Source organism: Maniola jurtina, chromosome 3 (assembly GCF_905333055.1).
Source record: "Maniola jurtina chromosome 3, ilManJurt1.1, whole genome shotgun sequence".
Taxonomy (NCBI): Eukaryota; Metazoa; Arthropoda; class Insecta; order Lepidoptera; family Nymphalidae; genus Maniola; species Maniola jurtina.
In genome coordinates this window covers 3,531,617-3,675,795 of record NC_060031.1, presented here as the reverse complement: position 1 = coordinate 3,675,795, position 144,179 = coordinate 3,531,617, and the positions used below count along the sequence as shown (strand labels likewise).

General features: G+C 37.4%; 7 protein-coding genes across 16 annotated transcripts; 2 read left to right on the top strand and 5 right to left on the bottom strand.

Annotated features, from left to right (window-relative positions):
- Window positions 1-27,802: 27,802 nt before the first annotated feature.
- LOC123880111 (UDP-glucosyltransferase 2-like) lies at window positions 27,803-32,451 on the bottom strand. The gene is made up of 4 exons (XM_045928035.1): window positions 31,482-32,451; window positions 30,413-30,635; window positions 29,055-29,271; window positions 27,803-28,148 (listed from the first exon to the last, which is right to left on the bottom strand). The coding sequence occupies exons 1-4, from the start codon at window positions 32,343-32,345 to the stop codon at window positions 27,836-27,838; spliced, it is 1,617 nt and encodes a 538-aa protein (XP_045783991.1). The 5' UTR covers window positions 32,346-32,451; the 3' UTR covers window positions 27,803-27,835.
- Window positions 32,452-33,166: 715 nt separating this feature from the next.
- On the bottom strand, window positions 33,167-44,000 carry LOC123880121 (odorant receptor 46a-like). Its single transcript, XM_045928062.1, has 5 exons — window positions 43,221-44,000; window positions 43,036-43,135; window positions 42,832-42,939; window positions 33,675-33,830; window positions 33,167-33,246 (listed from the first exon to the last, which is right to left on the bottom strand). The coding sequence occupies exons 1-5, from the start codon at window positions 43,943-43,945 to the stop codon at window positions 33,193-33,195; spliced, it is 1,143 nt and encodes a 380-aa protein (XP_045784018.1). The 5' UTR covers window positions 43,946-44,000; the 3' UTR covers window positions 33,167-33,192.
- A 182-nt stretch (window positions 44,001-44,182) lies between these two features.
- LOC123880065 (NADPH oxidase 4-like) lies at window positions 44,183-69,112 on the bottom strand. The gene is made up of 12 exons (XM_045927955.1): window positions 68,737-69,112; window positions 62,924-63,019; window positions 62,016-62,214; window positions 59,777-59,874; window positions 56,649-56,827; window positions 56,280-56,382; window positions 55,253-55,348; window positions 47,344-47,484; window positions 45,861-45,967; window positions 45,334-45,456; window positions 44,603-45,088; window positions 44,183-44,362 (listed from the first exon to the last, which is right to left on the bottom strand). Exons 1-12 carry the CDS (start codon window positions 68,788-68,790, stop codon window positions 44,236-44,238), a joined length of 1,809 nt encoding a protein of 602 aa, XP_045783911.1. The 5' UTR covers window positions 68,791-69,112; the 3' UTR covers window positions 44,183-44,235.
- Window positions 69,113-71,983: 2,871 nt separating this feature from the next.
- LOC123880072 (protein downstream neighbor of son homolog) lies at window positions 71,984-80,090 on the top strand. Its single transcript, XM_045927970.1, has 10 exons — window positions 71,984-72,196; window positions 72,994-73,106; window positions 73,584-73,782; window positions 74,207-74,340; window positions 74,575-74,800; window positions 75,980-76,130; window positions 76,684-76,901; window positions 77,708-77,911; window positions 78,597-78,789; window positions 79,249-80,090. Exons 1-10 carry the CDS (start codon window positions 72,116-72,118, stop codon window positions 79,425-79,427), a joined length of 1,698 nt encoding a protein of 565 aa, XP_045783926.1. The 5' UTR covers window positions 71,984-72,115; the 3' UTR covers window positions 79,428-80,090.
- LOC123879958 (chromodomain-helicase-DNA-binding protein Mi-2 homolog) lies at window positions 80,080-97,884 on the bottom strand. 5 transcript variants are annotated; one of them, XM_045927839.1, is made up of 20 exons: window positions 97,700-97,883; window positions 97,217-97,287; window positions 96,108-96,230; window positions 95,064-95,205; window positions 93,620-93,765; window positions 92,921-93,100; window positions 92,172-92,360; window positions 91,903-92,049; window positions 91,485-91,610; window positions 91,044-91,219; window positions 90,644-90,767; window positions 89,993-90,142; window positions 89,463-89,638; window positions 88,933-89,107; window positions 85,419-88,862; window positions 84,788-84,982; window positions 84,354-84,516; window positions 83,713-83,855; window positions 81,193-81,250; window positions 80,080-80,356 (listed from the first exon to the last, which is right to left on the bottom strand). In XM_045927839.1, exons 1-19 carry the CDS (start codon window positions 97,734-97,736, stop codon window positions 81,242-81,244), a joined length of 5,916 nt encoding a protein of 1,971 aa, XP_045783795.1. In that variant the 5' UTR covers window positions 97,737-97,883; the 3' UTR covers window positions 80,080-80,356; window positions 81,193-81,241. The 5 variants fall into 5 exon arrangements, with proteins under 5 accessions (XP_045783795.1, XP_045783788.1, XP_045783781.1 ...); XM_045927832.1 differs by having other exon boundaries at window positions 81,246-81,250; XM_045927830.1 differs by lacking the exons at window positions 80,080-80,356; window positions 81,193-81,250 and adding exons at window positions 81,968-82,589; window positions 82,698-82,705 and having other exon boundaries at window positions 97,700-97,884.
- Window positions 97,885-100,678: 2,794 nt separating this feature from the next.
- On the top strand, window positions 100,679-102,875 carry LOC123880152. The gene is made up of 4 exons (XM_045928110.1): window positions 100,679-100,980; window positions 101,252-101,402; window positions 102,016-102,165; window positions 102,625-102,875. Exons 1-4 carry the CDS (start codon window positions 100,913-100,915, stop codon window positions 102,838-102,840), a joined length of 585 nt encoding a protein of 194 aa, XP_045784066.1. The 5' UTR covers window positions 100,679-100,912; the 3' UTR covers window positions 102,841-102,875.
- A 510-nt stretch (window positions 102,876-103,385) lies between these two features.
- LOC123880078 (TRPL translocation defect protein 14) lies at window positions 103,386-143,685 on the bottom strand. 6 transcript variants are annotated; one of them, XM_045927999.1, is made up of 10 exons: window positions 143,457-143,685; window positions 143,175-143,242; window positions 142,640-142,677; window positions 141,979-142,016; window positions 114,953-115,081; window positions 111,396-111,532; window positions 109,373-109,917; window positions 108,600-108,784; window positions 105,378-105,532; window positions 103,386-105,332 (listed from the first exon to the last, which is right to left on the bottom strand). In XM_045927999.1, the coding sequence occupies exons 1-10, from the start codon at window positions 143,503-143,505 to the stop codon at window positions 105,039-105,041; spliced, it is 1,638 nt and encodes a 545-aa protein (XP_045783955.1). In that variant the 5' UTR covers window positions 143,506-143,685; the 3' UTR covers window positions 103,386-105,038. The 6 variants fall into 6 exon arrangements, with proteins under 6 accessions (XP_045783955.1, XP_045783939.1, XP_045783961.1 ...); XM_045927983.1 differs by having other exon boundaries at window positions 103,386-105,532; XM_045928021.1 differs by having other exon boundaries at window positions 105,286-105,426.
- Window positions 143,686-144,179: the final 494 nt, after the last annotated feature.

Sequence of the window (144,179 nt, the reverse complement as noted above, 5' to 3'; positions counted from 1 at the left end):
GGACGTTTCGCTATGCGGAATATGTAGCGGTTTTGCTATATTTCTTTCGTGGCGATAGACTGCTGTTAGGGTGATGCTACTTTGCAGGAGATCACTCTCTCTTCACTCTAGTAATGTGACAACTCCTTTACCTATTGTGTGCGACTCACCATCAATCGATATCAAAATTAATCGACGTCATCTGAAGCAGCGATTTTAATATTTTGTTTTTGCTGTTTTTCGGTCTTTTTAGAATTCGCGTCCGCTCTTTTGGCTAAAAATGTTCCTGGTGTATAGTCTGTATTAAGTAGAAGGTACCTAGAAGTTAGGTAGAAGGAATTTTTGAAAATTCAAAATGGCAGCGAATAGAAGCGAAATTTAAAATATTAAAAAATTCGCGCAAAATATCATTCGCAAAATACGCAATTTTTTCTCAGCTCGGAGATAGAGGTCCATATGCTATTTAAAATTTAAGAGTAATTTCGCTTTCTAATTGTTAACAATATAAATTATAAATCGACTAAAGGGGGTAAAATCGTTCCGGCATCAATGGGTAAAATAATAATCAAACTAGATGTTTATTAAAACTACATGCCTAGGTATGGTAGGTACCTACCATCATATACATAATATTTTTTTTATTCGATAGCCACTACCCAATATTATACTACTTATCTGCTATTTTGTGAACAAATAATGAAAATTAAATGCGATATCATTTATTCATTGGTAGGTATACCAGAAAACCTAACCTAGGTATCGTCTAACAGATGTTAGATGATAAAACTAAAATATTATTATTATATTTGATGATAACCTAAATAAAACGTTATATATTAGACCAAGACCTTTTTGCCTATTTCGCAACGGATATAGTGGCTATAAAAGAAATTCATTGCCACATTTTTCAACTCAACCATTGAATGACTTTTTGTATATTATTTTATTTTTATTTTGTACTTATCACGTGTATGTGTGTGTGTATGTTTGTTACTCCTTCACGCAAAAACCACTGGACGGATTTGGCTGAAATTTGGAATGGAGATAGATAATATCCTGGATTAGCACATAGGCTACTTTTTATCCCGGAAAATCAAAGAGTTCCCACGGGATTTCGAAAAATCTAAATCCACGCAGGCGAAGTCGCGGGCATCGGCTAGTACATTATAATATTTTTGTATAAACAAAGGCTGTTTTACGCTGGAGCAGTAAGATGCGACAATGCTAAAAACGAAAACATTTGTATTGGCTTCTCCGCTCTCTAAATGTTGCCTTGGTTGTTTGGGAGATGGCCATAGAAACAACACCATACTGTAGAATTGGAATATTACAGTCTACCTAAGAATATTATTGCTATATTTTAAAATTATTGTGCTGGAGCACACGCTTCTGTGACTCCTGTGGTATTAAAAGTCCCGTGGGAACTCTTTGATTTTCTGGGATAACATATAGCTTATATGTAGTATAGCTCTCCACATATCTCACTATATCCATCCAAACAAATACCTCAATCTGTTGCTTTCTTGCAATGCGATTGACGGACAAACCAACAAACGAACACATGTATGTCTAAAGTGAGTACTTGTAAAAGTTTATTAGTACATAATATATCTTTCTATGTCTATAACATGGGACGTCATATCTTTTAAGACTAACACAGATTCGGCAAATCGACATTTAACACTTCCAGAAATTCTACCGAGTAGTAAACTCGGCTCTTAAAAGGTGCCCACGCACTCGAACACAATAACTAATTATTACATAATATACACCTTTACGACACTATCTGTTACTGCTGGACAGCGGTAATCTACTGCAGCGACAGGCATTGGTTACTCGAATACATACTTGGCGTATTTAGCGTCTTGTAAAAGGTGTCTGACCTTGTACCTGCGCAGTGGATGATTTATCAATGTATGGCTAGTGGATACTTAGTGACCAGAAGAGATATATGAGAGTGAGCTAACCCACAGGTCACGGTCGCGTATTACTGTTTCATTTCCTCGCAATCGAAGTGAAATGAAGAGTGTTTAAACCTGGGGATAAAACCCATTCATACTCCATACACATACATATAAATAGTCTCCCATGGCTAGCTTTAGTCTCTTGTTCAACAATCTACTATTACGTCTTATAACAGATTCGGGAAATCGACTTAACACTTGCCCGGAAACTCTACCGTTACGACTCGGCGCTCTCACAATAACTAATTACACCTTTACGACACTATCCGTTACTGCTGGACAGCGGTAATCTACTGCAGCGACAGGCATTTGTTACTCGAATGGCTCCTCGCCGCGACCGCCAGGTGTCCTGCGTAATTATGGTATCTGGTCACGCTCTTAGTAGGGGTTTTGTTTTTTCAGGAAAGAGGAAGACACCATTAGAGATTAGTAATAAGCAGTAAAGAGAAATAGAGTTTTTTTTTTAAATAAAACTAGTGAAAAAACAAGCAGGCGGGTCACCTGATGTTAAGTGATTAGCACCGCCCCTGAACATTTGCAGTAAGTACCAGAGGAACCGCCATATGCGTTGCCGGCCATTCAAGAATTTGTTGGTCCACCCCTTGAATAACCCCATGTTTGCATTGGAGTTTACAAAGCTCCAATTTCTAACGAGGGAATTCGATTCATATAAATAACTAGCTGCCGCCCGCGACTTCGTCCGCGTGGATTTAGGTTTTTCAAAATCCCGGGAGAACTCTTTAGTTTTTCGGGATAAAAAGTAGCCTATGTGCTAATCCAGGATATTATCTATCTCCATTCCGAATTTCAGCCAAATCCGTCTAGCGGTTTTTGCATGAAAGAGTAACAACAAACATACACACACACACACACACATACAAACTTTCGCCTTTATAATATTAGTGCGATAATGTATACTTACCTATAATATATAGAGTAATAAAAGTCCATTAAAAATACGAGAAAACCGCAGAGATTCTATTATAGAGAGGCAATTACGTGAAGTGCGCGTCGATAGCAGTGCGTACTTTTGAGGAGTCGTTTCTTCTGGAGTAGGCGTAGGCCCGCCAAGACCTAATTATAATATTTCTTACCCTCTGACTGACACGTAAAACGGTAAAATAATAATAAAAAGGTCCAAAAAAAAACGAAACCAACTTTTTGATACTATAAGTACTATCTACCAAGCTGGCCAATCCGCACTTGACAGCGTGGCAGACTTAGGCCTAAAACCTTTTCATTTTGAGAAGAGCCCCGTTCTCAGTACTGGGCTGCGGGCAATGGGTTGAGTTGATACTTAATTATCTCTATCTTTACCAAGAACAAAGTTAGGGTTTGAGAAGAATGTTTAAATAAAAAATGAATAAATAAATCCAAACATAAATCGACCCCGGTTTTAAATAAAATCAATTTTAATACCAAAACGTCTTTTTATGTACAAAAGAAAAAGAGACTTGAGTTTCAATGCAGAACATGTAGTTAGCCACTCGAGAGAACAACAAACACGTTATTGTTTTATGTTTGCAAAAACGGCCCAATTTGTCTATCCGGTCGAGATCCGGCCCCTGTCACCCTTTTTATCTTACCAAATGATGATGTAGTGGAAAAATGTTTCTCTTTTTCTTCCAACAATGAAGAAATGCATACCTATACCTACTACCGTACCCAATGAATATATACCTACTGCAGAAATTTCCTATTTTAACAGATTTTTTCAGATTGCATTAGGTACGAAAAATCTACAAAAATAGATTTTATATTAGATCCAGGTTTGCAAATCTAAGGTACAAACCAAGGTCTAAGGTACATATCTAAGTGGAGAAAGCATCATAGTTTCAAATTATAATCTCAAGGAGTCTTATTCAGTCTACACGTTAAAATAATACAGGCTAACCTAGATATATGAGCCCACTGTATTATTATTCCAACACAAATGAGGTAGCCCCTACCATTATGTGATTAATAGGTGTGACGACCCTGAGCTATGAGAAATGCGATGCAAAGAAATCCTGGACATGTGCCTATCCACTTGATTTTGAAAGAGCCACCCCTTGCTTACTCTGAGGCACCTCTGAGGCCTATCCAACTGTCTACTAAAACCATACAACTTTTACTATACCGATTTGACTTTATATCCGAAAAATATAATATCCAATAACTTGGTTTAAAGTATCGTGAATTTTAGTTTGTACAATATTATGCAATACAGAATATATAAAAAAATGGGGTGAAGGATTTTAGTGACAAAATAAAAAATATGATATTTTCTCGCGGGAAAATCGTGAAAAATATCCTGTTTGCTTTTGATCGGCAGCGGGTCCTTTTTATCGCGGAAAACGACTCGGGACGGGACGTGAAGACATTTAGAATTCCTACCCTTGTTCTGTTGACGTTCGCAAACATTTTGACCAAAATATTATTGTTTCTGATGTAAAGTTCTTTGTTATAAACATCCGGAGCAGGAGACGTAGAAATTAATTTGGAAAAGTACTGGATATTCTGTGTCAAGATAGGTACTTGCAGAATGTCGATACCCCTTAGCTTGGATGATTAATCCAAGCCCTATAGCTGCTATTGACCACTGAAAGATTGGGCTTAGGTTACGCATATACGCATTTAACACGTAAAACTCATAAATCGTAATTACTGTCTATCTTTGCTGTACCTGTTCTACTCCCTTTACAACGTTACAACTTTCTGGTACAAATAAAAAAAAATTAACCTCGCTATCTATCGGCAGTTCGCGGGTAGTAGTCGGGTTTTGATTAACAGTCTGATTTTTAATATTTTTAGTTACCTAATCAAGGTAAACTCAAGTCATATTACATACAAACCCACTTCACCCAATCACTGGTCACTCTGCCACTGGGCCAGGGGCCGTTAGTGTAGGTAATCATGCGTGACCCAAATCTGACAGCTTACTGATCGAGTGATCTCTTTGCCAACACCCGCCAAATAATCGTGATCTACCTACTTACTGATTCCAAGAGTTATCCATACTAATATCACAGTTTTACGATGTACTATATTATAAATGCGAAAGTGTGTCTGTCTGTCTGTCTGCTAGCTTTTCACGGCCCAACAGTTTGACCAATTTTGATGAAATTTGGTACAGAGCTTATATCTCAGAGACGGATATAGGCTACTTTTTATCCCGGAAAATCAAAGAGTTTCCCAGGTATTCTTAAAGTCCGTCCGATTTATATAGGTACAAAGGGAACTTGCGTCCCCGAAATTGATTTAGGCAAGTTTTTATCCCGAAAAATCAACGAGTTCCCACAGGATTTTTAAATACCCTAAATCCACGCAGATGAAATCGCGGGCATCATCTAGTAGAATTATTAGTGAACTCTACCACACTGGTGTAAAGTTTTAAAAAAAAACTCACTTGCAAAAAAAAGCCATTGAACATAAACTGAGCTTTTATAAAATAAGAAGCAGCAGCACAGGGCTTCGATGGTGCCTCTTACTTAGTAATTCTGCCCTCAAAAATAATTCGAAAAAGAGGTTTAACTGAATCTGAGCCAATTTCTTAGCTAAGTAACTAGCTTTTGCCCACGACTTCGTCCGTATGATATAATAATTTTAAAGCCTAGATATAGCAATCGGGTATAACTATCTTTTAGTGAAATGTAGTTTCAGAATCAGATCATTAATTTCAAAGATTCCTTACAAACGAACTCGGAAACTAACAAAATACCCACTTACATTTTATCTCCTTACATTTTTTATAGAGCAAAGTTTTATACAAGCGAGTACACTAAAGTCGTTATAAAACAATAATATTCGTTCCATTTCACGAGCTTTATGTCTTTTGTTTAGTTTTAATACTTTATGTTATGCATGAAATATTATGTTATGTATTAACCAAGCCAAAATCTTGTAAAACTTTTCAACAAAGTGCCTACCCACATACATGTATGCCTAAAAGATTGTGGTTCCGAAAATTCGCAATTTCAAAGCCGCAAGAATGGTCTCTACTTCAAAAACTTCTATCATTATTTTAAATTCAACATAAATTACAAATTTATAAAGCATGTCTTGCTCTTATAGCTGGAAGTAACCTATTCTTGTAATAAATCTATAACTGGACGAATTCTGTAGGTTGGTATTTTAATGGTAGAAGGTAGATAGGTAGTAGGTGATAGGTAAATTTTTAATGGTAGAAAGTTTTCTATCTGTCTTTTCGCATATCACGCAGAAACTACGAACGGATTTGAATGCATTTTGGTATATTTATATAGCTAATACTAGTTTGCCCTAACAGGAAATCTATCCCTAAAAGGAATAGGGGATGAAAATTGTTGTTCATGTTACTCCATAACTCCTTCAAATCTAAACCGATTTCGACAATTCTTCTTTATTGGAAAATTTTAATTAATTGGAAAATAATTGGTGTTATGGTGTGATGAATATTATCAGAGACGAAGGACGTTACTTCTCAAACGATACCATAAACATGTACAAATACTACAAATACGTCATGTTAAAATTACTACCTTATTAAATTAATCACATAATATAGTGGTAGCGGATTTATAGAATATAAAAGGATAAACTGACGTACAGCAAACCGCTAAAACTAAGATAAACTTTAAATTTTGCATAATGGTTTTCTTTGTAACGTACGAGTAGACCCTTACTAAAGGATCCAGTTCACATTGGCCCAATACGTTCTGCAAATGTTGGCCAATGTCTAAATATTGTTTCCGAATCGCGCTAAAATCCTTTTAGAGAACGAAAAAGTCAGCAAGGTGGCCAGCGCTGGACACTCGCGGCAGAATGCCTAACGGCTCTGTTACAGTTGGCCAAGTGCATTCGGGCCAATGTTAATCTCTTGCATTAGTTAATTGTTGATCTACAAGTTGTTAATATACCTGATATTATGCCTACAATAGTAATACCATAATCTAGGGCAAACCTTTCGCAAATTGCAAAATCAATCAAAGTCGGGTATAACAAGTTAATAACCGTGCCCTATTCGATCTGATAAACAATCTCTAGTACATAGTTCTGTTACCCGATTTGTTGGCAAAAACTTACAAAAAGAAGTTACCTACTAGCTATTATACAATATTCTTATGGACTTTAGAATGCCATAAATGCTTCGCAGGTTGCGATATCAGGTTAGGTTTATGAAGTAATTTCGATTAGAGTCTAGACTTTCTGGGCTTGAACTAAAACGGTACCGCCAAACTATAGCGCGTACAAAATGGTTTGCGGTTTAATACCAGGGACTTGGAGAAGGTGGTACCTAACTAGATACCGCAAACCCTCCGTCCAGCATGCCCGAAATTTGAACCAACCGCCTATTTTATTTTTATTCCGCTTAAATACTATATTATTCCTCTTTCCAAATACGAAAAATTTATCCCCTCTCCTGTCACTATTGGCTCACTGATGGCGGGACTTTTTGATGGCGATAGCGCATCTTAGTGACGTCATCGTCTGTTCTTGCAGATGTACCCTTTTCTCAACGACAGGGACAAATTTTGCAGAAAATATTTCAACCTTACGAGCACTTACCTTGCACAATGGCCTGATTGCTCAGCACCAACAAGTAGACGCAGGTATTTAATATTTGGCGTCGCTGTAAGCACACCGACGATATTTTTTTTCTCAATAAATCGATTAAATATTTAATAGATGCGGCATCTAGCTATTCCAAGTCCGTGGTCTATACAAACCGTCAGATGAAAGCAAAACATTCATCAATATAATAGTTGGATTACTATTTCAAGAAGCTAAAATACATTTCTTGGACAAAGACTATTTTGTAAAGCTCGACTTTTATGTACATTTTTAAAAGCTTTTTATTGGGTTGACTTGTTCGTAGAAATGTTGTCTTTCCGTCGAAATTCGTATACTTAACTGATTTTTCAGCTACTTCCAATAGTCCCATTGAGTCGAAATTTTACAAACATGTTGGTTTGGATGACAATAGATGATAAAGCGTCTCTAATGATGAAGGTTTGAGGTAACTACTGGAAGTTGGAAATTTTTTGATGACATAGGGCATGACAGTCGAATTTGGACTTATTTGCTGTTTCCATAAGTACTTTTCAAAATACACGATAACAATGAGATAATATGAAGATGGACGTTGGACACGAAAACTTCCTAGTGGCATGTAACAGCATAGTCGAGTTTGGACATTTTTTCATTTGAAACCTAATGATGATGGTAAGCGGTGGGGATGGAACTCCTTGATGGTGTTTTTAACATTTAGATAGGTATATTTTATTGATCCCTCTTTTGTACGTTTGCCTCAGATTAAATACTTTGGAAACATTTTGTCTACTTACCTCATAGCTGAGTGTAAGCATTATTATTATTTGACAGGGTTTGTTAAGGAACCTGTAAATTGTGACGCATATAAAATGGTTTAATAAAGCCAGCAATTTTGTATTAGCCTTGTCGACAGCAAATACAATATTGCAAGCGGAACCACCTGGTGACGTTCAATTTTTCAAATTTCCTCGTAATTTTAGTATGAAGCACTCCTGTTTATGCGGTACTAAACTTTATCGCGTGGAAATTTTTCTAAAAATGAAAATTGAAATGAGGACCTCTGTATCGCATACATAAATATCCTTACCTCGCAAATAAAAGTTAACAGATTCGAGTTTGGGTGGAATAAGAAAATAGTAGAAACTGTATAGGTATTATATAAGAAAATAATAATGTTTGGAACACTGAATTTCTGAAAACCCTACCTATGCAACTGCAGACGTCTGTAAAATTTTACATTTCGAGTAAATACTCTAGCATTTTTTGTCTAGAAAGTAAGTAGGTACCTGTTGTAGACATAAAAAACGATTAAAAAAATTCATTTTCTGTATTTCAGCGTAAATGAGACCTTATTGAAAAGGTGCTCTAAAATCATTATCAGATTTCTTCTACGAAACTTTACTTTACAGGGCTCTCTCCGTCACGTACTTCATACAATCGTAGTTCCAATTTCATTTGAATATTAAGCAACCAATGTCCATGAAATTTTGCAGACATATTCTAGAAACTAATATCTATGCCTGTGGTGATTTAGGTTTTTCTAAAAATATGTAGTTTTAAAATTACAGGGGCTCAAACATTTGTATGTGAATTTTAAGACCGCGTAACTTTGAAACCGAATATTTTAACAGAAATCTGGAAAACCACAGACATAGAATATGTGTGTGGTGGTGTTGGTGGTGTGGTGTCTGTGGTGTGGTATATAGACTTTCTAGAATATGTCTGCAAAATGTCAAGGACTTTGGTTGCTTAATATTCAAATGAAATTGGAACTACGTTTGTATGGAACGAGTGACGGAGAGACCCCTCTTTAGTGAGTTTACAGAGAAATGAGTTTGTTTTGTTTAGTATACTATTATCTTCCAGAGTCAGGCGATTGACGACTTAAGTTTCCAGAGATATTCCATTCCAAAGTTTGGATCACAAACAGTTTTCGGCGTATTAATGATCTGTTATTATCCTTACGTATACTGATACTCAATTAAATTTTATACGTAATTAAAAGTTTAAAATACAACTGTACTACTACAAAGGCTAAGCAAAAATCTTGAAATCCTGAAAACGGTAAAAGTGCGGAAGTTGGAGTAGGTACTTTTGGAGTTGGGGTACCAGCCAGGTAACCTCCCCGTGTGCCTGAGTGTTTCGGATAACAGCAGCGCTTCGGCCGGTGTACCTTGGTAACATGGTTAACCATTTCTCTTCATGGGATATTGTTCGCCATGACTAATTGAGGCAGGGAAGGGGTGTTGTCCGCGAGTCCCTCTGAGTATTCCAATCATGGTTTACTAAAACAAGTTAAACACATCAGTAGGTATCTTGCAATGCCCACAATCAAAGAAGAAATTAATAATAATACTAATGCTATGTTTTTTCTGTTATTTAGTTTTTTGTTGTTTCTGTTATTTTGGAACATTTTTTAAAAATAGGGTGAAAATGTGCAAAATAAATAAATGAGAGTAAAAATGCTAAAAACATAAAGCCGAATAGTCTGGCAGTGTCACTTACCACATGCAGCTGAGATAATAGGCTAAAACGAGCCACAATAGAAGAACTGTCTTGTGGACAATAAAGCCAGGGATAGCCCTATGAGAAGAGTTGACCTTCTCCCAAACTTTAACAGGGCTCTCTCCGTCACTCGCTTCATACAATCGTAGTTCCAATTTCATTTGAATATTAAGCAACCAAAATCCATGAAATGTTGCAGACATATTCTAGAAACTAATATCTGTGTCTGTATGAAGCGAGTGACGGAGAGACCCCTCTCAACACACAGAATAAGATTTAAATATTAGAAAGATTTTATTTAGTTGGGTATATACCCTAGGTCCATCAGTACAAAGTTCCAAATTATACTTACAAAGAATCATAGGGGGACAACGTGCAACGTAGTTCCCTACTAGCAATACGTAAGCAAGCCCCAAACCTAATTTAGGTCACTACGCTATGACCTAGATAGGAGATACGAAATTGAGCAGCGGAATCTTTGTCTTATTTATTTTAAAGAAGAAGTATGTAAACAGGATGTCTAAGTTAATTTATCATTTTATTTCCTTTCAAAGTAAGTAAATCTAATTTTCTGTCAATACTACTTCTGGTTTTTGAGTTGGTTTATGATGATTTTAGTTATTCGTGACTGGAAAAATCATATATAGTATATATACGTATAAATAAAAATTCTTGTCTACGTATAAATTACATTTTCTATGATAATTTGATAATTTGTGTGCTCATCTATTAAAAATCATTGATTTAGAGTTTTTATTTTATTCTGAACCAAAAATTTGCACTTTATAAAAAAAGCTAGGTTGGATGGAATACACGGCACGCGCAGATAAAACTAAAATATAGTTGGGTTGGTCAGATTTCGTTCTGGGCCACATTCGACCATAATATAATAAACTCTAATAATGATTCATCTTAAATAATTCACTCCTTGAAATTCTCTTCACTGTAATGAATGCTTAGTCTCTGAGCTACTGATTACCTAAAATCAAAACAGTTCTTCACACCTTTACGGATCCCGTTAGGCACCTAAAGAGCAGGTTACTTAGATAATCGACACGTTAACTATTTTACGCACTTTAACAGGAATGTTTTAGACCCTTTACCTACAGATTCAATGGTTAACAGTAGGTATCAAGTTATTTCCCTTTGCAAATCACGGTACTTTACTTTTGATGACTAACAAAATGGAATACCTAAAGACTTTTAACGCAAATAATAATTCAACAGGCGTCTCCAAGACAATCAATATTTATAAGGACAAATAATATTTTGAGCAAAATGCAAGTCCAAGGCTATGTCGTATATATTTTTTCATTACATAATTCCGAGTAGGTTAAAAACTAAACACGTACGCTTTAAATGTATGTAATAGAATTAACTATACTTAAAAAATATATCAGTGTTTCACTTGTCGAATATTCGCCGTAATTTATTAAATTATTCAGAAACTGGCATTTACTGCTGACTCCGTAGATATCATATTAAAATATGTCGTTTTATTGTTTTTTGGTACGCCGCCCCGGTACATATTAGCTCAATGGGTACAGCCTGCTTTAGAACTAAATAAAACATTTATATGCAGGCTGCAACCTAAAGTGATTAATTAATAGATATATAGTAGATAAAAGACACACAAGCACAGAAGACTAGTAAAACATTGTTATGTTTCACCCACTATTGAGCAGGAATGTTATACGTACCTAATTGGGAGCAACGCATCGACGTGAATAATTGCATGGTTTATAGTTAAAGACCTAGAGAGTGACGTAGGCTATTTCTTTAGTTTTTAATAACCTAAATCCACGTGGACAAAGTCGCGGGCATCAGCTAGTCTAAAATAACTGGTCGAGTGTGTGTCAGAACACGCCAGAACAGTAGTTTCGTAGCCATACGTTCTAAAAGTTTAGCATTCATTATTTTTTAAACGGTTTTCACGCTTTATATATTCAGGTAATAACTATTCGAGGTAAGGTACCTACGTAATGTCCTGAGAAAGATCCTGAGATGAAAGAGATCCTGAGAAATCATTTTTTCAGGAAATTTGAATACTTATGTCGCTATGTAGTGGTAATAAATTTTTATAACTACTTACTACTTAATTTTACAGCTCTTATAGATTATTTTACAAATGTCTATAACTCGTAGACAGACGAACAGACGGACTGGACGAAGCTAGAAGTATTTGTTTGTTTTTCTTTCTGATTTTACTACGGAAATCATGTGGAGGTACGTTATGTATGGAGTTTATGTACGTAGGGTGCAAGAATGGGCTAATAAATTAATTCAATCACAAAGAAGCTGTATCCATTGTCCAAGGAATGCAAAACATAACACGAAACCAACACACTTACTTACTCGTATTATTGCTAATAGTGTTAATGCTTCCTCAATGGCAGCAACGACGTGAATGAGCGATCCCATACTCATCCAAAAAAAAAACCGGCCAAGTGCGAGAGTCAGACTCGCGCACCGAGGGTTCCGTACTCGGGTTATTTTTCCGATATTTTGCACGATAAATCAAAAACTATTATGCATAAAAATAAATAAAAATCTGTTTGAGAATGTACAGGTAAAGTCCTTTCATATGATACCCCACTTAGTATAGTTTTCTTACTTTTTTTCTGTGATGTAACCATAAAACAGTTTCGGATTTATTCCTTTACTAGTGCTTTACGACCTACCTACCTGCCAAATTTCATGATTCTAGATCAATGGGAAGTACGCCATGGTTTTCTTGACAGACACGATGGACGGACAGACAACAAAGTGATCCTATAAGGGTTCTGTTTTTCCTTTTGAGATACGGAACAATAAAAAGAGCAAATAATGAGCCCCCAGACGAGTACATAACTTCAATTGGTCATTTCTTCATAAAGCTGACTTCCTACGAATTGTAATATAGCACTGATGCAGTGAGTGACAGTGAGTTTATAGTGTGCAATAATTGCATTGAACAAAAAACAAAAAATCCCTTATTTATTTTGTTTCTTTACCTCTACGCGTTGTGACGTGTTCCCTCGCACATGTTGTGGGAAAACAGGAAATAAGATATTAATTAGAATCGAATAGAATAGATTTTTATTCAAATGACTTTTACATGTTCTTTTGAATCGTCAAAATAATTTCCCAGTGGTTCGGAATGTCAAAAATGCCGAATTCGAGGGGTCTCTCCGTCACTCGCTCCATACTAACGTAGTTCGTCTCTCATTGGAATACTAACCAATCATACTCAATGGAATTTTGTAGAAACGTTCCGGGAACTAATATCTATGCCTGTGGTTTTCCAGATTTCCGTTAAAATATTCGGTTTCAAAGTTATGCGGTCTTAAGGATTCACATACAAATCTTTGAGCCCCTGTCATTTTAAAACTACATATTTTTAGAAAAATCTAAAACACCACAGGCACAGATATTAGTTTCTAGAATATGTCTGCAAAATTTCATGGACTTTGGTTCCCTAATATTCAAATGAAATTGGGACTACGATTGTATGGAGTAAGTGACGGAGAGAGCCCTGTTAAATACCATACCTGCTTTTCTATTTGACGTTTAGGAACCACTTAGTAACTCAAAAATCAGTTACAGCATTCAGCAGTATCGTGTAGTCCTGATGGCCCCGTTAGCGGTGTCCCCGTTAACGGGGCCAACGGGATAAAAATAAAAATATTAAAAATTTAGATTTTAGATTAGTGGTGTTTTAGATTTTTCTAAAAATATGTAGTTTTAAAATTACAGGGGCTCAAAGATTTGTATGTAAATTTTTAAGACCGCGTAACTTTGAAACCGAATATTTTAACAGAAATCAGGAAAACCACAGACATAGATATTAGTTTCTAGAATATGTCTGCAAAATTTTATGGACTTTGGTTGCTTAATATTCAAATGAAATTGGAACTACGTTTGTATGAAACGAGTGACGGAGAGAGCCCTCTTAATATGAAGCTGACTCCTTTTCTGACTTAATACCTTTTTTGATATTAACTTTTTCGTACAATTTTATTTTTCAGTCCCGCTGTAACCATTGTTTACTATCTCTGAATAAAAATATCCTAAGTCTTACAAGGATGTTTTCTGTATGCCAGATTTCTTCGAGATCGGATCAGCCGTTGAGTTGTTAAAAGATAACAGACGAACTGGCAAACATGTTTCAATGCATAAATGTGTCAATATGGAAGGTGATAAAAATATAAGACAAAGTGCATTAAAAATAACAATTTTATTTACAAACATTACAATAACTTTTGAATTTAAACCGTTGATTATCAAAATATTTTACTGCCAGTTACTGTTATGCAAAATGCCTCATCTGTAAATTGAACTATCTGGATCTAGATGGAATCAGAACTGCATTTATAATAATATATTAAAGGTAACATTATTATTGATAGAGAGAATAAATCTGTTAAATAGTCAAATTCGTAAAATGTTTCGATCGTTAGTTTAAAAAAAAATCTTTTTACATGAAACCACAAAATTTGTTTTGAATCACTTTTGCAAAATGGTACACATGTTCATTTCCCATTTTTTTTAAATTAATTCTGAATTTATTTCGCTTGGAAACGAAATTGAGTACCTATTCAAGTTACAAATACAGTGTTTGTACGTAATTAACGCTAATTCCATACAAAATAATGGCATTGATACAAAATAAGATGTCATGTCGCAAAAAACTTGCTACTGATAAAAATCGAAAAATGAGCAAGTGCTGTTGTCAAAACAAGTGATTAGAATATTTAAAGTAGTACTTAGCGTTAATATAAAGATAACTTTTAACCTAAAGACTTGAGCATTTACTTTCTTAATAGTAGAGACAGCGACAACAACAGAAAAATAGTTGATTAAACTATATCTTGTTTAAACTTAATAAAGTAACTTAAAGCTAAGAACGGCAAATCACAAAAACACTGAAAATTGAACACAAACCTACCTGAACTAACGAAGAACAAAACATTCTGCGGTAAGCATTATTTACGAAAACATTCTTGATTCTTATTAAATCGGCAAAAAAAAAAACTGTGGTGTGTTACAATTTTTAAGTACAACAAGCCAATTAGATTAGTTTTAATATCGTAACAAAGATATAGGGCTAAGATCGCGTGTTCTAGGCAGTGTTCATTTGGCATCGACCTTAAAACTATATTAACATAAAGTATCGAACAACCACTTAACTATCACAAGGTTACAAATATCACGCCAGTTCATCTTATCACAAACGTCACAACAAAAGAAGTAAACATTCACTACACATGGAAATGAAATGAAGCACAAGATTAAAACTTCAGAAGTTTATCGTACGAGAAAACAGAAGGAGCAGTTTACTGGAGTCTCCAGGGTCTCTCGCAACATTGCACTCCGTTGTTTCCACCCACTGTGGTTAAAAAACGATTTTATTTTCAAATCTTTGCACTAAACGAATTATTATGTAAGCTCAATTTTTTTCCTTCCATATCTGGATCATCCCATTCTCATGATGTTGCGACGGCGAAGCAACCGCTCCATTGCGTAGAACACGCGATCTGACCCTCAGTACGGACACACTATCCCTCCTGCTCCGGGAAAGGCGGCTGCATCTGGGTAATGGACCCTACAAATCTCTTTCCATGATTTCCCCTGCCTTGGCCTTTCCACATGCCTGTTGTACCCATTATTATAACCATAGTTGTAACCGTAGTTCCCATATCCACTGTAGCCGTATGATCTTCTGGTGTTGCCGTTGAGGGCGTCGTAAATTGCGTCAAAGAAAGGTGCGGCGTCGACTGACATCGCAGTAATTACAAGGGCGAAAATTAATAATCTCATGGAAGACATCGCGGAAGGGTGCTAAGTGGCAATTGTCTCAATTCGGATGACGGTCACTGCGGCCTCGTCGCGCGGAAGCTCTCGGCGGTGGTTTAATCGCGAATGGTGCCGGGTGCTCTTATTACCCGCTTATATACCGGCCTCGGATCATCTGGCTGGAGATAAACATGCGCACGCGTCGGGTTCACGGTCTCTAGTCGGGAATTGCATTGAAATGTTTACTATAGGCTGGAGCGGTCCAATTTGCATTTCTCCGGAGAGAGAGGTTTGCTACAAAAGCTTTTCGGCACCCACAGAGCACGAGCTTTCAAGCATAACCTATAAATTGACTCTACCATGTTTGAATGCATTTCAAAATAAAACATTCCAGGAATATTATATCTCGAGTCCTTTTATTTGTTTTAAGAAAAATTCCCTAATCCCTTATTGCATTACAAATAAGGAATTCTCAGAATTTGAACGATACAATACCAATTATCCTCACATCATCCGCATTGTTTAGTCATATATTATATTTTGATTTATGTGACCTTAGCTGTATAAATAAATTAAATAGGGTAAATCCATTTAATGGAAGCTGAACTGTCACACTAGAAGCTGTGACAAACACGCTGTGACATCAGGTTAGCAAAGAAGATTAATGATGCATATTGTTAGGTATTCATTAATTTATAAGTTTATTACCAGGAATATTATAAATAATATAGATAATTATAAATTTGAGGATATACTACATTGTAATACTTACCTTGTTGATTACTTATAAAAACTTTTAATAAGAATAATATTTATCATGAATAGTCTAATACTTACCTATTTACCTAATACCAAATTAGTTGTGAAAATAAAAGGAAATTTAAAAATAAGAAAATTACTAAAAAAATAAGTGATGAAACTAAATTGTATTTTAACTTATATTTTAATTAATAATTTGAAAAATTGAAACTCTATCTTATTTGAGTGTATTATATCAAAAATGAAAAAATTATGTGAATATTTATGTGAAATATTAATAACTAGATGCCTACAAGAAAAATAATTTTCGAATCGGTCCTCTGCAGTCCCTATTTAAATTTCAATTTTTAATCTCAGAGGACTATCCATTTTACAAGCTATAATTTAAAAAAGTCACCATCAAAGTTTAGGACTTTGAACTTTTCCTGTGAACTTTGCGCGGCCTGTCTCCAAATATTTAATATTACCAACAGAAATTACTAAACGAAGACCCAACGCTTAAGTAATACTTGTCCTTAAGTCGAAATCGGTATTGGTAAGCACGACCCTCAATAAAACCGTGTTTTATAGTGCGATCAACCCTTAACGTTATTATTTCATTAAGGCCTAGCTTTTCCTGGTCAACAAGTTTTGCTAGCAACAATCAAGCAATTGCAGTTTTTTTATGTACCTACTACCTACGTATAATAAAAAATGTAACTAAAACAGCCATCCTAAAGCATACAGTCGGAAACATATATCCACCGTCTACATTGCATAACTGAGCAAGGATTTATCAGCCTTTTTATTTCCACCTCAGCGAAGTCAGGTGGAACCATTCCCGTTCCATTCCATCAGCCTGTATGCGTCCACAGCTGGACATAGGCCGTTCAAGAGCGCGCCACCAAACACGGTCCACCGCCTTCCTCATCCACCCGCTCCCCGCCACCTTCTTTAGGTCATCAGTGCAGCGGGCAGGTGGGTCAGGTAGTATAAAATCAAGTGGGTACATTGATTTCACCTTCGTCTTCTTCTAGTTCATTCTAGAATATTAACCAGGGCCTTTTTATTATTCTAAATCGATGTGGAAGTTTTAATATGGAGCAATTGTCATCCGGCCTCCGCCACCTGTTAAGATTAAACGAGTAGGTACATCTGGTTTCGGATTGTTCACCTATTAGGTTCCCGATTAATCTGGAATTAAGTAGGTATCTTATCTATGCAATTAACTAAGATTCACGCTCACCTACAACCCACTTGCCCCCAAATCTATTCTTGGCTGAGGTCATGGCTACTATGTTTAATATTCTTTTTTTATAAAGGATTTAGGGTTTTAAAAATGCCGTGAAACTCTTTGATTTGAAAAAGCATTGTGCTACGTCCATCCCCCGCACGCAAGTTATCTCTGTACCAAATGCCAGAATCGGTTTAACGGATGGGTCGTGAAAATCTAGTAGATAGACAGACAGACACACTTTCGCATATAGCAGATACTTAGTATGGATTAAATTACGAAAAGTATAAAAATATAGTATGAGTTCTACGCAATAGTAGGTTGTATATTGTCATCGATATAAAGGCAATATGACAACCTAACTATTGTTATGTATATATTATATGTTATATGTTATGTATGTATACATTTTGACCCCCACTTTTTTTAAATGTAACATCCGTTAGGTCAATTTTTTCATATAAAATGTAGCCTGTGTCACCCGGACCTTTACGAAAAATCGATTGACACCTGATTCATCAAAATCGGCCCAGTAGTTTAGGCGCTACGGTGGAACACACAGAATCTGGATACAAACATACACACATACATACATACATTGACTACTAAAATCATAACCCTTCCTTTTGGCTTCGCCTCAGTTGGGTAGGACAATCTGCTACTTTAGCGCGAACTTCGAGCGATACCGCGTTTCGGAGTCAAGTTCAGGTAGGAGCGTTCACCTCTGACCGTGAAGTTGTTTCACGCCGCTCCACACTGTTGATGCCGGCATGCCGGCTTACCGGTAAACCGCTCAAACGGCCGTACAAGCCGTACCTACATATATTGCCACGCTTGTTTCCCCGGCGTTTTGATAATAGCTAGCTTATTTACCGTGAATCATGAGCTCCCGTGTTCAAGTCCCAAGTTGGACCAAAAAGTTAGTGAGTGTTTCTGTCAAGAAATTGTCAATAACAGCCCGAAAGATTATCATTAACAGACTTAGAAATTTGACAGATATTTCTGTCTCGCCGTACTTTACAGAATAAGTAAAACAGGTGGTCCTGCGTCTGACCTCTCTCCGAGCCTGCCAGTTTACTGTCCCATCGGACATGAGAGTGAGGGAATAGAGAGTGCGATTGTGTAAGAGCACACGCCGTTGTTGGCTAGTGTCCGTAGTGATACAATCTTCACTTTTTTAGGGTTCCGTAGTAAAAAAGCAACCGTTCTATTCGCCATGTCCATCTGTTTGTCCGTCGGCGACTTAGCTCAGAAACTATTAGTACTAGAACATAGTAATTTGTCAAATAAAATCTTGAAAAAAATTTTGGGGTACCTACCTCCCCCTACACGACTGATTTTTTTGATTTGCAAGTTTAATGATTATTTATGATATTAATTATGATATTAATGATGAAGAAGTCAATTAATTATTATTACTATAGTGAACAATTAAAAATGACCATCTCTAATAACACAAGCATAACATCCCTGACCAACATCTAATCGGGGAAATATTAATTACTTTTAATAAAATCTGGAACAATGTCAATCCTTAATTGCCTCTGATAAGAATTAATTATTTTTCGTTTGACTTTAAAGAATTATTTTGTTCCACTATTTTTCCACTCAATTAATGTGACCTTATTATTGCTTGGATTTTAGTTTCTATATCGAAAATATTTCAACGAATCGTTTTAATCCATTATAAGTCTATGCTTTAATCTTAAAAACTTGGAACTTCACTTCACAGCGTGCATCCCCCTCTAAAACAGATTTGAGGAATTCTTAGAATGCGATCTAAAAAAAAATTAAAAAAGCTTTTAATTTCAAGCAAGCAAAGTCACGGAAAAATGCGTTCAAAAGGATTTGAAGAGGAAATTACAGTAGTATTTATTTTATTAGTAGAAAATTAGGAACCTATCTCTACTAATAAAATTCTACTACTAATAAAAATGCGGGATATCAAATATTCGCAAAGAATATTAACACCTGTCACATATGTTATGTAGGTATTTAGAAGTCAGATTCATCATTATAGGCTTATAGAATAGAATAGATTTTTATTCAAATAAACTTTTACAAGTGCTTTTGAATCGCCAAATAATTTACCACTGGTTCGGAATGCCGTTCCTACCGAGAAGAACCAGTAAGAAACTCGGCGGTTGCTCTTTTCCAGCTCCAACCATCCTTTCATAGGTCAATCCATCGCCGGTTCACTACTGAACACTGGTTTTCTCTTCGAATGAGAAGGGTTTAGATTTTAGCCAAATGTCCGCATTTGTCAGAACTCCATAATTCGTATTATTTCATAATCGTCAGCAAACGTACAGTCCTATCTCAAGCTTGAATGAACGCGTAGAGCTTAAATAGCATTTAGAAACGAGCTTTACCTCGCACCTGCGCGTGTGTTTTGCAATCAACGACGAGCGAAGCAATAATAATCATAATCGACAGTAAATATATATGTCTATAAAATATATAAGGAAATGTTTGACTTTATACAGTTATCGTTATACCTACATATCGTATAGTTGCAATACTGTTGCAATAAATTACAAAGAGCTCAGATGGTCAGCTTTCTAGGTTTTTAATTTCTAAATAATGCCCGCAACTGCATCCACATGGGCTTAGATTTTTTTTATCCGATGAGAACTCTTTAATTTTATGGGACATAAAGTAGCCTATGTCCGTTACCTAGATGCTAGATATCTCTGTACTAACCATATTTAGTCGAAATCAGTTAAAGTTAACTGGCATATTGTAATAGACAGACAAACAGACACACTTTAGTATTTATAATAATATTATTAGTTGGTATAGATTAACGCTGGTCCTTGGTAGAAACAGTTTAGCAGTAGTTTAACAGACGTAGTGGTAAGTTTAGTTACTATACTACTACGTCTTAGTAAAATAAATGATCTCTTCGAAGTTTGCAGTTTGCATGCAAACTTTGGCTCACTCTGTTAGGTTATGTCTTTATTATTTTATAGGCCTATAATAGATATCACGTAACAATATTATATATTCATTGCATCGACTTCCTTTTGTTTGATTATCACTATTAGGAATGCAATTGCATAAATTACGTTTCTCAATGAATCTAGGACGTGTGTGACTTCCGATCATTTTCCGAATACAGTTACAGGTTGCTTTTCTTACATTTAAATATCTAATTTATCTTATTATATAATTTACCTTATACCTACTTGTATTATAAGTTACTTTAATTAATTTTATGATCCTCTTTATTGTACAATAAATAATATATGTTCATTAATTTCATTTTCAATCATTCCTACCTTAATCAGTAAAATAAACCGGTAAACTTTTTAGACTTTAAGTAAAAAAAAAACCAACAATATACTTACCTATTGTTAACTCCTACCCGGACTACGTATTACTAGGTATAAGTAGGCATTTGTTCGTTGTCATATTAATTAATTTTTTATACATAATATACATTAATATCGTATTGATATCATTCTTATATGAAACAGCGATGCCTTGATTTATCTATTACTCGTCCTTGATTTATGGCATAGCTTCTTCGTGATTAATTATTGAATGAGAAAATATAATCCTAATCGTAGGTGCATGTTATTTTTCTTTCATAATAATGATATCAATATATAATGATATGGATATTACTTAACAAATAATCTTAATTTTTTTTCTGTTTAATATAAGAGTTATGACCGTGAAGTCTAAACCCGTCGTATGAAAGTACGCTTCTATCTGTTGCCCATCAGTCTATCTCTACCAAAGGACTCTACACTCTACAGTTAACTTGAAAACCTCAATATTATATTATTTCTCAACAAATATCACCAGCTCACTTCGCTCGTCACCGTCTCTCCCTTTTCGCTCCACTGAGACTCGTAAGCTCGCTTCGCTCGCCACTTCCCCTCTTCGCTCTACTAGCGTATCGTAGCTTGGTAGTTCAGAATACTCAGATACTCAGAATTGTGGATCGTCTCGAATAACATGGGGAAATATTGATCCGACATAACACAAAACGGCTTAGTTGTTGAAATGGCTATTATGTAATAGTCAAGTAAGTCAAATAAATAGCCATTATGTAATTTAAGATAAATTCGACAATTTGACTGCAATATATCGATTAGTGTGCTCTGGCTGCACCGTTGCAAGGTTTATATTTGAAGTACTTTTAGTATACAACATAGTCGACTATAAATTCTGAATGGATGCGTCATACAAACTTGTTCAACTTGGGATCCCATACATTACCGGTACAAGCTAATAGTTTCATAACACCTATAATATTCCCCATATTCCCATTGTAGTTAAACCTTACAAGCTAGATAGATACACCCGTAAGTCGTAGTAAGGCTAATAGGTAAGTAAGCTTTAAGCTGTATCGGTCTCCAGGGGGCAGTTGAAAGCTGCGGAGTGCAAATAGTGCAATCCTGATGGCTCGTAAACCGAAGTGGGCATGCATTATGACGTATAAACGGTAATGACTGCAGTTTACCTTCGCTAGATAAAAGAGCTGCTTTTAGTGATGATATGCTACGGCGAGCCCTCTGGATAAGTCATTAGCTTACAAGTAAAAAGTTCCTGGTTCGATTCCCAGACTAAAGATTCATTAAATCTTTTATGAAATTGTGTATTTTGACGTGTTTTCCTAATGTATTTCTAGCTTAGGTATACTTATTCCTACCTTTACCTACTCAATCGTTTGCGAACCGTTTAGACTTATGCATTTCTGAAAACAAAAACTAAAAACTGCTATTTGTGTATAGCTAAAATACTCCTATGTTAGGTACCTAGTCAACTATTAAATAATTAAATTATACCTACTTGCTATAAAATTAAACACTTCACAGTGTCAATTACTTATTAAGATTCCTTTTATTGTTGTCGTTTCAGAAAAGGATTCAAACAATAGATCCAAAACCCTTTACTCGAAGCCCGAGACCTAATTAAAAATCTGCATTTTCATTTTTCCTCGCCAATGCTATTTGCATATGAGAACGATTTTGATGAATACCTCCAAGTTTGGGTCTGTTCGAATACAAGGATTATTGTCATGTTAATACAGACATGTAGACTACACGGTATACAGAATTATATAATAGACTCAGAATGATAGAAGATTAGACATAGGTCTGTATTAGGCAAAGGAGATTAGTTCTTAGAAATCCAAAAACTTGAATGATTACGTAAACAGGTATTATAAAGGCATAATAAAATATAATGTCGTGCCACAAATTTTGTTTTTTGTAAAGTCTCTAGAAATTACTCATAAATAGATCAATTATTTATAGGAAAGTTCTTTTTCAGGAGTTGAATTCAAAATCTCTTGGTTGACAAAATATTATTAACTACAAGTATAACGTTGGCCATGGCTAATATTCTCTATTTCTTCTTTCCAGGTATAAGCCGAAGTTATGTATCTATCTACGAGTATCTACTACAATAATCTGAACCTACGAACTTTCGAATTCAACCCTGAGCTATTGGACACAAAGCTAAAACGCGCATATATTATTTATACTGTGGAAAACAGGAATACCAGATGATTTGCTAGTCACTATACGCATTAATCGAAGTTCAAATAAAAAATAATAATTTACACTAAGCACTTACAATGCGCCACCCATTATAAAAACATGTTTTTCCTTAATAAACCAAAGAAATATATGACCCGCTTTGAACAACATAATAAAAGCTACAATATTTAGTATGCTAACAAACATACAGAAATGTTTTATGGCCTAAAGTGCGCAAAAGCGGTTTTATCGTCTGTAGCAATCTCTGGCGGTTGTCTACCTTTGTTGTGGACTTGTGGTATTTACCCAATTATACTTCGTGTTCCTAAGAATTACTTGCTATATGAATAATTATGATTAATCATCCAAGGCGTACGATGGAGAAAGACATTCTGGTTGAAAAACCTGCACCAGTGCTGCGTCAATATTCCAATCACGTAAATATTCCAATTTTTCAGTTGCTTGAATCACATAAGTAGGTATTCCAATTGTTCAGTATAACAAAATATATTTCAATTATTTGGTCAGTTATCAGTCTAAATAAAAAACAGCCGCTCCAATCCCACTCCAACTTTTAAGTTGCGTTCCAAAAAAAAAATAATTTAGAGTTCCTGCAACCAAAGCACAATCAGCTTTCATGAGAAAGCGCTGCAAACATCGTGAGAGAACTGAGTCAGGGTGCTGAAATGTTTCAGTGTGATTATACGAGTACAGTCTTGGGTCTTATTCACAGGTTGTTAGACAAACTGTTGTGAAATCCGCGAGAGAAAAATAACTGTTTCGGGCAGCTGAAATTTTCCAGCCAGTGCAAGTGATTCGAACTCTAGAAACTAAGGTACTTATAAATACCTTGAACCTTGATCAACCTAAAGTGCCATGTTCCATGGTGAGTAAACAGGAGCTAGATATCGTCACATCCAGGCTGTGAGTCAGGTCTACGTCGACCTCAACCTCGGCATTGGCATCAACAATTGTGGCAGAGGTCGTCCTGGGTACATTAGAGCAAATTCGGCGATTATACCCTGAGGCCGTTAAGATGATTGATGCAAAAATTCGTTTGGCAATGGATTTTAATTCGTTTTTCCGCTGGATTTGTGGCGGTATTGAGCAGATGTTTGTAGACGATTTGATAAATTGAATCGTTAGTGGCGTCTTGTAGGGATAGTTATTATGGATGTCATATTTTTACATAAATCAATTTGGATTAGATACGTAAGAATTGGGATATCTTTAAAAGCATAGTATTTTTATAAGCTCATATTCGAGAAAAGTCCTAGACCTCCGTGGTCCTCAACTCAACTGTTTGTCATATCTTGGATCACTTTTTTGCCTCTTTTACCTAATAGTCTTCATATTAGAAGAAGTATTTACCTGACTTGCAAGTAAGAGGTCGTTCTGAATTCAGCGCGTTTATTTTTAATTTTCATCTAGATTGGTCTCGTTATCAATGCCCTCAAAAAGACAAAGATATAAAAGGCATTTTCATGTTTATTCCATGTAAGCAAATATTTCGCGAGCTTTTCAAGAATATGCGTTACTAATTGCCCAAATACATCAAGTAGTCATCAAGGTGGAAAGGGCATACACCCGGAAGATATGACGTATCGTATCGTATCGTATAGTAAAGGTCAATGTGGCAAGTGTGATAATGGGCATCAGTTGTCTGGATGTCGCTCACCGGGTGAACTTGCGAGGTCGGATGGAATAGTGTTGTAGTTTTTTATAGCTCGTACGCAGGATTATGAAGATTAACGAGCCTATGATGCAACGGTAGGCTGTCACTCTGCACGCGAAAGGTTATTGGGATAGAGGAATATTTTTACGCTGTTAAAAATGCGGGAAATACTTCCTACTATTTAGGATTGTGCGGGGTTCCGGATGCAAAGAGCAACCATCCTGGCACAGTGGTGAGCGCTGTGGTCTTATGAGCTCAAGGTCTCGGGTTCGATTCCCAGCATAGGCTAGTTTAGAATTTATAATTTCTAAATTTTCTCTGGTCTGGTCTGGTCTGGTCTGGTGGGAGGCTTTTTCCGTGGCTAACTACCACCCTACTAGAAAAGCGTGCTGCAAAATGATTTAGCATTCCGGCAGTTCCGATTCGATGCTGTGTAGAAACCAATTAATGGTATGGGTTTAAGAGAACTTCAAAACCCATTCCAAGTTAGCCCGCTTCCATCTTAGACTGCATCATCACTTACCACCAGGTAATATCGCAGTAATGGAATTAAAATAAATATAAAGGGGTTAAATTGTCGTATCTACACCTTCCGGACTGACTCGTTTACATTTTGGTCAGCATCATCATTTAGGTACCATCGGTTGCAAATGAGCATTTAAGGTCACCGTGTTACAAATAAGATAGGTAGGTAAGTAGGTATATCCAAATAGGTACAGGATCTACATCAAGGCTAAAAGAAATGACTACGTAGGTACACTAACAGGGCATAAACCCGGAACATGAGGCGTATAGTAAAGTAAAGGCCAACGTGGTAATAGTGGCCATTACTTGTCTGGATCTTACTGTGCGAAGTGGCATACCTGTCGTATTCTATTGAGTCTAATAGAAATCTTGCCGATCGCGGGTCTCATCTCAGAATGAAAAAGAAGCATTTAGGCAATAGTCCGCCACGCTGACCCAGCGTGGATTAGAAGACTTCACACACATTTTCTCGAGAACTTATGGAGACTTGAGAAAAGCCTCACAGTGTTTTCCTTCACCGTTAAAGCAAGTTTGTAAATTAAAACCTTATTCATCCAAGCTTAAAACGCATAAGTATATAGGTAACTTCTGAAAGAGTTGTGTGCCTCGGGCCTCGGTAGGTAGTATAATTTCAAGTAGATTTTTTGTCATCAGTCATCACTTCATATGCAGTCATCATAATTAATAATTAATCAATTATTTTATTTTTAAATCAAATAAATATCAAAGTTGTCGAGATACAAGATCTTCATTAAAGTTACGCAGATAATAATTATAAAATAAATAAAATTCTGACAGAAAACAAAAGCTTGGCAACTTTTCAATTGATTCATTAAAAAAGAAATAATTACTTAATTAAAAGCTAATTAAAGGTTAATCTACGAGATCTCGTACTCGAAGGTATCTACTTATAAAAACCTCTTTGATTTTCGTCATAAAAAAGTAGCCTATTTTTATTCCGTGAACCAAATTCCTATGTTCCTGTCAAAATCGATTAAACTGAAGGGCCACGAAAATCTAGCAGACAAACAGACAGACAGACACACTTTTGCATTTATATAATGTGGCCATATATACTTATGAAAATGTGAATGACTTTTAGTAAATAATTCTGACTAGCCGTTATTTTATCTAATATTCCAAGAATACGATTGAAATAAACATAATTTAATAATAAAGTTTCCCATAATCCTTGATCCCATAATTATTGAGAAATCATTGACGTTTCAATCAATAATAATATTATGATTCCCTGAATGTAACTTTGTAGAGCAAGATAACTAAATAGGTATAAGTAGAATAATGAGAATTGTTCATAGAAAATATGGATAAACTCGATTTATTTAATCGTAAACAATAATTATATTATTAACTAGCTTATGTCCGCGGCTGCGTCCGCGTGGACTACACATATTTCAAACGCCTATTCTCCCTAAAAATCATTTCTTATAGCGGATATCTATCTCATAATAGCTATCTGCATGCTAAATTTCAGCTCGATCGGTCCAGTAGTTTGAGCTGTGCGTTGTTAGATCAGTCAGTCAGCTTTTCCTTTTATATATTTAGATTAAGTTTAGCATAGGTAGCTTTCGAAAATAGTTTTGTCTTCCACTTCCAAAAAAAGTACCTACCTACCTAAGCATCATCCAGCAGCGTTATCAAGTCTAAATAATCCATAGTATCCATACTAATACGGTAATGCGAAAATGTTTCTATAGCTCTATTTATACTCATAAATAGTTCACCCGCGATTTGTGAAAAAACTAATTCCAGATGGACGAAATCGTGAGCATCGTCTATTTGGATAGAATAGAATAGAATAGAATAGAATAGATTTTTATTCAAATAAACTTTTACAAGTGCTTTTGAATCGTCAAATAATTTACCACTGGTTCGGAATGCCGTTCCTACCGATAGCTTGCATCCCTTGGGATAGGCTACTTTTTATCCCAGAAAATCGAAGAGTGAGTTTGAGTTTTAAAACCTACATCCACGCAAAGAAGTCGTCAAGCATCATCTACCTAGGATTAGTAATTAATATTTATAGTTGAGATTAATAAGATCATAAGGTCAAGTTCTAAAAGATAGTAGAAATATTGCAAGGACTGCAACCGGCGACCTTCATGTAGGTTCACCAGTCGTCTCATTTTCTTAGGACCTGTCCCGAATAATATGGCTGGTGACTTCCAACAAAATTCTCTGTATTCATATTACATTTATAAATAGAAGTACGTGTGGAAAATAAATAAAATACAATATCAAAAAAAAAAAAAACAACTTTCATCTAAATATATTTTTTTATTTATGCTCTACTAAAAATAGAGCAAGAGATCTTTTCGCTTTCGCTAAATAATAATAATAATAACGTTTATTTGCAAAAAAAGATTCACAAAGGTATGCATGGAAATGTGTGCCTGCTGTAATATTACAGAAACTACGAACGTTTTTTCTTATCGATACTATGTATATTTCGGGATACCGAAATAGACTTTAAAACTTGCTTTAAAATTTCATTAACTACCCTAAAAACGACGTAAAGTACAGAGACAAGTGCTAGCAAAATTCCTAACAGGACACTATAGACATCTATTAGCGACCTGTCGAACCACGTTTTCTTTGTAGAAGGCAACGCAGCTGTTACAGTACCATATCTTGCTACGTACTCGGTCCAATAGATGGCGGTATCTATCACAGGCTGAGGTCTATCGTGCCATAGTTGTGAGACACGTTTGGCATTTTGCTGCATCCTGTAAAGTGAAGTGAAGAAAATGATTGAATGAAATCTCCGTTTTATAACTACGGTTTTTTAATGTTCATTATGATATGCTACGAACAGACATTTTTAACAATGCAATTTATTATGTAACCTTTAAGTAATTGAAGTATTGAACTATTAAATAATCAGTAAAGATGTCATGAAAGTTTGTCGTCACGCCAAGTCCGCTTTTTGTGACGACCGTTGGGTTGGCGAACTGATTATATTGAAGACTAGCTGATGCCCGCAGCTTCGCCCGCGTGGATTGGTCAGATCCCCTGCAGCATCAGGATTGAGGAGTTGGACTCCAAATTTTTTATGAAACAATGTCGCAAAGTTCCTCTATCGATTAAAAAAGAAATGACGCAAATCGGTTCAGAAATCTCGGAGATTTCGGTGTACATAGGTAGAAAAACACAACTCCCTTTTTAAAAGTCGGTTAAAAAAGTAGCCTATTTTACGCCCTGGTCAATCCTCTACTTGCCTGTGAAAGTCCCGTCAAAATCGGTTCAGCCGTTCCAAAGATTAGCCTTTTCAAACAGACAGACAGACAGACAGACAGACAGACAGACAGACAGACAGACAGACAGACAGACAGACAGACAGACAAAAATTTTAAAAACGTGTGATTCAGTTATGGTATCGTTCAAATAACCATATGAGCTTAATATGAGGTAGTTATTTCGAAATTACAGACAGACACTCCAATTTTATTTATTAGTAAGTATAGAAGATGTATCGTCAGTAATAGTTCGCCGCAATGAGCTTGCCTTGGAGATACTTGGGATACCAGTTCAAGTCACGCGGCCGCGGCCGGGCGCATTGTGGTGACGTCATCAAAACGAAAAATTGTGTGACTGATCTGTAAAAGATAATTAGCATAATATCTAACACTTACTTTGGTGAAGTTAACTGTCGTATAGCTGCAGACAATGTTTCAGCAGTGATCTCGTGGAAGTGCAAGGTCGTGCCAAGCCCGCTTTCTCTGACGGCCGCTGAGTTGGAGAACTGATCTCCGAAGAAAGGTACCGTCAATAGAGGCTTGCCGCAATGGGCAGCCTCGGAGATGCTCAGCATACCACCATGCGATACGAAGGCGAGCACATTGGGATGGCCTGAAACACATTAGTGCAAGTTACAAACCTACAAAAACATAAGATACACTCCCTTCTAATGCAGTCGGTTAAAAATACTAAAATCATGAAATGAATGATTGGTAGTTCCTAATCCCATGGTGCACTTTTTGTTGAATGGTCTTCGTGTTGACACTGTCTCTTCACTAACATTAATTTCCGAGTACGTTCACAAGATGCTCACTGATGCTATCAGCGTCAAAATGGCGAAATCAAAGTTCTTCAAAAATAGGTCAGCAATCGCAGGTCTAGGGTACATTAATGGATGCCAGTGAATAGACCGCATGTTACAGTACGCACTAAAGTTTAACAGAGCTACAGTATCACGATCGAAATTGCCTCTGATTGGCTTACATTCTCTCAGTATTTGTCAAAAAACAGAGTGTCTGTTGCTTTATAAAGATCATAAATCGAGCCAACCAATACAATTGCGATTTGCAATTTTTACCTAGTTATGTCGTAACCACATCTTTCGTGCTAATCCCGCAGGTCACAGATAAGATTGCATTAAACGTGAAAGCATCGATAGTAAAAAACCTATAATTGCCACAGTAGTTGGTAGTAGGAAGTGTAACGGTTCTTTTAAACGACAGCTACAGCCGGATGGAGACGAAATTAGATAATATTCATCTTAGCCTCAACCTTGTCAGATGGAGCGTGAACTGACACCAGGTGATGGTCGTACAAGGCCCAGTCAAGTGGCTAACCCATCTAGATTCCGTCTCATACACCACTTCCGTGACGTATGCTTGTTATCTTCTTTGTTTTAATTTCTCTATTATATTATTATGATTTTTCTTCTTTCAGATATAAAAATATCAATATGAATTGGCACCAACTGGTCATAATACTAATTACCTACTACCTACTGGATGAATCTTCTCTTTCAATTCTTACAGGAATAATTAGATAATAGGTATACCTATTTTTTTAAAAGAATATTAGCCTCGCTAATTATGACTAATTACTCCCCTTTCCCCTCCAATTAAGTGTGGGCTTGTGCCAGGAGTGACTACGACAATAGTGCAACGAGTGGGGTTTGAACCGCCGACCTTTCGGAATTCAGTTCACTCCTCAATCGTTGAGCTATCGAGGCTCTAAATAATATGGTTGAAATACTCACACAAAATATCCAGTTGAGGAAACCAAGCGTTGGCCAACACATTGTCATTGCCAGCAGTAAGAGTACTGTTCTCCATTTTCCAGAGAATCTTCTGCGGAATCTTCTTAAATGCATCTAGAAATTGCTGCAATTTATTGCTGGACATTGTACTCGCCTTCAGGTTAGATCCGAAACTCACGTATATTACTCCATCTTTCGCACTGGCTATAAACTTTTCTATATTCTGTGAATGAAAGAAATGAACACATTAACTAAGTGTACTGAAGAATGCGTAGAGTTGAAACTCTATAGAAAACAAAGATATGCTGAAGAATTGTACGAAAGCCAAAATATACAAGGAACCAAAAGCTTAATTTGCTATAATCCGCCAAACCAACGAAATCTGTATGGTACGCAGCACCACACAAATTCCAACACCACTCGACGCGCGTTTCGCCCCGACACCGGAGCATCCTCAGGAGATGTAGACCTTGCAATGTCTAAATGCAATATTATGGACTTCCGCAAAATAACGCCTGCTTCTATCATACAAAAGCCAAAAAGCAATAGAACAGGACAAACACCTAAATTATTACTCTTGTCCATCAGACTATTCTAAACTCTGGAGCCGCAAAAAATCGGGTTCCTCCAAAAGAAGTTTTACATTTTTCTTCATTTTGTACCAAGATATAGAAATAGCTGTTATACGCAGACTAGTACACTATGAAAAGGTTCTATTTATAAAATAGATTTTTACCTAGTAACAAAAACTGTAGTGCATGCAAAGAAGTAATATAAAATACGTGATCGACATAGTTATAGGTAGACAAAGGTCTGCACTAAGATATTCAGTAATGATAATGACTGAGCTGATCAATATTTTATTATGTATTTACACATATATGTACCTGTATCAGCAAATAAATGAAATTGAAAATGGTTATGCTCTCCGCTGTAATAGATTGAATAGTGGATAGAATTGGTGATAAGTGCACTTTGAACATTCATATTTGAATGATATTTGCCGCTTTGTACGCAAAAGATTATTGCCCTGTAATTATAATACCTACTTAAAGTAAATGAAACTTACCTTGGGCAAGGGCTCCGGTTTTCGGATATGGATTCCACCTATTTCAAGAAGGGTTGGTGCCAATAGACGAGTTCCTGTGATCGAGTGGTGCTGATAAACAAACATCATTTTCATTTTTTCCTTCGCAATCTTCTCTATATCCAAGTGATTATTTGGTACATACTTGTCAAAAACCTTATAAATGTTTTGTTGAATTCTAAATCGTCCAAGTGTAGTCATATAGAGGTTGAAGAGATAGGATTGTACTTTTCTGAAGAGACTTGGATTTGTACCCGCCCCGGTAAAGTAAAAGGCATCTGAGCTGAAGTCAAACGGTATCCCCAGCCTCGGATAAGCCCAGGGCAACAATGTGTGGGATGTTATACCAATGATGGGAGCGTCGTACATCGTCGCAGCATACACGAGTCCACAATCACTTATAAACTGTTCCGCAAATATCACGTCAAACTTTTCTCCTTTAGCCCGAAACTGTTTCATATTTTCGTTCAGGAACAAATTTTCGCACTCCACTTCCCCGCGTTGAACTCCCTTAACAAAGTGAGTTTGAAAATTTATAAATTCCAGTAAAAGAACGTCTTTGGTACGTTCAAATTCGATCATGGAAGGCATGACACTTATTACGCTCGGTGTTGATATATTTACAAACTTCAAGTTCGGTGGAGGTTCGACGTCCGGGAAATTGTTAATTACGGTAACCGAGTGTCCTCTGATGGCTAGTTCACGAAACAGCGTTTGAAAGGCCATGTAATGGCTTTTCAATGGTAAAGAGATAATAGCGAGAATATTCAACGCTACGACATTCTGCGAAAGATGGGATATCACTATCACGAAAGCTAATAAATGTAACAGGTTCTGACATGCCATATTGCAATAAAAGGTCAATGATTGCACTGCCACGTTGATTGCACCCGCGCAAGTTGACGGCCGATCTCTCGGCTGTGTTCCTTTAACTGAACTTTAAATGACAAATGGCAAGTAATGCATTCACGCTAACTGGTATTTCCTCAATTTATAAAAGTATACAAACTACAAAAGCAATATAGACTTCTTCTAATAGGGAAACTAAATTATCTAACGATTTACTTACTTATAGGTATACCCATTAGTCATACAATTAAAAAACCGTTCCGTCTAAATATTATGATGCTTCAAATTCTAGATTATGAGAAGGTAGTTAACCTAAATGAACAAAAATTTAATTGAATAACTAAAATTACATGAAGTTTATAACAGCAAACTATCTCTTAATTAGTAATCTTTCTTTTTTGAGTAAATCAATTCAGATTTTAAATGATTGTGTTTTTGAAGGATATCTTGAAAAAATTTATTACTGCTGGGTAAACAATCTCACAACACAACTAGAATAAAGAATAGGGATGTGTAAGATAAAATGGCATTGAACTGAGATATTCTTTATTGAAAGCAACCATAAATTCACTTAAATTCTTATTAGAAATTTATTTCGTTTCATTGCTATTTGATACGAACCCGAACTAACCCGAAATTTTTTCTAATTACAAACAACATAGGAATTAATTTTTACAGTACATTTTTACCTTACCCATTGCACTAAGCAACTAATTTACCTAGGTATAGGTACTCTGTTTTTACTCAGTTTTTTACTTGACAGCACCAGAGAGGGTAATTTTTTTAAAGTTCGCTTGTAAACAATAGCAATATTACTTCTTCCAATGAGCTACTCTCTTCGTTTCTAGTCCACCATATCGTTCAAGACAGCAAATATGGAGTATGCATTGTAGAGCGCCTGAAAAAATAAACACCTTCAGATAAATGCGCCCGCGCATTTATTATACGATATTTAGTAATTATTTATATATCTAATAAATAAACTTGAAAGGACGTCAGTTCTTTCTTTGCTAAAGAAAATAGTTTACGAAATCTATTCCACTACAACAACGCCATCCAGTGACGTAACTATACCGTTATTCGTTAGAGACCTTTGTCTTCACGGATAGGGCGTTCTCTTCTTTCAATGTAAAGGCCAACCAACGTTGTCATCATTATTAATCAAATGAATACTAAATTTTATTGTGGATCCTCCTTTGCTCGCGGCTCTTAGGTACAACCCGGGAATCCCTGCCTTCAGGGTCTCCTGGCATTCAGCCCGTATTGCCATCCTCTAATGCTCTCCAATTTGAATGTGATAAACACTATGAATTTGTTTCTTCTAACCTGACTGTAAGTTTCAATGCACATGAGCGCCATCCCTCCAGCACTCAAAGTGAGCGGCTTTTGGGCTACATTGATGACAATGAGAAGATCCTTCTGCATATCGATCGGCCAGGATGTCCAACCAGATTCGTATGCTGCCTGAGCTATTCCTGTACTCTATAAAATATCACTTTTTTATATCAGCCCAGAAGCTGTATCATCTAGATTTTTGATTCCACTTTAATGGTATTGCGTTCTTAAAACTAGGTATATATATATATATATATATATATATATATATATATATATCTACATCGTAAAGATTGCTATAATAAATTTTAGCTAAGTACAAAATTTTGTAAATAGGTATTATGGTCGTGTAAATGCTTTATTTATTTTCTACTTACAGTAGATAAAAACATAATAAATAAGCATTGCATAAAAGCATAATATAAAAACATAATAAATAAATGCTTTATTTATTATGTTTTTATCTACTGTAAGTAGATAAAAACTGGCTAACTAAACCGGCCAAGTGCGAGTCAGACTCGTTCACTGAGGGTTCCGTACTCGGGTATTTTTCCAACATTTTGCACGATAAATCAAGAACTCATAAAAATAAATAAAAATCTGTTTTAGAATGTACAGGTAAAGCCCTTTCATATGATACCCCAATTGGTATAGTTATCTTACTTGGAAAATTGAAACACGTTTTAATTTTTTTGTTAAGGATGTAACCACAAATTCGCAGTTTTTAGATTTATTCCTGTACCTGTGCTATAAGACCTACCTACCTGCCAAATTTCATGATAAATGACAATGATTTCAAATTTCGGATGGACGGACGGACAGACAGACAGACCGACAGACAGACAACGAAGTGATCCTATAAGGGCTTCATTTTTCCTTTTGAAGTACGGAACCCTAAAATCATAATAAATAAAGCATTATAGCAATTATAGAACGAATAAAGCATAACTAAATAAGTACCTACTAATGAATATAATATAGTAGACAAACTCACTAAGCATCTTTTAGCTGAAACCCTTAGCAATAGTTTTGGGTAAGGTCTGACGAAATCACAAACACAATCGTTATGATAAATTATTATACTTTTATTTCATATTTAAATTTATTAACTTTTACATTTTGTGTCAAATAAATGTTGTTCCTCTTACGTTAGTATATTTTCGAATGTCGTCGTTTTAAAACCACTCTTACAGGTAACCTCTCCACGTTTATTAGCCACTCCCCTTTTTATCTTATCGTTATCGGCCAATCCAAATTGTACAATGAATAAACTTAGTGACTAATATACAAATCATCAAGCTCGTTTCACAAATCATCTAAGTAATAAAGATGTTTTCATCTTATATATTGATTACAAATATTATCCTTTATTATGCTACAATTCATAAACTAAAAACTATAAGAATTTTATATACAGTACGTTTATCGATCAGATGTTGAACAACTTCAGCCAATCAATGACGCCTTCTAATATGATGTTATGTTTTGTTATGATTTGAGTGGCGCCAACTATGTTTTATAGATAATTAATATGGGCCAAGCTTACAGCTCGGCCATCCTGTTTTAAGCGAGTCTCATCGCTTTTAAAAAAAAAATTAAAACTTAAGTAACATGTAAACTTCACAACCAAAATGACAAAGACTTAGTTCAACAAAACAAAAAAAAAATTAAGATAGTAATTAATTAAATTAATATTCTTGCTAACTTAACTAGAAGGAATATACAGTTTTATTGATACATTGGTATTGATTATGATTGCAACTTAATTTTAGAGCACTCGCAGCAACCCTTTCCATCCGATATAATTAGAAAATAGCAGATAAACTCAATTCAATTCCAAACTATTTACCCTCGCAACTTTACCTGCCAGTCTACAGTAGCACTCAAATTTAGCCTTTAATCTAAAATTCATTTTTCTGTTCTCTTCCGCTAATATTAAAATAAAAAGATGCAGACACTCTAAATTTATAAATAATTTTTCAAAAATCATAAAGATATCAAAAATTGCGAGACCAGTAGCAACTAAAGGAGGCCTCAATTTAATCAAAGAAGGTAGGTATATGCATAAAGTCCGAAGCATCAATTATAACTCACAAGCCAATATTTTACAGGAACACTCAATAGAGATTTGGGGATGAGCATGTAAAACTAATTACTAAAAACTACTTTAAAGGGTTTCAAGTATCTCAAAATAAATTGTTAAAAGTTCTGTTCCAACTAGACTCTCCTTCCCACTAAAGAATTATATAAGAAAACTGATGAACTATATTATATAAGTCAATTATACAAATTCAAAATATGTCTATTTGTTAGGAAAATACTATTAAAGTCCGTACATACACGCATCACTTTAAAGCTAAATCTCATAAATATGGTACACAAAACGAACATACCTATTATGCTACAATTACATAAAGCTAGGACTAATTATGGTATGTAAACTACCTAGCTCTACTACATAATGTACTTGCCGAAACTCATACTGGAGGAAAAATCTTTTACAAAGTTTAAAGTTTAATCAAACAGTGTCAAACACCATAGATATCTTAGCTAGATGTAGGTATAGTTTGTTAACGAATATAACGTGTTTTGACTTTTTATATTATTGTATAGTCACCATACCTTTAAAGATTATGTTTTCTTCTATATTTATATTTAGAATCGGGAGCGATTCTTAATATGAATATGTGTAAGTGAACTTCTTGTCCTTTTGATAAAATAAACTCTCTAAACTTAAAGTTAATCGCCGCCAGTTCTCGATTTAAATCACAAAACATTTTCATACACTTTCAACGCAATAGTTTTACGCACATATTTTCTTCTTCCCTTCTTATTGGAAAATCGCGGATTCCGAGCCTTGGCGCGTCTCTCTTCTACCGGGATACATATGTGATTGTCCTTATTTCCCTCCAGATCCAAATTTTTAATGACCCTTATCCTAGGGTTCTTTCCCTCCAGATCCAAATTTTTAATGACCCTTATCCTAGGGTCTACCTCCTTCCTCCTATAGGACTTTTTGTCCATAGCCCGTAACCTCGGGGCTTTCCTTCCTTGGGACTTTGTGTCCCTGACCCATACCTAGTTTTGGGTCTTTCTTTTCCTCATTTATTCATTTCCAACATCCTTGGATCCTGCAAACATAAAACACTTTGAGTAGACCGTTCATTTAATTTTGTTTCATAAGCATCCATCATAATACAATCCGACCTAAGAGAAGTAATTTTACTTGGTAACCTAGAAAACCTATTATCATTATTATAATTTAGTTTTCTCCAGTTCCGTACCCCTCGAAGGGTGCCTACGAGACCCTATTTTCTAAACCTCTGCTCTCCGTCCGTCTGTCCGTCTGCACGTGCGTCACGGCCTGAACCGTGAACGGCGTATCGTGAACCGTGATAGTTAGAGAGTTGAAAGGAACGTGATTACGGATGTATGAAAATCCTATGCCTGGTTGCTTCCAATTCAAACTTTTTCTTTTAATGCAGATTACGCTTCCCATATTTCTTACAATTACCTATTGTTTTTTTTTTTTTCCTAGCAAAATCCACATTCTGAAGTACTAATGGACAATGTTAAACAAACGCCAGGGTACAGTAGTTGCGTCACTTGTGCCTCTTAACCATATAATATCTACATGCAAAAAGAATCTTTGATTTATAATTTCACATGATACTTATATATTTTATTTTAGCCATAATATGCACCATATGGCGTACTTTGTCGTTTCGAGTAACATAAGCAGAACTACCAAATTCGACCCTGGGAACGACACAGTCGCGACTCGCCGCCGAATGATACCTATTAGTTTATCATTAATTCCTTTTCATAGAGAAAAGCGATATCAACATAATAGCAGGAAAAAAAATGAAATAAATATTCCGTTCGATACATCTCTATTCTCTACGACATCAAGATCTCTATCACAAGCTGATCGATCATAAAGATTAGAAGAAAGTAGGTACCTTATACATTATTTTATATGTTAACCGTAATGACCCGCATCTGTTCGATTTTCCTTTATTCGTTTCGTAAAAGATTCGTCCTCGTACGTCCATCATCATCATCATCGTCATCTACATCGTCATCATCATAAGGTCACTGTTGAACATAAACCTTCCCTAGTAAGCACCACACGTACTGTCCTCAGCCTTCCTCATTCAACCCCTGGTTCCTATTGATACAAACCACTAAACCCCCCCCCCATCAAATGTGTACCTATCTACATCCATCCATCATACCCAAATGCCGTGCTGGTTGATGTGATGAGCGACAAAGTGTTAACCTCTTCAATACGTCATGGAACTGTAGGAATAGCCATGGAAGACCTCCAAACCGAACGTTGATATTTTGTGTAAGTGGTCCCACGAGTCAAAAAAAAATATTCTTGTCCATAAAGGAACAAGCCACGATATAGATTCTTCTATCGGAACTTAAATATTCCAATCACTGCATGTATTCCAACTAATCAGTTTGCTACTGTATATTTGAAGTTGATAATAAATAAAAATGTTAGCTTAATTAAATTCCTATGATAATTCGATTTTTGGTGCATCAACCAGCTTCACCTATTATGTAAAATTAAATATATATATTTTTTTTAAATTACCGGCTGTACATTTTAAACTAACCTAATCAAAATATACTTTCTTACTAATAACTTAATCTTAAAAAATTTCCAGAGGATCCTTCCGCCTCAAATTAACTCAATGATAAAAATGAACAGGAAACTTTAAATGTTGTAAAATCCAGCCAATGCTTCGTACCTTGCCTTATTAATCCAATAGGTACTTCTTTGGATTTTGTCAAAACAAAATACTTTTACTTGTTGAGTGTATAATAAATAAATAATGTAATAAATCAATTAACTGTTAAAGCTAATAACTTTTACAGAAAGCGAACCTCATGATATCTCTTATGAGTTTTAAGCGTAAAATTACCACGCCGAAAACAAAACATGAGCTGACAGTATTCTTATTTGATATACATAATCCAGTAATACTATATCTATCTACATAATTCGTAAATATGTATGTATAGTTTGTAAGTTACTATTTCACTTTATGCTGTTTCAATGCTTTAAGTTATTATTTTTTATCTTTGTCTCATTTTTTTAGTTTAGCCTCATTCTATTTTTAAACTTACTATTTCGCTATAATATTTACAAGTAACCTCATCGAAGACTACACGGTCTTCTGATAACCCAACAAGCATTTATCCAACAGCTATCGCTTTCACCCGAACGGAGGTTCCCTGAAATATACTGAGATAACAATACCTAGTTGACACATGGATGTACAAGAGCGGCAACAAGCTATGACCCCCTCTAGTCATAACTATATCTTTATGATTGTAACATTTCAAACAGTGAAAGTATGTATAAACGATTTCGTCCATAGGACATGCGCTCTAAAGAATGTTAATATAATTATCAGCAACTAAAAGCTTGAAGAAACTAATAGGTACAACTTGTCTTTGAAGTATGAAAATATGCACATTTATCAAGTATACCAGTTCATCAAACATTAAAGTACGCATTTATAAAATGATAACTCACTTATTAATCAAGATAACTACCTGTTTATCAAACCTACCCTACCAAATATAAATAACTACTCACCAAATGTAATACTTTATAACTTAAGTAAAAATATGAAACAAATGTGCATCAACCACATACATACACTCTTCAAATTCATCCATTTATCAAAATGTTATATAATATAACCATTCACCAAATCCATTATATACTTAGTTCATTAAATAGCTTAGTCAAACTTTACTCCACTTGCCACGATTGCAAATTTTCCAAAATAGTCAGCCGCAAACATTGCAGCTCATCTCACTTGATAATGCATCCCTCCCTCAGAAAAACAGGCATTAGGAATGTCTTTCCAAGACGCGCGAGAGACAGCCACCGTGGCTTTTCGCGAGATTTAATCCAAATTGAACTAATGCCTAAATAAATGTTTTAATTAGAGGGCGATTGCTTTTGCAACCTCTAACCGTCCAATCAAACACCGAAAGTATTCAATAATCCGAGACGTAAATAAAAAACCCGTCAGAACACCGTATTTATAAAAACAGAGACAAGAAAAAGATTCCTCCTCGCAATGAGATCGCGTGACATCCAACAAGTGAATTATCGACTTTATTACACAACTTATCCTCAACATGTTTTACATCATTTCCTACAATTGAAATCTTTCTATTTTAAATACCCTAACTACAACTTCATAATCCAACCAAAAATCACACTAGATTTATCCCTCGGTCCCACATCTTTAATGCTTTTTTTTTCTGTTTCGGTAACTAAAACAAAAAAATATATATATACTCATGTTATAAAACGTTGTCAAAGCTTTCCTGAACGCGCTAAATAAGCAAAAACATAAAATCAGGCGAAATGCCAGACCAGCCGAAAAACCTTCAATGCTTAATCAGCCTAAAAAAAAAATTATGATCACTATTCATATTATCATGAGATACTACCGGCGCTCCTAAGCGAAATTTATAAGGCACCGCATTTCGATTTTATCAAACAGACTGATCAATTTCGAGAGCACAACAAACGTGGTTTCCTGAGAGTTTCGTTAACTAAATGCATATCGAAACTGAACTATCGCGAAGCGAGTCAAGCGAGCGTGAAATTTTTTTAAATATATTTCTGGGATAATGTCATGCCACAAACGCGAGCGTAGTGCAAAGATATTTGCCTAAAATTTCTTTCGTACAACAAAGAAAATAGTATTTTGGTAGTAGGTACTTATTATCGCGCCCTGCCCTAAGGGCAGTACTGTAGGTATATTACCATTAAAAAAAAACTTACTCTAATTTTAATAGAACATTTGCCAGGAATTTAACCCGCCAAGCGATGTTAATCCAATAAAAACAAAATCATATTGCATTTAAATGCGGCAGTACACAGTTAATTGCGTGAATACAGGTAAACAAAAAAAAAAACCCCGCTGCCCATATACTATACCTACCTGCTACTCGTAGTACTCAAATTATTGTGCCAGTATTAAAAGTAAATTAGCTGTTATCTAGCGTGGTAGACTACGGCCTAAACCCTTCTCATTCTGTGAGGAGACACTTGTTGCTCAGTAGTGGGCCGGCCATGGGTTGTTCATGGTGAGCTGTTATCAGCAAAGTTATGTTTGAAACTCAAACATTACGCGTTTCAAGTGGTAAAAATAGATAAATGAAAACATTTCTCCTCACTTTTGTAAAAAAAAAACACTTATTTATGCACCCCGTATTTTAAAACTATCTGACTACCTACCTACCATAATTTTAAATTTAGTTAAAGAATAACCAGATAAGATAAACCTACTTTTACACCCATTTTAGGATTTATATTTCTCAAAATGCTCAATTTATTAACCCTGGTCACTATTACTTTATTACAACGGATCACCTTCATTTTTATCAATTAACATTTTATATCCCCAATCACTTAGTAACCATTACAAGTAGAGACGGATTATTTCACTGGCAGGCGTAAAACGAAAAGCTATTTCATGTAACTTTTTCTACCTTATCCCAAAGCGGTTTACAAAAAATAATAATTTCACAAAACAACATTCAAGATGCCCAATGAGTGCTGTGTGATAATATCGCGTCACTGTGTGCTAGAAAAAGGAAAACATCTATCTATACAATGAGTGCAGCAAACGATTGAACCTAAATCCAGAACCTACCTTCCGTAAAACAAAACCACTATGTGAAAATAAATCCCTATCGTAACTCTTAACCAAACTAATTCGGCACACGATTACAAGTGTGAAGATTGAAATACCACGTTCCGTGAGATATTCACCTGTGAAATCATTTAATGAGAAATAAAACCCCGGCAGGACATAGTAGATACATCCTGAAAACTATTTAAAAGTAACAATAACGCCCATCATTAAGTAAACCACACTTTTTATATTGTTTAACACTATGTTCACTATCTATTCCATTGTACCCACGATACAGGATAACCTAGTGCGGGTACCACCACACAGACACAGGAAAATTGTACAAGACTGTATTTTGTAAATAAACATTTTTCATTTTTCATTGTAAAATAAGCCTTCTAAATACCTCAATGTTATTTAAACCACAATTTGAAGGTCGATCGCATTTGTATAACCAATATACAAGATGAATTATAAACATGTGGGTAATTCTAGGTATCATAACGTTATATAATTTCCATTCCAACTCGGAGCAAAGCTTTCTAACAAAATGATAACTAAATGTAGAACAAACAAAACGAAAACCCACACAAATAAAAAAAAATTACCATTAATAGGTATCAATAAAAATAAAATCATGGAAAGATCCTACCCGTTTATCCAGAAATCCTTTGATGCCATGACTAGGTACTTTGATATATTGAGGCCCAAATATTGGCCTTGTGCTCCAAAATGTCTGTGGTCTACTAGACCTCCACTTCTTTCTCGTTCCTCTGTATATTTCCACTTGTTTCTCTGAGTCGTGAGCGTGACAAGAAAATATTATATTTTCTTGATGTCCCTCTTCTGACCTTTTGGGTAAGGTCTGACGAAATCACAAACACAATCGTTATGATAAATTATTATACTTTTATTTCATATTTAAATTTATTAACTTTTACATTTTGTGTCAAATAAATGTTGTTCCTCTTACGTTAGTATATTTTCGAATGTCGTCGTTTTAAAACCACTCTTACAGGTAACCTCTCCACGTTTATTAGCCACTCCCCTTTTTATCTTATCGTTATCGGCCAATCCAAATTGTACAATGAATAAACTTAGTGACTAATATACAAATCATCAAGCTCGTTTCACAAATCATCTAAGTAATAAAGATGTTTTCATCTTATATATTGATTACAAATATTATCCTTTATTATGCTACAATTCATAAACTAAAAACTATAAGAATTTTATATACAGTACGTTTATCGATCAGATGTTGAACAACTTCAGCCAATCAATGACGCCTTCTAATATGATGTTATGTTTTGTTATGATTTGAGTGGCGCCAACTATGTTTTATAGATAATTAATATGGGCCAAGCTTACAATAGGTACTTATTAAAAACTGTTTCGTTTTCGTAAAAGGTGAATATGCTTCGTGGCAAACTTTATTTAAGGCAAGTATTATGGATTGAACATACTTGCACAATTAATTCATTTCCTAAATAACAGTAAATATATGCGTTGATCAGGGCCAGTCCGAGGTATCCCAAAAATGTAGCCAAAAGTGTTTTTTCTTCTAAGCCAACCTGCAAATTATTATGATAAAATATCGGTGCCACTGTCATCGTGTTCTTTCATTTTCATTATAGTGATCATATTTAGTAGATACCTATCATACTTACTACTGCAACCATCAACGCGTTCAAGCATAATTCAATAGTAACTGCCAGATTTTGAATCAGAAAGTACTCCTTGAAGATGTTGGTTAGTGTTCTGGAAAATCTAGGATGGAAATGGAGAACATTGATCAATGGGTTTATCATTTTTATTTATACTTACCAAATCAATTATGATAATCATTCCTCACCTCATGATTCGAACATGCTTTTTAACAATATTTTTGAGTTCTTCTCTAATCTCCCCATCTCTTTCTTCTGAATAATCTAAACCTTTTAATCTTTGTTGCACTTCTATCAACTGGTCACAAAAATACATGATAATGCCACACACAATTCCTTGTATCGCAAAAGCTCTATATAAAACTGGAACAACAAAGCAAAAGGCCAGTAGTTGAGCTGCTAGCAACAAATTCATTCTAGACTTCATAGGGTCAAACGGCATCCATGCTTCTACAGTCATCTCTCCCTTATACTGACTCAATAAACTAAAAGCAAACACTACGAGCGTTGAAAAGATAGTTATTATAACTACGTGTATAGCCATCAAGTTCTTTCGTTCATCTACAATTTTGTCTCCAGAAAGCTTAATTTCACTTATAAGAATGTTAAGCTGCTTCTTTTTTAAAGTAAATAGCATTATTTTCGCTACAAAGTTGTAGGACACTAGAGCTTTATCCAGATTCGTCATCAACATTGTTATATTGTGTTTTTGTTCATAAGTGCCAATACCGGTGATTATTATAAACGTTAGGGATAAAATAAAAAGAAAAACTTCATAAACTTTATAAAGGCGCAGTTTATCTTGAGACCAATCATCTTTTGGCCATAAACCCACATAAGTAAGATATTTTATGTTGAAATCAAATAAATCGCTTTCTAATAGTTGCGAACGAATGGTCCTTGCTAAAGCCATTTTGCAAGTGAATGATTTCTTGAAAAGAGCGGTCAATTATCATAACTACGTAGAAGTTTATAGTTTAATTTGTTTCTTGAACTTCGATATAATTGGCCACTAAATATGTAACATTAAGGGCACGACTTTTAAAAAGTTATAGCTTAATCTTCTACAATAAGCTAGTACAGTAATTTCAAACTATTAAGTACTTATATTATTAGTTCTGTGTAAATTGGTAATTTGAAATAAAAATCATTTGAAATACATAATATTTAATCAGTCCATCAATTAATCCAACATATTATAATTCATGAAAAACCTTCGTGAATGAACGTGAAGCGGGTTTTCGTTAATCTCGAGGAATAATATTTACACTTGCTTCTTAACATTTTTACTAGTTTCTTTGGTCCACAGCAATAAAGATTTAGATGCTCCCTGAAATTATAATTTCATATTTCAATTATTCGATAAATAAAAAATCAATATATTCTTGCCCTACTTAAAGGTATATTATAATGGTTAATTTTTTCTACCTTATAACTCTGTAATATAAAAACTATGAAATGTTTCGAACCAATTTCTATTTGGATTTAATATGGCCCAATTCATATCAGTTTGAGTATTTTTCATATAAATATATTATAAAATAAATGAATGGTACATTAATTAACTTACTCTGGGTATAAATGTATCCAATATCCAAAAACTCGGTCCCAATGCGGTCTGCCTCTCTTCACTCGGCAACCGACCAACGGATATTTCTTAGATATATTATATTTCTGAGCTATAATACATTTATCACTTTTAATAATATTATTTCCACTAAAAACACAGCCGTTTCTTTTTAAATGTGGTGTTAGAAGTGTTGTTTTTTCATCATTATCATTTCTTTCACTTCTATCTATCACATGACTAAGCGTCCCTTTATCATCAACTACAATATGAGTAATGGCACGGGCTTTATTATATTTATTTTCATTTTTGGTATCAATTTCATTTGTATTAGTCACATAAAGTTCTAGATGTAGTCTATCTGGTCGGTTGGCGTTTCTCAATTGCATTATAGTGTCGTTAGCTAACTTCGCAATCCATATTAGTTCTGATTCATGTCTTACGATCCATATCAAATGGATTCTTCCTGGCAGCCTGCTTCTAGGATTTCTGAAAGTAAAAAAATTAAGATTCAGTATGCACGTAATCACAGATTAGGTATTATGATAACTTAAGTTTGTTTAGGTGCTTTTTAAAATAAAACTCCTCAAAGTTAGCATGTTCTATCTTAGCCTGCATCAATATAAATTATCAAGGACAATCTTACGAAGACCTAGATATTTACTCCAGGATGCTTTATAAAGTTTTTCGAGAAATCCTGAGAAAAATTAGTAAGCTATAAAAAATATACTAACATAAGTAAGTCCTTAAGTACAGAAACAAACGGAGTGATCCCAACGCCCGCCGCGATACATATCGCAACCTTGCTTGCGCATACTCCTTCCATTGGACTCGAAAACGGACCATCTATAAGAATACTGAAAAATATTTAATAACATATTATTTTATTAATAAACGAATCAATTAAAATGAATATGAATCAAGATATAAATTGATCTGAAGCAAAATGACATCCTGGAATAGTCTGCGTGAAATTCGAGTCTCGGATTCTATTGCACAGTATTAGATTAATCATTTATTGTAGAGCAGTCTGTAAGTCTGATAAGAAATGCTTTAGAACTATGAAAGTGTCGTCTCTCGTCTAATCATCCAACGTAGTGTAACGCTATGTATAGGTTTAAGTGTGCCTGTATTGACAATGACGCTTACTGGTGCTTTACTAGTCTTATTCTGTGCTGCGATAAACTAGATAAACTCAAGCTCCTTTACCACATCTTCTACTATTCTTGCTAATATTTCGTTTATTTAGAAATTTACTCACGTAAGGTTATTGGGTCCTCTTTCGTTTATTAATTTTTCTAAAGACTCCGTCCAATCGCCCTTAACTTTTATCCAAATAACAAATAATCTTTGGCTTTGTGTAGGAATCTGGAATAAATTATTTTCATTTAAGTATCATGCTTCCGTCTAAAATACATAAAAGATTGATATTTTAACTTTTAAATGACATGGTTCCTTCGTCCATCAAAGATTACGGTTATTAGAATTATCAACATCTGGTGATAACCAGTGGTAGATGCTCTTGACGATTCAAAAGTACTTGTAAAAGTCTAATTGAATAAGAATACCTAAATTGAATTTGAATAAGAAAACTATTTTTTACGCTAAGCAAATAGGCTTTAATAACTTAGTTGTAATTATATTAACCGGATCAAAAGATGCGATTTAAGACGGATTAAAATAGAATGAATGAGGAGCTGGCGAAAAAAACGGTGTAATTGCATGAAATAAAATTTTAAAGGAGGAGCAAAAAACTAAATGAAAGCTTTTGAACCTTTGTGTAGTTGTAATTTTTAAACAAAATCACTAGGCTGTTTAGGTCGTTTTGCTTAGAAATGAATTCAGATATATATTCAGTGGGTCAAGAATGGATTTTTTCTCTTGAATTTGATCAGAAGTGTAACTGAGATTACGGTTATTAGAATTATCACTGGTGATAACCAGTGGTAGATGCTCTTGACGATTCAAAAGTACTTGTAAAAGTCTAATTGAATAAAAATAAATTGAACTTGAATAATAAAACTATTTTTTATGCTAAGCAAATAGGCTTTAATAACTTACTTGTAACTATATTAACCGGATCAAAAGATGCGATTTAAGACGGATTAAAATAGAATGAATGAGGAGCTGGCGAAAAAAACGGTGTAATTGCATGAAATAAAATTTTAAAGGAGGAGCAAAAAACTAAATGAAAGCTTTTGAACCTTTGTGTAGTTGTAATTTTTAAACAAAATCACTAGGCTGTTTAGGTCGTTTTGCTTAGAAATGAATTCAGATATATATTCAGTGGGTCAAGAATGGATTTTTTCTCTTGAATTTGATCAGAAGTGTAACTACTTACACTGTTTTGTTCTTCAGCTTTTCAAAATTTTCTTTTAGGCTAGTTTCCTTCTCACCCTGATCTTCTGCACTGACCGTGGCTGGCGGAACGCATCATAGAAATACATAAAGCGCGTTAGGCTGCGGGCAGCTCAGCGCTGCCTGATCAGCATTGTTTGGGAGCCGTTCATAGTAGGTACGGTCAGCCTCAGAATTCGAGTAGCAATTCCATCAAAAACCTGTCGCACTTATGACCTTTTTATATAAACACGCCACACACACCTAACCGTGCCACGCGAATAATATGATCATTAAGGTGCTAAACGACTTACGGCCTTCGACTGTACATATTGGCCTATCAGCACTGATGAGCAACGTGAGAAGAATATCAGACCTTTATTCTAGTGCCTAGGCTAATAAGTTACCTCAACCGCAGTAAAAGGGTGCCATTCTAACACGGAGACGTCCAAACACTGCATCAGGATGTATTGTCCTTTGCGACAGGAGAACTGCTCGTGTGGACAGCTTAGCGTCAAACTTATTGTGCGTCCAGCCATGTGACTCACCTAAATAAAATCATTCAATCCAGCTTACTTTTTAATAAAACTTTTTCGGATGGAAGTAACGTTCATTAATGTCTCACTAATACTAAAATGGCACCAAATAGAACAGCTGTAAAAGTTCGACTTGTTTAAAAAAAAAATTATTTACTTCAACCTTGCATAAAAGTTATACGACAATTTTTTTCAATCAAATAGGCAGTGTGCTCTACATCGAACCGACATTTCTTTGTAAATTTGTACTTTACAACGAACTAAAATATACCTATTTAATAAATCTGAACTTGTAGCAACTTTAAAATATTACATAATAAATTCTGAATACAACTTGGTGAAATATTTCATACTAAAGTATAAAATGTTAGTTTTCTTGCTTCAAGTTTGTAGTAAATACGACGAGTCCATAATAACAACGCTTTGGCTTTAAAAATCATTCTAAGTATTTTTAGGGTTCCATACCTCAAAAGGAAAAACGGAACCCTTATTGCATCACTTTTTTGTCTGTCTGTATGTCTGTCTGTCTGTTTGTCCGTCCGTCGTGTCTGTCAAGAAAACTAATAGGATACTTCCCGTTGACCTAGAATCATGAAAGGCAGGTAGGCCTTATAGCACTATATAAAGGAATAAATCCGAAAACCGTAAATTTATGGTTACATCACAGAAAAAAAATGCGTTTCAACTTTCGAAGTAACCTAACTATACCAAGTGGGGTAGGTATTTTATTATGAAAGAGCTTTACCTGTACATTCTAAAACAGATTTTTATTTATTTTTATGCATAATAGTTTTTGATTTATCGTGCAAAATGTCGGAATAAATACCCCAGTACGGAATCCTCGGTGTGCGAGTCTGACTCGCACTTGGCTGGTTTTTTTTTTACATTCTATCTAATTCTGCATACAGTCATTAAGTGGTGATCCCACAGGATACGCAGAATTACAAGCTTCCGTGAGAGTAATATGGGCAGTCAGGGTCCAGTAGTTAAGCATACAGACTCCCCCATACTTAACTAACATGGGAATACTTTTGATTTTTCATTCGTCATAATAAAGGGTGTTATTTTGTGAGCGTCAGAGAGAGAGTAGAGACGCGAAAACTTAAACTGGAGATAGAGGAAATTGATATAAGAAATCATGGTAGGTATTGACGGACACGATAGACGGACAGACAGACAGTAGGTACAACACCTACCTATCTGCCTGATTCTAGGTCAACGGAAAGAATCCTTTTTTTTTTTTTTTTTTTTTTTATACACAGGAAATGCCTAACGCATACCCTTCCGTCAGGGGAAACGGAGGGGTTATGTGGGGCTTGCACCCACTAAAACCTGTGTTTGTTCCTCAACGGACTGGCGGTTGCGCGGGTATCACTAATGTAGTATTCACCGCACTCCCGCCAGGACTTGACCCGCCGCCAAGCGGACGGGTCCCTTCGCTAGGCTGGCTGCTACCAGCTCCGTCTCAGAAGCGCACCCGGAACACGGCGCGCTACCTCCTGACCTGGATTATGTATCGGCTGACGAACGCCCCTTACGCCCGTCAACCGCAGGTCGGCAACTCATGGAGGCCGGAGGTCATCATTCGCCCTTCGGCGCCCGCTGCGTCTCCTGCGAGAGGGATCCACAATCAAAATTTCCCTCTCACGTTCCGCCGCCTCTTTTGCAGACATCACCTCCTCGCAAAAGGAGGCAGCGGCACTCCACGCTGTTTCACTCCGAACCATCGCTTGCACGATGTTTGGGAGCGAGAGACCACCAACACCAACTGCCGCATCGAGTGTACGGCGCTGTTCTGCCCAAGCTTGGCACTCCTCCAGGGTGTGCTGCGCCGTGTCCTCAAGGCGGTCCTCACAGTGGTGGCAATCGGGCGATTGCTCCCGACCTATGCGATGCAGATACCTACCGAAACAACCATGTCCGGTAAGTATCTGCGTCAGCCGGAAGGTTAGGACGCCATGTTGGCGCCCCAGCCAATCCTCCATGACAGGCCTTACCGCCGCTATCGTGGCATGCCCTGCGCTGGGATTATCCAACCGCTCCCTCCATTCCACTAATAAGACCCCTCGGAGCTGGGAGCGATGCCGCGCATATTCTTGGGGCATCGGTAACTCACCCCGCCCGCGCACCTCCTTATTCCACTGGTACAAGGAGGCGAGAGATTTTGCCTCAAGATCCCAGGGTGGACATCCGGCAAGGAGGCTCGCCGCCTCGAAGGAGATCGTGCGGTACCCCCTTATTACCCTGACGGCCATCGATCTTTGCGGTCTCCGCAATATTGCGACGTTGCGGTCCGTCAGAGCTTCCGCCCACACAGGAGCCCCATAAAGGGCCATTGAACGCACGATCCCAGTGTAGAGCTTCCGACAGGAGGCGTCTGGACCACCGAGATTGGGCAGCAACCGAGCAAGCGCTCCCGCAGCTCCCATCAATTTGGGTAGAAGGTGCCTGAAATGTGGCCCAAAATTCCACCGGCCGTCGAGGATGAGTCCCAGATACTTCATTGTTGACTCGACGTCGATGCGAACGCCACCCACGATGATGTGGGATCCCGAAGGTGGCGCGCGTCGAGGGCCATGAAAGAACATCGCCTCCGACTTGTTAAGCGCCACCTCGAGACCCAGGCGCCGGATCCTCCCTACGACCTGTGCAACCCCAGCGGTTGCCAACAATGTCGCCTGCCGGTGTGTCTCGCCACACGCCGTAACCAGCGTGTCGTCAGCGTAGCAAGTGACACCGACGCCGGGCAGGAGTGCCCCGCGCAGCACCCAGTCGTAACCAATGTTCCACAGGAGTGGTCCCAAGACAGACCCCTGCGGAACACCGCACAAGCACTCTCGCCGACCCCAGCCATTCCGACCCGGGTACATGACCGCCCTATCCGCCAGATAAGCCCCAACCACAAGACGGAGGTTGTTTGGTACGCGATGGTAAACAAGCGCCTCCCTGATACAGCTCCAGGGTAAGGTGTTGAAGGCGTTCGCGATGTCGAGAGAAACCGCCAACACCACCTCGCCCCGGAAAACTGCTTCCTCCGCCAAGGTTCTCACGCGCATGATTGCGTCCACTGTGGAGCGCCCCCGGCGAAAACCAAACTGATTGTCCGCCAGGTCCGGCCCCACACTCGCCAAGTGCTGGACGAGGCGATCCGCTACAATTCTCTCGAAGAGTTTTGCCATCTCGTTCAACAGCACAATGGGCCGATATGCAGACGGAGTATCTGCCGGGCGCCCCTTTTTCTTCAGCAAGACCAGCTTTCCGACCTTCCAACTAAGTGGAAACTGGCCCCGCTCCAAGCACGCGCTAAAGAGACTTAACAATCGAGGCTCAAGAGCCTTTGAGGCCAGGACCAGGGCACGGCCAGGTATGCCATCGAGTCCTGGGGCGGTGTTTTTGGCCTGAAGTCTCCGCAACACTGCTCTCAATTCTTCCGGGGTCACTTCGTGCACGTCATCGTCGTTGCCCGCGTCAGGCAATGCAAAAGGCGGAGCCATCGGTGGCGGGTTGTGTTCCTCTCTAGATGGAAACAGGGAGCAGACCACGTCCTCCAGGAGCTGCGGATCAAGACTCTGGGTCAGCGGAGGCGCCGAAGGGCGAAGTTTGCCTCTTACCATGAGGTAAGGGCGCCCCCATGGATCAGTGTCCAGAGTCTCCAGCATCTCCTCACGGGCCTTGATTTTGGCTGATTTAATAGCTGCCTGAAGGGCCCGTTTTGCCATTTTATATGCTTCATATAGCTCCGCCTCTATAGCCGGCCCAAGCTGAGTTTGGCGACGCCTCCTGCGGTGCCTTTGGTACCGGCGCCTTGCTTCAACGCATGCGGCACGCAAGTTCGCGATATCTTGCGACCACCAGTATACCTGACGTCTGGCAGGAATGTGCTTGATACGCGGCATCGCCGCATCGCAAATCTGTGACAGCGCCTCTCGGAACCACTCTGCCTCCTCGTCAACACTGACTGGCCTAACTGGTGCAGAGACCCATGCCTGTACGATAGAGGCTTCCAGGAGTACCTCTTTATTTAGGCGTTTCAATGTCCAACGCGGGCCGCCCCCTCCCGAGGCGGTGCGTACATGAACGTCCAAAGCCGAAGGGGAGATATCGAATCGAATGTATCTATGGTCCGATAGTGTCTCCACCTCCTCCATGACACGCCAACCCTGCACACGACTTGCTACAGCAGGGCTAGCAAACGAAATATCCACTATAGACCCGCCCCGCTGTCTCACGCACGTGTGAGCAGAACCTCGGTTCAGGAGAAGCAGGCCTTGCTCAACAGCCCACTCCTCTAGTACTCTTCCCCGCGCATTTGTCGTTGAGGAGCCCCAAGCCGCAGATTTGGCATTGAAGTCTCCAAGAACAAGCACAGGACTAGGACGGCTTCGACCAACGACGACGCCCAAATTCCCAAGTAAGTCCTCAAAGTTGGCGAGAGTGCTGTTGGGTGAAAAGTATACTCCTGCGACCACAAATCCACCTATCTTCGCCACTACGAAGCCCCGATCCCGAACGACACTTTCAAAGGACGGAGATTCAATGGTAGTCCGCAAAATCAAGGCCACTGTGCCCGACAAATCCTCCACCCAGTCATCCCTCTGAGGGACAAAATACGGTTCAGCGACCGCCGCGATATTGATTGACCACTGCGCCATGCTCTGGAGGAGCAAGTCCTGAGCTCTGGCACAGTGGTTGATATTCGCTTGGAGGAGGCGGAGATGTGGGCCCATTATTAAGTTTCCATACTCTCTCCCTCCTGAGCCCGGGATTGTGAAGGGTTAACCCCAGGTTTGTCTTTGCCTTTCTGTTTGGGCGCGGTACAGGTTTTTGTGCCTACCCGGTGATTCGCCGGCTTGTCTGCCGCCGCACACAACATGCAATGCGGCGTGGCCTCGCATGACCCTGCCTTGTGCCCTGGCTTGCCACAGCGGTAACAAAGGTTACTGCGGTCTATCTCCGAGGAACATTGGGCCCCGACATGCCCCTCCACGAGACATCGGTAGCACCTCATGGTCCTGGGCTGCAAGATCTTGACCTGTGCCAACACCCAGCCCACTAGGAGTCGGCCACCCTCAGCGAGTTTCTTGGCTGCCGCTACTGGACAGCTGACGACTGCTGTTCCCAGTCCATTGAAGCCCGACGAAATTGGACTTGACTTCACTTGGGCCGGAGAACAGTCTCCTACCCTGGCGATGGTAGCCTCCAACTCCTCAGTGCTTACTGAGTCATCTAGGCCCAAAATGCGTAATTCGGCGTTTTTGGTGGGCCTAGACACCTTGACTCCCATAGGCTCCAAAGACGCCTTCAACTTTTCAGCGAGAGCGTCGGCCTGTGGACCGCTGCTGGCACCCGCAACTTCCAGCATGCGGGCACCAGTCACAGTGGTTTTACACCGGACACCCGCAATGCCAAGCTCACCGAGTTCGATCTCTGCCTTCGCCTTAGCAAGGACCGTAGCGTACGTGAGGCCCTTCTCCTTGACGTCGGGCCGCAGCGTTAACACGACAGCCGCAGACCTAGGGGTGCGGAGCCGTGCCTGCTGCTTGGCGGTTTTTTGGGCCGCCTGTTTTGCCGCCTTGTTGGCCTTTGTTTTGGCCTTTTTGGCCTCCTTTTTGGCTCCCGCGGTCTGCCATTGACCACCGTTAGGCGGTGTGTTTGAGTGACTCTGATGTTCTGCATCAGAGGGGGCACTGCATCCTCCATGGGAGGTGGAGGGCTGCTCTGCATCAGGTGCTGGCGTGGCAGCAGAGGCCTTCCCCTTGCCTTTTCCCTTCCCTGAAGTGGCAGTCTCGGGTGTCTTCTGACTAGGCTGGCTGGAGGACTTCTGCGCCGCCTTCCGACTTTGTGTAGCCGACTTACTCGGCTTTGCAGCCATTTCCGCAAAAGAAGACGTCGCATTCCCTGCTACTCCTCTGTCCGCGGCCAATGGTGGGCGCAAAACCCGGCCCTCAATCACTGAGAAGCGAGCAGACAGGCTCGATACTTCTTTTAGGAGCAGGCGAAACTGCTCCGATTGGTACTCCTCTTGTGCGGGCTTAGAAGAACCCTCCTTCTCCCTCTTCCCCTGACGGATCTTTTGTAGGTCTGCCCGTAACTTCTCCTGTTCGAACCGAAGCTCCGCCATTTCCTTTGTAAGCTTAGCATTCTCAGCCTGCAGACGTTTGACTTCATCCGTTGAGGTACGCCTCAGCAGTACCTCCGCGGCTTCCTCAATCGCTGCTGCCGCATTTTGAAGGGCTTTCTGGTTCGTGCCTTTAAGGCCCTTGGAGGCTTTTGCCACTGTTTTGATAGTATTGACGGCCGAATGGACCCTGCTATTCAGTTCCATTCCCGTCAAGCCCTCGACTTCCATGCCGTCCGAAGCCGCAGAAGAGGTTTCCGACAGTTGACGTGCCCGCCCACAAAAGATTTCTGCCGTCAGTTCGGCAACCTCCTTGTTTTCGGTGGCTTCTATTTCTGCCTGCTCTGCGGCACGCTTAGCAGCCTCTAAACTCCTCTTAGCCTGTGCCAGACCTACATATTTGCCACTTGTAGGTGGCCTGCCTCGACCGCGTTTGGCAGGGCCTTCTTTGGGTGCCACCGCCACCTCTTCTCCGCTAAGCGGCCTTTTTCTTGCAGTGCTCATTGTGCTTTCCGCACCTACGCTCATAAAGCTCGCCGCCGAGTCTGAGTCAGACCCAGATATGTCCACCTCCTTCGTCTCCACTTCGTTCATCTTAGGTTTGTTTGTGTTTTTATCCATAATAAATCCCACGAGTACGACGGAATTACAACTTAACAGGGGCAGAGCCGTCATTGCCCAAGAAGGTGTAAATTTGTAACCCAACCAGAGGGTCCACGAAAACTCTGGCTGGGGGTGCGCTAAAAACTGATCCCCCTCTGAGGATAGAAGCATAATCCATCAGCCATTCATCCCCTCGCCGCGCACCAAACTTGAGATTTGGATAATTTTTTATAGAGGTTTATTCCTCGCAGTCCGGGCGGTCAAGCCAAGACCCTCGGTCCCAGTATGAGGTCGTGAGACATGACCATGACGCTCCTACGGGATTACGATTTGTGGCGAGGGCCGCACAGGACTAGTTCCCACACAGCCTTCTCAGAAGCAGGGTAAGTGCACACTGAACTCGCCTCTCCCTCCACGAGGATGTCTCCCTCAAATCCACCCTCACGTCTCGTCCACTGTGCCCTCTGCTAGTCAGAAGGACACGTGGAGAGACTTCCCCCCCTGCCAGGTCATTAGCCATAGCTAACAATATCCCCAAACAGAAAATTGTTAGCCATGTTACCGGGGCGCACCGGCCCAAATACTGCTCCTCCCCTCGGACGTATCCAAAAGGGACCAGCAGCACTCAGGCACACTGGGAGGTTACCTGGCTGGCACCCCAACGGAAAGAATCCTATAGGTTTTGCTTGACAGACGCGACAGATATACAGACAGACAGAGTCTGAATCCTACTTATTTTAGTGACAACACAAAATTATACCAAGTAAGTACATAGTTTAACTTTAAGAATGAAATACTTTTGTTGCGGACAGTCCAAAGAACATAACGAGCTTAGGCGAAGTTTAATCGGTTAGTGAACCTAATGATACAGTGTGCACTGTGCATACGCTGTAATTTGATTCTATTTCAACTTACGGATATCTAATTATCTATGCTGCAGTAAGTTATTAATTAAATTAGTGTATCTGTCAGCGATTTAGTTACTTAAACTGGTTTTTAGTTACTTAAACAAATAATTTTACCTTATTCGCGCTCAAGTCGATAACCATAGATACTTACATTTAATATCCGAACTCTTGCGAGATTCCGCGAAAATATCCTCCACAACAAATCCAAGAAAAAACAGATCAGAGGTAATGCCATCCATAGCCATGTCTGAAATTAGATTTATAAAAATGGGAAGTTTTAATAAATAAATACTGCCAGTAAATAAAGGATTTATAAATATTTCAATAGATACTTTACAATATCAGTACGATTATTTCATTAGCTAAGGGCTGATAAATTTTCTGCAAAGAGTAGATAAATAGAGAGCACCTAAGAAAGCTTAGATCTAAGAACAAAAATCTGTGTCGGTAAGCTGAAGCCAAGAAACCATGGTTTAGTATGTCCACAATTAAGAAGTTAATAGTCAATTTTAGACATGTCTCTGATTCCATCCCAAAACCAAAATGATCAAGTATTAATTGATTGCCTTTGCCATCAATAGCTTTTCATATGTAAATCGAATTGTAAGTAGGTATTTATTTGAAGGTCGTGTCAGATTCAGAGAGGAATTCAAAGAGGACAGATGCCCATTGCCCATAAACCCTTTTATTAATGCTTGACACAGTTACTTAATGAAATGTATGGCGACATAAACGTGTAGGTATGATTATGTGATTTATATGAATGCGCTTTTAACTGCCGGTCATCGTAAATGTATGAACTCGGAACCACAAAAGGGTAAAGAGTTTAACAGACTTGTTAAGATGTGTGTTCACCGTTCCCATAATATTGTAATCTCTAAAGTGATTTGAATAAGACTCATTAGATTTTGATAAATAAAGCTACACTTCAACTATGCCACCATCATTCGCTTCATCTTAGCTCCATGAAAATTTATTAGAGGCATATTAAACAAAAATACTCTGCAAATCTATAGTTAGCTATTGGACCCGTCCCAGCTTTGGTTGGGGTAGAATTTTTGAAAATTATAAAGAATAATAATAGAATATTTCATGTATTAGTGTTTCGACTAAATAAAACATACTTACTAACGAAACTTAATTTATTTTAAGTAAGCACCTATCTGCTTTTATCTTACCATTGATTTGATTGGGGCAAATTTTGGCTTGTATTGTGATGAAACATTCGTATGCGTGTTCATAGCACTGTTTTCGTCGAAAACTTCTTCCTTCAAAACACCACTGAAAAATATATTATTGCAAATTAGTTTAACTAAGTTTTCCGCACTGATTCTTAAAAATATTACAAAATATCGTTTTGCTGTGGTGTACGAATTATGCGCTTTTAGCTCAATAATTTGTACTTACTAACAAGATTAAGGTACTTCTCAAGTTTCACCAGGCATCATTAATTACCTACCTACATATCTAGAGATTAATAACTTTTGATGTCCAAAATTTATTTCGACGGCAAAAATTTTTGTTCCAGTAGTGTAAAGACAACTTACCTCAAAGGGTGTATCATCAGCAACAACATGAATGGAAGATACAGCTGATGGGTGTACCAGAACGCGTTATACACTCTACGTCTCACAAATCTGGTGGACGTTACTCCCATGCTTAGCACGATAATTAGCATCGATGTACCCGTCACGCCTGCTACGCTCATCAGTAGCCGTAATGGGCTCTGAAACAGATCATATACCCAGGCGTTACTTGGCGATAGTCTGAGGATGTAAAGGAATAGAAGGTAAAGTATCTACTCCACAAAAAAATTTAAAGGTCGATTAGTGTCCCATTGCAAGGTCAATTTGCTGTACGCTGTAAGAACAGTGTCTTATGGGTAACTTACGTCGCTGAAACGTGTAATAAAGTGACCTGATCCACAAATTAGTAGTCGCTCAGCGGACTACGGAGATGCTTGGTTAGGCGTTTTCCATATTCCATTAAAATTCCATATAAAAATTAATCTTGGTATGTACCCGTTATTTACAATATAAATATACAATAAGCAAATTATATTATTTTGAACGCATAATATACACTCGAGTAGCCATCTGTAAGTTACAAAAACCACTTGCAACCTACCTCTTATTATTATAAAGAACTGGAACCAGACTTACTTATCACTGAATAGTTTGGCATAGTCGGTATGCATATTTTGTAGAGGCATATAATAGGCAAAGTTTACACTGCTTTAATTATGAATGATGCAGAATAATTCTGTAACATTCAGCAGAAAAGGTAAGAGTGCTAGACACGCGGTGCCGCCCTAACGAGTGTATATTATGACACGAGGGCGTCCTGCAGGCTCTTATATAAATTAATGAAGCACAGAGGTGTAGGCGCAGCGTGAATACTCTCATACATACATAAATCCTAATGTAACCCAAGTTAAAAATATAAAGCCTCAACAACTAAATTATTTTAGAGGCAAAGTTAGCCTACAACTCTCTGCGTCGTATTCCTCATTGCTGGGAGTCGTGACCCTTACCATTAATCACATAATGGTAGGAATTCTTGGATTGTACGTTTTCATACTAATGCGGTGGGTTTCCAGATTCTTCCTACTACGACTCGACTAAGAGAAGATTTCAGCTCTTAGGTTTAAGTGATAAAAACCAAGACCTACGGCTTTTAACATGCTCTCCGAGGCACAGAGGTGACGAATTGGCCAAATTCGGACCTCCAAAGTCGGTCGCCCATCCAGTTAAGTACTTACCGATTTGAGTTCAAATAGATTTATTTGCGTTGTCATGACCAAATTATTACTTTGTTAGTTTTTCTGGAATAGTGTTAAAGACATTTGTGTGGTTTTGTAAACTTTTATATTTAAAAATAAATAAATAAAAATATTTAAAGCTTACCGCCTAGAAAAATGCTTTTTAACCTGGGAAAACAAAGAGTTCTTCCAAGATTTTGTTTTTGGTTTCGAAACGTATACTTATATAAAAGTCACGCAACGAATTCGCCAACAAAAGCTATTTAAAATCAATAATAGTTTTAAAAGCTCCTGAATCACTATACATCATGGCGTGCTGAATCATGTGCTCATAAATTTTACATAAACGACCCATATTCACGGCTTATCACCGTATCCCAGCGAGCGGATAACTGCCGTGAGTGATTTAATTGCATTCTATGTAACAGACACCCATTATAGTGTTTAAATTCAATTATTCTTAACGCATTTACATATCACATATTCATAAAAGCTCTATTTAATAGGCATTTATGTTTATTATTTGGTTCTCTTTAAATACTAACTATAATTTATATCTAATACTATGTTTTTTATATTTTACCTAGCCATCGCTTTGTTTTTAAACGAATGGCTTAAAATATTGTCGTCTCACGTCTGGTAATAGAAGGGTAGGCTTATATTTTCCTGGCTTGGCTTTTACATGATTTGTATGGTTAATAAATCAAGATTAACTATAGATTTTAATATACTTAACAATTTCAATGAAAAAAAATAAAAATTACAGGATCTTTCCCCTGGAGATGGTAACTATTATAAATTCTATATCAAACGAGGAGATGATAAAATCAAAGTTTAGAACTTTTAGCCCGATGTAATTTACTTGTTTTAAATAAGTTACCAAAAGACATAGTACGTAGGTCAAATTAATATGCGTAGGTCTTGCATGTACGTATACGTAATGGTTTTTGCAATTTTGCAGTACAAATGCAATGTATTTTTCTTTCACGGCGTGACAAAGCCGAGGCTACCCGAGGGTCGTTACAACCAGCTGACTCAGGCACACAACACTGGGTCTAGTGTTTGTACATGCCCTTGACTTGTCGCTTGCATTAATTTCGCAACCCTATGGCATTTTTGATGAAAGATCAGTGAGCATTTTTACGTACCCACCTTACGAAAGTAATTGAATATTAAATGACCAGAATTGAAAAAGCCTTGAATTAATTAGGGGTTGTCTGTGTGGTACCTAGACGTCATCTAAGCTCTTAAAACTACCCTCTTTCAAATTCAAAGTCAAAGCCATTTATCCAAAATTATACACTTAACAGGGCTCTCTCCGTCACTCGTTTCATACAATCGTAGTTCCAATTTCAACTGAATATTAAGCAACCAAAGTCCATGAAATGCAGACATATTCTAGAAACTAATATCTGTGTCTGTGGTGTTTAAGATTTTTCTAAAAATATGTAGTTTTAAAATAAAATTACAGGGGCTCAATGATTTGTATGAAAATTTTTAAGACCGCGTAACTTTGAAACCGAATATTTTAACAGAAATCTGGAAAACCACAGACATAGATATTAGTTTCTAGAATATGTATGCAAAATTTCATGGACTTTGGTTGCTTAATATTCAAATGAAATTGGAACTACGATTGTATGAAACGAGTGACGGAGAGAGCCCTCTTAACTATTTCATTATCAAAATTGTTGAATTTTTAAGATAATAATAAAAAATTGATGTCATGGCGATAATTAATTACGTCAAATTAAAACTAATGCTACGAGTGTTCCAGCCAGATGCACCCTGGTCTGAGGAAAGCCCACAACAAACTCAGCAGCCTTTGCGTAATCGGGTAAAAAAGTAATGAGCGTTTGTCTAGAGGGATGCCCAGTTAAATTAATATTAATATTATTAAGAGCGGAATCTTACCTGGTTCTTATAACTCGCCATATTAATCTCCTCCCGTTCCTCGTCGTAGTTCCGTGAAAAATTCCACAGATTCACGAAATGCGACACGGAATGTACGACTGCAACAAAATTTCCAACTTGTAATGTTGAAATGCTACGCCGTAGCCCGTAGCTAGTAAAAAAAAATATTTTCCGAAGTTGTACAAAATCATTTAAATAGGCTAGATATCCACATTTGTAGCATTTTGTGGTGCATTTATAATTTATAGTGTCTTCATGCTGTAGTACCGAGTACGAACCTATATGAATTAACTATTATCATCATTGAGTTTTGGTTCATGGGTCAGATAGGTACGCTTTCAAAATTGTGAAAATAAGTCAGCGTAAGTTAAGCTATAGAATTGTAGACGGAAAAGCATAAAAAGTCTAAAATTGGTTTCATTAGCAATTAAAAAAAATGCACTTTGATTTATATGTTTTTTGAACTGTAATTTTTATATGCTTGAGACACGCAACATGCAAACTGCAAACCCGATAAAATTGATCGAAATGAAATGCTTTTAGCTGGTAACTATTAAGTACGTACGTACGGTCAGCCTCAGAATTCGAATAGCAATTCTGCATCTATTGCATCAAAACCTGTCGCACTTATGACCTTTTCTATAAACACGCCACACACACTTAACCGATAACGGTGCCACGCGAATATGATCATTAAGGTGCTACACGACTTACGGCCTTTGACTGTACCTACTAGTAGTTAATACTATCTAGTAAGTAGTAGGTATCTACTTATCTCGGCTAACTATTTAATGTCTACGAAATAGTTTTTAAATTAGCAGATATTATGAAGGTCAGTTTAGAAAATGCAAGGACCACTGTGGAATTGGATGGATGATTTGAAGAGAGTCACTGGAAGCGGCTGGACATGAGCGCAAAATCACTCTTAAAGTCTGGAGAGCGGAGACCCTTGGAAGAAATGTCTGTTGACTAGAACGATGATGAATTACTTATTGACGATTAATATACCTAACTAGGTAGAGTATGTAAGTACTAAATGTGTTTTTAACGAGTCTATATTACTTTAAGCGGTTTTGTATTTGTATAGCTAGTGCCCACGTAATTGTGTTTTAGAAAATACTTCAATAATTCTAACATTCATTCTAAGGAGTTCTCACATCCATTCTAAGGAGTTTTCTCACAAAACAAGAAGCACAAGGCTCTCTTCACGCGTTGATCTTTAACGCACTGAAGTCCCAGCTCAGAACGGTGTCGCGTCATTAACCTCGTCTGAAGCCCCCTGAAGAACATAATGGTGCAGCGAGAGCCGTTTAGGCGCTAAGCTCTTTGAGCGGCATGCTAGATGCTGCTAATTTACACTTCACCCCAAACGTAGGTAAGAACTTGAAGAATGAGTATTTAGGAATTTACAACTAGCACGCACATATTATTATGATCACACTAATATTATAAAGGAGAAAGTTTGTATGTGTGTGTGTGTGTGTGTATGTATGTTTGTTACTCCTTCACGCAAAAACTACTGGACGGTTTGGGCTGAAATTAAGAATGGAGATAGATTATACCCTGGATTAGCACATAGGCTACTTTTTATCCCGTAAAATGAAAGAGTTCCCACGGGAATTTTAAAAAACCTACATCCACGCGAACGAAGTCGCGGGCATCAGCTAGTTAATTCATAAATGTTTAAGATACGGCTAGTAAACTAAATACCTCCTTTTTCATAAGACCACTAAAATACTATTTAGATTATAAAGGAAGACATAAACATTGGCTTTTTTTGCTTATAATAATTATGTGGAGAAAAAATCTCTTGTCAAAACTCGTCGCACACTCGCTGATAGCCCAGCGGTTAAATTATTCCTACTACCTACACACTCGCTTTGCTGTTTGCTCGCTGGTTTTTTTTTTGTTTAAAGTAGTAAATTAAAAGTTTTTAATTTACTTTCATTAGATAAGGCTAGCTTTAAGTTTATCTCTAACTGTGGAATCAACTCGCATCAGCGGTGTTCCAACTAGATTACAACATGGGGTTATTCAAGGGGTGGACCAACCAATTCCTGAAAGGATGGGCAACGCATATACGGTTCCTCTGGTGCTACAAATGTTCACGGGCGGCGGTAATCACTTAACATCAGGTGGCCTACCTGCTCGTTCACTCGCTAATTTTATTCAAAAAAAAATTGTATATAAAAACCCGAATAAAAAATTACGTTAGATACCTACTTTCTAATATACTAACCTGCAAACATCACCAACGTAATAGCCACAGTCATGTGGAAGCTTTTCGCTCTCTCCAGCCAGAAGAAGAATAGTCCTGGGCACAGCTTAGACATGGCTCGGTACAGCACTTGGTTTAGCTTCTTACATAACGGCACCAGGACTAAAGCGCAACATAGATTCAAAACCGTCGCTGTACCTCGGGATACGCAGAGACCTAACTGTAAGACAAACAAATTATTAGGTACAATAATTTATTGTAAGTGTAACTTATTGTAGTTTTATGTCTTTAAAAAAATAGAAATAAGTATTATTGTGTATGGCAAAAAAATTCAAAAGGTTTGCAATTTTAAATATTGGATAGAATTGGAATTTGGAATATTGGATAGATTGGTTGTTTGCAATTTTGTTAATAAGATTTTAAATTCGTAATATATGGTTATTATGTTTTTGTTCTCATTATGTTATAAGGCCGCAATTACACCTGTAAGTTTTGCTCATGTAAATAGCTTACATGATTAACTTACGACTTTACTAATGTAATACTCTTATAAAAGTCATTTACCTTAATTTTGTTGGCAATTACTTATGCAAGCTACTTGCGTGAGTAAAACTTACAGGTGTAATCGCGAAATAGTAACAATATTTAATTTTCATTTTTACTAAGTAAAAAACAGTTTCAAAAATTGAGTCCACTCCTTTACCGGTTGAGCCTCAATAGCTCAACCGGTAAAGGAGTGGACTGAAAACCGAAAGGTCGACGGTTCAAACCCCGCCCGTTGCACTATTGTCGTACCTACTCCTAGCACAAGCCTGACGCTTAGTTGGAGAGGAAAGGGGAATATTAGTCATTTAACATGGCTAATATTCTTTATAAAAAAAAGAGAAAGAGAGAAAAATATAAACGGATTAAATATGTTAGTTTCTTACCCCTAACATACGCCTCAAGTAATAGAACTGGCGACCATTTAAATAAAATATAAAAGATTTGTAAAAAAGATATAAAATTAATGAGATCCATGATATCTGAAACAAGGAAAAAATATTTAATTAGTGACCTCTGTTCTACAAACTAGGAAGTCATCATCATCATCACAACCCATTGCCAGCCCACTACTGAGAACAAGACCTATTTCAAGTTCAACTCTCAGAATTAAAAACTACTTAGCTACTTAGTTCACCACGCTGCTGGTCAAGTGCGGATTGGCAGACTTCGCACCTTAGAGAACATTATGGAGAACTTTCTGTCATGCAGGTTTCCTTATGAAGTTTTCCTTCACCGTTAAAGCAAGTGATATTATAATTGCTTAAAAGGCACATAGCTCTGAAAAGTTAGAGGTGCGTGCCCGGATTCAAATTCAAACCCCGACCACCGAATAGGATGTGTCTCGCAAGTTGTAACGCATCGGCAGGCCCTCCTTTACAAAATTCATGGGCAGTCATAGAACACCGGGCATAAGATGGCAAGTGAGCTTTACGCCTTATTTCAGGTGTTCCGTCTGCTCGCATACTCGATATTTAATTTTTTTTGAATAATAGCTGTCACACTTCACAGAGAAGCACTAACTTCTTCTTTAGACGCTGTGACAGCTCCAGAAGCTAAATGCTCATCCACCAATCAATGCACCAATGTACGCTAAGCCCAAGGATTAGGATTTAGGACAAGCTAATAAGAAGATAATATTTTTCATATTAGGAAAGGAGGTAATTTTTAGGTGAATATGATGAATTTTACAATACTACATCAACACACAATATCCTTATGATTTGGTGTACACGAAAAACCATATTTGACGCATAGATGATTTAATTCAACGCTGATTCGTTGAAGTGAATTATTATGACCAGAGAATTTATATTTAGCGCACCCAAGGTTATGGTATTGGGACATTGTACATTGTACACCGATAGGTACTACAGCGTGAAACATTTTGACTTGTGACTCAGATTCTAGGAAGCAACTAACTTGCTAAGATTTGCTGGTAAACCTAAAATACGCTGGTTTTATTGTTCAACAGTAAATAAAACGCATGTTTATTGTACAGTGTGTTGTGCAGTGAACCTGTAAGGCTCAAAACGTGTATACCTACCTAACAAAATTATGGACACCGGAAAACACTTCTGCTTTCCTTTAAACTGCTCATACTCGTAACATTTTTCAAAATAGACCAAAATAGTTAATTATGCCTACCTAGGTACCTAATAGGCACCTACAGTAGGTACCATGCCTAATAAACATTTTACGAACTGTAATAAATAAAATGTAAACCTAAACAAAGTCTATGGATTATTTTCGCACTGCTATTGCTAACTGAAATTGCTAATTCAAAATACAAGAAGCAGACTAGTGCTGGCTGGACACATGTTGAAACTCACTCGTAAGGATGTGTTTATTTTTTATAAAACAGTGAATTCAAATGAGAATGTTACAAGAAAGTATAAACAAAAACCGATCTAAAAAAATCTTTTAAAGGAGATTTATTATAGTGCCTATTAAAACTGTGTAGATTCTTCTACACAGTGCTGTGTATTTAGGTACCTAGTGTAATTATTTAGCTATAAACAAAGTGTGAATAGATTCATTGTAGATTCTTCAAAATTTGATTACTGTAGCCAAAAATTCCCAAGTGTGTACGTGACACGGACTAGTTTCTCACTTTTCACAGAGAAAAGGATTCATTAACATTCCTAGCCTCAAAAAGGACATGTCATGAATCCTAGCAACGACACGACATGCGTCGGAAATGTAAACTGGCACAGCTAGACACTTCACAGCAGACGCTATTCAACTCCTGTGCGTACCGACTGTCTGTACAACGCCTTTGACAACCCATCTCTATTGAAACAAGCCATTTCTATTGAAACAAGTCATCTCTATTGAACGCGATTGAATAAAGTCGATGACAGCCCGGAGATCGTCCCGCATTAATGTATTGGACTAAGAGCCCGCGAGGGTCAAACCTTAAATATTTTATAAAAGCTGAAAGTTTCTTTGCGTATCAACACACGATCGATCGATCAGCGATCAACACACGGAAGGAACGATCAGCGACTATGAAGTTATATGATGCCGTGTAGAAACCAAAGGGGTGTGGGTTTGATAAAAACTGCAAAATCGATGACAGCACGGAGATCGTTCCGCATTAATGTATTGGACTAAGGCTGAAATCTATAAAGCGCACTTTGACTTTGCTCTGACTTAAGATTGAGTTAAAACGAGACAGCTATATGTGAGAGATATAACTCTGTCTCGTTTTAACTCTGTCTTAAGTCTAAGCAAAGGCAGAGCGCGCTCTATAGATCTCACCCTAAGACCCCGCGAGGGCCAGACCTTCGATAGTTTATAAAAGCTGAAAGTTTCTCTGAGTGTCAAGACTGGAAGGAACGATCAGTGAATATGAAGTTATGATGCCGTGTAGAAACTAAAGGGTTTAATAAAAACTGCCATAGTATCCCTTCCAGGTTAGCCCGCTTCCATCTTGGACTGCGTCATCACTTACCACCAGTTAAGATTGCAGTCAAGGGTTAACTTGTATCTGAATTTTAAAAAAAAAGTTTGGATCATGGTGGCTTTGGGAGTCAAACATGTAAAAAATCTTAAAGCAATTTTTTTTGTCATACCTACTGCCAGACACCCTTAATTTTTTTACTTCAAGGGCTTTTCCGGTAGAGTGGTAACTAGTCACAGCCGAAGCCTCCCACCAGATCAAACTAGTGGAAATTTAGAAATTTAATTCCAAATATCCCCTGCCGGAATCGAAACCGGGACCTCCTACTAATACGACCACAGCGCTCACCGCTACGCCAGGGGAGGATATAACTCCTCTGACAACCCATCTCTATTGAAACAAGCCATACAGAGTCGATGACAGCGCGGAGATGGTCCCGCATTAATGTATGGATGTCGAACGCATTATCGGATTCTCATTTGCATGTGATTGTGATGAGCTCATGACAGCTTCCGTGGCTGTAATCTGTTACGCTCGATCGAATTAGGTGTGTCTCGCTGAATGCATCAATTTAAATAATATAATATGGTTCCCATAAGTTACTTTGGAGTTTTATCTCAACTCAACTTTGCCTGTGTATTTAGTTCGTGGCTCATCATCATCATCGTCAACCGATAGACGTTCAGTGCAGTGCAGTATACGTATGTGCGCTACACAGTTCAGTGCAGTGCACATACGTATCTTGATACGTATGTGCACTGCACTGCACTTGTAGGAAGTAATCTCTAGTTAGAACTACAGATTTTGAAAATTCTGTCACCAATAGAAATCTACACTTTTCCTGAGTGAGATAGGGGCTAGGTATATTTTAATTTTGGGCGGGTTGCTATTAAGTCATAACCTGCAGAAGCTATTAAGTAGGTACTTTAGGTACAAATAGTTTCTAGTGAAAATTAGTTCAAAGTTCAAACGCTTTTAAGGAATTCCCAAGATAAACCACACTGAAAATGTGTTTTAGGTCAAAACTGTAAGCACGCACGAAGAGTCTTGCTTTGAAAAGGCTTCTTCATATTTTAATACGGCGACGGGCTTCGTAAACTTTTACACTAGGTAGATATTTAGTAAAGGCGATGATAACCTAGCGATTTTTCAAAACCTGGCTTCTGTTTGAGGGGACCGGGGTCCGATCCCGGGGACACATTGCTAACTTTTCGGAGTTTGTAAGTCACAGCCATTTTGAAAAATAGCTAAGAACTGTAAAATTTAAATATTCATGTGATATTACTTAGTAATAAATAGTCACACTAATCACACTAATATTATAAAGGCGAAAGTTTGTGTGTATGTGTGTGTGTGTGTATGTTTGTTACTCCTTCACGCAAAAACTACTGGACGGATTGGGCTGAAATTTAGAATGGAGATATATTATACCCTGAATTAGCACATAGGCTACTTTTTATCCCGGGAAATCAAAGAGTTCCCACGGGATTTCTAAAAACCTACATCCCCGCGAACGAAGTCGCGGGTATCGGGTATCAGCTAGTAAATTTATAAAGACGAAATTTTGTCTGTGTGTTTGTTTGTTACGTTTTCACGTAAAAACCACTCGACGGATTTAGCTGAAATTGAACCTGACCTAACACATAAGCTACTTTTTATCCCGGAAAATCGAAGAGTTCCCGGTGCATTAAAAAACTATATCCACGCGGATGAAGTAGCGGATATCATAATTATTATAATGCCTATTAGATAATTATACAAAATATAACTGGGGTCGTGACCCCTTGAAACAGTTTTATCAGCATAAAATAAGCGTGTTAACATTTAGCCACGTGTAGCTAGGAATTTAGTTAGGTATTCTATGCCTAAAACCCATCCCAATACGTACACCTACTATGTTTTATTTCTTGTATCGATGTTATTTTTATACCTAGTAACTACCTATCGGGCAGCGCCTACTCGTAGCTTGGTTACCTAATCAAAAATGATAACGGAAAATTGTATTGAGATAAACAATTACCTACCTCACTAATTCATCAACTAGAAAACCTTCAACGATACCTAAACACATATTTGCATCAGTACATACCTATTACCTAGGTACTAGGTAAGGTAGGTAGGTTGTAGAGTTTAACAAGCCCGTCTTCTACATAATATAGGTAATATTATCACAGAGGATAGTATTGTGATATTACAGTCCCTTTATAGAGTTCCGTATCTCAAAAGGGAAAAATCAGCCAAGTGCGATGCTTTTTTAGAAGCATAGGTACCTACCTGTACTTTTATTAGATTGTTTTAAACTTTCGTAAAGGCAGGTCTTGTTTATAGGACTGTTGAATTTTATTACAAAAATATTACGACTCATTCCGACATTAATGGCTTTTCGACTTTCCTGAGACGGAGCGTAGGAGTCGCGAGCCTACCTATTACGATTTCTAGTTTGCCTATCACATTATGCAAATCACCGATTTTTTTTTTGTAACTGAGAATGATTTGGCGCACAAAAATTACCCAGATTGTTGTTCATAAATATTGAGGGCCTACTGTATTTCCTTAAACTCTGGAAGGGTTTATTCCAAGTGTCCACTGGAAAGTAACTTTCGCAATTTCTTGCAAAAGTCAGCTTTGACAAGTCACTTACGTACTTTCTATGGGTATTATCTTCTTTTTATGGGCTGTGGGCTACACTACACTATAGATCAATTAATTACTGCAAGTTTTATTGCTAGTGAACACTGTGCAAAGATTAACAAAGATTATCTTATGGCTCGCACGCTCAAGACATTCCTGCCATGCCTTCTTTTCAAAAAGAGAATGCAACAAGACTGAATAAAACAGTGATTCACTCGCAACCTGCAGTTTGCACAAGTCGAGTGAGTGACTAACTTTATAAATAATTTAGCATACGTTGCTAGTTTATTCAGCAAACGCGAATTTTAACTGAAGCTGTGACGTAATGTATGTATTCAATGCAAAATTTTCGCGTGGAGCGAAGTTGACATCACCCGGTGTTTCTTAGAAGTGGAACTTGTGACCAAAGGGCATGCAAGCGATTTCATGCTGGCCTCTTTTGAAATTAACAGGAAAGTTTAACTTAGGGTAAAATTGTTTTACATAATATGAATAGGTAAGTTTACCTACGTAACAATTATTTATTACCACGTAATTTTCAAAATGTAAGTAGGTACCTATCTACATATTATACGAGTAGGGCGCACTCTATTACTGGCAAAAATCAAAAAATAAAATAAAAATAAAAATTAGAAATATAGCAAAATAATTAAAAATACTTACCAAATAAATACGTCTTCTTATAAACACACAAAAATCGCTTAAATATCGCGCCATATCTATACAATAAATACTTAACGTAAACTTTTAAATATTAAAGCCGGCTGTTTTAAAAATTTGGAACATGCTTTTTCAGCGTTCAGAAATATTTTCCCGCTATTTTTTTTGTTTTTTTTTTTATTAATTTAAATAAAGCTCAGGCTGTGGTGTAACCGCCTGGACCATTATAACGAGTTATGTGAGCGGGAAGAACGCGAGCGTGTGACTGCCGCCGTGCCGCGTCCGAGCACACGGAGAATAGGCTGAGATTTGTTAGGTCATCGCTTCACTCCCTGTGATTATAGTCCACTGTTCAGTTATTCAGTATCAAATATCAATAGCCTATTAAATGTTTAACCGGCTATGAAATTCAGAATTAATCAGATTGCGCTCAAAGTCTCGCCATTCTTGTTTTCTATGGTAACTATTACTAGTTAGCTGCTGTACCTACCTTTACTATAATATGTCTGGAGAGTGGAAATCAAAATAGCTGGTAGTTACTCAGTGAAAATCATATTGTTATATCACGAGCGAAGCGAGCGAATTTTTTTTATAATGTTGCCCAAAGTTTTCGAAAGTTGCCCAAAGTTCCAGCCAACCAACAAAACAGACTCGAAATGCGTCTAAAGTTATAAATCATTTATTCAAGTTAGGTACCGTTACATTGTTCACTTTTTAATTGTCGAAAGCACCGTTACGGAGAGATATTTACATATCCAGTGCCCGAGCTTACTGGAGCCTTGAGCACATTGAACGAGGTGTCCTGTCCGATTGAGGCGACGGACGACGACGTGCCAACTTATTCAAAAATGCCGCCAAAACGGAAGCATATTTATTTCATTTAGGTACCAAGCGGAGTCTACATACTATATTCACTTGACTCCAACTTTTAGAACAACTTTCCGAGGTAGTTAGGTAAGTATTGTCCGTTCCAATGAAAGACAAGACGATCGATCTTTTAAATAAATAGATCGTACTACCTATATTGATTTTTTCCTATAAAGTGCATGAGACGGGTGTGCCCGCGAAATTCAAATTTAATTTGGTTTTTCGCAATTTGTAAATTAATACGACAAAGTAGGCTTACGGCATCCTAATTACTTGAAAGTGTTCAGTTTAAGAAATTAATCAAAATAATGAGTTTGACATGAGTTACTCACAAATTAGTCAATACCATAGCTAATTTCTTAAACTGGACTCTTTCAAGTAAAGATTTTTATATAAACCTGTGAGGATGATACTGCCATTGGCGCAATTAAAGTGCCATAAGCCTACTTTATCGTATTAGTTTACAAATTGCGAAAAACCAAATTAAATTTGAATTTCGCGGGCAGACCCGTTTCATACACCTTAACTTCAACTTGAACAATGCATATTCGATGCAAAGCTAAAGCAGCTGGGAGGTATACTCAACAAAGTCAAAAGGCCAGAACAACGTCTAATCAATCGTCAATCATCACTGCTTTGCTCAAGTTCGATAGTGCGTGGAGTACCTACCGAGGTAGCTACTGCAGGTACTGCAATAGTTTATTATGGGATGGCTCTACCAAGTCTGGTACTTGGTAGAGCCATCCCATAATAAACTACTTGATCCATTGGATTCGGTGAACTGACGCCACAGATTGACACGTTAGAAAACGAATTGGAGACGAAGCGCTGGTCGGTTCATAATAGGCATTCTTACTCTGAGCCAGTAGCATGAATCACTACCTAAATCCATTACCTACTTATAAAGTAATGCGAAAGTCTGTTTGTGTATTGATTTGTCCTTCAATCACGTCGCAACGGAGTCACGGATCGACGTAATTTTTTGTATGAGTGAGACCTGGACAGTGACATAGACAATTTTTTTCCGGAAAACCAAGAATTTTAACGATTTTTAAATCATAAATTCACGCGGACGAAGTTGCAGGAATCAGCTAGTATAATAATAAAGGTGGATGTTTTTTTTTCCGTTACTTTAGTTTTTGTTGTTTATGTTATTTTATTTCTCTTTTGTTTCTGTTATTTATTGATTTCGTTGTTGTTGTTATTTTATTTTTTGTTGTTTCTGTTATTTTTTCTGTGTTTCTGTTATTTTTTCTATGTTTCTGTTATTTTTTCTGTGTTTCTGTTATTTTTTCTGTTGTTTCTGTTATTTTTTCTGTGTTTCTGTTATTTTTTCTGTTGTTTTTGTTATTTTATTATTTGTTGTTTAAAAATAGGATAAAATGGGAAAAATAAATAAATGAGAGAAAAATAAAAAGGTGGATCAAGCCACAGGCGCTCCTAATATCTACTTGAAGCAAATACCTGTGCAAATCCCTACTTCTTTAATACTTTGACTGCTGAGCGAGAGCTAAAAATGTGGAACACCTTCCTGGCTTCCATTTAGCTCGCTAGCTCTATCACCTAGCACATTGATACCTGAGATTGATACCTACCTTCAGAAAAAAGAGGTCATAGTAACAACGAATACGATACCCGTAACGTTTACCTAAAAGGTATTTTACCTAGTTTACGTGTTTTAATATATTGCATTCCGTTCGTACTTCGTACGCACCAAAGAACCCTCTGAAAACTTTTTCTGAAAACCGAAAGGTCGACGGTTCAAACCCCGCCCGTTGCACTAATAATAATTGTCGTACCTACTCCTAGCACAAGCCTGACGCTTAGGTGGACCGGAAAGGGGAATATTGGGCATTTAACATTAACATGGCTAATATTCTTTAAAAAAAAAAAAAGAACCCAAAAGTTCAGACCCCTTGCCTTAGGTAAGAAAGTCCGGTCTTATAATATCTTTATGGTCCGACTGAAAGCCGGTCTAGACAGGAATGATAGGAACCGTGTGTCGTATCCATGTCGTGTCGACTGCCGGACCGACCCCAAATAAGTTATCTGTTCTGTCAGCTCATGGTCAAATGTCAAGGAATGTCATTGGACTTTGTCTGTGTTGGCGTTTGCTGGCGCTCGTGCTGTGCCTTTTTGGAGTATTTTTTTTGTTAAGAGTGGCTGGTTTTTGGGTTAATTGGTTTTTTTTTGGTGGTGGAATCGCTCTAAAGGGGCGCCGCGCGTATGTCGGCGGGCGCCGGTGCAGACGGAGTCCATGCTTAAATAGTTTCACCAACTTGAAAATAACTACAAACTTGACATTGGCTAATCTGAGTAAAGCCAGAAAAGAGAAAAAAAAAGGAATGTCATTTTCATTGTCTTTGTCAGACAAAATGTCAACAGTTGGTCAACAGATTACAGAAAACAAGTGTTGATTTTGTCCCGCGTTGTTTTTTAAAATCCTCTAAAATTACAATGAAATTTTGGTTTTTATAGTGGATACAATTACAACGACTTCTTCTTACCTTTTGCCATGAATCCACCATCACCATGGAAAACACCAAACGAAGTAATGCAACTGCACAAGCTCAAAAAGCGAAAGAAAGCTTTGCAGGCAAGTCTGGTCGTTATTTCAATCACTTGTTTACCTACACGTTTAGAATATAAAATTCATGTTTTTTCGCACATAATTTAGGTCGCATGCTAGCTAGCTTTCGCTTGCTTACAAGTTCATAGAAAAGTATACTTACTTATTGTTCCAACCCTTGCTCATATATACGAAATTATCATTATAAGTAAGCATATTATGAATGCGAAAGTGTTTGTTTGTTGTTTTATTGGTTTGTCCTTCAATCACGTCGCAACAGAGTAATGAATATGTGATTTGCATTGGTAGTTAAAGACTTAAAAAAGCGTGACATAGGCTACTTTTTATGCCGGAAAGTGCCGGTTCCAGGTTACCATCTTAAACTGCATCTTCACTTACTATCAGGTCAGATCTCAGTAAAGGACTAACTTCAAACTTGTCATACAAATTAAAAAAAAAAAAAACTTTTAATCTCACTGATCTGGCACTATTAAAAACCAGAGGGTACCGGATAATGGATTATTCAGAAAAATTCATAATATAAATAAAATAAAGTATTTCATATACAATGTATATGTGTTCATATTCTACAAGTTTTTAAATACTGTATCATATCTCACAACTAACTAATCACATAGTTTTACAACTGTCCTTAAATTGAGATCTGTTTTTGTGCAACTTGTAGTCCTTAGGTAGGTCCTTGTAGGTGCCGTATTATTGAACTTGTCAGTCTATTGAAGTGCCGGATTAGTGAGATCCTACCGTACTTACTGACTGTAACTTTAAATTGATTAAATGAAAGTTATCTAAAAAATTTATTCTAGGAACGTATGTGCCATCCTTCAAGTTCAGTGATTGAGGAAAGTAGTCAGAAACCTGTGGACCTGGATTTCTCTAGAATTCTCAATAGAGACAAGAGAAAGAACCCATTTTCAAAGTAATGTATCATTAGCAAAGACTCCCTGACACAGTTTTATACATAAGTGGTAAAACAAGCTAAATATAATATTCCATTTCGTGCAATTGCACTATTTAATTCACTAGCTCCTAAATCATAAGTTCATGTAACATGTCTGCCACTTCTGTATAAGTCATGTTTTAAAGACAATAAAATTTCGGCTGGTCAATTGTAAAGGTTGTGAAAATCTCATTGCTAAAGTCTGAATTGCTGTGATTGGTGGAATTTATGGTGATCTTGCTGCAACAACGCCTTTCAGCCAATAGTGAGAGAGTGTCATCCAAACAGAAATGATTGTGATCATCATACTTTAGTCATATTACTTTACATAAATTATAACTATCTGAAGTGTTTTTTTTTTAAACTTTTCTTAAAAATACACTTCAGATGTTTTCAAGTACAATAAGCAATCAATAGGTATACATATTATAACTAAATAATAATTATCCTTTGTAGAAGCAATGTGGAGCAAAATAAAAGAGCCAAAACAGAAGAAGCAACTGAGCTAGATCAATCCAATGATAAAACTCTTTTTGCATTGCTCAACCTGCCTGCTAAAGTGACGGAAAAACCTTCATTAGAAGTTGACACTCAGAAATTGGCAACATTCTCAAATCTTTTACAGAAATTCACAGCTGAACATGCAGTAGAAACAGTAAGTAACATCTATAAGTAGGTATACAATAAAATAGACAAAATTTTTGTGTAGCAAAAGGCGCGTGTACAAAAACATTATCATGCGCACAAAAAAACACTGATCTGATACACCTCCAATGCCTAGTACGGACTAGGCTAGTAATTTAGTCAAATGGTGAGTATTTTAGTAACTAAACAGGTCTGAATTTAAAAATTTTGTGAGTAGTTTAGTAACATTGGAATTCATAGTTAAAACAGGGACTTCTTTAGGGGACCATTCAGACATGACTAGTCCAAACTAGACATAAGACCACATTTTTATCTGGCATAGTCAGGTGGAAGTTTATGAACTTATGACTTTAACTGCTAGGACTTTTCAATACTTGAAAGTACTTGATCATCTTCCTTTCCTTCACATTTCTCCAAGAGTCCTTATTTTTCAGCATATAGTAGAAAATAAATACAAACATTTGACAATAGACTGGGCTTTAAAAACTAAGATAAGATTAATGTCTGCCAAACCTTTCCCCTGGACCACAAAGTTGAAGGCAAGCGAGGAAGCATCAGGGATTACAGGGTAAGTAATATACAAGTCATTGCTGTATTATACTGTTCAATTTCGATATCTCTATGATTAAATTATTCAAAATTGGCCCTATTTGCTTTATTTACAAGAATATATAGTATATTGTAAATTGCTTAATTATATTTACTAATATTATGAATGCGAAAGTGTGTCTGTCTGCTAGACAGACAAAAGTGCAGATGGGCGGGTGTATGTCAAAGATCAAAAGCTAGACTGTTTGCTTAGCTTTGTCCGTTGCCTGGACACGGCGTCGTCGTCCACGCTGGACACGTCGCCGCGCGCGCGTTTCCACCAGACCTGCCTGTACTGGCAGCACCCGCACCTACCCTGGCTCGCGCTGTTCCCGCGCGCCGCCGGCCGCGTGGCCGCCACCAGCTTCCTGGCCGCCAACGAGGACGCCAAGCGGGCGCTGCTCACCGAGTGGACCGAGAGCTTTAGATCGCTGTTTCAGGTGAAGACACTGTAATTTTTTTTTGTTTTTTCCTTGGACCATTTCTGGACCCAGAAGTTGTCCATCCATTACGTGAGGCTGCTTAAGCAACTCCTCGTCGATCACTTTAGTTAGCCAAGCTCTAGTCGGCGAGATTTGAAACTACCTCAGCACCCTCCCAGCGCGCTTTGAGTGTGGTCCGTTAGTCAGTGCAGCAAGCAGTTTGCTCAGCGCCTCCGCAGCGTCAAAATTTAAACGCTAAAACTCGTAAAGTATGTCATTGATATTTCGTGAATGCACATGTGGTGCACATCCACATACAGACACTAGATGACGCTACTCGCACTCATACACAACGATCATGCAGCAATCATGCACTGCAAGCCTAAGGTCGTAGTAACTTACTACAATATTACTACATGGCACCACAGGTATCTTCCATCACTCCAGTGGCGTAGCTACCTAGGGGCTAGGCGGGGCAGCGCCCCAGGGCCCTCAAGCTCCTCCTTCGAATCCTTACAGAAAATCTCGGTTGAACTGAACTTTTGAAATTTCTCCCATTTTTAGAATAAATATGACAGGTTGCAACCCGACTTCAATCATGGCAACTCGGTTGAGAGAAATTCGAAAGTTACACCCAGGAAATTCCCCCAAATTCTTTCTGTGGATTGCCAGTGTTATTAATTTGACGGATAGTGATATATGCGTTTTATTGTGAATTCAAGTCAAAATTTTTAATTATTTTATGCGGTATAGTTTTTAATTTATCGTGCAAAATGTCGAAAAAATACTCGAGTACGGAACCCTCAGTGCGTGAGTCTGACTCGCACTTGACGGTGCGAGTTTTTTAAAAGTATTTGTATATTTAATATTTTTACTTGATGAAACCTACACTTGAACAGTTTAGATAGCAGTGGGGCCCCATTTTTTGATTTGCTCCAGGGCCCTTGGTTACCTAGCTACGCCACTGCATCACTCCTATGGAGCCTGAATCATACTAACGACGCATTAACCTCAGAAACCTATAAATATAAATTCCAAGATATTACGGTCAGGCCAGCTGGCTCCCGAGCAAAACACCCGCCTGAAAGATCTTTCTATTGTTACGGTCAAGCCCATACGAGTATCCCGTACGTCCACTACTTAGTTGATGTGAACACTGCGCGCGCATATTATGCTCACATGTCTCATGTACCGCAGTTGTTACGCGCGCTACACTGCCCGTACTTCTACGTGTGCGCCAACGCGTTCACGTGCGTGTTTCGTGCAGCCGGCCTGTGCGGCGCGCCCGAGCCCTGCGCGCTCATCGCGCCCACCACGCACGGCTTCAGGCACGCACTGAGGCAGGAAGGTATGCAACCAAGCAGCTCCCCGCCGAATTGCTTAAGAAAAACGTGGAAAAAATATGTAATCAGCAAATTCAACCAATCAAAGAGCAGAATTTGTTGTCGATTACGATATGACTACGTTTATCTTACACATTCTGAGGGCGGTATCGCCCACGCCTAAATCGATAGCCGCCCATGTTTTTTTTTTATAATGACGTGTTTCTCCCTTTTTTTGCTCTGACTTGACGAGGTAGGTCGATGATCGGTTTTTTTTTGCCTTTCTTTTTGCTTTGAATAAATTGGTGTTGCTATGAGGAATGTCAATCGTGAGACTTGGAAAAGGAGAGAGGACTTATCCGCGCATTGTTAGAGCGTAATTATATCACTTGTATGTTGTATTGAGTGCCACGTTTGTTCACCCCCCTGTCACATTTCTGGAGTGGCCATCTAATTGCGTGTGGGCTTTACAAAACAAACTTTTTCTTACCTCCTTTCTTCCCTGTTCTTATTATTTTTTTTATAAAAAGTATGTTATGACATAGGAATTTGTGCTTACGTTTATGTTATATTCTATAGATGTAGAGTACACGATGCCGCTGCGACCAGATAACAAAAAGAAACTAAACACCTCCGACGAGGAGCGCGCTAAGAACGCCTCCATTGACAGTTGCTACGACACAATGGACGACGCGCGGACGGACAACCACTGCTCTGGGGACGAAGAAGATCCGGACGAGTTCCTGTCACAATTGGGCCTTGAGACGGACGAGATCAAAAGGATAAATAACGCGCAGGTTAGCTCTTCAGACAAAGTCACGTAATGACAAATTAGATGGTTCTTCGTCGGGACTGAGCTAGGCAGCGTCAATCAAGACTGTCCTTAGACTTCCGCATCATAGATTGTTGGTACCTTCAAAACGATTACAGTACGTGGGTACAGTACGCTCATAAAAAGTATGTAGGCCAATATAACGTTGCAATATGGTGGTTTGCGCATATCATTACATTAAGGACTAGCGACCCGCCCCGGCTTCGCACGGGTGGACATTTATTTTTTCTATTTTCCGGGATAAAATATAGCCTATACGGATTCGGAAGAATCCCTCTAAGTAATGGTAAAAGAAATTTTGAAATCGGTCCAGTAGTTTTTGAGCCTATTCAATACAAACATACAAAAATACAAAGGTTTCCTCTTTATAATATTAGTATAGATTAAGCCCGACTTTTTGTACAAACCGCAGTCATATGCCTCGTGCTTACTATGCGAACTTACGCATAGTAAGCGAGCACAAGCGGAGGGGGCTATGACCCACTGTCATGGAAACGCGGCTGTGTTCAGAGGTGTCAAAATGATTGCCTATTCCGTATCTATGCGTACAAAGATGCCACATTCTAGTCTATATGCGTGCCACTGTGAAACCGTGGGTTCTGATTGATGCCTGTTACGAACTATATAATCGTTAACTTTGTCCTAATAAAATTACACGATGAGTGGTATAAAAATTAAGAGCCTCTAAAATAAGGATTAAGCATCCGAGAAGCATACCCTATCATAGGCAAAGTCCATCCACAGTATTAAAATGACAAAACAATCTTTCAGGCGCGCTTAACTCACACAGTGGAAACCAGCGTAGACAGCGCTGCAGAGTCCCTCGTGCTCGTCCGAGGGGCGGACGCTCAAGCGCTGTTCAACTTCCTCCTCAATTGCAAGTCGCTAGTCAGCCCCAGTGGGCCCTTCGGGGGCGTCCCTCCAACCCTTCTAGCGCCTACAGCCTTTCACGGAGGAACGCTGCAGTCTCTCAAAGTACGTCATTTTCTTCCATGAAACCATTTTTCAGAGGATATAGGTAGTACTGAAAGAGCCGAGAGGCTAAACTTACGATTAATTGGCGTGTATGATATTATACCACAGACATGTTACGTTCATATTACACGCCGTTTAAATTCGTGCATGCTTCAGAAGATGCAAAACGCACGAGAGTAGATGAGACAGTGCTCTAAAATGTGACTCCTATGTCGTTGTTTTTAGTCAGTTTGTACCATACGAAAAATTAAAAAAATGTTTCTGTTCCTGTTTCCTGTGGTAACTTAACTGGTACTCTTGGGTTCTGTTTCAAAAGCTAACTAACTTTTTCAGAAACTTTTTTGACGTGACGTCTTATAATTCGATAGAGCCGGCTGCACGCACGAAAAAACATGACTCATGCGGCGTTACCTCGCTCTGAGGCGTTCCATGTAAGGCTTGAAGTGCAAGCGAGAGCGCGGAACGAGCGACAAAGAAGCACAATCGGCCTTTGTTGTCACGTTCAACTATCGTCAGTAAACCGACTTTACAGACAACCAATTTTTTTTTTTAAGTGATGTAAGATCAAAATGAGTTTAGATTGAGAAAAATAATTGCACTGCATTCAGTTTATTTTCATTTTTTTTCTAATTTTCCATTTACTGCCCACTGGCAACTTTATAATCTTATAAAACCCCTTTCGTAGGTACGAGAGAACGTCATACATTCCGAAAGCAAAAAGTATTACTCGATAGAGCTTCGAGGCCCGATCCTACCGACGACCGTGCACTCTCTGTTTAACGTCCTCAAGACCAGCTCCTGCGCACAGTACAGTGCGACTTTTGCACATCACCAACCCACGCTGGCGTTTACGTGGGCAGCACAGAAATTAGCCGAGGGTAAGTTATTTGATATGGCTGTTCTTTTAAACAGACGCTTCGACAAGCCTCCAATTAGCATGATGCCTATATAATAAACAGACAGACAGACAGACAACAAAGTGATCCTATAAGGGTTCCGTACCTCAAAAGGAAAAACGGAACCCTTATAGAATCACTTTGTTGTCTGTCTGTTTTTTATATAGGCATCATGCTAATATAAGGGTTCCGTTTTTCCTTTTGAGGTACGGAACCCTAATAAATTATTTCTAGTAGGTACATAATTTATATCAAATGAGTGACGAGGCGCTAGCCGAGGATTCATGATGATTCTCAAAGATGTGCAAAGTCTACCAATCCGCACTCGACCAGCGTGATTGCTAAACCCCTTTTCATTCTGAGAGGGAGATTCTTCTCGTGCTCAATTGGGAGCCATGCCTATACAATATACATAGTCTACTATAAAGTTGTTTGTTACAGATACAACCTCGAAAGAAAACGAGCCAAACAATTTCGCGAAGGCCTTCAACAAGGAGAATTTATCCGACTGCGGCATTAGCGAGGAGATGTTGCAACTATTCTGCTCTTCGGACGCCAGCGCTTTGAAGTCAATAGACAGTGTTAAATATAATGCGGAAGATGGCACATACAGTTGGTGATGGAGCTGTGGCCAAACTTTTAGTTTGGTCTGAAGTCACAGAAAAGCGAGAAACCCGTGAACACTGGCACCCATATGTGGTCGACATTCAATCTACTTGTACGAAGCGTTCTTTCTTTCAAAAAAAAATAACGAATTTGACGTACTCACAAATTAGTCGATACTCTAATTTCTTGGACACTTTAAAGATTTTTATATGAACCTCTGGAGATGATACTGCCATTGGCGCTACTAGAATGCCATAAGCCTACTTTGTCGTATTACTTTACAAATTGCGAAAAACCAAATTCAATTTGAATTTCGCGGGCAGACCCGTTTAGTGCATCTATAATGCACTTTACAAAGGCAAAGTGAGCCTCTATAGATGTCAACCTTCTTAGGTTGAAATCTATAGCGTACTTTGAGTTTGCCTAGACTTAAGTTCCAGTCAAAACGAGACAGATTTAAGCCAGCGGTATAACGCTGTCTCGTTTTAACAGTGAAGCAAAGTCAAAGTGCGCTCCATAGATCTGCCTTACAGTTAAGATGCAGAAATGTACTTATTGTCTATTTTGCATGTGTTTTTGCGAGTGTGATTTTTATTCCAAAGTTGAATCAATTAAACAAATATATTTTTTGTATTCACTTTTGTTTCTATGGAAATAATTACACAGTTTTTGTTTACGTAATTGTATTTATTTATTTTCATTTTTGGTAAATTAAAATTATCATATTTTCATAAGTTCACAATCACTTACTAATTGTTACATTAAAACAAGATTCGTAGATCTGGATGAAATAAATAATGAGTTCTGTTCATTATGACATAATATTACGTTACCTAACATAACTGCACTAATCACTAATTTTATCACTTTAAACCCAGGGTGGAACAGGAATCTTGAAAAGCTTGATTTTTAAAATATTTGCTAAAAACTTGCTCACTGCTCACTGAAACAAAGAAAAAAGATTACAAAAGTTTTTATTTCAATGCATCTGCCTCTACCAGGCAATTGGGTGAAGTCTTTATTGTGCACATAAAAGACTAGACGATGATGATGATGATGATGGCTGAGCCTTCGTCCGCGTGATCAAAATTTCTCTGCCAACACAGGCGGGCTGAGATCTATAAATCAACATGAGGAAAAGCACAAATAAGAAGAAATAGAGCTTTTCGGATGATGATCGTCAAACTTCGTTTCGAAGAAGGCACGCGATGATGATGATAAGTCTAAGCAAAAACAAAGTATGCTCTAGATTTTAGCCCGGGATCAGGATAAAGAAGGCACATGGACGTCTTCGCCACCAATTATTATATCAAAATCAATGACAAATCTGTTAAACCGATGGGCCGTGAAAAGGAAACGGGTAGACAGTAGTTTCGCATTTATCTAGCTGATATATCCGAAGTGTAATACTACTTGCACGCTACCTATTGCACCCTGATGGTGCTATATCAGAAACCTCATATCCACTCAATCAGATGAACGATACACGTACACATAATAACGTGGGTAACAAACAGACAAACAAAAATTATTTTTATAGATGATCATACAGTTGCAAAATCTCAAGTTCCTATTAGGGCTTCCAGGTTAGCCCGCTTCCATCTTAGACTTATCACCAGGTAAAATTGCGGTCAAGGGCTAACTTGTGTCAGATAAAGGTGGTTAGAGCTGTACGTCAATCAGTGAAGCACTTTCTCCTTTTTGTCATATACAGTTTTATTATTGCTGAATAATGCTTATGACGTAATGGAAATGAATAAGGAACGAGGATAGATTTACCAGCATGCTTGTCAACTCCATTCACTGATTTAATATAATTTCCATGGGCTTACGATTTCTGAAACAATACAATAATTTCCATTAATATTTTCCTTTTAAACAGCATTGAAAGTTTGATCAAGCTTAAGAAAAAATCTGTAGTATCTGATAATTCACAGATTTTTAACAGAAACACTTTTGCAAATAAGTAGACTAGATGATTAATCAGTTTTCAATGTTTATATCAATATTAAACACAAAGAAAAGGAAGTTAGCGGGAAAACGAGGGTGGTTTTTTTTTCAGCAGCATCTTAACGACTTAACTCGCTCTCCTAACGAAAAGACCATAGTAACTTTTTGATTTTCTAGAATAAAAGTAGCCTATGTCCAGGATATAAACCGATTGAAATCGGTTGAACGGATGGGCCTTGAAAAGCTAACAGACAGGAAGACACACTTTCACAGATGGACATTAGTTTAGTTTTTATATCTATAGGCACTTTGAGCAACAATTATGTACATTTTTTATGGTTTAAGACTATTTATCAATCAAATCAATACTATGATGGGGTGCACAATCCAAAATAAGAAACAAGTTAATTGATATAATATAATTGGTTTATATTTATTATTTATACATAGTATTTGTAGTTACATGAATTTTAACGAACTTAATAATTTTCAACATTATTTGCAATTTCATAAATTTCAACAATACTTAGGGTACCTAGTTCATACTATCAATCATTACATTATATTCTAAAATAAAGACAGTAAGTTTTCTGACCAATAAAATAATATGCTGAATTTGGGATTCCTAAAGTCAATTCAATACGCTTTGTACGTAATTTTCGGATTTATATGTGTTCTTTAGTGAGTGGTACCTTTTGAAATTCGTAATAATCTAAATATGATTTTGGAATGTATTCGTGTAATCAGTATGAGTTAGTGGCACATATGGAACATCTCTGGTTGATGAGTCTGCAATTTGTAAATTATGGAAATTTTGACGTTAAGAACGGTTTTACAGCTGTTGTAGAGGATTCTGTTGGTTAATTAATTGAGTGGCTCTTTTCTTATCTCTATAACGCTGACTTTTTTGTTTGTCTTTCTCTCTACGACATTTAATTTTTTCCTCCTCTTCAACTGTTATTATTAGTGGTTTATTCTGTGAATTGACGATTGCATCAGTTTTTTTCTTATGTCTGTATCGCCGACACCTTATTTTATTTTGTACTTTCCTTTTTTGTTCATATCCTTCATCACCTTCTTTTCTTTTCTTTTTACGACCGTCTGAAGATATCTTTAATTTTCGCAGACACCTAATTTTATCTTGAACTTTTCTTTTTTGTTCTATTCCTTCATCGCCTTCTTCTTTTTTGCTTTTATGATCGTCTGAAGACATCTTTAATTTTTTCTGACACCTAATTTCATTTGGTACTTGTCTGTTTTGTTCATGTTCTTCATCATCTTGTCTTTTAGTTTTATCACCGTCTGAAGGCATCTCTGATTTTTTCGATGTAGGACTGAGGATCTAAACAAATATAAAAAAAATGGATATTTAGAAACAGTAATTGAGTTTATGACAATATTTTTTCATAAAGTACAGGTCAAACTTCTAAGGGTGAAATCGAAAGATGTACTGAAATTTATAAAAAAAAACATTTAGTAAAAAACATCAAACCACGTATTTTATTTACGTATTCTTTTGAGACGGAAAAATATTGATACGAATATTGAAAATACATGCTTTGCTTTCGTTATTCAATTTTCTATACAATAATATTAACTTATTTAGTACTTACTTTCGTACTGCGCAGTGATCCTATATTTGTAAATCAAACACGAATATCATACGCGCAACACGTTTTTCTTAAAGCTACTACAACTGCTATTATTATGTCGCATTATTAGCATGTCGGTGACTCGACCCTGAAGTTTTGAGCCATCCCAAAATCACCCAACGCGCCTAAAGAAGTTTTCACTTCAAAAAATTATAGCAAATTGAAAAACTGTTTCCGATTAAATAAAAAAATCTAGATATTTGAAGCAGTATTTTGACTGATTGATGCGACACCAAAATGTTTCGTAGATTTGGCTTCAACATCTACATGGTTTTTTCAGAAACCGTAGAACCCGCAATTTGTTCCTGTGAATACATGACGAAGAGTGCGTCCTGAGTGACACCGCACCGCGTGTGATTTACACGTCGCGTCGTACTGCTAGTTGATTCGCTAAATCAGTGTCTAACACTGAATGACAGCCACCGAGGTTGGTTGGTTGAACATTGCTGCTTCACTAGATGATATAAAAAATAAATTTTCGTAGAAAACCTTCAATGGATTAAAGAATAAGCTCGGTGGCTATCATTCATTGTTTTGAGGCTAGCGAATCACTTCGCTATCCAATGCACGCGGGGAAGTAAGCACCCGCTCGCACTTCAGACAAGTTCAAACGTGTCGAACATTTGTTTTAACATTTGTTTTCATTCCACCTGCGCGGTGCGTCGTCACTCGGTATGCAGATTTAAAGAGTGTTTACGTTGTTGGTGGGCGTGGCGGGCTGTCCGGGCACGGAGTACTGCGGGCGGAAGTTGGTGAAGGTGGCGGCGGCCGCGGCGGCGGGCGCGAAGCCGGGCAGAGCGCCACCCGCGCCGAACCCGGGCGGGAACTGCGCCATTTGAGCTGCCGAGACAACGTTAACTTATTAAAAAATCCTATTACAAATTAAAGAATTAAAGAATTATTATATAATTCTAATAATTAATACTTGAAGTAATGTTGTAAGTTACCACTTTTATTTATCGCATCGGCAACATTCTTTTGTGCAGAAAACGCAACCTAAAACCGAATGCACCTTATTGCTTGACGTTAAGATTTTCGACAAAAACAACAGAGAAATGTGCTATCTCGCTTATTATAATTAGTATTTATTTATATTATTATAATTTGCGCGTGTGAAACATGACGCGTACTTAACAGTCAATACCGGATGGGAACTCACTATGATTGGCAGAGATATTTTTACGTAAAATAAATAAAAAAGTGGGTGGATGAGGAAGGCGGAGGATGTGTGGTTGTGCGCTCATGGGAAGGCCTATGTCGCAAACAGGCTGACTGATTGATTGAAAAAAAAAGATTTCTGCGCAGGTACATCGGCGTAATTTATTGTTAGTAGTGTACCTGCAGGCACGGGGTTGCCGGCGGTGGCGGCGAGGCGCGACAGGATGGACCGCTCCGACATCTGCAGGCGCTGTGCGACGGGCGGAATGCGCGCCAGCGTGGCCGGTAGCCGCGACACGTCCGACTTCATGTCCGACAGAAGCTCTTCCAGCTGGTTCAGCACCTGCGACAAACACATCGCCTTGTTATCTATTCTCCAGGTTAACTAACTGACTAACTGTTTAGTAACCTTAAAACCGCTTACTGTAACGAGTAAGATTACTAAGGCTGTGATCTATACAGAGCACTTTGACTTTGCTCAGACTAAAGACATTGTCAAAACAAGACAGCTGGCATAAATCTGTCTCGTTTTAACGGAAACTTAAATTTAAGCAAAGTCAAAGTACGTTCTATAGCGATAGCTCGTTGGTGGGTGGTGGACTCTCGCAACTTACCTTATGCAGAACAGCGTTAGCGGGCTTGTTGCCGGCGAGGGACTCCTTGCTGAGGTGCTGGTGCGACTCGGCGAGACATTCCACCTCGGCGAAGCGCGCGTTGAGCGACATCGCGGGGTGGTTCGGGTCCTGCGTGAGGTTCAAGTAGGCCGCGCGTCGCAGCTGCTCCTCGATCACTAACGCTTGTTCAAGCAACTGAAATTTTACACAATAAGAATAAAATTTGTAATTAATCCCATCGATTCGCTCATATTTGCCTAAGAATCCTGTATCTCCACAGAGACAAAATGAACCCTATCCTTATATTCAGGAGATCACTTTGTTGTCTGTTGTATCTGTAAAGACCCGTCAAAGGCATCAAACCAAACCTATAGGGTACTACCCGTTGACCTAGAATCATGAGTTTTAGAAGGTAGTATTATAGCACAAGTAAAAGGAAAAATCCGAAAACACAAACATCACAAAAAAAATCCAAACGAATAACACACTGGTCTAAATTTTCAATAACTTAATTGAGGGATGAATTACGTTCAAAATATGTAAAGAAATATAGGAGTTATAAAGTAAGTAGATTTTTTTTAAGACAGCCATAGGTTGAATAAGACTTATAGGTTTAGAACAATAAGCTCACCTTAAATCGCCGCGCCAAAAACTTGTTCTTGATCTCAAGGAAGTTGCCTTTTCCGACGTCCATCTTGAAGGGCTCGTTGATGATCGCAAAGCGCAGGTCGTTCTGGATGTCCTGCCAGCGCCCGTAGCCGTGCGTCACTATCCCGGCCAGCAGCCAGTAGTCATGCCGCCTGTGCCAGATCTCGTACTCCCTCCCCGGCGCCGCTGCCCTTTCCTCGTTCAACCACAGTGTGTGCAGTTCCGTGAACCCGCCATCGGCGATGTTGAACATAAACTTGCGGCGCTCCACCTTCAAGTCCTCCTCTTCCTTAACAAGTACGACATCATCATCGTCATCGTCCTTTTTATCGTCTTTAGTCTTATCGGAGCCCTCCGATTCCGTCTTGTCACTCTTAGCGTCCTCCTTTTTATCAACCTCTTCTTTTTCTTCCTTAACTTTCTTTTCCTCTACTTCCTTATCCTCAGTCTTCTTTTCCTCTAATTTCTCGTCATCCTTAGGCGGTTCCTCATCGACCGACATTCGCCGCTCCTCTTTTAAATCTTCTTTAACAATATCTTTTGTCAAGTCTTTGTCATCTGTTTTATCTTTTTCTTCCTTAACCTCACCCGTGTCCATCGGTTCGTCTTTAACTATGTTGTCTTTGGATTCGGGTTTGTCTTCTTTCACTTCTTCCTTATCATCTTTTTCTGAACCGCCGGGGGTCGGCGCTTGGCCCGACGCTTGTGTGGTTTGTGTGGGCGCGGGTGACGGCGCCGCCGACGTTATCGGCGTGGCGGACGAAGGAGCAGGGCTCGGTGCGGCGCTTTCCCCGCCTGCGATTTTCACTGGTTCCACTGGTTTGCGAATTAACTCAGGCATACTGTAATACCCGTTGATGTGCTCGAACTCTTGCACCTTCTTCCTTATGAGACTCATCACGCCGATTCTCGTCAGCACGTGTTGTCTCGATAAACCCTCTCTCGGTACACCGTCAGCGAAGGTTTCGGCGTTATCTGCACCGGGCTCACACAAGTGGCGCATGAATAGAGAAACGTAAGCTTTGAAATTACGTTCCGATTTCCCTCTGAGATCTCTCACTAGCCATTGTGAGTTGAACGCGTCCTGCGGTGGCATGCCGTACCGCATGATCGCGTTAAGGAATGATTTTCTTTGTCGAGCATTGAATCCGAGGACCTCCATATTGCCTCCCACGCGTGCGAGCAAGGGCGGCAGAGGCCTATCCCTTTCCTCTCGTCTTTCGAGACGTCTCTTGCTCCGACGGCTGAGGAGATCACCATTATCATTCTTCTCATCGAAATCGTCATCCTCCTTATCATCTTCGCTTCCCTGAGAGAAATCAGAGTTAAAATCTGATCCATTCTCTTGCCAAGTAGAATCTTCCCTATTTTCAGTTTGAGCAACACTGCCGTCATTATAGTTGACCTGTTTACGAACTCTTTTGCCTTTCCCTAGAGTTCTGGCCTGATCTTCTTGATGCTGTTCATAATGATGTCTAAGCAGCTTGATCCAGTAAGCGGGATCAGTGTTTTCTGCTTCTTGTTTAATAATTTCAGTGTCAACTTCCTCCTCAGTTTCTCCTTCTTTGGTTGAATAGTTGGCGACTTTGAAGGAACTGAGGTACTCGTTGGCCCAAGATTCCTTCTGTTCGATACCTTCCTTCGAACGATCGAGCAGATCTCCAACAGCTTTGTCGTCGTAGTGAATAGCTTCCTCTTTGCCCTCCTCTTCTTTAAACAACTCCTCGGTACCGAATCTAAGAATATCGTCCAACTCTTGCTTCGTGAAGTTAGCACCTTTGCCGCCCATACCGGGACGCACGACCAAGTGAGTCAACATCATTTTCCTTTTAGCTACTTGTGTGACCCTCTCTTCAACACTGTTTCGAGTTACGAAACGATAGATCATAACCTTATTCGCCTGACCGATACGATGGGCTCGCGAAAATGCCTGTATATCATTGTGGGGATTCCAATCGGAGTCATAGATTATGACAGTATCAGCGGTGGCTAAATTGATACCCAAACCACCGGCTCTCGTCGATAGAAGGAAGACGAACTGTTGAGCGCCGGGTGCATTGAACCTATCGATGGCCTCCTGTCGAATCGTTCCAGTGATGCCACCGTCGATTCTCTCATACTTGTAGCCCTCGCCCTCCAAGAAATCTTCGAGAATGTCTAACATCTTTGTCATTTGGGAGAAGATGAGAACCCTGTGTCCTTGTTCTTTTAACTTTCTCAACATCTTGGACATGAGCACGAGTTTGCCAGACGCTTTAACCAACGCCTGCGTGTCGTAGTTCCCGTGAGGCCCGAGCGGGGCCTCCTCCGCCGCCACGGGGAACAGATAAGGATGGTTACAACATTTCTTCAGGTCCATCATGACGTTGAGTAAAGATACTGTCTGGCCGCCGCTCTTCGGGTTCAAAGCCTCAAAATTTCTAGTTAAAATATACTTGTAGTATTTCTTCTGCATCGGGGACAGTTCGACCCGCACGATGAACTCCGACTTGGTGGGCATGTTCTTCAGCACGTCCGCCTTCAGCCGCCGCAGCATGTGCGGGCCCAGCATCTCGTGCAGCCTCTTCACTTGCTCCTCCTTCGACACGTCCGCGAACTCGTTCTGGAAAGCGGCGAGGTCGCAGAACTTGTCTTTGTTCAAGAAGTTCAAAAGATGGAACAACTCCTCAAGATTATTTTGCAAAGGAGTTCCAGTGAGTAGTAACTTGTAATTGATGTGATACCCGGCGAGAAGCCTGAAGAACTTGGACTGGTTGCTCTTTAACCTGTGGGCCTCGTCGACCACGAGCACGGCCCAGTCGATGGAGCCGAGACACGTAGCGTCGATAGAGACGAGTTCGTACGACGTCAGCAGCACATTGAACTTGACTTGGGATTTAATCTTCGACGGCCTTCCGCCTCTGTTCGCGTTGTCGTCGAACGTGAGCTCGTTTTCGCGAATGACGGCCCTAGAATCCTTGTCCCCCACGTAAGTGATGCAGTACAAGTCCGGAGCCCACAGTTCGAATTCTCTCTCCCAATTGATGATCGTCGAGAGAGGCACTGAAACTAGGAAGGGGCCCTTGCAATGTCCTTCTTTGAATAGCGAATAGAGGAATGTGACGGTTTGGATAGTTTTGCCGAGACCCATCTCGTCGGCGAGGATGGTGTCGATGCCGTTGCCCCACGAGTAACGCAACCAGTTGAGACCTTCCAACTGATACGGATGCAGTTGCATACCGGTCTCGTAAACGAAAGCCGGTTGGTCTTCGTACTTCTTGTTGAGGTTGGTGATGGGGCGGTCGGGCGGCGGGTTGTATCTTCTCGGCTTGAAACCGCTGCTGTTCTCGTCGTCGTCGACATTATCCTTGTTCTTGCTCTTGCGGCCGGCTTTCTTGCCTTTGCTGCCCTTCGTTTTCCCTTCTGACGTGATGTGGGCACGCATGTCCTATGGAACAAAAACTCATTAAAACCATTTCCGAATTATGATTTCACATCTCAACGGGGTAACTGTTTACCTGGTAATATTCAATGGCGTTCTTGAGGCCGGCGATGTCCGCGTGCTCGGACTCCCACGTGGCCTGGTCGTAGGACAGGTCGCGCCACTTCACCAGGTAGTACGTGGTGCCGTCGCGAGACGTGCGGTGGTTGATCACCCGGTGCACCAGCAACCACTCTGGCTTTACACCATACCTAAAAACACAGAAATCACAATTACATCGCAATCGTAAAACCTTCTTGAGTGATAATAATTGAATCTACTAAAAAAGATTCAAATCAACATCCTCAGATTTAGAAACTTGCAGATGTTGGAAAACCTAGTAAATGGAGTCCTAAAGTAGGACGAATCTGGCAAAACCTCTAATATTGACCACTCGAGCAGCCCGTGTACTGCAGCTTTTAGTTATAAGAATATGAAACCTGTAACTATTCTCTCCTCAAGAATCTTTCAAAGTGGAAAAGTTGCTTCTTGAAGCCCTCGCGCTTGTCGAGAGGCTCCTCCAGACCTATTGGTACTAACTGCTAGATGAAGGAACATGGTAGTGACCTGTAGAACTTCTCTTCCAGCATCTTCTCGTCGGTGTCCTGCTGCTCCTGGCCCTGACGGCTCTTGAGGCGCTTGAGGCCCTCGCGCTCTTCGAGAGGCTCCTCCAGCTTGGGCGGCTCCTCGGTGTCGTATTTGCGCATGTAGTAGCGGTACATCAGCGGGTGGAACACGTCCAACTAAACCAAACATTTTTTTTCAGCTAGTGTAACTTCGTCAGCATTGATGCGTTGATTCTTTTAGCGTAAATTATGACGGCAAAAAAGTCATTTATAAGGAGTAACAACCTCATTTTGCTATAGGCCTGGTGAATAATATCAGAAATTGTCAGAAAAAAATTCCAGTTACCATGATGTTACCAGATCCAATATTTCACATTTTCAGAAAAGAAACATAGGAAGATCCAATGTTACGCCAGAATTGATGTTCAAGATAGGGGCTTACACAATCGTAATGCATTACACAAAGGTTGAATTTGAATCGCTCCTATAATAAATAGAAGACCCTATGAATTCCAGTGTTACGATCCTTACCTGTATCTCTGCGATCCAACTGCAGTGCCAGTACGAACGATCGTGCCACTTGACAAAGAACTCCCTGGAGCGCGGCGCTTTCGACTTAGCTGAAGGCTCTATCCATCGCCACGTCAATAACTTTGCCACTTTGCCTTCCAGAGGTGGACACTGGAACAAATATATTTATTTTAGTGTATGCAAACTATCAAGCAAAATTTTCTTAATAAGTTAACGCTGCAAGTTTTAGTTATCATTCTTTGCAAATAGGCTGTGTTTTATAGCTGGTCACTGCTTTAAAACAAAACTATAACAATTGCTAATGAGATTAAGATTTCCATTCAATCAGTGTAATAAAATACAAGTGGAGATACCACTTGTATTTTATTAAGTAATTAGTAAGTAAGTAGTAAATTATTAGTAAGAATCTTCCGACTAAACATACGCATATAAAAAAACACACATAAAAGCGAAAGTGTGTTTGTTTCTTTGGTTTGTCCTTCAATCACGTCGCAATGGTTCGAAGTGATTTTTTACATGAGTATAGTAAGGACCTGGACATAGGCTACTTTTTTATCCCGGATAATTAAAGAGTTCCCACTGAATTTTTTAAAACCTAAATCTACGCGGTTGAAGTCGAGGGCAAGATGGTTAAGTAATTCAAAAACTTACACTACATCTAGGACATTTCCATTCCCCATCGGGCACTTCCTCCAAGGGTGGGTTGAGACAAAACCGATGGTACGCTGATGGACAAGAGTCACAACACAGCAACTCACCACCATCTTTGCAAATCCTGGATAAAAATTATTTATTATAATTTGGTCACTGGGAACGATAAAAAATTAAAATAAATAAAATAAAATAGCCTTTATTTCAGAGTCTATCTACAATATTTTAGTTAAGAAAAAAAAATCTCAGCTCTGAGTGCCTCACGGCAAAGGCCTCCACCAACTCTCGCCAGTGTTAACGGTCTTGTGCATGCTTCTCCATAATGGACCAGCTGTTAGTCAGCCAGGAGCAAAAGGCCCTCACCATGGAAAATGCAGAAACCCTTAGAAGAGTGTCTCACCTACAGAACTCCTGGTGCTCATCATCGTCATCCTGGTCCTGGTTGCCCTCGGCCTCGCAGTGGGGGCACGACCAGCGCCCCTCGGGGGTCTCCTCCAGCTCTGGCTCCAGGCACACCAAGTGGTAAGCCCGAGGGCATGTGTCGCAGAGTATGATCTCGCCTCCTTGTTGACACACCTAAACGCAAACCAAATGTAAGAACATCTGTGATATTTTTTTATAACTGCAAAAGAATATTATTTTGTCCTCAGACATATGGAAACTCAGTAAATAGTAGATAACCACGAGAATCAGTGACTATATTGACTCAGAGTCCCAACATCCCACCGCTATCACCATGTTGTGAATCCAACAAGCACTTGATGGGAACTGGCACTTTATTACTATAACCACTTAGTTATAAGTTTATAACATTATGGGTGACCCACAAACATCAACTGACCTCACAATAGTCCTGATGCTCCTGCTCGCCCTCTGCGCCGTCAGGGAATTTGTTGGTGGTCTTCATTTTCTTCTTCTTCTTAGTCTTGTTGCCGATTTTGGTCTTAGCCTTCTTCTTTGGCTGCGGCTGCAAAAACAAACAGTTTCTTAGATATGTAACTCACTGTACCTCAAAATTAAAACAAACTAGGACTTTAAAGATTTAGATAAAACATAGGTTTGAGCAGAGTTGTTTTTTTATCGATACATAAATGACGAACGACGAAGCACGTCAAATTATTGTGACGTCACATGCCAGTATTTCATAGAAACTCGTATACTAAGCGCGCGTTTTGACGTTTGATAACAAGATACTGATTTGACTATTTGTCAAACACCGGATGATAAACTCTTATAACTCATGAATAAATCAGACTTACAGGTGCATTAGGGTCCTCCTCCTTTGGCGCGGCGGTCTCCTCCGCGGCGCTGGCGGTGGGCTTGGGCTCCTCCGCCTCGGCCAGCATCTGCTCAAACTCCGCATCTGAGTCCGAGTTCGCTCCTCCGCTGCCCTCTTGCTCTTCCTCCTGTATTACAAACATCTGTAGTACTATTGCTTAACTTGAGTAAATTGAGTTATTTCTTGTACAATGGTACGGAACCCTTCGTGCGTAAGTTCGACTCGCGCTTGACCGGTTTTGATACTTACACTACTGGTGCGTTTGCGCTTGCTGAACTTGATCTTGAGCGTGGGCACCTTGGGCTTGCGGCCGGGCTTGCCGCGCGGCCCGCTGCCCGCGTGCTTGGGCTTGCGGCCGCGCTTCCGGGGCGCGGGCGTGCCCTCGTCGCTTACACCTTCATCGTCTTCTTCCTCCGGCTCGTCTACCGAGTCGTCAACCTAACCATGGAGATTATACAATTAGTGCTCCTTCAGAGAGTATAAACTCCTCCTATTGTTATCATACCATGTGAGATTGCAGTCAAGGACTAATTTGTATCAAAAATAAAACCTCAGGGCCAGCCCTGTCCATATAAAGACAAACTAGGCAAGCACCTATGGCGCTGACATTTGGGCGGTTGGACGCACGAGTTAGTTGGCAGCTCGGATGAACTCGCGCGTCTCTTCCATGTGTATGAGCACAGTAATAAAAATTATCATAAGAATAGTTATAGGTATAAATACCATCTACATCTTGTCCGCCGCCCTGAGTACCTAAAATCGTTTTTGTAAAATTAAAGACCAATTTGGGACTCGCTTCGCTCGCGAAAGTAGTGGCTAAGGATTTGTTTTGCAAAACATATAAGAATTCAAGCATGCGCACTCAAAATATTATTTCATAACTAGATCTGATTTCCTGCTCGCTTTCGTTTTAAGTATGAATAATTTTCTCTAGCTACGTTAGTGAGCTTATAACATAAGATACTTTAAAACTCCTGGAAAGAGAAGGACAGGCTGACCTTTGTCTCTTTAGGAGTGCGTCCAGGCCGTTTCGGCGTATAGTCTGATGTTGTAGATGTGTTAGTGTTTTCCTCTGAGCCCAGGTTCTGTGTACTGCTGCCTCCTTCCAAATGGGGATTGGTCTCACAGAATAGCCGCCACTTGGCTGCCACTAACATCATGAGCTTTGACACTGGTACCTAATAAAGAATAATATTGTGTGTAAACTGTTTTCTGTATATTTGGTTATAATTTCTTAACTTATCAGTTTTCAACTGCACAGCATTATCTAAGGTACAATATGTTAGGCATAATCTGTGAGGAATTTAAGACCATGTAGATTTATGTTGGTATTCCACACATTTGCCTGCAAGATTTTAGACATGATAATATGAAATATAAAGGCGTAAAAATTTTCGGTTGACGATATATCCCACCGAATTGCAAAAATGAAATTTTAATAAATGCAATTTTTTAGGATCTTTTCTGATGTCATTTTATTCCGTTTTAAAAGTAGCGTGTGCACGTAGAAACTCGTTGTATATGATTGTATATGATTTTGATCTAAAAGTAAAGCAATTTTTTTTTCAAATAAGTTTAATAGTCTTCTTAGTGGAACTGTGTAGCTACATATAGCTATATATTAGAGCTTTCATTAAGAAAAAAATTACAGAAATTCTACTCTAACAAAGATTGGTGGTGTTAGAAAAAGTTGTTACCTTAGGATTTTCTTTGACAAGCAGTGGGCGTACATGCTGTTGGAACAACTTGTAACTGGTCAAGTTCTCCAGATCTGAGTCTGAATACTGGATATCAACGTCGGTTAGCCCAAAAGAGGTGCACACCTCTTCAACTGTGGGCATACCTGTGTAAATAGATATTTCAATAAATAAAGCATATACAGTGGACCCCCGGTAATCCGACAAACGTTTTGCATAACATTGTCAAACTATCGAATTTGTCGGATTATAGAGTACTGCCTAAGACCCCTTATAGTCTAGATTTTTTTACAAAAGAGTACCTTGTAGTCCGACAAATTACAGATCTAATAATAGGATTCTAGGTATGTAAGTTGATTTTGTAAACTTAAAGGTACTAGGGTTCCAAATACGCCTTTCAAACACCTTTGTAAAGAGCGCACAGACACACAGAGAGACTGATACACAAAAATTAGAAAACAATGTACGTTGCTTACATTGAGTGTTAACTTAGCCATAGATGGTAGTTGACAGACATAGACCTGTCAGAACGAGAGCGGTGAAGTGACGCGACGACGTTCCAGTTCACGTTACAGGTATATTATATTATAGATACTCTGAAGTACAAATCATACTTCACTATGTATGTCTTTAGTAAATTCAATAATAATAGCATGTCGGATTACAGGGGGTGCCGGATTACTGGGGGTCCACCGTAATTAGAACCAATATCATATTGTAATTGATACACAATGATTATAATGTTATATCATAGTTATATTAAGAGTATGTTACGTTCATAAATACGTTCTCTTCTTCTCTTACACTCAAATGTGTCCAATTTTTTATTATAAGTATAGATGTATAAAACCTGTTCTTGCTGAAAAGATAGAAAAGATACAAGAGTAATGATAGCTAGCTACAAATGTAGTCCAAGTGCTGTAGTTTTTAGGGTTCCCTAGCTAATGGAGGCCAACAGGACCTTATTACTAAGCCCCAGTCTATTTGTCAGCAGGGTGTCAATCATGAACCACAATAGACAGAAATAAAAACTTTCAGTGTGTATTTCTATGCTGCTATAAAAATAGACAGTAAAAATTTCAAAATGACCACCATGGAAATTAAATAAAAATAAAGTGTTATTTCTTCTACGACTCGCACTTGACCGGTTTTTTAAAAGCTTTCACTTTAGATGTGTGTGTTTTCGCGTACAACGAACGCGAACGGCTACGTCTAAGTTTGAAATCCATAGAGCGCACTTTTACTTTGCTTAGATTTAAGTTTCAGTTAAAACTTAACTTAAACTCAGTTAAGCTTTATCCCAGGGGTATGACGCTGTCTCGTTTTAATAGTGTCTTAAATCTGTGCAAAGTCAAAGTGCGCTCTATAGATTTCAACATAAGTGTGGAGAAGAAACGTAGGAAGAAAGAAAGAAAGAAAGAATTGTTTCCGCATTTATAGTTACCAGATCCAGAGTCGGAGGGTACAGAGGAGGAAGTGTTGTGTTTGCTGCCGCGGCCTTTGCGCGACTTCTTGCTGGACGAGACCGCGCTCAGTGCGTAGTCGCTGTCGCCCTCGGCCTCCACTTCCAGACCAAACTCCTCCTCCTACACAAACATTATCTTGTTTATAATAAATACATAGTATAAATTTTATTTACATCATTTTTTTTTATTATAATATAATTACTAGCTGATGCCCGCGACTTCATCCGCGTGGATTTACGTTTTTCAAAATCCCGCGGTACCCCTTTTAGATCATATCACACTAATATTATAAAGGAGAAAGTTTGTATGTGTGTGTGTGTGTGTGTGTATGTTTGTTACTCCTTCACGCAAAAACTACTGGACGGATTGGGCTGAAATTCAGAATGAAGATAGATTATACCCTGGATTAGCACATAGGCTACTTTTTATCCCGGAAAATCAAAGAGTTCCCACGGGAATTTCAAAAACCTACATCCACGCGAACGAAGTCGCGGGTATCAGCTAGTAATTAGATAATATTTTTTTAGCTTTAGCGTGATTGAGTAACAAACATCCAAACATGCCAACATCCACACTTTCACATTTATAATATTATTAGGAATTAGGATTAGGATAATTTTTATGATACTGTTTTTACTTAGACTTCAAGGAAACTAAAAATTTTTTAAATACATATCAAAAATTGCGAAACCGGCATGAATCAAACCTACATCTTCCGAGTTCGCGCCCAACGCTCTAACCACTAAGCTATGGCATCGCTTACTGCCAGAAACGAAATTTGTGATAATATGTATGATCACTCAGTATTAAGTATTTATTTGCCTTAGTAGGTATAACTGGGGCACTACATAGACACATAAGAATCTTGGAATTTTTTTTGAATGTTGCTGGCAACATAATGAGATTTATTGAAAAGTTTAATCACAAAAATTATTACTTGAGAATTAATGACTGTACCAAGTCAAAAAATGCATGCTTCATATATTTTATTAGTTAAAAATGTCATTTCTTAATCTACTTACTTCTTCACTCTCATTCTTTCGCTTCTTCTTTTTCTTTCTGCCCTTTTTCTCTTCACCTCTAGCTTTTCTTTTCTTTCCTTTCTTTTTCTTTCTGCCATCTTCTGGAGAATAGTCGTCATCCTCCTTGAGAAATAAGAAAACAAATCTTTAGTATGATTATAATAGAGAAGATAGAATTCAATGCAAATATTACTTCAGTCTAGACAAAGTACTTAACAGTCTAGATCAGGGATTCCCAAAGTGGTCAAACGAAAACTGATTTCAGAGGTTGACAAGGTCTAAAAATCTACTCACTGTTAATTAACACCAAGTCCTAAATTTGAAACTTTGAAGATACTGTATAAGTAGTGTTATATGTACCAACTTGTTATAAGAATGAATAATATTTAAGTAGGAAGTATCATTGTTGTACTTTACTTTGTGTTAAGTATTTTTACATAATTTGTATTAATAAAATTATTAGCTAAGTCCACTTGATATTTACTAAATTTTATGTCGACTTATTCTGCTAAATTTTGATGAGAAAATGATGTCAAGTTTACTCACTTAACCAACTACAAAGTTTTTAAATTGGTAACTATTTTGTATCAAAAGGAAAAATTTTGAGATAGGATTTTTGAAGTAATTTGGCTATGGGGATCGGAGGTATCAGTTCATTTTGGTATAGAGGGTCTCTAGCCCAAAACAGTGTAGGAATCCCTGGTCTAGATATTAAAAAAAATCCATAGCCAATCATTATTCTTCCATTACATTATAAAATGGTCATTTTAGACTGTTTTTTAACAAAATTGTGCCACCTTAGTTAGGTTAAATCTAAGAATTGAAAACCCAGCCCTTTAAAGGTTAGTCCATAGAATTAGGTTTTAAATCCTAAAAACCAGACCAGAGCATTGCACATCTACCGACACAGTTTATCTACGGATGAGTTTTGGCTTAGTAATAAAATGGTTCCCATTTTATATTAATTAAGATAAAAGAACTATGATGCTGTGAACTTCTAGAAGATATGTTTTTATTATATAAAAATATAATTTACTTATTAATTCATTGAACTTATGTTTTCTAAAAGTGCTGATGTTGGTTAGTGATAAAATAAATAAATGAATTACCTTTGGTGGCGCTTCATCACTCTCCCCTGAGTTATCATTCTGACCCTCACCTTCCTCCACGTCCTCGTCGCCTGTAACAAATATTAAGAAACTGGTCAAACCAGTACCAGGCCTCCACACTTGCTCACTATATCAGGCACATGAGCATCATAATCTCTTGACAGCGCGCGCACTCCTAGCTGTAAAGTCATCAATCCCTTTGTTTGGCGGCGTCCATTTTGTTAAGTAATGAGGGATAATGCATGTTCTTTTCTGTCACAAACTGCCACATAAAAATATTTACACCCCAACCATAACAATAAAACGCGAAACAAACGCAAACACGTACCACTGCGAACCACATCAAGTTGTTTCATAAACTAGGGTTTTTTCACTGGAGGTGCCAAATTTTTTCAAAATTTTAATTGCTTACCGCACGTAAACATATGATACCGCTATTCGCGGCTTACCTATGACATGCTAGGAGTGAAATTAACTTTTTACCTGCAAAAGATCCGTCTACTTCATCATCTGATGCCATTTAGATTACAATTTATCACAACCCAAACACAAATGAGAGATTTTCGAGTCTAGAAAAGGTAAAGGACGCGCAGTTTTTGCGACAAATGGTAATTAATTCAGAAATTGATGCCGCCGTCACTACGAGTACGAACTAGTAAGAAATAGCAAGATTTGCTTTCTCTCTCTTATACAGTACAATAGGGCAGTGTTTCCACGTATGATTTTGGTTTTACCCTAGTTTCTGTAGAAATTCGCTCTAAATTACTCGAAATATTTTTGAAAATGAAATATCTTGATTTAGGGTGCATTATAATTATTTGACGTTAATTATTATCATTTTAAGCACATTATTTCACGTTTTAGGGTTCCGTACTTCAAAAGGAAAAACGGAACCCATAAAGGATCATTAATTCTTGTCTGTCTGTCCGTTTGTCCGTCCATCCATCCATCCGTCTGTCCATCCGTCCGTCCGTCCATCCGTATGTAAGTCTTATGGCAGAAGTAAATAAAATAAAAAAAAAACAAAAACCGTGAATTTGTTTTACATCACAAAAAATATTACAATGTGATTCAATGTTCAAAGTAGTAGGGTATCATAATATGAAAGGGTTTTACCTGTGCATTCTAAAACAGATTTTTATTTATTTTTATGCATAATGGTTTTTGATTTATCGTGCAAAATGTCGGAAAAAAATGCTGAATACGGAACCCTCGGTGCGAAAATCTGACTCGCACTTGACTGGTTTTTTGCACGATCCTAAATCTTCAAAATATTCTCCTTCAAAAGTCTGAAATGTTGTGATTAAGAAGGCGTTACCTTTCAGTGTCATCTATATACGAGTTTATAAAAGAAAATCGTCTTAGTTACACTATTTACTCAAGAACGGCTGAACCAATTTGACTGAAAAGTGGTGAGGAGTTTTTGATGGTTTTTATGTATGGAAAGTTTGTGATAGAATTAACGACATAAAATACCAGGCTACTATGAAACATATGCAATCAATGTTGACGTCTCTACTACACAAATTACTCTTATTTACCTGGCTTATCCGGCAATGCCTGAAGTTCGATTTTATCACATGAAAACACCCTAAGCCATACCTAATAATAGTTGTTTAGCCCTACGATAAGGCGAAATCCCTAAGAGTGGAAACACTGCAATAGAGGTTTACCACAGAGTAAAGAAATTATCGCGCATCGGCTAATGTCAAACTTATAACTGACACAAGCTATTGTACTTCGAGATTGAGCTTGAGGCCACAGATATGGACATACATAAGTACGCTAGATAACGTGGTACCATGGATGTGTTATATTTTGGACCTATTTGATACTCATTGCTGCTATCTCCGGTAAAATGCTTCAAAAATTCAAAAATAAGTTGGCAATCGCGAGTCCAGTGGTCCAGTGTAATTGTGTAAATAAAGCAAAATAGTTATGTTTAATTAAAAATGCTGTACGTCTAATTATGGAATAAACTAAAGTTCATGATTTCTCGACCTCATGAACACAAACTTAAACTCATTTTCAAACAAATGTCCTTAAACTGTGCTAAAATTGGGTCAAAAATTTATGATTTCGATCAAAACGGTACAAATTAAGTAAAATTTTATTTGAAGACGAGACGAGTCGTGACAAGACAATACCAAACAAAACAAAACATTGTTATTAAATCCGTAGGGCTTCTGTACCATTTAATGACACACGAAGGCATAATTTCAGAATTTAAATAATGAACAATCTGAACAATTAGCACAGCGAAACTGTTTTTGAATTACTTTGAGTGACATGGCAAACTGTTGATGCTGGGCGGTACAATTTAAAGCTAGACCTACATAGTACATACCACGGAATTTCATTTTATGTGTGGTGCCATTTTCGAGCTTAATTTAAGTTTCTGTAATATATAATATTATTATTCGTAGAGCACACCCATCGATGTAGCACACCATGGGTGATATACCCATGGTGTGCTACATCGATGCGTATACATACAATTTCCAGCGTGAATATCTATGTCCATTTCAATTATTATTTTTACTTCAAAGTGGTTTCTACGCTGTGGGGTGATCCAGCCATGGATCCAGTCCAGTACGTAATGCCAACATGAACAAAAACGATGTGACAAAGACAACTATGACAATAATATATTTTGACAAAATTGCTTACTTCAGTGTTATCACTTTTAAGGACCCCATTTTAGGGCGAAACGACTTAATACATTTGAGGTTCGGTTTAGTTTTTATATTGTAGTAAAGATTCAACATAATTTGATTTAAAATTGAAGTTCAAGCAGTAGTTAGATAGTTCTGTTTTTTTTTACACACATGCAATGAATGTGTTCTATTTTTATAATAGATTTATCAATGGAGGTAGGCTCCAAAGGCTTAAAAAAGGGCAAATGAAAACGTTTGAGAGTTATTTATCAATAAATAGAATAGGTAATTTTTTACCTTACCTTTACCTTTTATTGGAACATAATATATGTAATCTCATTACATCAAGAAAAACTTAAGACAAAAATAATGTTCTATTTTTGTGGGATGTTTTTCTGTCATTCGATATTCGAGATTCGATGTTTCGTTCCACATGATCGTCGTAAAAAGTATGTCTTCTTGTAAACATTAAATTATAATTATTAATATAATAAAGATTGAGTTTGTGGGCGATTTTATTTCCATTTACGATTTAGAATCGTAAAATGAAGTTAAAAATGAAATGATGATGTTCTTTGCAATATTAATGATTTGGTAAAGGTATGCGCCTTACTTAAGTCAGGTATTTATTTCGAATTCCTGCAGAAAAACTAGGGCAAAATGAGTATTTATACATCCATGGGCAAAATCGAAATTGTAAGTAGAAACATTGTCTTTGATTGTCACAATTGACAATTATTAATGAATAATGATGATAAAAAATCAAAAAATTCTTTAGACTGTATATAGTGATCTGTGTCAAAAAATTGTTTGAACTGTTGAAGGCTTGGACTATTTTGTGTGATGATTTGTTTAATTCAGAGATTAAAGATAAATTGATCTTATTTAAATTTTAAATATATTGTGGTGATGGTGCTAATTATTTGTTGAGATATCACGGGTCCATTTTATAACTTACAGGAAATTATTGATTACTTACCTTTAAAATTACATTGAGTGAACTCATACTAATTAACTCATTTTAAATTCGTAAAAGAATATGAACGCGCTATTAGGTTATGGAACATCATCAAGCGAAACTGAGGACGAAAGCGGTGATGAAGAAAAGTAATTAATTTTTGTACCACAGTCCACAACAAAGCTATTGAAGCAAATCTTCAAAACTACCTACCTACCTTCGTTTGGGATGGAACCTATAAAGTGAAACGAACTTGTGAAACTCACCTCATTGACTGGAGAGCTCGTACTCTGTCTGATGTCTCGTCCATGCGAGACAGTACAGCTTCACTATGGCTGTGTCTCACAAATACTTCATGATTATTTAAGTATTTTCATTATGTCATATCTACTACTACTATACACTATTTTAACATTGTAGGCCAAAGATTGAAGACCAGAAGGACAATGATAAGCCAAAGCTTCCAAAACCATCAATTGGTGAAAACAGTCTCCATACTTCAGTGTTTTCCAACCCATTTGCTGAGGCAGAGCAAGCCAAAGCCGCTATACTTGAGAAACATGTTAAAATGGTATATGTTGACTTTCTATTAAAGAATTTCTATATTAACCATTCTCGTTCCATATCCTACATACCTTTTTAATTAGGTGAAAAAAATTCAAAATCTTGATTCATGAGAACAGGGATACTTACTTTTTCTTTTATAGCTTACTAGTTTTTTATCGCAATATGGATTTCATTTCCTTAAAACTCCTGTGGGAACTTTTTTTTCACAATAAAACATGAGCTTCACAATAAAACACGAGCTTATCAGTCTCCTAAATGAAAACTTGACATAATCTGTACCAGACTGTCTATGAGTTTGACTGTGTGAATTTAGGTTTTCAAAAATACTGTGGAAACTTTTCATCAAACTTCATGGGCAGCGAAAAGAGCACTAACAGTTTCAACTAGTTTTCATTATCAAAACGATGAGACCACAAACCCAGCACCTTTTGTATTTTATCACCTTTTCTTTTAAATTTATTTATGCTCATTACATCAATTTATACAGGCACAAAGTATCACAATCTGGACAAAATTATGCATTTAAAACTATTATATTTTTATTTCATTTCCAATTGGCCCATTAATGTATCCAATATAACATACAATCGTCAAGTACATAGGCCATGAATGTTAAGGTTCCAGGTAAAGACAATACCCAAATGATTAATGGCAAGAAGATCTGCTGGAACTATCGCAAGGGGAGGTGTCGGTTCGGGCACAATTGTAAATATGCACATGATTCAGATATACAGAAGACCACAGAAGAATTAGATGTTGAAAAACAGGTAAAAACAAATACTTACTTAAAAAAATACTTACCAAGCTCCCATTTGTAGCACTTTCAATTTATTCCACACTAAAACCTGGATCCTATTTTCCCCCTTCCTCGTCCTGCCACCTAACCCCAATATTAAGTAGAAAATGATTTTGTTATTCAGTTTGTACCAGTTCAGTTTGTTTGTGTTATATAATATATTCATACCATATTCTAGCAAAATAAACATTTTTAATTCTTACTCTTGTCTATTGACTATATGGTTATGAATAAATACTCCTGTTTTAATTCTAATTTTCAATTCTGCAACACTTGAAAATAATTTATCAGTTCTAAATAATGCAAATCCTACACAGTATAAATGCAGTTTCCCTGATATTTTACAAGTTTCCTTTACAGAGAGCATTAAATAAGCAATTAGAGACAAACCTCAAGTTTTTAGTTTAATAATAATATTTACATATTTCAGAAATTAAAATCAGTTGTATGTGAGGGCTCAGGAACAATGACCTCTGCGCCACCGCCCCAAGTCGAGCTCGAAGTGTCTTCACCAACACATGATGATTTCTGGGAAGGAAAAGCTGGTCAGAAGAAAAAGCGGCCTGGTCTATCCCAGGGTCTTGTGCCAGGGAAGAAGGTGATAAAAATGTATAAGGACCAAAAGCTCAATGATGTTAGAAAATAAAAATAGAAACAAAAATCCATCCTTTTTATTTTATACCTAACTACCATTTTGATTTTTCTAGATTTTCTGGTGAACTAATTTTGATAAAGTCCATTATAATGTATAGTTTTTGAGAAATAAGACTGCACATTTGCTCTGTGTCAACTATCATGTCAAAAGTCGGATTAAGTCATGGATGTAGGGAGCAGGAAAGTCTTGATGGACTTAAGCCATACTTTTGACATGATAGTTCACACTGGTTGACAGCAAATATGGTGAACTTAGTGTTTCACCTTTTTCAGCTGAGTTCAAGAACCGGATATGTTCTACTCTAGTTGGGCTTACTTCGACTAACCACAAGTACAGCCTGTATTAGTTATATATATAACGGATATCACTCACGATAGTTTAAACGTGAAAAACAACTTTATTTCAACATGCTAAACACAATTTCAAATATGATTACAATTTGCTCTGCTTTCCACGCTGGTCTATCTAAACATACCCGGAGTCACATCCTTGGTAAAGAGGAATAAGCAGTTAGAGATGTTAAATAAAACGAGATATTCAGGCGCCCTTTTGTCTTTATTCAAGGAACTAGTGCTAGGTGGTAAAACATGCAATTTTGAGATTTTTGTTCGAAAATGTTTAACATTTTATGCAGGTTTTTTTTCTAAATGTTTCTTATTATTACTAAGTAAACCAAAATACATTTAGAGCTAAATTTCGTTTGAAGTGCAACCCTATACAGATGGCATGATGTTGCCATAATTTTTCTAAGCAGAGATCTCAGATTTTACCGAATATAAGTGCTGAGATAGCTCTTATAACATTAACTATAGCACAGCCATTCAACAATGCTGCTACTCTTCTAAAGGTATATTTTGAAGCTAAACTCCATCATAGGTACCCTCTGTTCCAAACATACATAAAACTAGAGATGACAAATACTTTCATAAATTACATTTCAAGATTTTCAGTCATACATAAGGTACTAACAGTTTAAAACTCAAAAATAATAAATAGTTGGGCATTACTACTGTAATATTATTTTGCTATCGGATGTGTGCTTTGCTAACGGATACAATATTTTTTCAAAGGCCACTACTTGATGCTATATTATGTAATAAGATTTAATTTTCCATTTACAAAATCGTTTCTTAAAGATCAATTTACACAAAGCTTGAATATTTTGTACATTTAAAGTTTAAATTCGCAAAAAGATTAGGATCATAGTAAGAGTACCACCTGTAGTACAAAAATTCACAGCGCAATTTTCCGACACATGGAAATTGTATAAAATGTGACATGGAAATTGTGCACTTGCGAAAAAGCTTAAGTCTTAGGTTAAGTTTTACTATTTAGAAGTTTTTAGATTAAGCATGTTGAGTTAGCCTGTAAGTGAGTATACATTGATAGTCCTAAGTTTATATAAGTCGTCATAATTACTTTTCTTACCGTTCTTGTATACCGTTGGCTTCCTATTAAATAAAATAAAATAAAGCTTGTGAACAATTTCCATGTCACAGATTTCTGCTAGAAATATTGTGCAGCGAATTTTCGCATTGCGGACTTAACCGATATAACAGATAGATCATAGAACACAACACTGAGAAATATAAAATTTCATGTGAGAATAAAAATATTGAAATATTTATTGCATAAAGGGGTTTGCATTAATGGACTTTGAGTTGGTCTCAGAAATCCAATAACACAAACCCATTAAAAACATCGAAATGTAGTATTTAATTTACATTAATTAAAACTAGTATCACTGCAACAATACCTAATGTATTTCACAGCATTGATTAAGTACTACAAGTCATGAAAATGTATTTAAAGACAATACTGTATGATCATGTAAAAAGGCACAAACAATATTAAATTATTTATTAATTTTCCCTTTACATAATGAAACATTTCATTACTTGGGCAACGTTTTATTGACGCTTTATCAATATGAAAAATATTTAGTACTTAGTTAAGAAATACTATAAAAATAGTTGCTTTATTTGGCATATAAATAATACATAATAATATTATGTAGGAATTTACATAAAGATCAAAAGTGAACTTGCGATATCATATTGTTTTGATTTCATTAAGTACATCTTAGACTACAGATATAATATAATTTAAGATTTGGTGTATATTGAAATGTTACAAAATGGAATTTCATAATAATTTCCTTAAATATAAATGTCGCGATGTTTGAAAAATTATACTTTTACAGCATCTTTTTTGGGAATCTTCGGTGGTACACCATTCGTGTTCTTGCAATTACTTATTTCGGTGACATGTACATCGCCATTAAGTGATTCGTGTCCATTCGATTGGTGAAGTCTATCAATTTTGCTGTAACCATTGACTTTGTCTCCTGTGTGACAATTGACCTTGTCTCCTGCGTGGCCATTGACCTTGTCTCCTGCGTGGCCATTGACCTTGTCTCCTGCGTGGCCATTGTCCTTGTCTCCTGCGTGGCCATTGACTTTGTCTCCTGCGTGGCCATTGACCTTGTCTCCTGCGTGGCCAGTGACCTCTCCGGCGTGGCCATTGACCTTGCTGCAGGCGTGTCCGTTATGCTTGCCTGCGGCCTGTCCATTCGTTCTGTAAGCGTCATGCCCGTTCAGTTTCTCAACGTGTCCGTTCATTTTACTAGCATGGCCGTTGGCTTTGTCTGCACTGTGGCCATTCATAAAGCGTTTCAGTTGCCCTGACAAACCAAAATAAGGCTTTATTCCAATATTAACGTTACACTAATCGACTCTGGCGTAATTGTTTGTCACTTAGAAATATAACTTTGAATGATGAGAATGGTCCACATTCTAGTTAAAATCTCCCAGTTAATGTTAGTTATTACCGCTGGAATTGTCAGTCGTTAGTATATTAGATTACGAATGTCCCAGAATGACGGCTTTCGTATCTGCAAAGTTATTACGTCTTTAATCCAAAAGGATTTCCATCAAATGGATATTACTGGATATGGACTACTATGACATACACACAGTGGAGTGCGGGGCACCAGTGTGACACTAAACACAACAACGGTACGACTAACACACACTACGTAAAAATAATAATATTGTGAACTTAGCATAATCAGCTACGAAAAGTAAATCTAATAAGGGAGTTTTTTCTAGTTTCACATACAATTACGCCAGATTTTTTATTATATATATACATGCGTAAGGGAAAATAATTTCGACTTGACTTCGACGATTTTTGAAGCGAAAACTTCGATTTTTGGTTTCGTATAAATTTCAAGATCGCGTCACCGACATGCTAATGTTAATAGTGATCGGAGTGCCGTTAGATGTAAAAACTAAACTAATATAAGTGGTTCTAATTTATAAATTAGGAAATCTTATTTTTTGATACTACAAATACCTAACGGAAAATCTTAAAAACCACTGTTACTTCATAGTTTTAAGTTTTCATCTCTAGCGGCAGTCCCCATTTATATTAACTGCCAATTTTTTTAAACAATACACTTTTTTAATTTACACATGCAAAACGTTACACAAAATACTGTTTTTAATTATTGAACCATAAAATCAGTGCAAATAAATTTTATATTTACACATATGGAGAACAAAGCTCAGAATAAATAATATAGCTATTGGAAGATGTTTCAGTTACAAAAAGTATGAGCAATAGGTGGTTTACCCACATATTTACCAATACCGATTGGACGTTGCTATGCGAAAAGGACTCGACCCATACGGCCAGTTTTATTTCAAAAACTGACTGAGTGGGTTGGAGTTTTGTCAGGTAACAACGTCCAATTAATACATTGAGGAAGCTTTACTATGTGCTGTGGCAACATCAATAACATCACACATTAAGGAAAAAGACGAAGCTCTCACAGATAAACGTGCTTGTAAAGTTTACAACCAAATTAATAATGCGCATGCAGATCTTCGCTAATGTCGTATTCCGAATCATTGAATCGTAAGAGCCCTAAACAATGCACTTGCATTTTGCACCTTGTTATAAACAAATAGGAGTCAATATCATGTGTATCATACGACCGTTGCCGAACAGTGACGAAGATTTCTATGCGCATTATTAATTTGGTTGTACTGTACTTTTGGTAGTATTTACACGTACGGGCTTTGGTAGTATGACGTAAGGACTCGCCATATTGCTCTGTGTAAAATGTCTCGTGTCAAAAGTATGATTTAGGCCTCATTTACACGTCCGTTAAAAAAGCGTCAAAGTTGAACTAGTGGGAATTTTTATTCCCACAGGTGGGAATAAAAATTCCCACTAGTTCAACGGTTGAACTAATCAGTTGAACTAGTGGGAACGAGCGGAAATTAGAACAAATGTAGTCCCAAGTATCAGTTCACACGTAAAACAGCTAGTGTAAATGAGGCCTTACTGTACTAAACCCAACTAAACCGAACTTTGACATGACAGTTGACACAGCAAATGTGGAGTCCTTTTGTATTTATTATGCAGCTTAATATCTTTTTCCTTAAAGTTGTATCCACAATCAACCATGCAGTTTAAGGATTGAACATATTTTCGCGCTGCACTTATATTGATACAAAGGCTAGTTAGTGTAAGGACTAAAGAGTATATCGCTGCCTGGTCCTGCCACATCGCTGTGGCTACACGATTGTGTGTGGATATTCCTTTAAGCTGATCGCATACTTTGGGACCCACAAGAACCTTATATATAAGGTAGCAACGACGAGTGCCGAGACTGGCGAATATGTAAAGGCACGGTTAAATTAAATGCATAAAGTCCCCAGCTCTTGACGGTAAGCAATCAACTTAAATCTTTGAGAAGCATATATAATCTGATTTTTAATACGGTAGAATTCAGACAGATGTCATTTTAGACATTGGGTTGATTAAACAGGGTTACCAGTGGTTTTACCCTAAATTACCCTACCCTAATCCTTGACAACAGAAAAGCCAAGCTGTACTGTATTAGGGATTTCTTTAAAAGAGGAAATCCTTAAAAGGTTTGAAAATCTGAACTCTACCTTGGTCTGGCCTGTTGATTTTTTTCTCCCTCCTTAATTTATTTTTTAACTAGCTGATGCCCGCGGCTTCGCCCGCGTGGATTGGTCAGATCCCCTGCAGCATCAGGATTGAGGAGTTGGACTCCAAATTTTTTATGAAACAATGTCGCAAAGTTCCTCTATCTATTAAAAAAGAAATGACGCAAATCGGTTTAGAAATCTCGGAGATTTCGGTGTACATAGGTAGAAAAACACAACTCCCTTTTTGAAAGTCGGTTAAAAAAGTAGCCTATGTTACACCCTGGTCAATCCTCTACTTGTCTGTGAAAATCCCGTCAAAATCGGTTCAGCCGTTCCAAAGATTAGCCTTTTCAAACAGACAGACAGACAGACAGACAAAAATTTTAAAAACGTGTGATTCAGTGTTGGGATCTTTCAAATAACCATATGAGCTTAATATGAGGTAGTTATTTCGAAATTACAGACAGACACTCCAATTTTATTTATTAGTATAGATTTATTTAGATCGATTAATAGTTTCGACATTGCTATTTAATAAAGTGTGTCAGTTGAAGTTGAAATAGTATTTATTCTATTAATTAATAATTATTTAATATTAAACTTACGCTTTTATTTATAAATATAATCCTCAGAATCCATAGTCTATTTTATATTTTATATATTATGAATTTGTTACCTTTATTTGTGGGAACTTTTTTACCTCTAGTAGCATCAAGAAACGTCAGAAATCTACAGAATTAAAAATCAGATTATAGGAATAAAAAATGAAAATATGAGACTTACAATCCTCAGAGCCGGCATAATACTTGTTGGACGTCTTCCAGTCTTCTTTTAAGGACAGATTGTACATGGAGTAGGCAGGGTCTCCCGTCACCTCCTTCTCTATGATGAGGAACTTTGGCAGAGTGGCAAGTAGCGCGTCTTGGTCGTGAGCGCTGTACGTCTCTAGTAGGATTAGACCACGACACCTGAAATTAGATTTTGACGATTGGTAATACTCATATAGTTTTCTGGAATTTCATTTTAATTATTGCTAGTTTAAGAAGTTTTCTCGAATATTTTATGTTATGTATAATTACAGTAAAATGTACAGGTAATTAGTAGGTAAGTAAATTCGGGATTGGTTTTCGGAGTGAATATTCGAGACTTTTGCAATATTGCACAATGGCTCTGTCAAATTGAAATCTTGATAAAGTAATCCAGAAAGCGGACAGTCTCAACTAATTGTTCAAAATACCACGATCCAGTTATTATTCATACCAATATCATAAAGCGAAAGTGTCACTTTTCACGACTATAAAGATAGCTTATCCCGAACAGATGGAAATACACTAGTTTTTATCCTAGAAAACCGAAGAATGAATACAGGATTTTTTTTCTTATTACGAGTGCCAATAATGTAATAACTCAATTGTACTACGATCTAGCCTAATTTATGACTAATAAGTGGTAGACTTAAGCTTATAAATTAAGACATGTAATTTTAGCATCATCTAAATCTACAAGACGAAGACGCGGGCATCATCTAGTAATGAATATTTAAAACAATGTCTCACCTGGGATGCGTGGGTTGCCTGTAAATGTCCAACTGATAGTACTGGTTGTTGTAAATGAAGCAGCGCCGCTTCTTGAATATCGTGAAGTGCGCGTCGTCCCGCTGCGGCAGCATGTTGAGGTAGTCGCGGTGCGTCAACTGCGTACGCACTTCCACCGACTGCCCTGTGGGGTGGAACTTCCTCACCGTGTGGATGTACGACCAGTGGCCCTTCTGACCCCGCTTCCTCAACCGGACTTGCGCTTTGCGGAAGTCGCTCTGCAAGTAGTTGTGTACAACGTCGAAGTCTTGGAACGGGGGGAACTCCGTGTCGGAGACCATCGGGGGTTTGACGAGGAACTTGCGCTTCTTCGAGTTGACGTTGAGCCGGTCGCCAGTGTCTATGCCGATTCTGTGGCACACGCAGGCGAGGAGGCGGTTCATCTTTTTGTCGAAGTCTGTGGAGTTGTCTATGACGTCGAAGTACGGGTGGCCGATCCAAGCGGCCGCGGCGTTGTAGTCCAGCTCTCTCGCGAGTTCGACGCCTTCCGATCGGCACGCGTGGTCCTGTGGACGAAAACAACATACCTTGCTATAGAATAATATACGTTAAGGCCAGGTATAAATACAACCATTCCGGATGGTGTCACAGATAAACATATTCATTACCATCAACCTATCGCTGGCTCACTACTGAGCACAGATCTTCTCTCAGAATGAGAAGGGTTTGTCTGTTCACCACGCTAGCTAAGTGCGGATTGGCTGACTTCACAACCCTTCTCATTCAGAGAGGAGACCCGTACTCAGTAGTGGGGCGGAAATGGGTTGATCATGATGATGATGATGACACACCTTTGAGAACCATTATTGAGAACTTAAGTATGCAGGTTTCCTCACGATATTTTCGTCCTTCGTTAAAGCGAGTGCTTAAAATATGCTGATAACGCCAGTAGAGGTAAGCTTTTATCAAACATTTCTCCAGCGCGCCCGATGCTACCTGACGTCACACTTATTATTCAGTATACATCTTGTGAGATCACCAAACGGCGGTTTCGTGGGCATGATTCCGGTCGGAATTTACTTTTTGAAAAGTTTTCGCGTTTTACCGATAATAATACCACGTAATACTTTCGAATATTTATTATGACAGCGTTTCACAAATCCTAGTGATTAGAATGCCTTGCACCATATCAATCAATCGCCGATAGTCACGAGCTCCACTGATAGTATTGCACTGGCATCGAGCCAGGCGCGCGTCGGGGTGAGAATCGACCAGCGACGCGCGATAATACTAATCCATATCCATCCATTTTTGCTACCATCCTATCAGGGGGAACTGTTGACTTTTCAACTTAGCCTAGTTCAGACACGGTAGAATCCGCACGGATCTTATTTACCTACATCAAAGTGTTTATTTAATGTAGGTAAATAAGATTACGACTATTACGACTATAAGATTCATTTACGACGACTGAATTCGTTCGTCAAAACTATTTTTGGCTCGTTTTTAGGGTTTCATACCTCAAAAGGGCAAAAGGAACCCTTATAGGTTCACTGCGTTGTCTGTCTGTCTGCGTGTCTGTCAAGAAATCTATAGGGTACTTTCCGTTGACCTAGAATCAAGAAGTAGGTAGGTCTTATAGCACAAGTAAAGGAAAAAAATCTTAAAACCGTGAATTTGTGGTTATATCACACAAGAAGCGAAAAATTTAATTTACTAAATCACATGTAGATGGCGCAGTCCGTTATTAACTTGCAGTGTTCTTCATAAAAGTGTTTAGGTATATTTGTACCAAGGTATTCTGTACCTTAGTGTGCGAGTTCGATCGCACTTGGCCAGTTTTTTTTTTCAGTTAAAATTAATTTTGACTGGGCAAGTCAAAGGCAAGCAGCTGAAGAAGGTGGAGGGGAGCGGGTGGATGAGGAAAGCGAATAACCGTGCTTGGTTGCGCGCTCTTGGAAAGGCCTATGTCCAGCAGTGGACGCATACAGGCTGATAGAATGGAAGTCAAAGCCAATAAATAGTAAGGCGCATAATATAATACCTCGGTAGAATAGAAGTCCTCGGCCCCGTTGGCAGCGGAGACCATGTGCACGATGTGGTTGTACCTGTTGTCCCGCAACTCCACACTGTTCCAGTTGTTTGCGCTCATCATCGCCTCCCATTTCTCCTTCGATATAACTGAAACGATACAATAAATCCATTAAGTATATTTTACAAACTCAACCAAAAAAGTTCTCTCCATCCCTAAATGAAACAGTCGCTTCTTCACTTCACTTCTAAACTTCCAAGTGAACAAACTAGTAGAAGAAACGTCGTCGAAAACGAAAGAAGTAGTCACCATATCCTAATAAAATACTAAATTATGTGAATAAAAAACTGAAAAACCTACTTTCAGGATTCAGAATGTGTGACATATTTTGTATTCTTGCTCATAACCTAAAATAAAACAAGCATAATAAACCGCGACTGTCTATCATTGTTTATTTATCACATACTAATATTATAAGAGCGAAAGTTTGTGTGTGTATGTGTTTGTGAGTGTATGTTTCTCTTTCACGCAAAAACTACTTGCGGACGGCAAGTAATGGACTTGGACGGTTTTGGCTGAAAATTGGAATAGAGATAGGTTATATCCTGAATGAACACATAATGGCTAACCTTTACACCAGAAAATCAGAGTTTGAACAGATCAAACAGATTGAAAAAATCTATATCCACGCGAACGAAGTCGCGGGTATCATCTAGTGTATAATATATGAGGTTATTTGAACCCGATATCGTTTGTCCCATTTAGCTAATCATTTATATTATAATAGTAAAAAGTTTAAGTATGTAAACAGTGTGATATTAACATTCGTACTAAATTGAGAAATCATTTAAAATATTCTCATTTCGGTAAAGGAAATAAACAATGTGAGAAATATTTATCAGACTGACTAGATCTAGTCATAATACCTACTTATAACAGCAACAGTAATCATTATCAATGACGTAATTTTATGTTTATTATCCGTTATGCGTTTTGCTTAAAGTTCATTTGAATTATTACTTTGTGCTGATTATAATCCACAACAATATTGAGTTAAGAACCTACCTATTAGCAACTAGGTAAGGGCTTGCGCCGATTGGCGTACGGCACGGCCGCGGCACGGGATTTTCATGTGACGAAATAGAAATAATTGTAGTATGACAATAAAATTAAAATGTCATTATCATTGATATGACGATCATCGTAGATACAAAAACTAAGCTCCGGCATGATATGTCGGCATTCGCAATGCTGCGGTATCTTTTGGAATGCTTTGGCATCCAGAAGGCTGCCGGCTCACACACATCTACAAGCAGATTTCAGTGACAGTACGCTTCGGCGTGTCTATGTACGCCGCGGTTTGCCTAAGAACACCGCAGTACGCTTAAGGAATCCTTCCTTATAAAGGATTGCAATTATCACGGCATAGTTGCCATCAGTATGCGCTTACATTAATAATGCCGAAAGATCCCCTGCCGTGCCGTGCCACTAGTGGGCGCAGACCCTTAGGTAAGTAGGCAGGCTACAGACTGCAGCATTTAATTCATATACAATTACAGACTACATTTTTAGGATATCTAATTGCTAGGTACTTGCATTGCATGATATTTTTAATACTATTTTGCTTTTCCATAAAAATAAATTGGGAAATTCTTGACGAAATTGGAAATGAGAAAGCTTGATCGAATGGCGGATTAAATTACAAGCTTGAACTTGAAAACATGTTTATACTGAAAAATTGCAGAATTTAAATTCATTGAATTCACAAAGTAATGCATCTGATTACTTAGTAATTTAAAATTTATGCTCGTCGTGTTTCCAAACAACGGCTTTTATGTAAATTTCGCTACATAAACAGTTATTTCCTTTCTTTGAATACATGCAACGTCTTTCGAGAATGTCCCATAAACAATGGGTTTAAATAATCCATTGTAGCGTGTCTTTGGAAGCATTTTAGTGAAAAATTACCCGTTTGCAAAATGCGCCGATCTCTCATCGATTATTATAATCGTGGATAGGAAAATATCGATAAAATCGTAATACATTTCGATATGGTCTTTGTTTATCATAAACATTGTTATGAAACAGAATGTTACGATTTGCGAATATACAATTACATACCTACTAGTTACTAGCTATATCAATATGTACCTCTCTTTGTGTAGATCACGACACACGACCCTCGACGATCACAACATGTACGGTATTTGAACAACTCAAACATAATTTCTCAGTGATTATTAAATAGAAAATCTTCCAAAGTAAGTACGTAAAATCCACGTCCTTTTTTAGTTTTAAGTGTAATAACCATTTTAAATTATCGATTAAATGCGATTAATTTACAAAAAACCACTTGAAATCATTGTGACGTCTCATACCAGTATTTCATAGAAGTTCGAATAATTAGCTCGTGTTTTGAAGTTTGATAAAAGATACTGATTTGATTAGTTGTCAAACACCGGATTGCAGTGGGATCCCAGATCTAGGCTTTGTGTATTTGCAAATTGCAAGCCCTTTATAAATTAGGTACCTACATTAACATAAATGATATTGGCAACCTTCACATAGCATCTGTTACCTATAATATTCCATATATAATATAATATCCTATAGCAATCTGGTATGTAATGTAATGTACAAATACATATTTCTAAAAGCCAGAAAAAGCTTACCAGTTGCTTGTTAAATTATCTTCAAATGTCTGTATTGATATGTACAAGCAGTTATATACCTACTTGTAATATGAAATATGAATCGTAATTTTCCTCGATGCATGTGTAATGTACCTTCATGTAGGTATTCAATGTTGCAACATCACTGTCCAGTTGTAATATGAAATTGTTTTCATACTAATGCAGCGCCGACAATATGGTACATTTAGCGGACCAAATACGACTGCAATGACTAAGCTTACCTCTACTTATAATTTTATAACTCTGACAATACCTACTTTAGTGGTTTTGCGTAAGACTGTATTTTTTCTTTACATTACTTTACTCACTATAGTTTAAACATTAAAATACTCTGGTCCTCCTCATTTCTGATTTGATCACATAGAGTTACTCCAAGCATAACTCTCTCCATCGCTCGCTGAAAGACTGTAAGCTTTCTTATTTTTTTTAATTTTTTTATAAAAGAATATTAGCCATGTTAAATGACTAATATTCCCCTTTCCTCTCCAACTAAGCGTCAGGCTTGTGCTAGGAGTAGGTACGACAATAGTGCAACGGGCGGGGTTTGAACCGTCGACCTTTCGGTTTTCAGTCTACTCCTTTGCCGGTTGAGCTATTGAGGCTCATTGAGGCAAATATGAGGCGCATAGCCCATCCCAGGCAGCACGAACAGTTCGAAGACTTTTGTCTTCAAGCACTGAGGAATTTCGTCTCGCTATTACTGTGACGCAATAAATCAAATCAGTATCTCTATTAGTCTAGTATGCTCTATGGATCTCAGTATAAGACTGGGTCTGCATGTGTATCATTTTGCATCTCCTCCTGGATAGCTCGAAATGTTCATTAGTTAGGCGAACCGCATATATCGCGAATAAATTAATCTTGTATCAAACTCACATGCACTAGCGTCCATGGCCCCTCGGTCGCATATAATCAGGCAATTCCTTTGACAAGTCCGCCCCAGCTCGAAGAACGTGTTCTCAATCTGAATCATGGTCTTGAGTAGATTCTCTTGGAACTTTGTAGCTGCAACAAGGAAATAATTTACCTCAGAACATTGTCCATTCTTAGTTATAGTGTTAAAAGATTACTGGCAAGATAACACTGAATGAATGTTTCTGTACCATTTTATCAATAACGACCAAAACCGATTTGTATCCATAAAGAGATGCTGCCTCAATCTGGCACTGCAAAAGTTTTTGTCAAAAAAGCCTCAGTCGAAACCGACCGTTGCAACTGAAGAGGCGTCACTGTCCATTTAGTCTCATTTTGCAAGTCGAGACAACTTGAAATTAATGACAATAATAAGAAAAGGTCCACTTGATATTAGTGAATTTTTTTGATTCAATAAAAATAAGCCAATTAAATCGATTGTGGTGGAAACTCAAATAGCTTTGTATATGTATTTTTACCTAAATCTTTTGAAAAATTAATAATAATTAAGAAAGTATTATAAAATATAATAATGATAAAGATGCAGCAAAGCGCCTACATAGGTACAACACTAAAATACACAAGATTTTAGATGCCAGGATGATAGAGATTGTAAGATATAATAGTATTATAGCAATAAACGAGCTATAACATTTTACTACTAATTAAAATGTACCTACGTATAAAGGATGCCACTGAGCTTATACGATTACTAGCTTATTTTCTAGATTATTCTTAACTTTTACAGGATTTGGAACCGAGCCAAAATTAACGGACACCAGTAGTTAAGGCTATAAAGACAACATATCAACGAAACGACCTAAGAGTTTTATTGTTGTCTCCACAGCCCTAAATAGCACACTTGAACACATCATTCTTCTAACTTTGAATTTATATTCCAGCAAACAAAACCATCTTTATCTTTATTAATGCAAATCTCGTTCAAGTTGTTATTGAAGATTTTCATCTTGATAGAGCACCCTTCTCCAATGGTATTTACTATACTTATTACTATAGACATCTATTTCTTACTATGTATCTGGAATATTTTAGTGATTGGAGCAATAATTATTTTATATTTGGGTTCATGCGCCTTTCTTTAGGACATTGTGGCACTGGACGAAACAGGACATTAGGCGTTTTAGCATACTAGACATTTTAGGAGACTGTCATGCCATGTTATGGACATTGTCGGTCAGAGCCTTTCTTTACCCACTGGTCCTATATCCGAATTAGGTATATGTATAGTAGTGGTGTACAGTTTCTAAACTAAATTGACAAGTGTAGAAATAGAGCTATCCTTTTCACAATGTTCACTGCAATAAAGGATACACTTTAGTTAAGAGATTGTGTACCCACTACCGAATTAGCACTTGACTTATTTCAAATTATGTAAGTAGAAGGTGTAAACCATTGAGTGTAAACTTACGCTGGTATCACACTAATATTATAAAGGAGAAAGTTTGTATGTGTGTGTGTGTGTGTGTGTGTGTGTGTGTGTGTGTGTGTGTGCGTGTGCGTGTGCGTGTGCGTGTGCGTGTGCGTGCGCGCGCGCGTGCGTGCGTGCGTGCGTGCGTGCGTGCGCGCGCGTGCGTGCGTGCGCGCGCGCGCGGGCGCGGGCGCGGGCGCGGGCGCGGGCGCGGGCGCGGGCGCGGGCGCGTGCGCGTGCGCGTGCGCGTGCGCGTGCGCGTGTGCGTGTGCGTGTGTGTGTGTGTGTGTTAGTTACTCCTTCACGCAAAAACTACTGGACGGATTGGGCTGAAATTTAGAATGGAGATAGATTATACCCTGGATTAGCACATAGGCTACTTTTTACCCCGGAAAATCAAAGAGTTCCCACGGGAATTTTAAAAAACCTACATCCACGCGAACGAAGTCGCGGGCATCAGCTAGTATTAGCATAATTTATGAATTATCACTATTTAAATAAGCATTGTTTATTAGTTCTAGATATTGTTGAAACACTATGCATATCCTGTTACTGTAAGTAAATATGGATGCACACAGGCGTGAGGCGACGCTATAACCAGTACCTACTGCTTAGTATGGCGGTAAAATTATAATAACTTACTAGGTACCTATGTAAAGTTACTATGAGGCATGAAGTTTTCAAGTACATAACTCGTGCTTATATATACCCATATTATAATTGTATACACATGCACCGTGTGGTGCTCTTTAGGGGAAGCCTATGTTCAAAAGTGAATAATCAAATGCTGATGTTAAATAAGGTGGCATAAATGGAAACGTGGTAGAATCACTTGGCACTTGAGAGATGTCTTAGCCTCCAGCGGGGCAGCATTGATAAGACTAGATAAATTCGTTCATAACAAAACAATCAACTGTTCAATACTCATGACCAGATTTCTTGGTTTCAAATCAAGTGGCTAACGGCAAAAACAAAACGGTACTTAGAATTGGCAGGCATATAGGTATCAAGTACCGACCCATACTAATATTAGGGAAATTGAGTTTGTCTGTCTGCTACCTACATTTTCACGGTCAGGTGTTTAGCCGATTTTGACAAAATTGGGTGCAGACATAGCTTGCATCGCACGGACGGACATAGGCTAGCTTTTGTATCATAAAATCAAACGGTTCCCACAGGAATAAAAAATCCCAATCCACGTGGATGAAGTCGCGGTCATCGTTATTTGGTACAAACAAAGAGATAAATTCCATCTTGGAGACGGACGTAGGCTAATTTCTATCCAAGAAAATCAAAGAGGAGAACTCTTAGGGATTTTTAAAGAACCTAAGGCCACGGAGGCGAAATCGCGGGCATTATCTAGTATTTCACAAAAGTGTGAAGTTTTGGACAGGGTTAATGCCTTGATGTGTCACTCATTCTGATTTTCGACACTTATATTTCGCCGGCGCAGACGCGTGAGTCTTGGCCATGATTGTCTCGTAGGTACGTCATTTTCAGTGTCTGCCAATGAACTTCCGAACAGTCTAATTTTCCTTTTTTTTTGGTGTCACGGAAAACGAAAAGTTTGTGACGTTCAAAAAAATAAATTAAGCAAAAAGATACAAATTGGCAATCAGCGAGGGGCGGTCAACTGCGAAAGTAATTAATGAATTACGTGCCTAAGTACCTATAGGTGGACACATTTAAAGTTTTAAGACGACTTGGCAGTGGTTGTTGTCGTATATTGTCTTTTTAACCCCCGACCCAAATAATTATAAGTAGTGTTATAAGTTTGACGTGTGTATCTGTCTGTGGCATCGTAGCTCCTAAACGAATGAACCGATTTTAATTAACTTTTTTTTGTTTGAAAGGTGGCTTGATCGAGAGTGTTCTTAGCTGTAATCGAAGTTATCAGCTCTTTTCTAGTTTTCTTATACAGGTTTTTGTTTTGGGGGTTTTTTTTAATTTTGAGTTATTTGACGTAGTGCTAGACAGACACCTCTAAATTAAAGTTTATAATCTCAAAAATTACGACAGTCATAATTAATTAATAAATAGGCATAGACATATTATGTATATATTACTGCGTAATCGATGTAAGTAGGTCACATTTTTTATCGATTTACAAAATAATAAAGGCAGACCTTATTTTATCATTATTATCATCGAGCGATGCCAGGTTCTTATAAAGCTACATTATTACCTAATGTGACTCTGTAGGTAGATGATGGTTTTATACATACATAGGTACATACTTACTAATAATATTAAGATTGCAAAAGTCTGTCTGTCTGTTACCTTTTCACGGCTCAAACGCTGAACCAAAGGCGTTCGTGCACATAGGGTACTTTTTATCTCGGAAAATTATAGTTTTCAGAGATCAAAAAATCAAAAATCAGATAGGTAATGAAAAAAATTTGTATATAACCTGGGCGATTGACATATCAACATTTTATAATTCGTATATTTAGATAGCTGGATCCAAAACTTGCGAATTTGCATGTGGGTTTTCTTATTATATAGCCATATTATCGAAATATACAAAAGGAAAAGCTGACTGACTAATCTATCAACGCACAGCTCAAACAACTGGACGGATCGGACTGGAATTTGGCATGCAGATAGCTATTATGACGTAGACATATGCTAAGAAAGGATTTTTGAAAATTCAATCCCTAAAGGGGTTTTTACCCCAGAGGTTTGAAATTTGTGCAGTCCACGAGGACGAAGTCGCGGGCATACGCTAGTTAAGAATAATGATAAGGATTTTTATAAAACCCTAACCAAGTCAAAGGGTGGGTGAAATACAAATACGTCTGACTGGACCCTGTTTTCAAGGCTATGAAACAGCTTGGTAAATAGTTACATACTAACATCAATTTTCCATTACTCCCTGGGCAGTGGGCGGTCAGACGGCTGAAACAAGTTACAAGACCTATACAAACATTTGCTCTCCATCACTGCACCGCCTCACAAGGCAACTGCGCAATAAAACCGCCACTAAGCTCGTTTTATGGCTCTGTCTATTATTATTGTCTTGTGGTGAGGTTTACTGCCTGACGTACAAGATAATATCGTCGAGTGTCGAGACATATTATTATGAACATCGCATTTGAGATTTGAAGGAATTGAGAAAGGCATAATTCCTTTTTTCGTCTATAATCGACACAATCGATTATTTTTTTGTCTATAATATGTCGAATATAGATAGGTATGCTATCCTAGAGCGAAAGTATGCCTTTATAATCGCAATATTTAATCATGTACCAACGTCAGTCCGTTAGTGATGATTTATTGAGGACTCGTTAATAAATAGCTGACCCACCCCGGGGCTGCGCTGAGAGGGATTTTATAGAAAACCCTTCCTAGCGGGAATCTAGGTTAGGTATAAAGAAAACCTTCGTGCAAAATCTAAGTTTCTAGACCCAGTGGTGATTTAAGCTGTAGGTACGTTGTATAATATTATGTCAGTCGGTCAGTTTATCTTTTGTATCTAGGTATTATAAGCGTCACTCAGGAAAAGCAGGCATTATTTAAATAATTTTATCGAATTATTGGAATGTCCTCCCAAAACCTACGCGAAGAACACAGGCACAGAAAGAGCACAGGAAATAATTGCAAAATAAATAATTTCATTAGAGCGTGATTGCTAACACAACATCTAATTATCCAGCTCAAGAATAAGTTTATTCTTTAAGTAGGTATTTCCTACATATGTATTACGTGGATTAGAGGTATATTTTGTGACGTCGTTGTTGTAATTAGGATAAAAGTCATGGAAAATCCCATAATGAGACTTACACATGTTCCAAATAAGTGATATACATATTTCTTTTGATATGTTTTACTATAATAAATATATTGCTTGAGAATGCACTTACACATACGTATATTATTTTAAAAAAATATTTGATAAGGCTAGAGTAGGTTTTATTGTTTTATTTTCAATCAATTATTTAAATGAATATAACATATAGGTAGCAAGAGGTTGATAATGGCGAGATGAGAGTCAACACCCGTGAACTTGATAATAATGTCTTTATTGTAGTGTCGAAGCGTGTTTTGACGCAATTATTAAGTCATTGTGACGTAATATAACTTCAAACGTGACTTCTGAAGGATATTAAAATGTGATTACAATAATATCGTTAGGTCAGAGTGAACGATGTTAGGCTCAAAGCCGGCCAAGTGCGAGTCAGACTCGCGCACTGAGGATTCCGTACTCAAGTATATTTTTCGACATTTTGCACAATAAATCAAATTCGTATGCATAAAAATGAATAAAAAGCTGGGTTAGAATGTACAGGTAAAACCCTTTCATATGATATCCCATTTGGTATAGTTATCTTATTTTGAAAATTGAAATTACTAATATTTTTTATGAGCACATTCTAATTTTTTTTTGTGATGTAACCACAAATCCACAGTTTTCGGATTTTTTCCTTTATTTGTGCTATTCTTACTGTTGCCATACTACTTACTTGCCATATTTCATGATTCTAGGTCAATGGGCAGTACCCTATAGGTTTTCTTGACAGACACGATAGACGGATAGACGGACAGACAGACCGCGGATATATTTTATATAGCGGTATAGACCTCATCATTGCGTTTAAGAAAGCAAAATTGAGGTTAAAGGCAAGCCTATTGCAATAAAAAAAAACAAGCAGGATTGTAGATTTAGAAGTCAGACATAAATCATGTTGTTTACCAACCATCACCGTTATGATACGATCAACTGTAATATAAAACCCAATTGCTTATTCTAATTGAATGCCGATCGGTCAAAGGCATTACTTTCGATCCAAGGTCGTACCCGCTGTAAAAGTTTTATGGGGTTATGAATATTGCATTGGATTGCTCACGATAGATAGTAGAAACGGTAAATTGACAAAAAATATTATTTTTTTAATGACTAGTTTGTAGGCTGTAACCAAAATATAACTATGTATGAGGCAGCGTCCCGTACAGCCGAAACAGATATTAAGGTAGTTTTTAGAAGTGGGTGCCTGGATCTCGGGAAACCAGAGTGCATAAACTTTGGTCTGCTTATTGGGGACTGCGGTACTCTATCTGTTTGTGTTTATATATTACTAGCTGATGCCTGTGACTTTGTTCGCATAGATATAGGTTTTTAAAAATCCCGTGGGAACTCTTTGATTTTCCGGGATAAACAGTAGCCTATGTGTTAATCCAGGGTATAATTTACCTCCGTCCTGAATTACAGTCAAATCCGTCCAGTAGTTTTTGCGTGAAAAAAGAAAGACAGCCACATACACACAAATTTTCGCCTTTATTATATCAGTGTGATTATTTTATTTTTAGTTTTTTGTTGAATATATTTATTTATTGTTTAATTATTTATTTACTTGTGTACGGAACCCTAAGAGCGAGGCCCAACTCGCACTTGATCGGTTTTTTATTAACTTACACGCAGTCGTCAGAATTTTTTTCACACTATCGTTTCAACCTCACCGAGTTCATATTTATTGAGATATGCTTTTGTTTGGTCTTCGTCACATAAAAATGTTTTGGTGAGAATCCAATATTTTTAAAAACTGTGACCTCCGTGGTCAGCAGACCGGAATAAAAAAAATAACAATGACTACTATACTGGATTGTTTTAAAGATAAGCTTGAGACATATACACAAGTATAAAATACAACGTACGATAATACTATACAATTCACACACTACACCTGATAAAGACTATGTAAGTGATAAACTTTTACGTAAACATTATAAAGTTCTGATAATAATACTTAGATAGTAACTTATAGATGTTAAGTGTAATATCCTAGATATGTATAAAAGAGGATTTTTTTAGAAAAAGAAACTACCTTGTTCATAGTATGAATTTTGAATCTTGATTAATTACAGAGCTGGCTTGTTCTAAAAAATGTTCGAGTACCATAAACCCACCTCAGTAAACATCTAATTTGAATTGTTGGCTCTACAGACAGTAAGAAAATCTTCAAAAAAAATCTTACTTTAAACACGTCATTTCCTTCCGCCCCTTCTCATCTACGTGCCAAGTTGAAATATTGCCAGTGGGGGACATCGTGGAATATTCGAAATAAACAAGTTACAAACGGAAAAATATCAAAGGGGGTACACAGTGACCAGGCTCCACGGCAAGAAATCTATCTCAAAGCATCTTGCTTTAAATACGTCACTTAGCATACGTAACAAGTTAAAATAACGCCTGTGGGGAATATCGTGGAATATTGAAAATATAAAAATTAGTGCAACAAATGGCAAAATATCAAAGGGGATACCAATAACCAGGTTAATAGACGTAATAGATATAAGCTGATTCTCTATCCTGTGAGTTGACGTTACAAATTACTCCAACAGCATACTTTTTTTGTTCAAAAATGTCCATCTTTCTGAAAGGTGCTTTTATGATAGAAAATACCTCCTATTTTATTTAGGCTCAACTAGGTATATTAAGATGCTCTGAGATCTAAAACAGCTAGTTTCAGGTCTGAAGAACTGGTACGCCTAAATTTTAAAAACCAAATCTATAATAGCAAAGTTAAGTGAATAATTTTATAACATTGTAAGTCTGCGTGGTCAAGAACGTTAGGGGAAACTCAAGGTCGACACTTTTCAGCTTTTCACCCATCAATCATCGCGATAATGGTGCTGTATACATTTAAAATGAAAAACGATACAAACAAAAAGAAAGATTTGCCAATGTTGTGAACAGGTAGGTAATTTGTCATTCGAGCGTGACGCAAAGTTGCTAAGAAAACTCCCAAAAAAACGTCACAATCCCAAAAAATTTAGGTTTTTTGATGCGGTTTTTACTACGCTCTTAACAATAACTAAAACGTTTTCAAATCAAATCAAATTTCTTTTTTGCGAATATGGGTAAACAGTGGAGATGTTACGAAAACAAAAAGGGTAAAGCCTTTTTAATTAAAAACGCTTCAGTTTTGAGATAGATGAAACCTAGCAAATCAAATAAATGTCGTCTAGAATCTTAAAACAATATAGAATAGCATTTCTAGCTATTAATAAAATTACACTTCAGAGTTCAGACGTAGCGAGGTTAAAGAACTAGGTATGCGGCCTCATAGTAGAACCTAATGATGATTAACGAATTATACGACTAATGAGAGAGCAATATTAATAGGTATGATGTTGATCGCACATTTCTAACAAGCTGTAGCTCCCTGCCCGATCTGCACGCATCCAAAGCTGTGCATTATTCAGTACTGAAACTGCAAATGCAATGACGGCGAGTTCCACAGACCAGGGCAAGTTCTACTTATAAGACGCGCCAAAGAAATGTCGTAGCACACGCCGCATTTAGATAGCTTATCTTTTTATTACACACATACAAGGGAACATCATACACAAGGAAAAGATAATAAGGGTACCCTGCAAGGCGGTCCTATCGTTAAGAGCAATCAATTTAGAAACCTGCATTTATGGCACGCGCGCGGATGGACTCTTTTCCTGAGGGCGTTAAGCATTTCCAGTGCTGGAAATTCGATGCGTTCACTCGGGTGTAATGTGCGATCAGTATTAATGTATAATAGATAATATCTCTTGTTGATGACTCTACGTAGGTGTATTGTATATGGTTAATAGCTCATATAATTGATTTTTACTTTAGCGAGGCTACGGGGACTCACCGTAGTCACCTTGTCTCGCGTGCGCCATTACAGCGGCCCTGCACCTTTTGCAATTACCCCGACAATTGTCAGGGGCGTTTATTGGCTTGGCTGCTATAATATAACACCACAACGTAATTTTGCAACATAATATATAGATTATCGCAGGGGTCATCCGACCTTGTGACTGAGTTCAACAACCGAACCCAATTGCTGACCTTTCCACTCAGGTTGTGCGAACTATTGTGTCTAGCGAGGGAGGAGTGCGAAACTAGTAGGATCGCTTAGTTTTCATATAGCTCATTGAATAAAATCTATCAGAGTTAAATGTCTCGATGAATAGGTATATACCGATCCTATAAGTGATTCACAGTTCACACACATCCCTTACTATGCATCCTGGAACAAATCTAGTGGGAAGGCAATCAATTAGTTTTAAATAGTTTCTTTAGAAGACTAAAAATAGTAAATAGATTAAAGAAGACTCCAAAGAATCGGCAATCTATTATTTTATGTGAAAGACCAAACTTAATTTCACAATTCAAGGTAGATTTACCGCAAATCCAACGTCAATTTACACTCAAGGCTCAAGTCTAAATACTCAGCCCTAAATTAAAAGATACGCAAGTAGGTATAGTTCACAACAAGTCGAGATACCAATCACGCCATGTCGACCTGTCGTGCACTAAACCTACTACTTGGCTGCAAATGTAAAGTCACGAATTTTAATGTAACGACATCGAATAGCCTAAGTGTATTGAAATTGAAATGATTGTTCTTGTTCTTGCCCTACTATAACTATTGGACACGTCATGATCTTGATCCCTTTACAGTACGTGAGCAGGTAAAAATGACAAAAGAAATAGACTAGCGCAAGGTTTTCAATCAAACATTTCGAAACCAAACGTTACCGCTGATGAAAAAATAATATCTAAGTAAATACCGATAGCAATAACAGCTGAGAAAACTCAGATCACCTTCAACTAAATAAAGATAAGAGAATCGAAATAGCATACAGTTAAAATAATATCATATCGCATATTGAAATGTCAGTTTTTAACTGATCCTATAAAAGGAAATATCTTTCTCTATTATGATTTCTACACGCATGGGGATGCTGTACCTAGTACCTACATACCACTGGACAAAAAACAGAATTGAGATGATAAAATTATCTTTTCTTCTAGCTGATGCGCGCGACTTCGTCCGCATGGAATCAAATTTTTAATTCTCCGATATATAAAGTAGCCTATGTCACTAAAAAAAAAAAAAAAAACAGTTTTTATTTAGAATAAATTGTGATTAAAAATCAAAATTTAAATTAAGAAGTTATTGCTATAGTAATAAATTGTGTTCACTAAGAAAACAAAAATGGAAAGAAATATTACCTAAACATATATTTGTTGCTACTGTAATTATAAAATTAAAAATTCAAATTATGTAAACTTACCTAAAAAGCATGTATAACTTACATAATATTGTATTTTAAAATGTAAATTTTATTTTCAGTAATAAAAGGCTTATATTATATTATTATTATATTATGTCACTCTCCAGGTTCTTAACTCAAATGCAAAAAAAAAACATGTCCATTCCTTGCTCCACTACGACGTGATAAAAGGGCAAACCAACAATACATTTGCATATTATAATATGGTTAGGGATCCCTAAATATCTCTCCGCTCATCCGCTTTAATCGATACGACCCCAATTACGGGCTAAGTCGTTAGTGTGAACACGTCGAACATGGTTAACTTTGTAAAGACCTTCTGGACATAATTAAAAGTCGGACTTTCGTCTGCTCTTAAAGAAATTGGCCTTCCACTTTAGAATCAATGTAAAAAGTACCTGATAATATGATGATGATTGAGAACTCTGTCCAAAACCTTTAACATTTATTCGGGCTTTGAGACTTTGTGGACTTTGCACACCCTAAGACTTATTTACTCATACATCAGGCAGGCGTAAACGTGGGTAACACCTACACAGAGACTATAATGTTCACAACAATGATTGACGTCATATTCTTACGTTCAAACTTATCCAAGCGTTCAAACAATTTAATTTGCAGCAAATATTTAACATCATAAAATGTATAAAATATGATGGCCTGCGATATCTCAACTGTTTTCGAATGCCTCTAGAAAATACACTTGCCATTATTTTCCTAAGGCATAAAATAGTTTATTTATACAAGTGTAAATTAAAAATTTATAACACCCCCGACAAGTGAAGGTTACAGTAACTAGAAAAGAGCTGATAACTTTCAAACGGCTGAACTGATTTTCTTGGATTATAGCTAAGAACACTCTCGATCAAGCCACCTTTCAAACAAAAAAAACTAAATTAAAATTGGTTCATTAGTTTAGGCGCTACGGTGCCACAGACAGATACACAGATACACACGTCAAACTTATAACACCCCTCTTTTTGGGTCGGGGGTTAAAAACCCTTGTACACAATTTTACAAGGGTGTTATAAATAAACTAGCTTATGTTCGTGGCTTCATCCGCGTGGATTACACAAATTTCTAACCCCAGTTTTTACGCCTTTCGGGATCCAATTTTCAAAAATCCCTTCTTTGCGGATGTCTACGTCGTAATAGCATGCCAAAGCTCGCCCCAAACAGTCCAGTAGTTCCAGCTGTGCGTTGATAGATCAGTCAGCTTTTCCTTTTGTATATGTATATACAGAAATGTAATCAAAGGCGGGAATAGGAGGAGATATTATAAACCCCCGACCCAAAAAGAGGGGAGTTATAAGTTTGACGTGTGTATCTGTGTATCTGTCTGTGGCATCGTAGCTCCTAAACAAATGAAGCGATTTTAATTTAGTTTTTTTTGTTTGCCACCAAGCCACCTTTGGCTTGATCGAGAGTGTTCTTAGCTATAGTAATCGGTTCAGTCGTTTGAAAGTTATCAGCTCTTTTCTAGTTACTGTAACCTTCACTTGTTGGGGGTATTATAAATTTTTAATTTACACTTGTTATCTTTATGACAAAGCATGTCAGTCAGTGACGTATACAATCCAAGGATTAATTACTGTGTTGTTGATATTTATTTTATACGTGACTTGCTGACGCCCGTTACTTTGTTCGCGTGGATTTAGTTTATTAAAATCCCATGGGAATTCTTTGATTTTCCGGGATGAAAAGTATCTACTACTATAGACCTATGCCACTCTCGCTTAGCTATGACCATGCATGTTTGTCCTTCAATCACGTCGCAACGGATCGACGTGATTGAAGGACAAACCAACGAACAAACATACTTTCGTATTTATAACACGGGTAGTATTTAGCCTAAAGACATCGTACAAAACTTTAAACAAAGAAATCCAATGAGTTTTTAATTTATATTAGTAATTAATCAGTGCAGAAAACAGAATACAGTAGAACATTTTTCTGTCCTCAATGATTAAGCACGTTTAAGTTAGATACAGAACAAGTTTCCGGAGCTATATTAATTAATACAATTATTTACTGTTACTATCTTGATGACAAATAAACCGGTTGTACCTTCCTACTCAATAAGAGTATTATTAATAATAATTGCATTCATCTTGTTCACACCGGATGTAAATAAACGCCTACGCCATTCAGTGAGGAAAATTCAACGTAAATAGGTAGGTACTTACCTACGCGAGAACAATGAAAATGGGAGTACGGAAGTGGCGTCCGATCTAGTAAGTATTTAATATTTATGAACTATTCAAGTATTAAATTTAATGAGTAATGTTTCTATGAAAGATTTCAAGTTTTTAAGGCAACCTTCCAGCAAGGATTTTTGACGATTCCAAGAATTTCACTCAATAATGCTAGAACCATGAAAATGAAACAAGTTCTTAATGGATTCCCATTCTACTGATATCACTCGCTAGCTTTCTTCCACAAGGAATGTGTATGCCTTGTGGAAAGTAACCTTCATCGTTTTTTTTATTCATAGACTTGGCTGCAATCGGACCTGGTGGCAAGTGATGGTGCTACAACATCACTTGCACACCAGCTCCGATTGAACGCCTAGCGTGAAACACGCTTGCCTAGATGCCTATTCACTCTTGACACTTTTTGTTGAATATATTTATTTATTGTTTAATTATTTATTTACTTGTGTACGGAACCCTAAGAGCGAGGCCCAACTCGCACTTGATCGGTTTTTTATTAACTTACACGCAGTCGTCAGAATTTTTTTCACACTATCGTTTCAACCTCACCGAGTTCATATTTATTGAGATATGCTTTTGTTTGGTCTTCGTCACATAAAAATGTTTTGGTGAGAATCCAATATTTTTAAAAACTGTGACCTCCGTGGTCAGCAGACCGGAATAAAAAAAATAACAATGACTACTATACTGGATTGTTTTAAAGATAAGCTTGAGACATATACACAAGTATAAAATACAACGTACGATAATACTATACAATTCACACACTACACCTGATAAAGACTATGTAAGTGATAAACTTTTACGTAAACATTATAAAGTTCTGATAATAATACTTAGATAGTAACTTATAGATGTTAAGTGTAATATCCTAGATATGTATAAAAGAGGATTTTTTTAGAAAAAGAAACTACCTTGTTCATAGTATGAATTTTGAATCTTGATTAATTACAGAGCTGGCTTGTTCTAAAAAATGTTCGAGTACCATAAACCCACCTCAGTAAACATCTAATTTGAATTGTTGGCTCTACAGACAGTAAGAAAATCTTCAAAAAAAATCTTACTTTAAACACGTCATTTCCTTCCGCCCCTTCTCATCTACGTGCCAAGTTGAAATATTGCCAGTGGGGGACATCGTGGAATATTCGAAATAAACAAGTTACAAACGGAAAAATATCAAAGGGGGTACACAGTGACCAGGCTCCACGGCAAGAAATCTATCTCAAAGCATCTTGCTTTAAATACGTCACTTAGCATACGTAACAAGTTAAAATAACGCCTGTGGGGAATATCGTGGAATATTGAAAATATAAAAATTAGTGCAACAAATGGCAAAATATCAAAGGGGATACCAATAACCAGGTTAATAGACGTAATAGATATAAGCTGATTCTCTATCCTGTGAGTTGACGTTACAAATTACTCCAACAGCATACTTTTTTTGTTCAAAAATGTCCATCTTTCTGAAAGGTGCTTTTATGATAGAAAATACCTCCTATTTTATTTAGGCTCAACTAGGTATATTAAGATGCTCTGAGATCTAAAACAGCTAGTTTCAGGTCTGAAGAACTGGTACGCCTAAATTTTAAAAACCAAATCTATAATAGCAAAGTTAAGTGAATAATTTTATAACATTGTAAGTCTGCGTGGTCAAGAACGTTAGGGGAAACTCAAGGTCGACACTTTTCAGCTTTTCACCCATCAATCATCGCGATAATGGTGCTGTATACATTTAAAATGAAAAACGATACAAACAAAAAGAAAGATTTGCCAATGTTGTGAACAGGTAGGTAATTTGTCATTCGAGCGTGACGCAAAGTTGCTAAGAAAACTCCCAAAAAAACGTCACAATCCCAAAAAATTTAGGTTTTTTGATGCGGTTTTTACTACGCTCTTAACAATAACTAAAACGTTTTCAAATCAAATCAAATTTCTTTTTTGCGAATATGGGTAAACAGTGGAGATGTTACGAAAACAAAAAGGGTAAAGCCTTTTTAATTAAAAACGCTTCAGTTTTGAGATAGATGAAACCTAGCAAATCAAATAAATGTCGTCTAGAATCTTAAAACAATATAGAATAGCATTTCTAGCTATTAATAAAATTACACTTCAGAGTTCAGACGTAGCGAGGTTAAAGAACTAGGTATGCGGCCTCATAGTAGAACCTAATGATGATTAACGAATTATACGACTAATGAGAGAGCAATATTAATAGGTATGATGTTGATCGCACATTTCTAACAAGCTGTAGCTCCCTGCCCGATCTGCACGCATCCAAAGCTGTGCATTATTCAGTACTGAAACTGCAAATGCAATGACGGCGAGTTCCACAGACCAGGGCAAGTTCTACTTATAAGACGCGCCAAAGAAATGTCGTAGCACACGCCGCATTTAGATAGCTTATCTTTTTATTACACACATACAAGGGAACATCATACACAAGGAAAAGATAATAAGGGTACCCTGCAAGGCGGTCCTATCGTTAAGAGCAATCAATTTAGAAACCTGCATTTATGGCACGCGCGCGGATGGACTCTTTTCCTGAGGGCGTTAAGCATTTCCAGTGCTGGAAATTCGATGCGTTCACTCGGGTGTAATGTGCGATCAGTATTAATGTATAATAGATAATATCTCTTGTTGATGACTCTACGTAGGTGTATTGTATATGGTTAATAGCTCATATAATTGATTTTTACTTTAGCGAGGCTACGGGGACTCACCGTAGTCACCTTGTCTCGCGTGCGCCATTACAGCGGCCCTGCACCTTTTGCAATTACCCCGACAATTGTCAGGGGCGTTTATTGGCTTGGCTGCTATAATATAACACCACAACGTAATTTTGCAACATAATATATAGATTATCGCAGGGGTCATCCGACCTTGTGACTGAGTTCAACAACCGAACCCAATTGCTGACCTTTCCACTCAGGTTGTGCGAACTATTGTGTCTAGCGAGGGAGGAGTGCGAAACTAGTAGGATCGCTTAGTTTTCATATAGCTCATTGAATAAAATCTATCAGAGTTAAATGTCTCGATGAATAGGTATATACCGATCCTATAAGTGATTCACAGTTCACACACATCCCTTACTATGCATCCTGGAACAAATCTAGTGGGAAGGCAATCAATTAGTTTTAAATAGTTTCTTTAGAAGACTAAAAATAGTAAATAGATTAAAGAAGACTCCAAAGAATCGGCAATCTATTATTTTATGTGAAAGACCAAACTTAATTTCACAATTCAAGGTAGATTTACCGCAAATCCAACGTCAATTTACACTCAAGGCTCAAGTCTAAATACTCAGCCCTAAATTAAAAGATACGCAAGTAGGTATAGTTCACAACAAGTCGAGATACCAATCACGCCATGTCGACCTGTCGTGCACTAAACCTACTACTTGGCTGCAAATGTAAAGTCACGAATTTTAATGTAACGACATCGAATAGCCTAAGTGTATTGAAATTGAAATGATTGTTCTTGTTCTTGCCCTACTATAACTATTGGACACGTCATGATCTTGATCCCTTTACAGTACGTGAGCAGGTAAAAATGACAAAAGAAATAGACTAGCGCAAGGTTTTCAATCAAACATTTCGAAACCAAACGTTACCGCTGATGAAAAAATAATATCTAAGTAAATACCGATAGCAATAACAGCTGAGAAAACTCAGATCACCTTCAACTAAATAAAGATAAGAGAATCGAAATAGCATACAGTTAAAATAATATCATATCGCATATTGAAATGTCAGTTTTTAACTGATCCTATAAAAGGAAATATCTTTCTCTATTATGATTTCTACACGCATGGGGATGCTGTACCTAGTACCTACATACCACTGGACAAAAAACAGAATTGAGATGATAAAATTATCTTTTCTTCTAGCTGATGCGCGCGACTTCGTCCGCATGGAATCAAATTTTTAATTCTCCGATATATAAAGTAGCCTATGTCACTAAAAAAAAAAAAAAAAAAACAGTTTTTATTTAGAATAAATTGTGATTAAAAATCAAAATTTAAATTAAGAAGTTATTGCTATAGTAATAAATTGTGTTCACTAAGAAAACAAAAATGGAAAGAAATATTACCTAAACATATATTTGTTGCTACTGTAATTATAAAATTAAAAATTCAAATTATGTAAACTTACCTAAAAAGCATGTATAACTTACATAATATTGTATTTTAAAATGTAAATTTTATTTTCAGTAATAAAAGGCTTATATTATATTATTATTATATTATGTCACTCTCCAGGTTCTTAACTCAAATGCAAAAAAAAAACATGTCCATTCCTTGCTCCACTACGACGTGATAAAAGGGCAAACCAACAATACATTTGCATATTATAATATGGTTAGGGATCCCTAAATATCTCTCCGCTCATCCGCTTTAATCGATACGACCCCAATTACGGGCTAAGTCGTTAGTGTGAACACGTCGAACATGGTTAACTTTGTAAAGACCTTCTGGACATAATTAAAAGTCGGACTTTCGTCTGCTCTTAAAGAAATTGGCCTTCCACTTTAGAATCAATGTAAAAAGTACCTGATAATATGATGATGATTGAGAACTCTGTCCAAAACCTTTAACATTTATTCGGGCTTTGAGACTTTGTGGACTTTGCACACCCTAAGACTTATTTACTCATACATCAGGCAGGCGTAAACGTGGGTAACACCTACACAGAGACTATAATGTTCACAACAATGATTGACGTCATATTCTTACGTTCAAACTTATCCAAGCGTTCAAACAATTTAATTTGCAGCAAATATTTAACATCATAAAATGTATAAAATATGATGGCCTGCGATATCTCAACTGTTTTCGAATGCCTCTAGAAAATACACTTGCCATTATTTTCCTAAGGCATAAAATAGTTTATTTATACAAGTGTAAATTAAAAATTTATAACACCCCCGACAAGTGAAGGTTACAGTAACTAGAAAAGAGCTGATAACTTTCAAACGGCTGAACTGATTTTCTTGGATTATAGCTAAGAACACTCTCGATCAAGCCACCTTTCAAACAAAAAAAACTAAATTAAAATTGGTTCATTAGTTTAGGCGCTACGGTGCCACAGACAGATACACAGATACACACGTCAAACTTATAACACCCCTCTTTTTGGGTCGGGGGTTAAAAACCCTTGTACACAATTTTACAAGGGTGTTATAAATAAACTAGCTTATGTTCGTGGCTTCATCCGCGTGGATTACACAAATTTCTAACCCCAGTTTTTACGCCTTTCGGGATCCAATTTTCAAAAATCCCTTCTTTGCGGATGTCTACGTCGTAATAGCATGCCAAAGCTCGCCCCAAACAGTCCAGTAGTTCCAGCTGTGCGTTGATAGATCAGTCAGCTTTTCCTTTTGTATATGTATATACAGAAATGTAATCAAAGGCGGGAATAGGAGGAGATATTATAAACCCCCGACCCAAAAAGAGGGGAGTTATAAGTTTGACGTGTGTATCTGTGTATCTGTCTGTGGCATCGTAGCTCCTAAACAAATGAAGCGATTTTAATTTAGTTTTTTTTGTTTGCCACCAAGCCACCTTTGGCTTGATCGAGAGTGTTCTTAGCTATAGTAATCGGTTCAGTCGTTTGAAAGTTATCAGCTCTTTTCTAGTTACTGTAACCTTCACTTGTTGGGGGTATTATAAATTTTTAATTTACACTTGTTATCTTTATGACAAAGCATGTCAGTCAGTGACGTATACAATCCAAGGATTAATTACTGTGTTGTTGATATTTATTTTATACGTGACTTGCTGACGCCCGTTACTTTGTTCGCGTGGATTTAGTTTATTAAAATCCCATGGGAATTCTTTGATTTTCCGGGATGAAAAGTATCTACTACTATAGACCTATGCCACTCTCGCTTAGCTATGACCATGCATGTTTGTCCTTCAATCACGTCGCAACGGATCGACGTGATTGAAGGACAAACCAACGAACAAACATACTTTCGTATTTATAACACGGGTAGTATTTAGCCTAAAGACATCGTACAAAACTTTAAACAAAGAAATCCAATGAGTTTTTAATTTATATTAGTAATTAATCAGTGCAGAAAACAGAATACAGTAGAACATTTTTCTGTCCTCAATGATTAAGCACGTTTAAGTTAGATACAGAACAAGTTTCCGGAGCTATATTAATTAATACAATTATTTACTGTTACTATCTTGATGACAAATAAACCGGTTGTACCTTCCTACTCAATAAGAGTATTATTAATAATAATTGCATTCATCTTGTTCACACCGGATGTAAATAAACGCCTACGCCATTCAGTGAGGAAAATTCAACGTAAATAGGTAGGTACTTACCTACGCGAGAACAATGAAAATGGGAGTACGGAAGTGGCGTCCGATCTAGTAAGTATTTAATATTTATGAACTATTCAAGTATTAAATTTAATGAGTAATGTTTCTATGAAAGATTTCAAGTTTTTAAGGCAACCTTCCAGCAAGGATTTTTGACGATTCCAAGAATTTCACTCAATAATGCTAGAACCATGAAAATGAAACAAGTTCTTAATGGATTCCCATTCTACTGATATCACTCGCTAGCTTTCTTCCACAAGGAATGTGTATGCCTTGTGGAAAGTAACCTTCATCGTTTTTTTTATTCATAGACTTGGCTGCAATCGGACCTGGTGGCAAGTGATGGTGCTACAACATCACTTGCACACCAGCTCCGATTGAACGCCTAGCGTGAAACACGCTTGCCTAGATGCCTATTCACTCTTGACTTGAAGGTACCTATACAAAATGAATGAGAACTGATGCCGGAAGGACGTACCATATCCTTGCGGTTCTAATTAGAAACTAGGAAGCGAATCGACTCGTATGTTTCCGTGGAATTTCGACATCGTACGGGTGCAAACCTTGACGATATCTTGCGGTACGATAGTAGAAAGGTGAAGGAGGAACTAAGTCGAAAAGTTGTTTGACACATTCTCCGAATTAATATATTCTGTAGAATTGCACATAAAGAGGCAACTTTACGCCGATATGATCGCGAATAGTAACTAAGCAATACCAGATACCTAGCTAGCAGCTAGCTAGGAGTGCATAAGAGCGAAATGTGAATAGCGTAACAAAATCGATTGAATCGAGTTATTGTCAGTTCATTCGAGTATAATCATCGATGCAACAGGACTCGCTAATGAAACGGAAACAAGTGCCGTTGAGCGGTCAATTAATAACGCTCTTGATTAAGTGATGATGAAATGCGATCTGATCAACAAGGTGAATTAACTAATTTAAAAAAACATTTAACACCGCTAGTGTGCAAACTTTTTTTATCGATAACATGTTTTACGGTTGATTTCGGATGATCAATAATGACGCATCAAAGGATTGAAAGCGAACGCGGAAAACTTTGCCAATCCACAATCGATTCCTAATCTCTTGAGTCTTGATACGCAGCATCGATTTTCAATGTTTAGATTAGAATGTTCTTAGCAAACGCGTGGCACATTTCTTTACTTGTTGCTCTAATGAGTTATGACGTATCCGGGCTCCACCTAGTACTTAACTTTTTTTTTCTCTCTCGTCTGGCTTTACAAAGATTAGCCAATGTCAAGTTTGTAGTTATTTGTAACAAGTTAGTTAAACTATACAAGTATGGACCCCGTCTGTGCCAGCGCTCGCCGACATACGCACGGCACCCCCTTAGAGCGCTTTCCAGTCAGATTTACCAAAAAAAAAAAAAACACTCCAAAAAGGCAGAGCACGCCCGCCAGCTAACACCAACACAGACGAAGTCCCTGGTACTTAACTAGTCTTTAATACTCTTTAATTCATGGATCAAATACCCCCTGAGACTATCTTTTGAAAAAAAAAACGACTTTAATATCAATAGTCACACAGTCAACTCTAACCTAATAATATATCTCAAGAACAGATTAATAAAAAACCCAGGCAAAGAGTTCGGTTCGGATACTTCTAAATCAAACCGGGGAAGTCCTGCTTGAGACGTTAGTACGCGCACCATTTCGTAATCTCGGCTCGTAAGAGCCTTTGGAACGTACGAGATGTAGGTAATTACAGGTTGTGACGAAAACGGATTTTAAATTGCACAAATTAAACAAGATACTGAAACCTTTGAAAGCAAACATCTGGACATCTTCGTAATATGTATGAAATCAGAAATCCATTTCGCAACGCCAAACAAAATATCTTATTACAAATTGCATATAATCCCAAAATACTGTTTTGTTTGCTCTTAGTTGGAACTTGGAATGTGTTTGAGGCATCGCAACAATGCAGATCAATCTTACGTTATTGCTCGTGTTCTCTGTTTCGGATTTATTTCTAGAGCAACCATGAACGTGACCGTGAAATGATTGCGTCAAAGACTCGCTCATGTGAAGCCCCATAAAAGTACTCTATCCTATCACGCGTACCTACTTACACATGTATACTCATATAATTAGTAACGAGATTAAAGTTCGTAAGACCTTTGTATAATTTCGGTGCGCGGGTCTGGTTGAATACCAATTTACATACAAGGTCCATTAGTGCCGGAAATGTGTAGTTTATCTGAATTTTAGTAGGTCGATTCCGGAAAACCGGCATCAATCATTATTACGATCTTATGTCTGAATTTGTGGTATTCTTGTTGCAACAATGCATTGTAGCCAATAGCGAGCGAGCATCAACCAATCAGAGGTGATTGCGATCGTGACATTGGAGCTGTCAGTCTACCGCAATCGTTCCACAGGTTTCTAATTTATTTTGATGACAAAGAGTTTGGTCGTCATCAAGCCTCAGCGCTTCGAAAAGCACGTTAATCTCTAGTTTCCGGTTGTTAAATAATGGGTAACTACAAAAAAGTTGATCGTTGTCTTAACCTATGATGATCCACTTCTAGAAAATAGGTTAGGTATTTCTGTGGGATTCAGAGAAGCTCATAAGGGGTTAAGAAGAATAATCGCACCCCTTGCCGCAAGGGTAAGTATTTTATACATATACGGTCTAGCTAGAACGTATATACAAGATGTCATTGAGTCACATATGTGTGTGTGTGTGTGTGTGTATGTTTGTTACTCCTTCACGCAAAAACTACTAGACGGATTGGGCTGAAATTTAGAATGGAGATAGATTATACCCTGGATTAGCACATAGGCTACTTTATATCCCGGATAATCAAAGAGTTCCCACGGGAATTTTAAAAAACCTACATCCACGCGAACGAAGTCGCGGGCATCAGCTAGTGTATAATACAAAGGTTGTGTTTTCTTCCTTTAAAGATTCAGGTGACGTCTTTTGAGTAATTTACCTTACTAATAGTACCTAATATTTTGAAACAAACTAAACATAAATATTACCTATTTAATAGACAGTGATGGAAAGTTAAAGAGAAAAATAGAATAGTTAGTCAATGAGATGGTTGAGGGAAATGGATCGATGTACACTGTACAGGCTACAAAAACGTGCCGAATTGAGAATCTTCTCATTTTAGAAGGCGACCAAAAGGAAGAATAAAATTTACCCGATAGAACACGTTTTCAGGGTTTGATCAGGTGATGAACACGTGGAAATAGGTAAATACCCGTCTCATATCAGTAGATCCTATACATAATGAATATAATTATAACAAACAATACCTACTTCACCTTAGCTTATCATTTGAAAACAATAAACTTTGTAGTTCATCAAGCGTTTGTACATTTCGATAAAAAGTAATTTGTATCAAAATGTTTAAATGACTATAACCAATATTAGGTGCAAGTAGGTGAATTTTGTAGAACCTCTTGGTTGAGATTTTTTTAAAAGGTACGGACTTCCTGAATAAGAGATTACTTACTTTTAAATTACAGGACCTGCCAATCAAGAGGTATTTATTATATTTTGTAAAGGTATGAAATCTCCAGGGTAAGAGAAATGCTCTAAAGAATCGGTACCTCATGCGAGTCCTGGATGAATTTTTTTTCAGAAGAAACTAAACCAGTTGAACCAAATTTTCTAAAGGTCAAAATCTAGTCAAGACACCCTGTGGATAAGGAATATTCTAAAGAAAAGGGACCTCGTGGGCAGTCCTGAGTAAGAATTTTTTTTAGACACTGAATAAAAAGCCCTGAGAGTTGAGTTACAATATTGATGATAAAAGGATTTTAGTACGACGTTTCGAGGAAATGTAAGGAGTAGTCGAGGAGTTCGAGGAGGGTTTCTTCGGAATAAAAAAGTTGATGAAAATGAAAGAACCAAGCAAATATTAGGACTTCTTAAGATCAATTTAGTCCAATCAAAAAACCTATGTGAGGCATGACGTACGAGCTGAAGGTAGCGGATGTAGATATTTCGACCATTTTGGAACGTTAGTAGGTACTCATGGACTGAACATCGAACCAACGTCTCAATACTTAACAAACATAAGATTAAGATGAGGCTAGCTAACATCTGTCTGCGGAGAACCCTTGAGTACTTCGGTCACATCGCAAGGAAGAACGCCAGCAATATTGAAAAACTCATGGTCACTGGTAAGATCGAAGGAAAGAGACCCCGGGGACGTAGCCCGAGACGTTGGTCAGACCAAATAAAAGAAGCGGCCAACACACCCATCTGTGATGCAATCCACGCGGCAAAAAACAGAGAGCAATGGAAGAACATCTTAGCAAGGATTGCGTCAAAGGGGAGCCACGATCCTCAAAATTGAGGAAACGACGCAGGAAGGAAGTAGGTACTCAAGTCTCAAGTTTCATATCGCAGCCCTTCTGCCAATGAGCTAATGCGGTTATCTATAGCAACTCTATAGAAAGCTACACGTGATAAAGCTTTAGCAGTAACACAAAGCTACTGAAACGAAAATAAATGTAGCACGTGACGAGGCCGACCGGGCCCGAGCCTCAGTGATTATAACAACAATAATACACATTTACTCTGCTTACGCAAGAAATATTATATCTAACTGCGCCTACGAGAAACTACATATATACCTAATCCAAACTAATACAATAAAATTCTGTCCGTTGCTAACTTTTCACGTCCTCATTCGTTTAACAGATTTTACCGATACTTGAGATATGCAGCCCGAGGAAGGACGTATAGAGGAGGCTTTTGTTCCTTAGGATTTTTAAAAAACCTAAATCCACACTGAATAAGTCGCGGACACCATTTATTTGGTACAAACTACAGCTAGATAGCTTGCATCCCGGAGACGGACATAGGCTACTTTTTATACCGAAAAATCTAAGTTCCCAACGGATTTGTAAAAATAGAAAATGACGGACGAAATCGGGGGCATCATCCAGTTCAGTTATAAATTTATTATGCCTAATAATATACATAAATTATCAAAATGATATATTACAAATCTTGAGTGCACGAAAATCAAATAGACGCACGCGTACCTTGATACAGTTAAACTAACGTTTGGAATTACGATTATTTATAAGTCTGAGATTCTAATCACACTAATATTATAAAGGAGAAAGTTTGTATGTGTGTGTGTGTGTGTGTGTACGTTTGTTACTCCATCACGCAAAAACTACTGGACGGATTGGGCTGAAATTTAGAATGGAGATAGATTATACCCTGGATTAGCACATAGGCTACTTTATATCCCGGAAAATCAAAGAGTTCCCACGGGAATTTTTAAAAACCTACATCCACGCGAACGAAGTCGCGGGCATCAGCTAGTCTAATATAATAGCGCTAGCTAACCATTGTGACAGCAGATACATATTATGTATATGTAAACGTATCCTGGATATGATGTACCGTACCTATCTGCTCAATTAGAGATTTTCGGCAGTATATACTCGTACATCATACACATAAAATATTTTTAAATTACTTTTACTAAGGTATCGAATTTATTTTAACTGCATATTTTAAATACTAAAAACAGTAGTAATAAAATGAAGCAACATTTATACTCATAATTACTTTGCGCAGTTAGTTATTGTTATGTATCGATGATGATGAGAGGAACGTCTTGGCAATGAAAATTCTTTTGACCTACCTTACGCAAACCAATCATTAGAATAAGATGGGCGTGATTTTACCTATGTACCTACTACTTTGTTTTATCTCGGAAGATGTATTGTGTTTATTGATAAATAAAGAATAAATGATTAATTTATTTGATGCAATCATGTTATAACCTCGCTTTAAAGAAACTAGACTTATGTTAGTGTAAAGTCGACTAAAAACGAAGCAAAGTTAATTATTTTAGAATGTGGTTAGCACATAATATTTACATTAGAATATTATTTATTAATGCGACCGTCTAGGGTCTACTCTACTGCCTTAGGAGCAATGTTCGACCAAGACAATTCAGATTTCAGAGTTAACTTAGTAAGTACAAACTCTTTAAGCCCAGAAACGAAATAGGTAAGCTCCGTTTTATATTAACAATAAACGGATTTATTGCTGATGTGTAAGAACATCTTGGACTTGCCTGATATTTTGAGATATATTATGTTAGTAATTATTTAGTTTATAAAAAGAAATAATAATAATAATTAGTTAATAATGTCTTTACGGTTTAATTTCAATGCAATGCTTATTAGTTTGAAGGAACCGTAGAAAATTCCATTGTGAAGAAAATTTATTGCGATAAGAAATAATTGTAGCTTAGCATCAAGGTCACAAAGAAAATTATAATGTGAAAATAAATATACGTACTATTTCTGGGTACAAAGGCGAGAAAATCTGCGAGCTTTAACGCTTTAACGTTCAAAATCAAACATAACAGAAAAGCAAGCAATGTAGTTTGATATACTAAATTGAGTTATATCATATTGAGTATACCTACTACAGCTACGCCTATAATATGCACCTATATGTATGTAGGTACAAAGTTTATTATTATTCAATCAATAAATCAATGTGTAACAATGTATTCAGACTGTGATTCAGATTTAAAGCAATGTAGAACTATTTTATTATATCTATATGTTTTTTCGGCGCTTAAATGATGTTTTGACAGAAATTCCAATACAAAAACTATAATTCATCAGAAAGATTAGTATCTGGCCGATGGAACATCAGTCGGTGTCTTTCAAGTATGCTGTGGGAATATTTTGATTAAAAAAAATTGCAGAAAAATGATCGCGATGACACATGTGTATTACACTTGGAAAGTAAAATATTATGTTCCATAACTAAATACACAATTTCACCCTAATCGTTATAGACGTTTCCGAACAACAATACAAATATATTCTATAAACACATAAACACATGACTTGTTAAGATTTAGCCATTGAAAAATCCCTTATTATTATCATGAGTTTAACTTGGTTTCTTTAAATAATATTTTTATGGAATATAGAACTTTAGTATTTTGTACCTAAGTAATTCAATTATTATGATTTATGAAGTTATTTTTAGTTGTTAGTCTCAAGGTCTTCGCTCAGCGGCGAGAGTTCAAAGGTAAAAAAGCTGAAGGGTGATCGCGTGATTCTAAAATTCTGTAATAATAAATTTATGGTACCTACATTACATAGGTGTTTAGCTATAAGGCCTAAGATCTTGTCCACATCACCACGTCAAGATGTCGTTAACGTGAAACGGTGCGGTGTCGCGGCGCGGCACGTTGACGTGACGTGCTGGTTTACGTTACCGTGTCGAAAACTACATTTCAGGTACATTTTTCACTCACAAATTTGTGAAATAGCAGTATCGTTCTAGATGGACTGCTCCGAAAGTATACCGCTCTATCTATTGTTAAGAAGACGCAAAAAGAAAATACTGGGTGCATCCATAACTTTCAATTATGAATACTGAATAGTGATGGGGCCGACGACGTGCGACGCGTCGTTTCACGGCGACGCTGCCGTACCATACAATAGCACGTCACATCAATGCACCGTTCCACGTTGAGAATGTCGTAACGGGCTGATGTGGACAAGCCTTAATAATTTTCAACCTTACTAATAGAGACCTATTCTTAGACACTCTAAAAGGCACTTTCTCTACGTCTAATCTATCCATATATTAATAAAATCCTGGTTAAATTTTTTATTCTACTATAAAAAAGAACCGATTATTTATTATTGTTTAATTAAAGAAATGATTTTTCAATAGCCACCAAAACCAAATAACTTTTAAATGCGTAATTTTGACAGTTTGTGTACACGAAATCTACTTCATCAGCTAAAGTTTATTTGGCGATTGGAAAATCAGCCCCAAGCAACAAAGATTATTGACAGTTTTTATATTAAGAATCTGCAAAATATCAGATTTATTTGTCAGTTAAATTTATTTGGCAATTGAAAAATTAGCCCTGAATAAAAAGTCTTAAATAAATTAAGATATTAATCTTTACCTTCTTCAGGGCTCAGGTCTGCGAACTTTACACCTCCACTGTAAAAGAAATAAGATTATTGCAGTCACAGTAAAATAATACTAAAATATATAATATATCGTCAATCAATATTGGAGTGACTAAAAACAAAAAGTAATTTGTTTTTAGAGTAAAAAGGTTTTTTCATTACTATTCTTAATAATATAATAACATTTTATCCTAAAATATCAATGTTCACTAGAATTATCATTGTAGACAAAAACATAATATTATTGAAATCATTTTTCACAATAGATAATATTAAATACATGTTGCAATTCAAATGTTTTGATGTACAATTTAAACTCAAGTTACAATTTTTTTTTGCTAAACAAATTGATTTATAGTGTTTATACAAATTCAAAGTTAAGTACACAATTTTTAAAAAGAAACTGGGTAGGTAGGTATGATTTAAATGACAACAAAATCTCTCTTCCTGGCACACTCCTGGTATAACTAAGGTCTACCCATTATTCTAAGCCCATTTCATCGAATGGGTTTAAATAAAAAGCATACCAGCCCCAGTTAACAACTAGAAGTATGCTGGGAAGGATAGAGTTTAAATAAATGTAAATTCATAACTGTATCCTTTGAAATTGAGGTGGCAACACACTCTCATGAGAGAGAAGGTTGCACTTCGTACCTTAAGAGGACGGTAGCCGTTTCCGGCACCCGGAACACCTGGAAATAAACACAATGTGGAACAATGTTTTATTGGATCTCCGTTAGGAGAAACCATACCAGAAATGAACCACAGGGGACTATTGCTTTGGCAGATGCAGTTAAATTTCACAGTCAGACCATATAAAAAATGTTTCTAAGTAACCACAATAATTAAGGCTAGTTTTGCATGCCACATCAAGGCACATTTTGGCATTATATTTATTCAAAATTATAGTTTGGAACATCTAGTAAATAAATCTAAAATCTTGCAATCAAAAGGTACCCAAGACGGTATATTCAATTTGGAAAGTATGCAAGAGTCAAGAAATCACATTATAATATGATAATAGAATTGAATAGTCTTAAGTTAATTTACAATGTAAGTATGGAATTGATAGCTTCTGGCCTGCTATTTGTGGTTTCATTGCAATTCACAATGGGAAAAGGGGATTTAAATTTAATCAATACAAATGTCAAAATGGTTCACTACATAGATTTAGATAAAATAATATTACCTTCCATCCCAAGTTTTCGAAGAACGTACTAAGTCGAGATTGTCCAGTGGTTTTTCCGCCGCAAGGCCCTGTTTAGGTTAAAAAAGATATAAAGCGGCATGTATGAAAATGGTGCCAAGTCCCCACGTGCATTCAGAGCTATTTATTTATAAGTGCATAGCGATTGAATTATTTAATACAAACATTACACAACGTAACAATACAATTTTCCTATTCGACGTAAAAATTGCACTTTGTTCTCAATAATTTCGTTTCATTATTTAAAATAGAATTAACACTCACCTCCAGTCAGTACCAGCTTGTACATAATTTTCTGGGTTTCTTTCGCCATTTTAATTAAAGGAATAAATATAAATGAAACTAAATTACACTACAAGGTTTATTACAAGATGTGAATATCATAAAATTGAGAAATATATAAAACTGTTAAATAAAACCATCACAGCAAGTTACGCATCGCCTGAGAGGCGCGCGGCGGCCGACGGGCGACGAAATGACAGAATGAGAAACCCTTGATCTAATATCTATGATCAATGATGAAAAGAGAACTGACATTGACTGACATTGACAAGCAATAATTGAAAAGGGAATGGGAAAGAATATGGAAAGAATGAAATCGAACCAGGGACTCGAATAAGAATGAGGCATCGATCGCACGACAAGTAAATAGTGATGGCTGGTATAGTCGATTCCCGATTGGAGCTACGAATCGCTAAATCGACTTTCACAACGCAATCCAGAAGCTAGAGCCAAATCAAAGAGAATATAATTACTACGAGCTGAATGAAAGCTTCAAAGTTCAGCTACACCGCTATCTACACGCTCCGTCTGCCTGAAAGTGCTGAGTATATATAGGAGCTTGCATAAGCCAGATTGCGCAATTTTTTCGTTAACAGAAGTTAAGAATGAAAAAAACATCGGCAAACTTTTAAGTGTCTTTTGTATTGCAAATTATTTAGTAGGTAACCTCTAGGAATACCTACCTAATTTCTTATATTATACTTA

Bases quoted from the DNA above. Each gene is read 5' to 3' on its own strand.
- LOC123880111 (XM_045928035.1), bottom strand. From the start codon at position 32,345: ATGGCATGTCAGAACCTGTTACATTTATTAGCTTTCGTGATAGTGATA. The intron at 30,636-31,481 runs GTAAGTTTCATT...TTTCATTCACAG, and splicing joins AACCGGAGCCCTTGCCCAAG to AATATAGAAAAGTTTATAGC. The intron at 28,149-29,054 runs GTAAGTGTTAGA...TTCACTTTACAG, and splicing joins CGACAGTTAACTTCACCAAA to GATGCAGCAAAATGCCAAAC.
- LOC123880121 (XM_045928062.1), bottom strand. From the start codon at position 43,945: ATGGCTTTAGCAAGGACCATTCGTTCGCAACTATTAGAAAGCGATTTA. The intron at 43,136-43,220 runs GTGAGGAATGAT...TTTCCATCCTAG, and splicing joins AAGCATGTTCGAATCATGAG to ATTTTCCAGAACACTAACCA. The intron at 33,247-33,674 runs GTTAGAAGAAAC...TTATTTTTTCAG, and splicing joins GCATTGAAACTTACAGTCAG to GCGCTCTACAATGCATACTC.
- LOC123880065 (XM_045927955.1), bottom strand. From the start codon at position 68,790: ATGGCGCGATATTTAAGCGATTTTTGTGTGTTTATAAGAAGACGTATT. The intron at 62,215-62,923 runs GTAAGAAACTAA...TTTGTCTTACAG, and splicing joins ACTTGAGGCGTATGTTAGGG to TTAGGTCTCTGCGTATCCCG. The intron at 59,875-62,015 runs GTTAGTATATTA...ATTTTGTTGCAG, and splicing joins TACGTTGGTGATGTTTGCAG to TCGTACATTCCGTGTCGCAT.
- LOC123880072 (XM_045927970.1), top strand. From the start codon at position 72,116: ATGAATCCACCATCACCATGGAAAACACCAAACGAAGTAATGCAACTG. The intron at 74,801-75,979 runs GTGAAGACACTG...CATGTACCGCAG, and splicing joins GCTTTAGATCGCTGTTTCAG to TTGTTACGCGCGCTACACTG. The intron at 76,131-76,683 runs GTATGCAACCAA...TATATTCTATAG, and splicing joins GCACGCACTGAGGCAGGAAG to ATGTAGAGTACACGATGCCG.
- LOC123879958 (XM_045927817.1), bottom strand. From the start codon at position 97,736: ATGGCATCAGATGATGAAGTAGACGGATCTTTTGCAG. The intron at 90,768-91,043 runs GTGAGACACTCT...ATTTTTATCCAG, and splicing joins GAGCACCAGGAGTTCTGTAG to GATTTGCAAAGATGGTGGTG. The intron at 84,517-84,787 runs GTAAGTTGCGAG...TGTTTGTCGCAG, and splicing joins CTAACGCTGTTCTGCATAAG to GTGCTGAACCAGCTGGAAGA.
- LOC123880152 (XM_045928110.1), top strand. From the start codon at position 100,913: ATGAACGCGCTATTAGGTTATGGAACATCATCAAGCGAAACTGAGGAC. The intron at 101,403-102,015 runs GTATATGTTGAC...ATGAATGTTAAG, and splicing joins TTGAGAAACATGTTAAAATG to GTTCCAGGTAAAGACAATAC. The intron at 102,166-102,624 runs GTAAAAACAAAT...TACATATTTCAG, and splicing joins AATTAGATGTTGAAAAACAG to AAATTAAAATCAGTTGTATG.
- LOC123880078 (XM_045927983.1), bottom strand. From the start codon at position 143,505: ATGGCGAAAGAAACCCAGAAAATTATGTACAAGCTGGTACTGACTGGA. The intron at 108,785-109,372 runs GTGAGACATTGT...ATCTAATTTCAG, and splicing joins AGGCAACCCACGCATCCCAG to GTGTCGTGGTCTAATCCTAC. The intron at 105,533-108,599 runs GTAAGTCTCATA...TTGGTTTGTCAG, and splicing joins TTATGCCGGCTCTGAGGATT to GGCAACTGAAACGCTTTATG.